Genomic DNA, 120,412 nt, shown 5'->3' on the forward strand with positions numbered 1-120,412 from the left:
CTTTACAGATGCACCTGGCTCTTCCTACCCTTCGTAGGATTTCTCAATATAACTACCATTTCTCTCTCCAGTAGTCACATCACAGAAAAGCTAACTGAAAAGTTTCATTGCCATCCTGCCAACCTCTATACATGATACTGGCAACTTAATTTATTCCTCATTTTTGTCTAACAGAAGGCAATTTTATTAGCTGGGATCTGTCAGCTCTCTTCAGCCTCTTTTCTGCAATCGTATCTGAAAATGAGTTCTGGCAATGCAAATTCCTTTTTGGAATATAGTCTGTGGCTACAGATTTGCTTGGTTCGTTTTATCCATTGAAGGAGCCATTATTTCTACCATTATTCTTGCAGAGAACTGAATTATTTCATCTTACTGCTTGCTGTTCAGTTTTTCTAGATTATGTTGTACATGTACACAAATCAGCAGGCTTGAAAATGATGGGAATAAATTAAGTAATAACTTCATTTCAGAGAAAGCTCTGCCTTAAGATGGAACATAGTATAAATCAGGGGTGGATAACCTCCAGCCCACAATGCCTTTGTAAATGAGACCTATTTCCCCCCATTAAACTGAACTACCATTATTTTAGATAACTGACTTCCCTCAAATATTTAATATATATTTTGCAGCAGAATGTAATGACATTTTCCTGGAATGTCATTGAATGCAAATGTTCTGCATTACTTTATTTTTTTAAAACCGGCCCACTCAAGCTTCCTTTTATATGGTCCAGTCAACTTTTCTGCTGATGATGAGTTCGGTCTCAGACAAATGGAGGCCTTGCACTGATTAAGGCAAGCTGGTCCAACTGAAATTGTGTTTAGGATTATTCTTTCATCTGTTTCTCATGGAAGCCTCTTTTTCTTTCATAGTTTCAGCTAAGTCAAGGCTTTCACCCTTTGGAAAGAAAATGTGAAGCATCTATTCAGCTCCCCCAACCCACAAATGCAAGGGTAGGAGCAAATTTAAAAGGCAAAATGCATTTCTACAAGTGAAATGGAAATCTCATTAATTCAATATAACCATTAATAATGTAAATGAGGACACAAGCAATGGGCATAATTTATGAAAATAATAAATACTGGTACGGAGCTATGGATCTAGAAGCATTTAAGTCATAACCAGCTGTTACAGCATGCTAGAATACTGAAAGACAGGATAAATATTAGTAATAGATATTTAAAATTTACACATATTATTTGCAACATAGCTGAAAGGTTGCTATTACCATAAGTGTCCAAATGGCACTAGAAATCATGTTATGCTGTACCTGCATGACAGAGCTTTAAATCTAGGGCAAAGCAATTTTATCCATTTAGAAACTTACATTTTATCCATGAGTGCAAAGTGATTGCATAGCTTTTCACATATATTTATAAGGCTGATGGGAAACTACTGCTTAAGAGGCATCTATCTTCTATAAGTGAACAGGAAAATATGTAAGTAAAACATAATTTTTGGTCAAATTTCAACTTCTCAAGAAGAATAAACTTATTTTATCTGTTCAGTGCCCAGAAATATAAATGTAACATTTTAATAGACAGGTTTCAAACTGGCTACTGAACAAAGCATAAAATGCATTTTCATGTATAAAAACGAGGGGGGGGATATTAAAACTTTTAAATACTTCCTAATATAAAACACCATTTGGTTATCATTACATAACAAATAAAGTTTTCGCAGATCAGTAGCTAGCTGAATGCCTAAGTGACTTATACATATCAGTAAGTATAAATAATCAAAATACTAGATGGCTTATTTTACAGTCAGCTTGTGAAATGCTATTACATTTGTTCCTAGATCTTAAACATGTAATAATTGCTCAAGGTCTAAATAATGTGGCTTTGCCATAGTGATGGAATAACTAATAAATTTGCTATACATCAGCAAAAACCAGGAAAACTGTTTAATTCATATTTTAAAACTACAAACACTGGATGAGAATACTCATAACCAGCGCTTGCCAACCTAGTGCCCTCCATACACCTGAGACTAGCTGGGGGCTGGTGGAGGCTCAAGTCAAAACCACTGAAGGCCACTAGGCTAGGGAAGAAGACTGCTCTCGTTTGCTACCTAACGGCTCTTGCTTTAAAAATAGGAGGTCTGGGGGTTCCTAATGCTACTTTCAGCAACAAAACTTTACCCTTTTTGATTAAAGTTTATGAGAGCCCATTTGCCTGGAAGGGAAACCACACTTCACTTCTATTCATCACCTCAAGTATCTCCTGGAATTTCCCCCAACATTTTCTCCACAAAATTATTGCAATGTCATTAACATGGTTAGCATACACATCAACATGATGAACATCTTTTGACATAATCCATTTACAGCTGCTGTACAGAAATTAAGCTTTGCTTTTTCATATTGAGGATTGATTGTGTCTACCAAAGCATAAAACCTAAAATGTGATATTAAAACAGATGAATGTGGTTGTTCAGACTAAACAAAAAACAAAACCCAATACCTACCCAAAAGGATAGGTTACTTGTTTAATATAAAAATGTTTTTTTCTATAAAAAAATTAATGAAACCTGATAAACTTTTATTTTAAAGAGTACACTGCATGAACATTTGCCGCCGTTTGTCTTTAAACATGAGCCTAAGAAACATAAGAGAACTATGCTAAATTAAACAAAGCAACAAATCTTAATTGGTTAGAGGTAACATCACACTCTTTGCAACACCACTTGGAAAAAGAAAAGGGCCGCTTTGTCATGGCTTCACAGTTCCAGTTTACTAGTATAAAACATTAGATTTGAAAGGTACCTATCAAACAAGGTGGCTTTCCATTGATTCTACACTTTTTTTTTCATCTAACCCTTTGGATTAAATCTGTTCTCAGTTTCCACAAAGCAATATTCAACTTGTCAAGTACAAAACAAATCTGAGTCCATGATGTGGCATTCCAAAAAAAATGCACATAAGTATTTACAGGATGTTTACAATAACTTTTTGCAAATGTCCCACACACATCGTTTTGTAGAACTGTAAACAACTTGGTATTCTCTCAGTCTTTAAATCACGGCCGTGGTCTTTTAGGAGGTGGTGGAGGCATGAGTTCAGTGTCAGGATCCAGGTGATGCTTGCGGGTCTGTCCTGGAGCTGCTGCTGTACATTTTTCAATGAAGTCGAAAAGGATTTCCTTTGTCACTGGATGTCGTATGCTATTACACACAGCTGTCGGGGGTGCGGGGAGAGAAACACAGTCAAATAACTATGTGATAAAGTCAACTTTCCCTAAGTTGAATATAGCTAGTCAATTTAGGGCATCCCTCCTAAGCAGTAAGCCATTGGCACAGTCCACACATATTAATAAGCCAGGATATCATGTGATTTAAACAAGCCTCAGGGAGTCCAGGAGTAGCACTCCTGTTCCCCTCTCAGCCAAGAGATTGTATAAACCTAAATTTGGTTTCCTGTTGTCTGATTCTGCTCATTATACACAATTCAGGAACTATCGTTTAAAAGAAACAGGCCAGCTTTATATTCCATGTTTTGAAGCTGGCTTGTTTTGCAAATGACCTCTGTAGTAAGTTATAAACATTACATGTACAGTATGGAAGTACCCTAAAAGCAGTGTTGATCCAAATATTTCATGTTGAACAGAAAAATTACAAAGTTGTCATATTATGGAGTGAATCACACTCCCTTAATTACACAGGGTTGTATCCAACGAAGTCATCCCACTTACACAACTCCAGCCCATGAGTCCCCCAATCTGCTCTGGAGGGTTGAAAGACCCCCAGAAGAAATCTGGAGAGTGCACAAAGGAGGGGAGGAAGTGGACGTTCGACTGCATAAAGTGAAGTCCTCGCATGAACAGGACAACTTTGTTGGATACGATCAATAAGACTGATTACTACAGTACATATATCACAGTATCTATAATTCAAATTCCAGGCTGGCAAAAAGAACAGAACTATGAGAAAGGGACAAATAATGCAATGCTGGTCTTCTGAGGAAGACCAAATTCTCCATTCCAGTAGCAGCGGGCAATGCCCTCCCTGAGCGCTCATTTTGTTCCCCCACCATGTTGTTCTGTCAGGTGACACTGGTAGAGAAGAGCCCCACTGGTTCCAGCATGGCAGCCAGTAAACTACCACAGGTGTTTCTGCCACAATCAATGGTCAGTAGAAAACATTTTGGTGTATTGGAAGCTTTTCAATCTGCTGATCCACCTCTGCCTGGAGCAATAACAGCACAAAAGGCACAAAAGCTTGCCCCCCCCCCTGGATGGCAGGGCCTCAGACGTGAGAGAGGATCTTCCACTCTGCTCCACACCTCCCTATCGCCAGGCAGGTATGATCTGCCCATCATTCTAGTTTCCTGGCCCTGCAGTATGATTTGCTATGGTGAACCACAAACCACAAAACGGTGAGATGAGGACTTACGGTTGAACTTTGTATCTGCTTTATGAAAATGTAAACACAAAGGATATCATTCACCTAACAAACAAGGGCTTCTGCTTGTGCAACAGGGCTTTCCCCTTTCCCCCTTGTGCCTCCTGAAATTGCCTTGGGAGTAGGGGTCATAAGAACTCCCAGATCAGTGACCTGAATCAAAATTTTAGGTCAGAATTAATTAATTGGAAGTATCCTTCTCATTAAAGAAATGTCCTCTCTTCAGGTGTGAAATTGGCATAGCAAGAAAAAGAGTGCAACTGCTGTTATGAATGAGTTGTGCCATTCTCCTGACTGTTGGCCCCAGCAATCACAAACTCTCTCACCTGTTTGTATATGGGAGTAAATATCAGTGAGCTCTAGCCTGCAAAGGCTTATGTCACAATGGAATTGTTAGCCTTTTTTGGTCCCAGAAGACACTTGCTGTTTTGGCTACAACAGACTAACATGGCTACCCCACAGGAATTTTTCAGTAGTTTCAACAGTATCTGAAATGTGCAGAGCTGAAATCCATTACTGAGGAGTTAATAAATTTGTGTCTAGTAGTCTGTCTGACACCAAGAATAATAGTTAAAATACCTATATCACACAAACTTGCATTAATTTTTAAAATTCTTATATATGCCTTGTGAATGAAAGCTGCTGCCTTGCACTTTTCATAATGTCCTTTTATTATCTGAAGAAGAATTAGAGTATGTCACAGTCTCATAAAGGACATACTCCCCCCACCCCTGCAGCCTTCATTTGTTTTGTTCCCTATTGTTTGCATACTATTTTGGGATCTGAAAATTACAATTTCTCCTCCTAATTTAGTTTTCTTCCATCTGGTGAACAATGATTGCGCCATTTTGAAGAGAACTGAAATTATCAAGGATTTATGTTCCACAAGTTCAGCTTATATAGTACATTCATGTGCCAAGCTACCTTTTATCAGTGGAACACAACCCAACTTTGTGAATATGCTTTGTTAGTCCACCCTAGACAAAAATGGTTATTTTAAAGCCGTCGCAATTCAAACTCAAGTTGTGAACTCAAATTTTAACCAGTGTCATTAAAACATTGATGCTATTAAAGCAATTTAGCGGAGTATAAAAAGTCCTTGAAAAGCAAGGCAAATATAAAATGCTGAGATATTGGGCCAATTATTGCACTCACCCATTGCAGTGGTGTAAGCATTTGGAAAGCTTTTGTCTATCCGTTGTCTCATGAAGACCCAGCTATTGTTTTCAAACTTGCATTCTATAATCTTATTGTCATATTGTTTCAAGTCTTTTGTTACCTGTTTTATAAAATAAATAAATAAATAAATAAATAAATAAGATTTTTACCTTTGTCAAAGAAGGAGGAAGTCAAACATTTCTTTCTTAAGTGAGGATAATCAAAACTACCAATGCACATTTCATATAGTTATGAAACTTTTTTCCAACATGTACAACATACTATGGATATTGCCCCGTCCCACCACCAGCGAAAGATGAAGGAGTTTTGGGCAAGACCTGGAAGTAGCTATGTTTGGCTCCTGCTAGCAAATAGACATAAGGGTAGAAACAGCAGTACTATCCAGATTACAAGGGAAAGCCTGAACATCAACCCGCACTCCATCTCATAGAATTGCAGGGTTGGAAGGTACCCCATCGATCATCTATTCCACCCCTCTGCAATGCTGTTGAAATCGTTAAGAACTGCACCAGATTATGTGGTAGGGGCATATTAGAGTTCATCTGCTGCAAAGTGAGCTCTGCCCTGAGAAAATGGAAAACTCCTGGATTCCTGAGTGGGCACATGTATCTCTGCATCATCCACAGGCCCCCTAAAAGTCTCAGGAACACCCAGAAACACAGGGAAGAGACTGACCATTACTCCCCACCCAAATCCCCAAACTTCTGTTGTTGCGCCAGAACACGAGACAGCAGGGCATATGAGAGGTCATCTCCTGAGTCAGATTTAATAGAAAAGTAGAGCTCAGCATCATCAGCATACCGATGCCTTGTGCCCTGATGGTTGTTTCCAACAGCTTCATATCTAGATGTTAAATAGCATTGGGGACAGAACTGTGTCCTGTGGTACCCTGCAGCTTACACTGCCAAGGTGTAGACAGGCAGCCTTCCCAATGCTATTCTCTGGTAACAGTCATGCAGGTAGGAGTGGAGCCACCATAAAAGAGTACCTCCAACTTCCACACCCATGAAGACAGTCCAGGAGGATGCCATGGTATCAAAAGCCACTGAGATATCCAACAGAAGCAGCAGCAGGGTTGCACTCCCCCGTCTCCCCCTCAAAGGAGTTCATTTGCCAGGGTGGTCAGGGCTGATTTCATGCCAAACCTGGCCTAATGTGGTAAGTTCACTGGGCATCAATATCACTATGACAGTGAACAATTTTGCCCTCGATGCCTAGTGTTTATCACAGTAGGCTGGTTCCAGTGCCCCACTAACTGAGGCAGGTAGTACCAACTTTTAAACCACTCAAAAGAGCTCTGCTGGGTATCTACTTGAGTCTGTGATAGAGGCAGCAATGTGGACCGTTTTCTGCTTCCATCATCACTATGTGATAGTTGTGGTTTTGCATTCTAATCACTGTTTGATTGGCTCTGAAGTTTTAAAGCTGTAGTTGCAGTGGTCATGAATTGTGCCAACAATAACTCCAAGGGGTTATAATGAAGACACATGGGGGGGGGGGCTACAGGCAGCAGGAGCGGGAGAGGAAGGGGAAGTTCTGCTGCACACATGGAACTCTGTGGTGTGAACTGAACTTCAGTGTTGGATAAACGCTAACTGTTTTAAGCTATAAATACTGCAGACTAGCAATGAGATAAGTGGATCAACCTGGCACTGGACCTTAGCACTGTCAGCATGCCCCTAGTTTCAAAGCCTCAGTGCATTATACTTCCTACCTTGTACCATTCTACCATTTTCACCCCTACTTTCTTTCTACTGTGAAAATTTCCCAGTGTCTTTACATATCAAATGAGTACTCCCCAGGCTTTAAAAAAAATATCATTCATTACTTGCCAACCAGAGACAGATATATATAAAAAAATTTTTTTACTATTAAATGATTCAGATAACCACTTAAGCTCACTAACTTCCTTTTCATTTTGGGCACCATACTCTATGCATGTTATTAGCCACTGCAAAATTTCTGAGTAACTATGGCAACTCCACTTGTTGAGAACATTTCATTTTTCTTAACAAGAACTTTGTTATGATTGGGTCCATCGCCACTTGATGAAATATTTGATGTGCTACAGTTTGAGAAAAGAAGAGCCTAGACTGAACAGTGTATTTCAGAAGTATTTTTCCTCACCAACAAACAATAATATTTCAATTTCACTAGCATTCGTTTTGATCTATATTTGATATCAACACACAAGTAAATAGAGGATTTTGCTGCTGAATAATGTGAGCATTATTTTGTTCTGAAAGTGTGTTACAAACTTCCAAATCATTTTTTGTAGGGTATAGTTTATTATTGACTTCATTTCTGACCAAAATTGTACATGATGCACAATTGAGAGTCTGGTTTAAAATGTTATTTTTCTTCCCTTAGTTCTGCTGGCCAAGCTTCCTCCACCCCAAAGAACCAAAACAGTAATTTACTCAGCAGGTATTAGGATTGCTAAATTGATTTCTGAAAAAGGAAACTGTGGAACTTTATTTTTCTAGGAGAGGTGATACCATGAGAAGCATTTGGCTTTTACACAGCCATGAAGTTACTACAAACCCAGTTTTGTAGAATCATTCTCATCTTGCTTGCTTGATTAACTCCCTGGTGTGTCTATCTTTCCTTCTCAGTAATCCTCCTTTGTACAGAACATTACACATTCCTCTATGTGTGAGGAAAGCATTTTTCAAACAGATGTTTCGCAACCATGGACTCAGCTAGCATAAAAGTCACACTCAGGAAAATACAACATCCTTTTCTAATCCACAGTGAATATGTTTAAACACAGGAAGAAACTTGAGGCTGTGTAATGACTTGGAAATGAATATTAACTGGCAGTGGCTGCCAAATAAATTTGGTATTTATATACATTTTTTCCTGTTGGAGTGGGAAAAGGTTGTTAGTGAACCACCTGCTTGATGGAGAAAGAAGGGGGTGAGGGAAGATACTCTGCTGCAGCCAAAGACTTTCACAAACTAGAACTCTCTGTAAGGCTTCGTCCTTGATCATTCTTGCAGTGTTCACAGGATGAGAATAGCAGAAAATTATGTGGTTGCTCTATTTGACTGTGACAATTAAGCAGTATTAACTATCTTATGTACTATCTTGCTTGGCCATTCATTAGCAATCTGGAAGACAAATCTTTCCAGAAAATGCTAACATCTGCCAGTGCAATGGCCTAAATCCATTTTCCCAACAGAAACTGCTGATCAGTTTAAAACAATAAAAAGTTATCATAATTACTCTGAACATGGAAAGAGGGATGGGAGGAGGCAAGAATAAACACTGGGCTAATTATACCCTGTATCATTTTAAGTGACTGCTATCTACCATATCACTCACTTATTTTGCAAGCAGTAAAAGCAAGCAAGGTGATAATAATAGGTTAACGATATAATTCTATACATGCCAGTCTAAAGAAAGTCTCAGTTGAATTCAAATGGCTTACTAGTACCTAGTAAGCAGGTATAGGATTGAAGCGACTCCTGCATGATAAACCTAGTGGGAAGACAAAGTGATGCATGGTCATTTGCACATGTTCAGAACCAATTCAACCTGTCCTTTTGCACAGGGAGGACAATTAGACCATTCCCACATGTCTAAGTTCTAGTGATTAAAATCTACCTGTATAGCAGGACACATTCAAATTGTGTGCTACTACACTGCTATATTTCCTCCAAAAAAAACATGAAGCAGCTTGGGTCTTCTATTTTGGTGAGTTAAGGGTTATTTCAGCTACAGAAGAAATCTGAGCAATTCTGTGAATTTATTTTTCAAAGAATTGGATTTCCATTTACTTCATCCTGCAGTTATCTGTTCGATGACAGCAGAATGATCACTGTATGAGCTACTGCTGGTCCTGCAGTAGTGATACACATCTAATGAAGCCAGAACTGGTAAGGCTAGCAAACCTGCATTTCTGGGGTAGCATTACCATGCCACAACTGGGAAGATTCGCCTCACAAATCCTCCTTAGTAGCACTGAATTTACATGCTCTCGTCCTCTGAAAAGTACCTCACACAATGTTGAGGAGGACTTGTTGTTGTTTAGTCGTTTAGTCGTGTCCGACTCTTCATGACCCCATGGACCATAGCACGCCAGGCACTCCTGGAGGACTAGGTTCACACAACAATAATCTCAATAATGTCAGAGCTCCTAGAAACTAATGAAACACGTACTTGGCAGGAATAACTAAACAGACATAAAACTCTTTAGCTGCCTAATTAGCTAAGGTAATAGCTAATGGCAATCAATTAGAATGTTGTCCTAAAATTGTTCTTCAAATTGCCCCTGCCCTAAAAATTACCTCAATTGTTTAATATTGACCATAAGACTACATGGCTACAAAAATTAAGATGAGGATTTTCTTTGCAGCAAGGAGTACGCAAAACTACCATCAATTTTAGTAAAAATTACCTCTGGTAGGTTCTGTGAAAAATCAGAGCCAGTGTGGTATAGTGGTTACAGTGTTGGACTATGGCCTGGGAGACCAGGGTTCCTATCTCCACTCAACCATGAGGCTCACCGGGTGACCTTGCTCCAGTTACTGTTTCTCAACTGTTTCTCTACCTCATAATGTTTTCGTGAGGATGATAAGATAGGGAGGGGGAGATGCTATATGCCACGTTCTGCTCCATAGAGGAAATGTAACATATAAATGTAACAATAAATAAGTATGTGTTATTATTAGAATTGCTGCAATTCACCCAATGTTTAGCAGTTTTCTTCATGTACAGAGAACTTCACCTAGTTTGTCCACACTATTTCCTACAGGAGCAATGCATCTCTTACCATACCTTTTATACAAAAAGGGATCTAAACTAGCTTATGCAATATATTTCAGTGAAATAATTCTGCCATGGTTAGGCCATGGTTTAGCTTAGCTTGATTTCCCGACTAGGACTCATGGTTATGCTCTCTTCTTACTAACCATGAGCACTTGTAATTTTAAAAGACATATAATTTAATTAGGAAATTTTGAAATAGGAAATCAAGATTGTGGCCTTAGGACTGCAGCTTTAATGTATCAACCCAGTAGTAAACAGCATGGATTTCTATCCTTTTCAAGAAAAAATCATCCACAAACAGAAGAAATAAGCAGAAGAATTAGTGTGGATTTCCACTACACAACTTTCTATGAAATTATAGTTCAAAGACATATTTTAAAAAGAAATCAAATCTCTCCCACTAACACAGGAACAGGTAAACAACTATATGATATGTCTGCAATCTACCGGGTATAAGGTGGTATATAAATTCAATAAATAATAATAATATTCACTAATGAATCTCTTCACCGGCAAAACATCTGCCCTTCTCTCGTATACAAAATAATTTTAGTCAACTAAATTGCTGCTTCTACTCATTATCATCCCTCTTTGTGATTTACTGAGGTCTTAGCCTAAAGGCTACTTCATTAATTATATTTTAAGGGTACACATAAACACATTACCAATGAACATGTCCAATTCATGAATTATATTCAGAATTTGTCAAGGAAAAGGGAAAGGTTTGAGTTTCCCCATGAATATCCTTGATGGTTGCACTGTAGAGTAGGTGAAATTCCCTTTGTAAAGTCTGTAGAATAACTATATATCTTTAAAAAGTCAGTCATCACACACCAGCAAATGATATGAATCATAGACTGAAGCAGGGAATAATTAACATGAGTATTTTGGCACTTATTCTTAACTTACTAACATACCATAAAACAGTGAAATGCTAGGTATCTGAAAAAGTACTTTTCCACTCTGCCTAGCTTCTAAACAGCTAGCTTTATTCAAGTTTTTAAAAATTTAAATGAGAATTTAACACTGGGAACAATTATGCTAATACTGCCAGAAAATGTGTTTGCTTTGTTAAATTGAGCTTCAAAAGCATTTCAATTGAGCACACATTTGTGATTGCAAGTAAGGCCTATTCTTATATCCATTCAAAATGTTTACTTTATTACAGCTTATTACAAATATGCTGTCTAAAATGCAACAGCATGACTCTTCAATTTCTAGTCCATAATTTTATGATAATTGCGTGTAATAATATGCATGGGTCGACTTCCATGCCTAACAAAGCCCCAGATTTGTGTGATAGGAGCTCTGCTTTCCCCATAGCACAATATTCCCTATATAGGAACATTCTTCAATAAAAAGAGGAAGATTTAATCACATATTTTCAGTTTCCTTTATATTATCTCATCTGGGTTGCGGCACACTAAAAGACCAAATGTGATCTCAAAAGGCAAATTATGGTATATTTCCAATAGCCAGTGTTGGCAACTAAGAAATATGTACTTTATTAAATACCTAGTCACATAAACGTTACTAGGAAACAGATCAGGAACAACTGCAGGCTTATTATTTCAAAATGATACCATCTGAAGGCATATATTTCATTCAGCGAAGATGCAAATTATATTTTATGAGTTGAATTTCCATTTCACTCTTGTATTTTAAAATGTTTTGCCATTTTTGCCTTTGGCTTGCTCATGAAGCCATGGCATTTCCCCCCATCATTCTGAGAAAGTTCTCACTTTTCACTCTTCAAACTAGAATATGAAAAGCAAAGCTGCTCATACATCAGAAGATCCACACAGGCAGGAAGCCTTATGAGTATCTTGAGTGCCTGTAGTCATTCAGGCATAGGGAGGGCCTGATCTTTCCCAAGAGAAAAACCCTACGGGTGCAACGACTGCAGGGCACGGTTCCGCAGCAGTTCAAGCTTCATTCAGCACAAGGAAACTCACCATAAGAAGCCCTTCGAGTTTACTAGCAAGCTAGCCACCAAATACATCAGAAGCTCCACACAGGCAATGGGACAATGGGATAAAACAAGGAAGAGAAGATACAACACTGCCTTGGATGGTGAGGGAAAGCTTCTGCCACATATCACAACTTGTACCAGAGAAGCCACAAAGATGTTGGACACCATGAACTCCGGCTCCCTGATTCCTGCAGAGAAGACTTATTCTCTGTGGCTCCATGGCCAGAAACACAAACGCACTGCTTGCACCTGAGGAGTAGCAGCTTGAAGCAGTGAATGCTTCACAGCAGGGTGGGAAACTTGTAGCCCTCCAGGTGTTGCTGGATCGCAGCTCCCATCATCCACGACCATTGGCCATGCTGGCTGGGGTTGATGGGAGTTGGATTCTGACAGGGTCTGTGGGGCCATCTGTTCTCCATCCCTCCCTGCACACCCATGGACTTTAGCTACACTGTAGTTCTTGGAGTGCATCTTACTGCGCAGATTCAATTCTAATAGATGTCCCAATATTTTCCTCAAGAGGCAAAAAATGGACAAAATTTGTGCAGTTATATTTTGGGGAGATGGGTTTTAGAAAATAGGGATTGCCTCTGAAAGGTGGGGGCAGAAGCCCAAAGTGGGTGGGGCAACATATGTGATTTTTTAAAAAAACACCTTTGTTATTTAAATAATTAAAATAATTAAAACAGCAAAATCATAGATTCTAACAAATAATGTAAATGAAGGCATCCATTTACAAATACTAACGGCATTACAACTGAAAGCGGCATAAGATTGAACATCATTAAACTTGGCTAAATGGCTAATTAAACAATCTATAGTCTTTTAAACTGGGGGTATTTTTTGTTTGTTATTATGTTTTGAGTTTTTGTGTTTTTATAAATCATCCTGTGATCCTCAGATGAAGGGTGGTATAGAAATTTTAATGATGTTGACGATATTATTATTATTATTATTATTATTATTATTATTATTATTATTGGTGTGTGCTTTTAAGTCCTTAATTTACATGCTAATACATGCACCTGGGTGCTTTTAACTATTCAGTGGCCTAATAAACCAAGGTTTAAACCAGGCATCCCCAAACTTGGGCCCTCCAGATATTTTGGACTGCAATTCCCATCTTCTCCGACCACTGGTCCTGTTAGCTAGGGATCATGGGAGTTGTAGGCCAAAACATCTGGAGGGCCGCAGTTTGGGGGTGCCTAGTTTAAAGAATCATCTGCCAGAGATCCCAGCTTAAACTATGTTTAATGTTAACCATGGTTTAAAGTTATGTGCACAAATCAATATATATATGTGGAGTTAGGATTTTTTGTTGCAATATGCTTCACTTTGCACTAACATGGAACTGCATTTGCTATTTTGTTGCCTAGTCACCCAGTTTGGAGAAATCCATTTGGAACACTTCACAGTATCTCCCTGCACACACACATTTTTGCTTTTTTAAAAAAACCAGCCTAAATGATTTGGTGAGTTCTGTAAACTTGGTCACTACAGTGGACCAAATGGATTTTATATAGCATATATAGTACATAATATTATATTTGAAGGTAACTTTTATATAGCATTTTGAGACTGAGGCATAAACGAAAATACCTCCCATCAAAACTTCTATCAGCCCCCAAATGCAAGTTTGCAGCTCTACAAATCAGCAAGAACCGCAACATTCCAAGAAAACAATAAAGCTCATGAATGTTTGAAAACATCCACCCGCTGAAGTACCGAAGAATATATATATCAAATGTTTACAAATGTTACATTGCTAATATATTCCATGGCTGAGAAACTTTGGCAAATATTTTTTTCAACTTTAGTAGAGATACAAGTAAGCAATCACAAGAGGAAGTGAGTACTAAACTCACAGAAACAAAAATTTGTAGTAAATATTATTGCAACTAAGGCAACAACACAGTGTTCACTGCTTCAGAATATGTTAATGAAGGCAAAAAAAATTGCACTGAAAGAGTTTGACCAACACACACAGAGAGACAGTTCAGTTCTCTTACCTTAATTTGTGCAAAAGGAGTATCTAAACTTCCAACATAAAGCAGTCCAACATTATGCGGAAGAAGCCTAGAAAAGAAAATGCATTTTAAGAAATGTCTATTCAGCATTACATGCATTGCTAAGAGCAGTAGAAATGACTACCGGTAAATAGACATAAGAAAAGCTGGTTTCTTAATAATACAATACTCCTGTTGCTGAAAGCAAGTACTGGTAATGCAACGGTAAATCAATAAAATATCCAAGACATTTTTAACAACAAGAATGTCAAAATAATGACGCATGCGCGCGCACACACACAATCAACACACTGGAAAAATGATTACATTTAGTGGAATCCCCCCTTCTCCCTTGCCCAAACTGTTCTGGGGGGTTGAGGAACCCCCTGGAATACAACTGGGGGGCCACAGGGGAAGAGGAGAAATCCTATTGCACAAGGCAGGTGTTGTCCACTGTCATCAGCACATATGCTGATTCAGAATGCACAAGATGTTCTCTCTTATTGTGGTGAATACTCCTGCCTCATGAAGTCTCACAAGTCATCTAAAAATTAATACTATAGACCAGGGCAGCAAATGTCTGAAATTGTATAACTTTATCTTCATCATTAGTAACATTTGAGTTTCTCACCAGTATCTGTAAACATGCAGTACAATTACAATGCTAACATTGACATAGATACAGTATTATAGGTTTATTACAACCCAATCAATATTAGCTACTCAGCCTGAAAGCATTAATTCTTTATCCAGTTTCTAGCTACAAACAGAAATGTCTTTACCAAAGCAAAAAACCATAAAAAGTTCCTATCAACATTAATTTTTATTTATTTTTTGGCTAGTTAGAATAAGCTTGCCTCTATAGATTGCAGAAGTACCATTTTAGCAATAAGTCATCTCTAAAACTTTGGATGCTTTATTTTGCTAAGTCACTCTCATAGTAATACATTCATTAGGACAGTTTAGAATATTTCCCTAAACAGTCTTTCCTCATCCTACCCAGTTGAAGAAGTTGCATTTCTTTTTGACAAAATAAGCACATTGTGTCACATAAGTGCCATTTAAAGATCTATTATTTCAAATTACTTCACAAATTGAATACTGAAAAGTGCAACAAGTCAGCAGTCGATGCTCTAATGATCAACATTTCAAGATAACTTAAGGTTTGATGGACTTCTGCAGAGGGCAGTATTTTCCTGAAAGGGCGCACTCATACATGTTTTGTATGAGTGTTTTATTCAGCAATCCAAAGCATAATATTAAATAGTTTTTTTTATAATAAGGAAACACCACAAGGTTTACTTCTCAGTTACAATGGTTGCCTCTTCAGTTTAAGACAATATTCACAGGAGATCAGCATGAACACTTGAGGTTGATAACAATTCAAGTTTAAGGGAAATTGTAATATCATTGTTTATTATTGATAAACAGAGGACAGGTGTTCGTTGTTATTTATTTAGATGCACCCCTGGAGAGTTGCAGGTTGTTAACAGGAAGCAAATGAGTATGTGTCATAATTAGGGTGGACATTGCCCAGATGTTTTCTGCAGCACTTTTAAAAATGGTTTAGTATTGCCATTTGCAGTCATTTGAACATTTTCTATAAATATAGGCCAGTTGGTTAACCTTTTCGTCAGTTATTGTTTCATTTTTATTACAGTTTGTGAAATATGTGAAAAATGATGCCTAGATAATGCTGTAGCATGTCCTTACCCGCAACTGACAGATTTCCTATAGTGTGTTGAGCATTTTGTTCCGCCTATTTATAAATTATTCAAATAATTGATCTTCTCTTATTCCTTTGGGATGGGATTGTGCAGCCTAATCGCCACTGCTGTTAGATTCCCCCCCCCCCCCCCGTGAACTCTCAATTCTCTCTCTCCATTTCATCTCTTTGTAAAGTTGTTTTTATCCAATTGAGGATTCGGGATATGGAAACTATTCATGGGGTTTCCACAGTATTTAAAAGTGAGTTTGGACTGACACATTTCAATTCCTTTGCCTCCTCTCTAGTTTATGAATGAGGTAATAAAAATGCTTTTGAAAAAACAGCATTTGAAATCTTCCGTATCCTTGTATATTTTAGAAGTATATTCTAATATCGTCCCTTTCTCCTGTCTCCCATGACTCAATACTTTATTCATCCTAATGGCTACGTCCTCATAGTTTATATTATTCTAATCCAGACCTTTTTCCTTCCTCAGTGCAAATGTATCAAGATAAATGTATTTGTGCACATGCAGTCCAAAAAACCTGTAGGTTTTGGCTGCAGTGTTGAAATAAGTTTTGCTATCTGTAGCTCTGCCTTTTGTGTAAGTAAAGTACTGTTGCAACATAATCCTTTGCACAACTTCTTCAAATGCAAGTCTTGTATATATCCACTTGGCAGCACACCCAGTGCATTTAACAATGCCATGTGAATCTTTTGTTTTTAAGGTCTTGTTTTAACTTGCTGTTGCTGTCCCTGTTGGAAGCCTGCTATTTTTGATATCGAAAGCTCTGGTCCGCTTTCTCCACTAGCCTGTGCTGCTCCAAAATTACAGAAAATATTATGATGCAGTATGTGTCATTTAGGAACAGATTCTTAGGTAAGAGCAGGCATAGGCAACCTTGGCTCTCCAGATGTTTTGGAACTACAACTCCCATGATCCCTAGCTAACAGGGCTAGTGGTCAGGGATCATGGGAGTTGTAGTTCCAAAACATCTGGTGAGCCAAGGTTGCCTATGCCTGGGTAAGAGGAGGGTATTCTAGGGCAGGGATTGAGAAAAAGAAACACAAAATTTGATAAGCTAGTGGAGGTGAAAATCCCATTAAAGCAAATAGAATATTTATATTAGAGTTGTCGTGCCATTCACGCAAGACCTTCCACTTGTGCAACCAAACTTCCCCTCCCTTTCTTCTCCCCATGTCCCTCCCCAAAATCTGCTCCCAATGGATGAGTAAAACCCACAGGGCTGTGTGAGGCTGCTGCTTCAGGTGATGGAAGCCCTCACTGATGCCCTGTGTTCTCCACCACCAGCATTGGTGTTGGGCAAAACATTGCTGGGCAAAACCATGCCAAAATCACACAAAAACTTGTGAAATGTTCAAATCCTGCCTGAAATCAGCACTTATTCTGGTGGTGGGATGGGCAGCGCATATGGGAGAACGGTATAGGATTGTATCTGGGTATACCGTGACACCCCCTCCCCATTTCCTGTCTTAATGAGGCTCACTTATGAGTTTTCAAATCTTGGACTAAGCAGCTTTTTATAAACTCATTTTGTTCCACATGCACTGACAAGGACAATCACTTTGAATTTAGGGGTGCTTAAAACACCTAGGAAACCAATTCAGCTGGAAAAATATGGAATAAACTGCTATATTAGCATTACAACAAATATCCTTCTAAGTTTACTGTGCTTTCAATTAGATAAGGAAGAAAAGAGAATAATTAAAACTGAAATGCTACATTCACTAACCAGGAAGTAAGGCCCACTGAACTCAATGGATCTGTTTCCGAGTAGACACGTACAGAACTACACTGTGAGATGCATGCAAAAAAAATTATCCAAACGCATGTAAACAAATAAAATGCACCTATCAGATGGTGCCTGATAACTGATTGTTCAGTTTGGTACCATAATGACCTCATTGTACTTGATTGAGGACTTCTACTTAATTTAAATTATTCATAATCAAACTGTACTACAGAGAAATTGCCACCTCAGACATCACCTCAAAGATCTAACTCACACTGGATGATAATAAACAATTTCAATCTTTATTTTTTGCTTTAAAACTGGTCAATGAGATAATAATTCATATTTCACTTGGCCAATTAAGATTCCCTTCTCAATATTATCAGTGAGTATCATAAGTAATCAGCCTTTAAGGGTATTCACAGTATTGTGCATTCCAATTTGTTTCACACCACTGGAGCAAAACAATTTACATTCCTCATTGCAGAAAGACTCTAAGATGACATTAATTCCCCAGCTAAATGCTGGTCCAACCAGGTCACTTGCTCTGCTCTGGGATGCTATAAAAGCAGTAATTTGTGGCCTGTGTGTTAATAATGTTGGCATGGGGGGGGGGACCCAAAAACTTTGGGAAACGGCAAACTCAGCTCAATTAACGAAATGATGCATTTAGAAAATAAGCATGAAAGTACACAGGCAGTAAAAAGTCATACCCTAATCCATTGCAAAAATGTATATTTTTATTCTAATTGATATATAATCTATCTAGCACTGAATCATTAAATTATAGCATGAGCAATACAGATGGAAACCCATTTAAATCCATAGCACAGCCCACACCCCTACATTAACAAAAAGTAGTTTTCTTTAACAGGACAATGAAAAAGAAAAAAGCATTGAGTGGCTAGTCACTAAAAACATGCACTTTCAGAAATGTACAGGCTATAACTAAATCTGATACTTTGTAGGAACTTATTTAAAACTACAAGATAAGAAAGCAAAATGTATTTTTATAAGCCCAATTTGACACCAGACGTTAAAATCCTAAATTGCTAAGTATAAAATAAACCTTTTCCCCATCTGAGCTGGAAAACATGGACATGCACTTTAAAAAATGTTAAAGATACTGACATTGTTGGCACCCCCATCTAAGGAGGTGAAGCATACCTTCCATACTAGTGGGGGGATCATTCTCCCACAGCTATCCAACATTTGTCCAGTGTGTCTGAAATGTTAAGTTTATTTTTAAAATTCCACATACTCAAGACTGATTTGGTTGCATTCTTCACTGTCTCTTCTGCTTAATTATACACTGCAGTAGTGAACAAAAATGCTAACAGGTTGTTTACTGATGCAAGTTCAGTAGTCATCTATGAGGTAGTACTTGTGCCCTTCTCTTGAGGGGAGAGTTCTCCCTTTATACATGCCTCAAGAGATAGATGACATGAACCTTTCTGCTCAGTTCCTACAGGGTGCACAGAGTGACCACTCAAAGATCATCACTTGCAAGGAAGAAGTTGTTTTTCTTCTTTGAGTGAGAAGTCCATAATTGGAGCCTTAGGTGCCAGATCCCGGGGTTGAGTTCCAAATACTACTATGTGTACGCACAGAACCATATTATTATGCCTTTATCATAGCAAAACTGGTCCCTGAGAATTCTGTAATATTTTGCAAAATAAAAGGTTTACAGTGCTTGAACAGAAGCAGATATTCTGCAGCAATAAATGAGTATTTATCAACAATTACTGTTTGATAAGTTTTGTAAAAGAAAATCATTTCAAATAATTAAAACTAGCTGGTTACGACGTTAAACATTCACATAAAAAATTGAAGTTATTCCAGTTCCTATATTACATACACATATGTAGTTTAGCACTAACAAAAACAAGTATATGATTTTTCACATTCATTAGAACCACTATTCAAGATCATTTGTATCCTTCTATGACAAACCTGCAGTTTATTAGGCTAGCTTATTCCTACCACTGCTATTATTTTAAAGAAACTGACAGTTTCTTTCTTCCTTTCCCTAATTTGAATGAAATATCTTCCACGTAACTCTGCCTTTTCATCATGTCAAGGTACACACTTGATTTTGGCAGACCAGAATATAACTTTTCTAATTTTAAGACAAGTAAAAAAGCTACTTGGGATATTGCAATTTTAGCAAACTTAAGAATCTGTGATCTCTATACATGACCTCCCCCCAAAAGGTTATTAAACAAGAGCATTTCTTGCATAGCTCTAGAACAGAATGAGCAGATTCTTTGCTGCTCTAGCGTATCAAATGCTAAAATGATGAGCCCCTCCACTCACACTTTCAAAGCACCTTCCCATAATTATTACAGAATGCTTCTTTGTGCCCATCCATTAAAGCCGAGTGCATCCAGCCATCCTTTCCCAATCCTTCCTTGTACCTTGAGAAGGCCAACTTAAAGCCATTGGCAGGGCTTGAAAAGAAATCCACAGAGCCTAATGCAATATCAGGACTAAATAAATAAATCACTATTCCATGATTGCCTTTCTACCCTCATCCTGAGTGAAAAGCCTTTTTCAGCATGGGGGTCAGACTCCCTTGTGGCTGACCTTGTGGCATGACAAAAGTGGGCAGGGCAAAGTTTTTGACTTTCCCCTTTTCTCTGCAAGCTTCCGTGTTTGCTGGGTGTGCCTCTAACTCCTCTTTAAGCTGTCTCTATCCTCCAGATAGGCTTGTTCTTTTCTAGTGTAAGAGCTGTGGTTGCTTTTCCTTTGTGAGCCTTGCTGTATTTGCTGGCATTGATGATGTAGCTACTCAAAAGTGGCTTTCTAAATTTATAAATTCTAAATTTCTAAATTAACCTGGTACAAGGGAAAGCTTTGTAAGAGAAAACCTGAGGGGGGACAACTGCGACAGCAACACATAAAATTGCATTGCTGCTTGGAATTAAGCATATGCTTCCTCAAGGCTAGAAATTATTTGGAACCTACAAAAAGTCTGAAGATTTGCTAAAGAGGAATCTTGAAATGACTCTTGTCTCACCCAGCTTCCTCATCTGTAGCCCACTTGCCTGCAACACACCTAATAGTACACAGTCCACTTATATATAAAAATGAGGCTAAAAATAAGATGAATGGGAAGAGTTTACATACCCTTCTCCACCAACTCTTGTTATTTTTAGACGAAAATCCACCGAATTCAGACTGGGTGGCTTCCATTTCAAAATGTCATCACATCGTCCCGGCTTGTATTTCTTAAAAAAAAAAAGAATAAAAAATTAAAGGAATGTTGCTTTGTTTTTAAGCCAGCACTTGATAGCTTGTCAGATATTTCAGTATGGCCATGTCTATACTGTAACATCCCAAAATTCATGCCTGGTGCTTTAACATGAAGCAGGAAGTAAACAGACCTACTAGAAGATGGCAACAAGCTATATGGGATTTTACAAGCCTCTTCTGTAAAATTTATGTTGCCCCTATGATTCTTCTTAATCTGCTATTTGGGGATCAGTGCACACAGTTGTCAGGTGGTCCAAACAGTCAGACGTACTAAATGAATTAATGAAATGACTGAGTTGCCCTCGCCCTGCCAAACCCATTAAGTTACTAAGCAAAACATGATATGGCTAACGATGGATATTCATACCTTTATCCCAAAGCTGGTTTGTTATAAATGTAACACAATATGCGATTCAGAAAGGTAACAGGATAGTAGTAGTAGTAGTAGTAATAATAATAATAATAATCATCATCATAATAATAATTTATTATTTATACCCCACCCATCTGGCTGGGTTTCCCCAGCCACTCTGGGCGGCTTCCAACCGAATATTAAAAACAGTACAGCATCAAACATTAAAAACTTCCCTAAACAGTGCCGCCTTCAGTTGTCTTCTAAAAGTAAAATAGTTACTTATTGCCTTGGCATCTGCTGGGAGGGCGTTCTACAGGGCGGGTGCCACTACCGAGAAGGCCCTCTGTCTGGTTCCCTGTAACCTCACTTCTCGCAATGAGGGAACCGCCAGAAGGCCCTCGGTGCTGGATCTCAGTGTCCGGGCTGAATGGTGGGGGTGGAGACGCTCCTTCAGGTATACAGGACCGAGGCCGTTTAGGGCTTTAAAGGTCAGTACCAACACTTTGAATTGTGCTCAGAAACGTACTGGGAGCCAGTGTAGATCTCTCAGGACCGGTGTTATGTGGTCCCGGCGGCCACTCCCAGTCACTAGTCTAGCTGCCGCATTCTGGATTAATTGCAGTTTCCAGGTCACCTTCAAAGGTAGCCCCACGTAGAGTGCATTGCAGTAGTCCAAGCGGGAGATAACTAGAGCATGCACCACTCTGACGAGACAGTCTGCGGGCAGTTAGGGTCTCAGCCTGCGTACCAGATGGAGCTGGTAGACAGCCACCCTGGACACAGAATTAACCTGTGCCTCCATGGACAGCTGTGAGTCCAAAATGACTCCCTGGCTGCGCACCTGGTCCTTCAGGGGCACAGTTACCCCATTCAAGACCAGGGAGTCCCCCACACCTGCCCGCCTCCTGTCCCCCCAAAATAGTACTTCTGTCTTGTCAGGATTCAACCTCAATCCGTTAGCCGCCATCCACAAATTATATCTTCTAAAGAGAAGAACAGGGGTCCCCAAACTACGGCCCCCGGGCCAGATGCGGCCCAATCGGCCTCCCAATCCGGCCCGCGACGACCCCCGCCGCCCGCTGCCGCCGCCTGCTCTTACGGCGCGTGGCGCGGCGACGATCAGAAAAATGGGCAAAAAATCGCCGAAAATCCATTTTGCGCATGCGTATGGGCCTCTCCCGACCCAGAAGAGGTCATTTCCGATGCACTTCCGGGTCGGGGGAGGCCCATACGCATGCGCACAAGCGATTTTCGGCGATTTTCCCCCCGCCCGTGTGCGTGTGCGCATGCGCACGGGCGCGCACTCCCCCGCCCTCCGGCCCGCTGCGCGCGCACTCCCCTGCCCTCCGGCCCGCCGCGCGGTCGGCGCGGCGGGCACCGGCCCACTGCGCGGTAAGTCTGGGGACCCCTGGAGAAGAATCAGCTTTCATAACATTGTGATTATTGCAAAATCTTGCATAAGTGTGTCAAAATAGGGATGGAAGTTTGAAATTCAACCAAGTCTAGAAAAAAAACATTCATGTCATAAGGCAAGCTGAAATTGGGCAGGGAGAATCATTTTGCAAGCATTTTTGCCGTTTCAGGGAGGAGTCATGAAAGTGACTGGAATTCTAAGCAGTGTATGCATAAAGTTAGAACTCAATAATGATTTCATAGGACACAATGTGAATTATTGTAGGAGGCCACAAGTCAGTGTTTCAACAGCTCTGGCTCTAGCAACAGCTTCCTCAGTAACACCCACAGCAGTTTTAACAACTGCCACCACCTTCCTGTATGGGAACAAGAATATACCTTTTTATATATATAAAAAAAATTTTTTTACTTTACTAGGTTTACATGACAAAAGCTTACATATCAAAATTCATTCCACGTACCTATGACATTAATTCGGGTTGGCTTCTCCCCTTTCTATCCAATTCCTGTAAAATGCCCACTTATTTGTGATTTTTTTTTTGCATTTATTTTCCCATCTATCCTCTACCACTATCTGTGCAAATATTTAATAGAATCATAGTTGGAAGAGACCACAGTCCAATCCCCTGCCAAGCAGGAAACACCATCAAAGCATTCTTGACATATGGCTGTCAAGCCTCTGCTTAAAGACCTCCAAAGAAGGAGACTCCACCACACATACATACAGTAGTACCTCTACTTACAAATTTAATGCGTTCCGAACGCACATTCATAAGTAGAAAAAATTTGTAAGTCGAATCCCATAGGAATGCATTGGGAGAAAAAATTCGTAAGTTGAAGCAACCCTATCTAAAAATTCGTAAGTAGAAAAAATCCTATCTAAACTGCATCCAAGATGGCGGAGGGAGCTCCATTCGTAAGTAGAAACATTAGTACCAGTGTACTGTACGTATTCAAAAACAGAGTCATTCCATTTTTCCATATTCCATTTAGGTTTTTCTTTCCATCCTAGAGCAATATCTGCCATTCCAGCTAAAATCATGATCTTATACAGCTCTTGGTTATTACTTTTTACTTTATTATTTCCCAGTATTCCCAAAAATAACAAGTCCCTATTAATTTCTATGTTTATTTGGAATAGTCCAGAAATTACCTTTATGATCTTTTGCCAATACAGTATTCCTTAACCAAATTGCATTCCCACCACATCTGTGAGTATAGTCCTTTTTCACAACCGCAATGCCAGCATTTGGGGCTAAGCCCTTTCACTATATACGCCATTTGTTCTATACCATTTTAGTAAAAAAAAAACCTGCTTAATTCCTTATACTTTTCTATTTTTCTATTTTTATATTCTTCATCATTTCTTGTACTGTTCCTTCCTGCTCCCATTTGATCTGGATTATCCTTGTCATTCTGTCTTTGTCTCTTATCATCAGTTTATATATCAGCCCTGCTATCCCTTTCTCCGTTATTTGTCTGTTGTTCAACACCATATCTATTTTCATTTCTGTCCTCATTGTCTCCTCTGTTCTTCCTGTTTTTATTAAATCATAAAGTCCTTCCACTTTCAGCCAAAATTGTTTTCCTATTTTTTCTAAAAGAGCTATGTTTGTAATTAAATTCCCTTGTTCATCAAATATATTGGAACAAGAATACACCTATAACCAAACACACCAAAATGTAGGTTAATGGAACAGAATACTCTTGGAGGAGCCACATGTGAACACAAAGAGAGCCCTGCTAAAGCAGACAAAAGGCCTACCTAGCCCAGAATCCTGTTCTCATAGTGGCAATCTATATGCATATGGGAATCCTGACAGCAGGAAATATGCACAACAATACTCTTCCTCATTTGTGCTCCCCAACAACTGATATTCAGTGACATATTCTGGAGTTGTCCACAGCTATCATGACTAGCAGCCCCTGATAGCCATTCTCCATAAATTCAAACCCAATTCAAAGTGTTTAAATAGCTCAGGACTGCAATACCTTGGGAATTCTAGGAAACAAAAAACGTAGTGCAGTTTTGAAATCAGAGGTTAAAGTCAGTGCTGTTGTGAAAGGTTCAGTCATCTTGATTCAAAATGGTGGCAAACATAACCAAACCTGCTCCTTGATCTCAGAACCACCATGTAAATTTGGTTGTGATATCTTACTAGGTGTCCAAATGCATAAATAAGAGACAGAGAGACAACCAACTTTCCAAAATATGTATCAGATGCAGTCAATTTGTTCCCCCAGCAAACTAACAGCCAACACATTGTGATGTTCTTCCCTGGACTCCAACAGACATTTTTGTTCCTGAATTTAACTTGTTTGAGCATAGTCCTTTAATTCCATCTACTAAATATTGCCAGTCACAATATTCAAAGTCATTATTAAGAATGTATCCTAACAGGCACTACCCAATTTTCTGGCAAAAGCCTACCCAAACTCATTTACATGCAGTAGTTAAGTCCGCATTTTTGCCACATGAACTACCATATTCCTCTGAGTCCTATTTAAACAGCTGTTAGGAGATTTTACATGCAACATGACATCAAGTAATTAAAACTGTTGCTTGAACATTATTACTGTAACATTACATTAGTTAACTTGTATGCCTGAGATTTCTAACCTTAAAAATTGAACACAGTTATTCATTTTATATAGTCCATGTAGAATTTCAGATAAAAAAAATGAAGTGTTCAACTTGACTGGGAGAGAGTAAAAGTTCTTATACTGGAGGTATGCTATCTCAGTGGAAGAATTCTGGGGCATTTTATAAGAGTTTATACAGAACTCTGGGTAAGGCTGCCAGGATATACTATCACCATTCCTGAATGAAAATTCACTTATTGCTTCTTTGTGGTTCTGCATTACAAGTGATGGATAAACTGTCTTCCACTTTCTTGAGCTTTCTGCTGAGGAGCTCTTAATACGTTTCCAAGGAACCCCAGGATTCCTCAAAGCAAAGTTTGAAAACCACTAATTTAACAGGCCCATTTGCTTTTAAAACAAACAAAATCACCCAATGCTGATACCTGAGCGATAAAAGACATTGTAGAAAAGATTCATCCTGACATTTTTAGATATAAGGCTCTTTAGTGACACAATTCCTGCCAAGAACTGCAGTCTCTCCATTCCCCCTTCATAATTGCTAATTATTAAATGTTATGTTTTAAATTCTAAAAACTGTATTATTGTAGACATAGCAGTAGCTGAAAACTGTTGTCCAGGCAATGCCAATTCCCCAATCCTCCTATATAGTTTTCCTATGCTAGCAACTGCACTGCCAGACATAACTTCTTATCAGTCTCATAGCTACCTGCAGGTTATTTTTTGGCTTATCCATGTCTTTTGGCTTATCAATGTCCTGCTTTAAAAAAAAAATCACACACTACACATCAATGTGAATGTTACTGATATAAAAGTATCCCTGGTGAAGGTAAAATTGTGTTGGAAGCCCTATAGTATGCTATGGCAGGGGCAGCCAGCATGGTGTCCTCCAGAGGTTCTTGGACTACTGCGCCCATAATCCCTGACCAATAGCCATTCTGACAGGGGGTGATGGGCGCTGTCATCCAACCACACCCGGAGAACACCACATTGACAGCTCCTGAATGACGACAGGCTTTAACAAGAGAGCACAAACAATGTCTGCTGCCAAAAGCCCCAGTGCCAGGGGCCTTCAACCACTATGAGATTGCTGGGGATCCTTCCCTAGAGATCCCCTTCTGCTTTAGCTTTACCTTAATATAAGCTTTTTGCCCCAAAATTTTAGATCCTTTGTGTATCATTCCCTTGCCCCATGGCTTCTAAAGAAAATTACGTATTTACTTTTCCTCATCACCAACTTCCCTAGAATTTATCCAAATAGCCAAAGTTTTATTACATAAACAGAGTTATTATGATGGGAAAACAACATGTTAAAAGGTGTTTTCTTCAACTGAGAACTCTCCATTGCACCAGCAATCAAGGCCAGCCTTGAAACTAGCTTTAGCTTGGGTTCTAGAAGTCTGGGCAAAAGAAACCAGCCAAATATGGGCCCCACACTTTCTTCTTCTTCTTCTTCTTCTTCTTCTTCTTCTTCTTCTTCTTCTTCTTCTTCTTCTTCTTCTTCTTCTTCTTCTTCTTCTTCTTCTTCCTCCAAATAAAGGCCCAAAGGGGTATTGATTTGGTGGCAACCACTTACCTCCAATGATGTTAGAACCCTGCTGACTTCTGCAATGCGTTTCCATATATCTCCATCTAAGATAAAGCATATTGAAGCTTTATACCTCTGGAAATATTTTTTTAGATTGGAAGCAGAATTCCACAACTAGAATAGCACTCCTGGGATTTGGAAATCCAGGAGATTAATCAAATCATTTAGGCTGAAAAATATTTTGGACAAGCATTTTTTTCTGCTTTATTATCTAAACAACAATTTGCCCATATACCTACACTTATGACAGCTAGTCTTAATCAGCAGCAATCTGCCTTGGATTGCCATTGTCCTTACCCTTTACTATCTATGAAAGGAGAGTGGGAAATCACACACAAGATAAATTACTTCCTCTCAAAGGCTGAGCCATTACCATGATTACCTAATTTGCCCAACCTTCCAGAAAGACAAAAGCCAAACCTTCCATTCATTAGTCTCCCTTAGTCAAGACCCTTTGGTCGGCGGTTCGAATCCCCGTAACAGGGTGAGCTCCCATTGCTCGGTCCCAGCTCCTGCCAACCTAGCAGTTCAAAAGCACGCCCAAAAAGTGCAAGTAGATAAATAGGTACCGCTCCAGTGGGAAGATAAACAGTGTTTCCGTGCGCTGCTCTGGTTTCAGTGTTCCATTGTGGAAGCGGCTCAGTCATGCTGGCCACATGACCCGGAAAAACTGTCTGCAGACAAATGCCAGCTTCCTCGGCCTGTAAAGCGAGATGAGTGCCGCAACCCCCAGAGTTGTCTGCGACTGGACTTAACTGTCAGGGTTCATTTACCTTTACCTTTTTGAAACATGCATTTAGAATATAACTGCAAGAACAACATCCAGATGCTTATCTTAAAATGAAACGGTCAATTCAATAATTTCTATTGCCCTCCCATACCTTTCCCTCTGGCTTCAGGTAGGTAGTCGTGTTGGTCTGACACAGTCTGGGGGGGGGGGTTGTCTAGTAGCACCTTATAGAGCAACTAAGTTTGTTCTGGTATAAGCTTCTGTGTGCATGCATGCTTCTCTGGCCTCACACACACACCAGCACATTACAGGTTAGGAAGGTTAATCTTGAGGCCATCTTTGGGATCTCTCCCCAAGCCTGTGAGATGGGATTCTGTAGAAAAAGATAATGCTAAAGCTGTTGAAACAGTCTCTTTGTTAAGCAGTGCTTTTTTCTGGGAGGACGCAGGGGGACGCATACCATACCCCTAAACATTTTGTGAATCTAAGTTCAGACTCATTGAGGGGGCAGTATTTCAATATGAGTAGGAAAATGAGAGCACCCCTAAACATTTTTTAGAAGAAGAAAAAAGCACTGTTGTTAAGTTAATGGCTCTAGCCATGTCTGTTAAGTATATTTTTGCATAACTAAAGAACTGCACTTGTGCGGCCATAGAAACTAAAGAGCTGGAGCTCTTTCCAGAAAGTGGGTTGAGGGAGGGAGGCCTTTTCCTGGCTGGCGGGTATATCATTCAGATTTTCAGAGTCTTGAAGTTGTACAAAGCAGCAGGAATTTTGAACTGTGCAGGGAAGAGACAGTAGAGGCTTGACCCGCTTTCCATGGGCGTAGGCAGGGGCAGGGGGGGCAGCTGCCCCCCTAGAAGCAGGACCGCTGGCCAGCCTGCGCTGCCGCCCGCCGCCATCTGGGCTGGGTGGCACCAGGGCACCTGGCTACCAGGGCCGCTGTGGGGAGGACGCGGGAGGCGATCCTCCTCTGAGGCCGCTGCTGCTGCGCATGTCTTCCTGGAGCCGTGCAATGCAGCACGGCTTCTGATTGGCTGCAGGAAACTCCTGCAGCCAATCAGAAGCTGCAGGCGCCTCTGGGCACTGCCCATTCCTTCCTCCGAGCGGGAGGAAGCGGCCGAGAGCGGGAAGGAAGCGGCAGCGGCATGGAGACTGCCTCCGCCGCCCAGACCAGCAGCATGGGCTCTGCGCCCCGCTGAGACTGAGGACGCCAGCGCTGCCGAAGATGAGGCGGCGGCAGCAGCATGAGTGGGCTTTTGGGAGGGGGGGTGCTTTTGGGAGGGGGTGGGTTCAGCCAGCCCTGCACCAGCTGAAATCAAGAGCAGCTGTGTACTGTTTCCATGGCCCTTAACTTGGTGGTCTGCTGTGACCTGGGGGTGGGGGCTTGGAGAGGAGTTAGACACCCACCCTGCAGCTGTACAGTCCTCCCACGGCAACCACTTGAGGAGGAACACACATGCATGGGCTTGAGCCCGCCCACGTTCCCACTTTGTGGCCTCCCGCACCCTTGCCCCCCCCCCTAGTTTTGATCTTGGGTACGCCCCTGACGCTTTCTGAGCTGAATCCAAAGCTATGGCTTGGGGTGGGGTCCTACAAAATTAATGGGGAGCAAGATTTGCTAGAATGTTCAAGCCAAAGACCTTCCATCCTATGCTAAGCCTTTATATATGTATAAATAAGATCATATAGCATGAAGATACAAGGATCTGAAGTGATCTTCATTGTAAGAAAATGAAAAATTATGTATGTAGTGCCACCCCCTGAAATCTCTTACACTGCTCAGAGATTAGGTTGCACACAATTTTATACATTTCAGAGATACAAGGTCTAAAAAATTCAATTTAGTTTTGTAGTTCTTAATGAAAGGAATCACAAATATATGATTGTGCATTTTGCATCTCTCTTCCTCATATAAAGGAAGGAGGTACGCATTATTTACTGGGATCTTTTAGGAAGTTTACTGTGTGTCACAGGGAGGGAAGTGATGCATTTTAATGCATCTGCTTCTGCTTGTGGCATACTGTATAGGGAAGCTAGTGGGTCTAGAGACTTGCTCATTGTAATCCTCATGGTAGATCGAGTCTGTACTGTTCAGAATGTCAGAAAGAGAAAAATGAACACACCTGATTTTAAAATAATGTCTATTGTGCCAGTAATTGCACAAAGTATGATTGAATTTCATCAGTTAGAAAGGATTATGTACCTTTATCATATACATCAGCGATGTCCAACACGTTGATCGCGATCTACTGTTCGATCCCTGTGAGGCCTTGGTAGATGTCTAGTGTGCTTTTCCCTTCCCCAAAAAAAGCTCAACAACTTTGAGCTGAACCCCCAAAAACAGGGGTAGATCACCGCCAGATTTTAAATTTGAAAGGAGATCGCAGTGTCCCTGGAGTTGGCCACCCGTGATATACATGAATAGTCGGGGGCATGTAAAAAGTTTTGTTGGGTTTGCAGGGACTCCAAACAACAATGGGGAGCTAATAATATTTAGAAAATTACAGTAGCTATTACAGCTTGGGCTTGCACCACTACCTTCAAGATTATGTGTCTAAATATCTTCTGTACTTCTGCAAAGCCTAGAGCAGGAGTAGGCAACCTAAGGCCCGTGAGCCGGATGCAGCCCAATCGCCTTCTAAATCCGGCCCACAGACGGTCCGGGAATCAGCATATTTTTACATGAGTAGAATGTATCCTTTTATTTAAAATGCATCTCTGGGTTATTTGTGGGGCATAGGAATTCGTTCATTTCCCCCAAAAAATATGATCCGGCCCACCACATGGTCTGAGGGACGGTGGACCGGCCCACGGTTGAAAAAGGTTGCTGACCCCTGGCCTAGAGGTTCCCCCTAACCTGCTGATATCAGCCTCCTCTGTGTTGATGGCACTGACAGGCTACATAAAAAGTGACATACAGAGAACTGAGTGCACTATTCGTGTATACACTAGACTTATCAAGACTTTGAGATATTTCCATTGTTCCTTAGTCTTTAGGCAAAAAGCATGTGATCAACACATTTTTATTGTACATTATATTTGTAATTACAGCAGTTAAATGTCTGCTTCTTACGTGGCATAATTTAAACTCAAAGCTCAGGCCTCATTAAACATCTCATTTCAAAAGCCTACTAATAGCTTTTCTTGATATTCCACTGAGCATGACAAAAACATGACAAATTTTTCTCCATAGCTACCTTCATTTAAATATTATAATTAATCCCATTATGTATTTTATATTATAGGATAGGTTTTTTGTTTAATTGTCCCAGTCTAAACTCTGTTGTAGCATTCGAATAACATCTGTAGTAGTTGGTAGTAAGAATCGAGACCACAGATAATTAAATATTTATTTATACTTTTGGCTTTGATAACAAACTGACAAGTTTTGGCAATAAGTTAATAATGAATATGTGAAATATGGAGTGGATGAGAAGTTGTATGTAAAACAAGAAGATATTCTTTATTCTATTATATTAGATAAAAACATTTCTTTATTTTAGTTGATTTGTTTTATATTTTTGTATTAATGGATGATGAAGAATGTTTATTTTGTTTATTTCAATTAAGCAAATAAAATTATATATATATATATATATATATATATATATATATATATATATATATATGAGTTCACAGCTGAAAACCTTCAGATTTAAAACAGCTACAAAAATTATCAGTGTTCATTTTCTTAAGCATCGTGGTTTAGCCAGTGGTCCTCTATCCCATCTCATCATTAAGACAAATGTCCGTAGGAACAGGAAGAAACTGTTCAGTAAGAGAAAGGCTAGAAAACAAGATGAGTGCCACCTTAATTCCAATGCCTAGTCTGATACTCCTGCTGCTTTGAGATAAATGAAATAATCAGCAGGTAGGGTAAATGTGTTAGTATCGTTAAAAACTGAGTAATTAAACTCCATTCTAATTTGATTTGCCAGTTTGCCAAGCACTCTTTCCCTGAATTATGAATAAGGTTAAGATCCAACAATCCTGTGCAATGCTTCCCAGTTTGGTCATTAATTGCATTAGTTAATCCCCAAAGATGAGGAGGGGAGATAAAGTTAAGAAGTTATGTTTGGGTTATAGAGTTGGTTAAAGTACATAACACGCTGACACCCCCCCCCCCAGTAATTAAAACCACTAGTGGAAAATGGCTGCATGATCTACTGCCACCACAGAGTGCAAATTCAGTCATTGACATATTCTTTATCTTTCTGAAATATCAGGCTGCACACATATGCAGGGCTCTGGGAGTAACTGTAGACTATACTGCATGGCTGACCATGTGCTCGGTTGTACAGCTACAGCTATGAATGATGCCACTTTATCTCATTGTAAAAGTGACTAATAAGTATTTTCAAGTTCACCATCTTCAGCATTAAGAAAGCCTTAAGAAAATGGCTCTGTGCATTAGTTTGCCACTTTGCCTTAAAAGTGACTTTTTCAAGCCAGTATCATTTGACTGATATTTTACTTCTTTACTGTATTAAAACCCTAACCATGTATGTGTTTCAATAGCAGCATTTGAGTCGTGAAATACAAATTAGTCATCCCAGCCCTATTAAACACAAAACCGCTCTAGGACCATCTCAAGTGATCTGAAAGCATACAAAATACAAAACAACGACTCAACTGACAATTGCTTTGATGCAGAGATCAGAGCCACAGCCCACCAATTAGAAACCACTGTATTTCCAGCATGTGTCCCTGGTTCAGAAAAGGGCAAGCTATTAAATCTGTATATTTTGTCCTTTTGGTTGCACTATTCTCACCCAAATCACAGGAGGTGTTATTATATCTACCATTCCTTCTGAGCCTCCACTTTGAACAACAATTTATGGAAAAGAAAATAAGTGATGGATTTGTCGCAAGTCCTTCAAAATACTCATTTGAATCATCTGGCTTTCCTCCTCAATGTTGTCATCCTTGTGCCAACCTTCTTTAGTTAGTAGTTTAACACTGTATAATAAATGGCAAGACATCACCTTCAGATAAAGAATAAAACGCTCCCCACCTTAAATTACTTTTACTCAAGTAATAAGGAGATTGTCTTTTAGTCACTGCAGTCCATCCCTAATTTGAGTACAAAAGCATCAGACTGATTACTGGAATACCTTACCTACGTAAACAATGATAATTAAGCACTGTGTGCTGCTCTCTTATGAAGAGCCCAAATTACGGTCAGATTTGCAGAAAACAAGGGGCAAGCTGTGTTAATCACCAAAGGACCTTGTCCCCTTATAGTTTCATATTCTTGAAGCACTGTACAACTTAAATTCAAATAATCTCACAGCGCAAACAAAATCACCCTTTCAAAAAGCATATTCTGGTGTATAATTATGCAATGATGAGTTTTAATTACATTAAATTCATATGCTGAGATCTAGATTAAAATTGCAAAGTGTAAATTTAACCTTGGTTAATTCCACAGGAATAAATTTGTCTTCAACAGGCAAAGAGCTAATTTAGAGGGGAACACACATAACATCCCACTTACACTGCTAAATTATTACATTCAGGAAGATACGTCAACAAGATTTCTCTATAAACTGGGGGGGGGGAATCTATCTATTAGCCAATATAGTTCAGTGATTGGAGCCTAAGACCAAAAAAAGCTCATCTTCGTTTAGTGTCATTCACACACTTTTAGGGTAATACAAGCAACAACAAAAAGATCACTGCTATTTAAGGGTTTGCAGTCTAAATTTTAAAGTGAAGTGAAGACAGAAAAAGGTGTGAGGGGAAGGGTAATAAGGGAAGGATGAGAGGAAATGCAATTCAATGTAATTAAGTTTCATTTCAATGGGGGGATGTGGGACACAAAGTTAGCAAAGGGTTGTTTTTTTTAAAAAAAGGAATGGAGGATGTAATACACGGGAGGAAGCTTTGGGAGCAAGGACCAAAAAAAGAGAACTGGTAGAATTGTTTAAGAAAGAAGATATGGAGCAGCTGAGGGCAGGAGAGCTGACTGAGCAAAGGCCTCAATTATAGCCTTATATTCAGCATACCTGATTGAATTGTCCAGCAGCATCTGACAAAGAGAACTGAAGCTCAAACCAGCTGTTTCATGATTCCATCTCAAGGTCCTGTGACAACAAAAATCTAACAAAGCAGTTCTCAAGCTTCCCTCTTCCCACACACCACAGATCATTTGAGAATGGCTGGGGGGTCTTCGTAGATCACTTAATGATTTTTGTTTTATGAATCAAAGCACATGCCTTACTAATACAGTAGAATCATTTATTATGTGTGGGTTTCAGATACGAAAATCATGTATAAACTAACCCTTGTAGCCACCCCGCGGCTAGAGAGTAAAAGGGAGAGAGAAGTCCCAGTACTCCAAGATGGAGAGGTTAAAACAGATGGAGCAAGATGGAGAGGTTAAAACAGGCATAGGCAAACTCGGCCCTCCAGATGTTTTGGGACTACAATTCCCATCATCCCTGACCAATGGTCCTGTTAGCTAGGGATCATGGGAGATGTAGTCCCAAAACATCTAGAGGGCCAAGTTTAATAATAATAATAATTTATTATTTATACCCCGCCCATCTGGCTGGGTTTCCCCAGCCACTCTGGGCGGCTTCCAGCAGAAAAATAAAACACAGTACTCTATTAAACATTAAAAGCCTCCCTGAACAGGTCTGCCTTCAGATGTCTTCTAAGTTTACCTATGGGTTAAAATTTCTTTCTTGCCTTGGGTAACCCAAGTGGACCTGACGCACATCAGCTCTGGAATCCTAAGGCTGATTTGTATGCCTAGAGCTGGCATACTGAGCAGGCCTTGCCCCTCAAGCAAGGTGAATCCCGATCATACCTGGTGCAAAAAGGGCTTTTGAGCTCTCCTCATTGTTTGGATTTAACTTGTGCAATTTTAACCAGCCTGCTTTCAACCTTGTATGGTTGAAATTGTACAAATTAAATGTAAGATGAAATCATACTATATTTTCATAACCATAGCCTTACCTTTCTAGAGCACCAGATGTGCCTGCTTCTGTGATCAAAGTGTTCTATAACCTTTTCATGGACTCCCTGAATGGAGTTCACAGACCACAGTTTGAGAACCTCTCTAAGACATTCTATGGATGCTTTTCTTCTGTTTCTTTACTTTTGATGTGTGTTCCTCTGAGGGCTGCTTTAAATGTAACTTTTACCAAGTAGAAGAACAATCAGCACCTGCCATGCTAGAAAGATCAATTGCTGTGTGTGAAGTTGAATTAAAACTGCTCTGTAAGGTGGATGGCTGGGTCAAAATGGGCCTATTCTGTGAATTGAAACGTTGGCTATTGTCTGTATTCCAAATTATTCTGCCCTTTCTCTTTGTTGTATACCAAATGATTTTCAAGTTTAATTTCCTTTTGCCTTCCCCCTTGCTCTGAGCAACCCTGTCAGACTCCAGTGAGTGTGCAATATGGGATAATTATGCTAACAAGATCTGTAAAATGTAATTACCTTTTCCCAGGACAACCTCTGTTCTGAAGTTCTAATAATGTACACTTACATAAAACTTAAAATGCAGCTGGAAGCTTTTAAACATAAGGGGCTGAGAAGTAATTCCAAATCAAGAAAAAAGACTTCTCCAGCTTGACTCATGACAGCAAAAGCTTACATTTTTGTTAATGCTCAAATGACCACTTGACACAGTGATGGCGAACCTATGACACGTGTGTCAGATGTGACACGCAGACCCCTCACTGCTGGCACGCGCCCCATCGGCCCATTCGCGCTGTTCTTGTTGTCCCCCCCATTTGTTCCCCCACTCCTCCTACAGCTTGTCTCCGCTAGAGCTTGTCTCTGCTGTTAAAACCCGGATCCTTTTTTGTTATTGTTGTTGCTGGTAGCCAGAGATTGGTTTTTAACCCTTTCTGCGCTGGGTTTTTTGGTGCAGGCTATGTCGGTGCTGTGTGTTAGTTCCAGCAAAGGTATTATTCATCATTTATTTCTGTTCTCTTTCCCCCAAAAAATGTGCAGCAGCTTTGGGGGATCCCCCCCAAAAGCAAAGCAACTTTTGCACCTCCCAAAAAAAACCTCCAAAACTTTGGTCAGCAGCTCCCCCCAAAAAGCTCAACAACTCTGGGCACTTTGTGATAAATAAGGGATTTTTTGTTTGGTTAGGTTAAATAATTAGGTTTTTTAATTAAATACAGTTATATATTACAATTATACATTTTTATTATTTAAACTATGAATATCACAAAATTATGTTTTTTTCTCGAAGTGACACACCACCCGAGTTATGCTCGGTTTTTTGGCGAATTTTGACGCACCAAGCTCAAAAGGTTGCCCATCACTGACTTGACAAAAACCCTGCTAACAATCACTGTGAGCAAACTGTGATCAAACCAGCTATTTGAAAATGATCTAAATGCCTATATAAGATGGGAACCCCCCCCCTTTGTTATCTGCTTTCATACACAGAAGAAATTGGTTTAGCTAAAACGTCTTACTTTTCTGTTGCTACACCTGAATCTAGGTTAATAATAATAATAATAATAATAATAATTTATTATTTGCACCCCAGCGACTCTGGGCGGCTTCCAGCATATATAAAAACATAATGGTTATATTTCCACCAATAAATCTAATTTTTTTTCTGGGTTATTAAAATGTCTGGCCAAACAAAACCCTAATAGGTATTCAAACTGCATTATTTTGATATAATGCAAAGGGGAAGTTATGGAAATCTACCTGAAGAGCTACAATAATTGCTACATGTTCATGTCAAGAAACAGATTGTGGATCTTCATGAACATCAACAGACTTGGAAGGAATGAAGGGATTGGAAAGCAGCAGCTACTAGAGTTGTTTACCAGTCACGCCCCAATAGTTATACAAGTGTAGAGGGTCAGGACAATGTCTGGTTTGTGATGCTGATATTTTGGATGTTCACAAGCGAAATTTGGATGTAAGAGTTTTCATGATCTCTCTAGGACAATACTGTCTTTTAGTGAAAAGCTTACTATCAGGACCTTCAGGAAAGTCATTATGGGACAGACTGTAGGACACACTGAACATTTCAAATAATTGGAACCAAATAACCTAATAAAGGATAATGCACACTGTGGGATGGCTGAAATTAAATTAAATTAATCCTAAGGGTAGTGGTGAAGCAAAAAGGGGTAATATAATTGCATTCACATTAAAAAAAACCAACCCCAGTAATTTAATGTTGCTCATCCCTAATCTGAAATGTTATCATCTTGTCCTTTTCTTCTCTATTCCTTCTACAATACAGAAATGCTGAAAGGAAGCAACATAATTGTAAGTTTGTGACTTTTTTGTTTCTAGAGAGGAAACAAAACTGTTAATAGGAAGGAGGAAAGAAAATCTTTACGTGCCAGCATCAATAACCAATACGAAAGCATTATTTACAATAGAGGATGCACTTGTGACAGCAATTAGAATAATTTCTACATATAAGAAATACAAGAGCTGCTGGCAGATTCCTATCACATTTGTCATAATTACCTTTCTAGGAAAATGGTTACCATATAAAGTGGCACCCATATAAATGTACCTAACTACTTCACCTCAAGGTGTTGTTGTTTTTTAAAAAAAGACAGAGAAAATTAAGATTTTATAGTCTTTTACATCAATGTATTGATTACTTCACAAAACATTGTCTGGCAACTCAGTTTAAAGGTTTTCTTTCCTCTAACTCACAACTTTGCAATAAAGCAAAGATTTCAGCTGCATGTCTATCTACCTGTCGTTGTTTTTCTTAAGTTAATACTGCAGAAGCAAAAAGTACGATTTAATTTTAAAGGAAAAACAAAAGTACAATGCCTGGGTGTCAGAAGTATTCTGTAATATTCCACTATATTAATTTTGCAATGCAAAACACACAAAAGGGTTTGAGAAGAAATATTCCACCACCCACTATGCATGTCAGAGGACAAAACCCTTTGCAGGTTGAAGGCCTATCAACATTTGCAAGCAAATGTCATGGAAACGAAAGCTCTCTCCATGGTAACATCATCCCTGGAACAGCACCTAGCCACAACAACATCGAACATACTGTGACCTTGTCCCGGAGCATAACATGTTTTTTTTGTTCTTCAGACTATTCACAATATTCAGCATGCCTGACAAGTATACAAATTTAATCCATTAAATTTCAAATAAGCAAGTTTCAGTCTGAAGCTGAATATACACAAGAGGAAGCTGATGAGCTGTTATAAAAGACGAGCGTGAAGAAAACAAGGTGTTGACAAAAGTTATTTATCCTTGGTCCTTAAAGTATCAAAGCTTAGGTACATGTTTCAGCTCGACTCATAAAGTATAGGCTACCACTTCTTACACAAGCTAAGTTCAGGGCTCTCTCTGTGGTGTAATATTACAGAGGTGTATGGAATACAGCAATGGGCACAAAATTCACTCCTGGGACTCTCAGCCACAAACCCTCCCCCACCTTTTTAAAGCCAGTTTCTAGCTGCCATAGCTTTTAAATGTATGCTTGAAAGTATATGAACAAAGCTTGTTAAAATGATTCATTAAAATTTTCAGAAGTTGGCTTGAGGTAGTGGGTGAGTGGGTGGGGGGGAGCTCTCCAGCATTCTTGTCCTTGCTACCATGACCAGAAAAGCCAGAGTTCTGCAAAATTATTATTATTTTGCAACCACAACTTCCTTCCAGGTTAAAAAAAAAACCTAATCTTTATTTGCAGCATTCAACCACTCAATTATTTTTAGTTTGCATAATGTCTACATGCGACAGAATTCACATTTTTAGATTTGGGATTGCCGAGGCACATCATTTCATTATCTTTATACACATGGATCTAGCAAAGCGATTGTTCCAAAGTTATAAATATCACGAGGATGATGACTTGCTAGAGACTTGCATGTTGTCATCCACAACTTAATAAACACTTACCTTTCAGGGCTTTTGAAACAACAGAGAACATTTGTTCAATATGTTTATTATCCTTCCTTCAATAATAATAATAATAATAATAATAATAATAATAATAATAATAATAATAATACCTCAAGGCAGCTTGCACAAGAAATCCATATAGATGAACTAGCTCAATATGAAGATTAGAGCTCAGTTAATGATTTACTATAAATAATTTATGAGAAGTTTAGCTCCCTTTCATTTGCAGTATATTCACAACCTGATCAGTCTGCCCAAACATGTTCTAAAATGTCTATGAATATTTTAGTTCTGAAATGATGGCAGGTTTTAAAAAGCCAAGTCTCTTGTGCTTTATATGACAAATCAACCGAACTGCACTGTATCAATTCTGGTCTGTAACTAGGTGCTCATGCGCACACACATAAGCCACTCTTTAGGTGTACTCTAACCATGTTTGGTAAACACATGACGGGGAGCTGTGGGAATAAACAAGCTAGCTCTGCCCCCTGCTTCCATTCTGTGCATAATGCCCACAAGCTGCAGGGCAATCTTCTCAAGTGGGGTTCTTCCTGCACTTGTAGAGGCTCCCTGCACATTTTAGAAACCCACCATCAATCAAAGTCTTAACCAGTCCACACACGAGGATTACTTTCTGCACATTACTGTGCTGCTACAGAATAGACAAGTACAAACCGACTTATATAGGGAACCCATTGACCCATGTTTACCTACTTCTCTTAGCTTCCACCCAGAAAGACAAAACCATGGTCTACAGCCAAGTCCTACAATATAATCACATCTGTTCAGATCCTGCTCTGGATGGTAGGACTCAAACCAATGGCTTGAATTGTACAAGGAAGGAGATTCAAACTAAACATCAGGAGGAACTTTCTAGCAGTAAGAGCTGTTTGACAGTGGAACTTGCTTCCTTGAAAGGTGATGGACTCTCCTTCCTTGGAGGTTTTTAAGCAGAGGATGGATGACCACCTGCCATGCATGCTTTAGTTGAGATTCTTGCATTGCAAGGGGTTGGACTAGATGACCCTTGGCTCCCCTTCCAATTCTACAATTCTATGATTCTCTGATAAACTCCCCAGCACCCCAATTCCACTTGACCTCTTTCCTTTATTGTGGGATGTTCTTATTACTAGAAGCAGAATAGCACAGAAAACTTAAAAAGTATATCAGTAGCAGCAATAAAACATAAAACAGCACATTTCTGGGAAACTAATGCCATCTGTAGACATGCTGTTTCCTGAACAATGTTAAAAATGCTAATGATGTTCAAGTTTACAATACCGCCGAGAACCTTATTATAAAAGCAGAAAATATCTACCAAAGTTGTATGTCTAAAATGTCTCAAGTTATGGTACAAATATGTACCATCAGTGCTAATATTTAGTATATGGTGAGAAATATAAGCTTGAATGTTTTCTCTTTATTTTAAAAATACATTTTTAGAAAAGAGTTATTGGCAGGACTTCAATTTAGGTTTGAAACGAAAACCACTGTGAGACTCTAGATCAGGCATCCCCAAACTGCGGCCCTCCAGATGTTTTGGCCTACAACTCCCATGATCCCTAGCTAACAGGCCCAGTGGTTGGGGAAGATGGAAATTGTAGTCCAAAACATCTGGCGGGCCTAAGTTTGGGGATGCCTGCTCTAGATTCTAGGGGTCCCCGCTCCACAAGAACTGAGTATAAGATTGACTGGTAGCAAATTTGTATGTGTATTGGAAACATTTATAATATCCCAGTGCAATGTATAAGGTGCCCTCACTCCCAACAAATAATAAAAATTGTCCCATTTATATTGTGTTTGTCTGTCTTCATTTTTTCTTTAAACAGCTCTTCATATAAAGGAGTCATACATACCTGCATAGGACATTAATCAATTGACACTGATTGCAGGCAGTGGGTATTGCAGTGATATAAATATTAAATAATAATAATGCAAGACCATCTACTTCTAATAATGGTGAGTAAAGCCAAATCTTAGCTTTGCATCCACAGTTTCTAATTAACATTATTGAAAAATCTCTTGCCAGCTCACATAATGGTTTTCTTAAAAATCATAAAGAACTAAGAAACATAGAGCACTAATTATACCCTAGGAGGTGGTTTAGGGGAAATTGCTTCTGTGGTGTAGCACAAAACATAACCTTTTGGAGCCATATAATAGATTATTAACCGGTACAATCTGAAGTGCACTTTTGCAATGCGGCACACTGATGAATTTGCCCTGCTTCATTTCGTATGATGTAAATAACTAATAGGTCATTATGGATTCCAGCTAGCTGAGATTGTTAAAGAGTATTATAAAATATTTGTGGCTTAAAGCTAACTTTACTCCTTTACTTGTTTAAATGTATTTAAAAGTGCGGTGAAAGATTTTCTACTCAAAAGGACAAAGAATTTGAAGGCATATTGAAATTTACTAGCTTATTTCTGGATAATATAGCTAGTTTAATTTAATGAGATGTTGATTAAAAAGAAAAATTAAGAAAATGAACCATTTTAAAGTTTGGGCTGATTTAATGTACAGTAATACACGTTTTTAAGTTGGAAGGAGGGAGGCAAATGCCTTCTTATGTGAGGCCTTAATGCCATGGGTGGAAGGGAAAGTTCTAGGGTAGGTGCAGATTAATTCTCTCCTGTATGTCTTAATCCCCTTAATCACGTTTTTCGCGCTTTGCGCATGCGCAGATCGCGCGCGCGCCACTTCTGCGCACACGCGCGCGGCGAAAACACTTCCAGGTTTGCGCAGTTCGTAACCCGAAGTGTTCGCAAACCGAGGTGGTCGTAACCCGAGGTACGACTGTATTTAAAAGAAATCCTAGATACGCAAAACATAAAATAACAAAAGCTTTAAAAATGTATTTTGCAACTAGTTCCTGATTAACAAAAAAAAACTTTTCTTACAGAATGCACATTTCTAATTCATCTTTCTCTATATGAAGTCAGAAATCACTTTAGAAAAGCTTTATAATTGAAAATAAGCTGTCTTCCCTTTTCAGAGGAAGTCAATAATGCTTCTATGCAGTAGGTAAATCAATTTTGCAGAGACTGCTTACTTAAATATCAAGTGGCCTCAAAAGCCCAAAAAGACATCCCACAGAAGGCTGTAATTTCCAAAGCAGCTAGCCTAAATAATTTTCCTTAATAGTAAGCATTATGAGTTTCTCTGACCGGTACCATTTAAAAAGAAGCAAAGATTTTTGAAGTATCGGTTTGAACAACAAAAAAAAAACAGTAACACTTGCAATAGGGACATGTGAATGTGAATTTATAAATCTGCAGTATTGTTTAGATTGAAAAATGCTCCAATAGTAAAAACTACAATTTTCCCTATAAGAAAGATTGTAGATTTGTAAATAAGTTTGCATTCTCACTGTAGACATAGGCATTTTGTCTACCCTCTCCAAGCAAGTGGCAGAGCAGAGAAAAGAGATGAGCAGAATAAAAGCAAAGAGTCTGAAAAAGAAAAGAGAAGAAATAGCAAGGAAGTAACATCTCATTTTCTGTCCCCACAGTGCATACCCTGTTTCTCATATTTTAAGGCATCCCCATAAAATAAGCCATAGCAGGATTTTTAAGCATTCAAGGAATATAAGCCATACCCCGAAAATAAGACATAGTGATAGGAGCAGCAGCAATGCCGGCCGCGGCAGGAGGAGGAGGAAAAAAATAAGACATCCCTTGAAAATAAGCCATAGTGTGTTTTTTTGAGGAAAAAATAAATATAAGACGTGCCTTATAATATGAGAAACACGGTATTAATGTCAACTATGTGCACATTGCAGGCAGGATAGCTTTAAGCACTTCCCTCTGCTATAATCAAGGCACTTGGAGTATTTTAAATGCTATCAGAAATATATTTGTACTCTGATAGTGCTATATATAAAATAATAGTACTGGGATGGTCAAACTGTAGTTCAGGGGTCACATGTGGTTCTTTGACCAATCTAACTGTAGCTCTTGAGCCAACAAAGGTGTCTGTGCATTTTGCAGTTCCTGGCATCCTCCCTGGCACACAAGGCATCCTCTGCCCTCTGCAACCACTTGGGCTGCAGGTGCCACTGGGGGTACGGGGGAGAGTCTCAGGAATTCAGCAGACAGAAAAGGTAATTTAAGAGGCGGATTTGGGGGGGGGATAGTATACAGTGGAGAGGGATGAGAATGCTGAAGTAGCATGGGGTGGGGGAGAGAAGCAGCTGTCTAAAGTTGTGGAAAGGAGCAGGATGTCACTGGCTGCTAAAGACTGCTGTGGTAGTATGAACGCCATGGAAAGGGAAGAAACGAAAACAAGCCCAGGGAAGAGGAAAAAAAGAGGAGTCTAGAGCCTGGAAAGGGGTAAGCAGTCAATTAGTGTTGCTCATGGTCACCGTGCAAGAGTGAGACCCAGTTTATGGGGCCTTTCCCAATTCATCCACCATCCATGATCTGCAGGCCACACCTAGAAAGGGGGATTATTACTCTGCTCTCAGCAAGGGCTTTTCAAAGGGGATTAAGACATACAGGAGAGAATTAATCTGCACCTACCCTAGAACTTTCCCTTCCACCCATGGCATTAAGGCCTCACATAAGAAGGCATTTGCCTCCCTCCTTCCAACTTAAAAAAAACCAAAACCTTCATCTTTATTTGTAGCATTCAAAAATGATCTTGTGTAACTATTTCTGCAGGAAATGAGTTGGACCCACCTCACCACCCTGCAGTAACATTTTTAGTTTGATGATGGAGTTTGCAGTGGCATCTAATTTACTCTTCTATTCATGCCATTTATATATGTAAAGTAGCTTTAAGCATAATATTATCAAGATATAAACTAAAAAAGAAAGTATGAGGAAGAAAATCAAAATTTTAGCCAGAATGGAAGATATTGTATTCAATGTTAAAGGAGACATACCCCTGTGAAATGTATCACTCACAATAAAGGAAGCAACTTGAAGTCCCACTATGATCAAATAACAAAATAAAAAGGTTTTATCTGTATACCTCCCTGGATCACAGTTAAGGAGAAATAATCTAATCACTTTAAAATTAAGCAGTCAACAAACCTGACTTTCTGCATTCATTAGTGTAGCTGGCCAAACTGAAATCAGTTGATAATATTGTATATCTAAAAATGAATGAATGTTTAAGTCCTGTGTAAGGGTTGTGCACACCTTGTGGCTCTCAAACTTTTGATGGTTGGCTTCTGTGGCTCAAAAGGTCTGAAACTTTGGCCACAGTGGCAATCTATAGTTCACAAGATCATGTTGGCAATGTGGGCTCTTGTGTTTAGATGGACTTTGTGCATAGGAAAGGATATAGACCAGAGAATAAAACAACAGCACAAAATTACCCAATTTTCTAGGGTGGATTTCCAAAGTTTTAAAGATTTGTACACTTGAAAAACAGCATTTATACCTACAAGAATATCTAGAAACAGGATGAAAAAGATACCCTAAGAGCCTTGTGTCTTCTACAGTTTTAAACTTCACATGATTAGCATTAGCAATCACTAATACATATTGATATAAAAAGATGGACAAGATGTTCCAAACTATCACAGAAAGTCAAAGACAGATGCAGCATCTCAAAAGAACTAATTTTTCATTGGTTCACTGTGTGTTACAACTTACAGAAAATAATATGAGAGATCTGGCTCCTATCTTTGGGCTACAGAGGTCAGACTGATTGCCAACGGTGCTCCAACGGTACAGAAGGCTGTGCCGTTATCATAAATCCTGACTAGGCTAACTCAAGCTGTCATATAGTGAAAATACTCTCAATTATTATTCTAGCTATAGGTAACACATTAAAAAAATGAAGCAGAAGGACAGCTCCATGCTACTGTTTACTGTAGAGTGTCTACTCCCAAATAAAACACTAACAAAGAATTAACATTTTTCTCTTACAAATGTTCTTTGCAGCAAAGTCCATGAGATAAAAGAAAGAAACTACTGTACTTACTATTAACTTGTATGGAAACTGGGGTTTAACACCAAAGCTAATGATGTAAATGTCATTTTTTTTATTCATGTTTGACACAGGTTTATGGGTGATAAACATGTCCTGTATTTAGCCTATTCAAAGTCACCACAATTTGAGGAAAGGAAAGTAGTAATACTACTGCTTCCTTTTCTTATTTGTTCCATATAATTGCCCTTTCTGTTGCTTTTCTGTATATTTAACTTCCAAGTCAATATGTATGCCATTCTTTCTCCCATTAACAAGAATGTCTTTTTGCAGGAGAATTTCCACAATTCAGAAATAAAATAGTAAGCAAGATTTGTACATTTTCATTCAGTGCCAGATTTTATTTTATCCTTTACGATAAATTACTCACGGTTACAGGTAGGTAGCCGTGTTGGTCTGGGTCGAAGTAAAATAAAAAAATTCCTTCAGTAGCACCTTAAAGACCAACTAAGTTTTTATTTTGGTATGAGCTTTCGTGTGCATGCACACTTCTTCAGATAATTTACTCAAACACCTTCCATCAAATCTTGATAAAGATAGAAAGGTACAAGCAGTATGCTCAAATATTCATGGTCTTTGTATTAAGAAGTGCTTGTGGAAAACTAATAATTTGATAAATTTTTGTGAAGGTTTCAAGATAGACACAGGATACTGCATATCAAAGCCAACTGACTCTTCAGAAAGCCAAAAAAATGGATTTTAAGGTTAAACAAATAAATATTTGCTTAAATATTTTTCTGGCAGTGAATGATGAAATTCTCAACAGCACCACTCATATCGAAACCATTATACAGTGATTTAAAAAGTCAAAATCATGGCAACTTACTCCTACAGGCTGAAAAATTAGTCCGTCCACTTCATGACTGACTTCTCTAGCAAAATTTCCCTCAAGAAGCTGTAAAAAACATCAAAGAGTTATTTGGTTTTACAATCATAAGAATAGTAGCCATGCCAAAAAATAAGACATAGACATCTACATCAATGCAATAAAGCATTTACTGGAAAACACTGATTTCCAGCATCTACTACTCACTTCTCATTAAATAAACAAACAGGTAAGTTTAGAACAGGCATTCCCGTGGACGATTGTCAGTGGGCCGGACATGCGCAGAAGCATTTTCCAGCACCTGCGCTGCCCATGTCCAGGGCTCCTGAAATTGCTTCTGTGTGTGTCCAGAAGCCGAAAATCACGGCTGGACATGCGCAGAAGCGATTTCTAGCGCCCGCACTGCCCATCTCCGGGCTCCGGAAATCACTTCTGCGCATGACCGGAAGCCAAAAATCACGTCTGGACATGCGCAGAAGCGATTTTCGGCGCCGTGCTGCCCATGTCCAAAACGTCTGCAGCACCAGAAATCGCTTCTGTGGCTGCGCAGACACAATTTCTGGCGCCGCTCGGCGAGTCCCCGTGCCACGCCGGTTTAGCGCAGTGTGCAGGGGATTTGCCGAGCGGGCGGCTCGGTGACCGGGCGGCTCGTGGTCCGGATAAATGGCCGGAGGTTACCGATGCATGGTTTAGAAGATAAGCAGAACAATGAGAGCCATGAACTAATTCCCTTTTTTCTAAAGTTCACAAGCTGACGATTGCACTGCAAGAAGACATACAGCCAATTCAGACTCAACATTCCTCCACAGATAAAGCACATCTTATTAGACATTGAACAAGCCTTGCAACCAAATGCCCTGACCTCGCCTCCATGAGAGACAGCCGCCAAAAGTCCCGGATGATTCCAAGGAAAATGTATAGGAACCATTTTACATATTACCTGTCCCTATATGGGTTGCATTATTTCCCCCCAAATTCATGTGAATGATTGATGTGTTCAGACATATTGGTAAACAATGATTTACTATTAATAACTTCTCCCAACCATGCCACTCATAGCACACTAATGTGGCCAATGTGTTCTCCTTTTTATAGGTCATCTTGCTTTTGAATATCCTTCCCAACACCACGTTTTATTATTCCTGTTAGCTTGTGGAACTTGGAAGCTTTTATTTGTGAAGATTTTGTTAGGAAACCCTCAAATATTTGGAGATAGAAGTCTGTTGAGGTGAACATTTTGTTATATGATGTCCTCAAAACAAGCCCCTGGAGACAAACAAGCCCCACAGCAATCTGTAGGATGAACAGAACTCTTAAAACCTAGCCCTCATCTGAAATGAAGAAAATTTCCATTTAAAAAAAAAAACCACCATGGAGGTCTGATCTTATTCTGCAAAAGATGGCAATGCTAAAAAATACACTAAAAACTAACTTACTTTCCTCAAAGATTTTGAAAAATAAAATGGCATCACAAAGCATAATTGATTCAGCAGCAAGCTGATTTAAAGCATCCATATACTACAAATACTTGCTGAATGAAATATAATTCACACGAAGGAATATGTCAGCTTCATCCACTGAGCTCAAATGAGCAGGGCTTAAATATACATTCTGTCTCAACCTATCTGAATTCTGAAAGTTTTATAGGGGATAGACACATTTTCTAAAAATTTAAGGATGGTAGATTGAAGAGAGTGAGGATGCTATTCAGTGCACTTGAAGATGGGAGGCAAAACTAATCTGGCATCTGGCAATAGAGTACAAAATAATCCTTGCAAAGATACATAAATGGGATACATTTTTTTTGTTCCAGTGATTATGGTATGGTATTTTAAATTAAATAAATATAAGACAAAGATAAACCAAGCAATGATAATGGCTCATCTGAGGTGAGCCATAGGATTTGGCTAGCTTCCCCACCCCAACAGGCCATTTTGACAGGTGGCTGGGTCCACCCACATGTGCATTTCCTGATATCACCATGATGTCAGGTAGCCCAACTTCAGATATCCCAGCCGGGTTTCCAATTTCGTTACAGGTAACTCTTTGGTATTCAGAGATGGCCTGAGCATTAGACACCATTTTCCTCATGTTGCGTTGTCTCTCTCTCATATTCAGTTCCTTAATTTACCAGTGAGTTCTGAGCAACAGAGAAACAACGGCTGGAATACAGGTAGATGAAGACACCAAGCGCAACCAAATACAAGTAAGAGTTTTTCATACCTTAAGAGCAGGATAAAAATCTAACTTCAAACAAAATAAACAAAGAACAGCAGCAGCAATTAAAAAAAACAAAACCCGTTGTATTTCTCCAGTTAAGACAGACATAGAACAAAGCAACTGCAGCACTCCCAGCCTTTGTAACAAATCAGAGTGAAGAAGAGCTGTGTTTTCCACTTCTTTTTGTCTTTTTTCTTGAGAGAAGGAAAAGTGAGATCGTACTCCTATTTCAACGACAAGAAGACTGAAGCCCCCACCCCAAACTGCCCCCAGAGAGCTCCTTGCTGAGGTAAAATTTCAACTAGTGACTTGCCGGTCCACTACCCCAACTTGCAATGTAATTACTGTATCTGGCCAGTTTTTTCAACATACTAGGTCATGCTGGCTGTTGTAGAGAAGGAAAGTTCACTGTACAAAACTCTAAAGATAGCACAATGTTATTATCACTAACTATAAATTGCAACATAATTGTGTGGGTTTTTTCGTGAAAAGAAGGAAAACAGTATGAAACTGCTGCTCACTAATAGCATCAGCTCACTAATTACTATCCATGATTCATTAGAAGCATTCCAAACCTGATTAATGTCAGGTCAAGTTTAACATATGACGGGGTTTATTAGTAATGCTTTGCTATCCCACAGCTTGTCAGTCTTTCACAGCGAGCACCATCTGTTACATGTAGAAATAAGTCAGAACACCAGTAACTCTGACTTACTGCTAGTCACTAATGTATGGTTTCGAAGTTGTCCAGGACACTTAAACTAATAACATTTGACAGCATTAGAAAGCATGTCTGGCATATATTTGCTTGCTTTACAGGCTATTCCTACTACTGCATCTTCTTTCATATAAATTGCATATGATTTCATATAACAATCATGAGAAATGAAACATGCCTGATCTCAGAAACCTATGTTGTTATTATTATTACTAACTATAGATGAATCACACTCAACGTGGTCCAAGCAATTATAAAACATTGTATCAGAGCAGTGTTCAATATACAGATCTGGTTTTTATAATCAACAAATAATCCTAAACTGTAGACTTGGATTTCCAGAATGATGAAACTGCAAACCTAGGAGCATTCCCCATGGCCTATTTAGTCAGTGCCCTGAGGCAAAATGGTCTATGCCCAAATGCACCCTCCCAGATGGACCCTGCAGACTCTATATTTACATCTCAAAAAATTGTTCTCTCTCGTCCTTGATCTTATAAAGGGGGGAGTTATCAATGGCTCAACTGTTCTTCAGAAACTTTCAAAATAATTATCTAACAGTGCAATCCTAAATTTATCTACTCATAAGGAAGTCCCACCAATTTTACAATAGGGTGTCCTCTCAGTTGGGTATATACAGAATTGTAGCCTAAACAATTGCAGCCTAAAGAGAATGGACACCTTTTTATCACCTATTTTTTTAAATGGCACATCAGTTGAAATCGGGCAACAGAAGTTACATTGAACCTGAGAGCAAAAGGGATTAAGATTATGGGTACCTTGTTATATTTAACACCTCCAATAAATTATCCCCCATGCATGTAGTGAGAATATTTTAAAGTTTAAACGGAGTGCACAATCACATTATTAAACTCAGAGCGATAATTCAGCGCCTTGGTGTGTTACTCTTTTAAAAGGTAAAAATTTTCCATTAATTTCCCCAAGATGGTTTCAAGTGCTACTCAAATAAGAAAACCAAACATGTTTTGAGATGATTTTGCTGTAAGATGTTGGAGAACACTTCAAAAAGAAGTGAGATACTTAGTGCATAAAGCACCATTTCAAAGAAAATATTTTTCGGGATTTCATTACTGTGTATTCCAAAGGTATCAATCAGAATCAGACAATGGCTGCTTTTGCCCATTCATATTAAAAGGCCAAACAACAGTGAACCTCAGGCTCTTGCACTCTTCCCTCCTACTCCAGCACAGCTGCAAGGAAGAGGCTAGAAACTTCATTTCTGCTTCATATTAAATGTAACTTTTCATGACATCCGGACCCAGACAAATTGTGATTAATCTTAATTATGGAACCAGCAAAGATGACCCAATTTATGCTGGGCCTTACAGACCTTACTCTATTGCTAGAGGAATCCTCCTGTGGGTTTACTCATGTTTGATTGTTGCTTGCATCAGTAGCTGGCAGGATAAGTTAGGAGTGAGACATGGGAGACCCCTCTGCTGCAGTAGGGACAAAATGGTTGGCTGCCAAGGACTTGGGGTGTGGTTCGTATAGCCTGGTTTCGTTGTTCCATTATGACTCTACCAGTAATGCCAAAATTCAAAGCAAGTTTTGAAAATAATCCACTAATTTCATATATTGTTTAAAAGCAACAAGAAAAGGTGCATCTTGGCAGTCTGGAGGTGGTGAACATGCTGGTTTGGAGTAAGAATGCAATAGTAATAGTAATAGTAATAGCTCTGTTCATCGCCTATCCTGGACTATTCCTTTTTTAATATATATATATATATATATATATATATATATATATATATATATAGGATTTTCAAACAAAAAACAAAAACACGCCAAAATGGCAAAAGATTAAAAAAAAGAAAAAAAGAAAAAAAAAGAATTACAAAAACAAATACAGACAATAAAAAAGAGAAAAAATAAACAATCATTATATAACCTCATTTCATAGCATAATTTCGGCTTCCCCGTCCCTCCCTTTCCGAGCCTTTATAATATCCCAATTTGTGCAGCTTTCAAATTATAATCGTATTACATAATCATTGTCTAATTACACATAATCATTGTCCCGTTACAATTCATTACAATTCCTTTATATTAATCACTTATTAAAACCCTATTCTTAATATTTCATTATTTCATTTCATAATTTTCCAATTCTCTACTAACTTCCTTTAGCCTATTTTTTTCCTTTAAAATATTCTAATCAATTTCAATCAACAACTTATTTCTAACCTATTACAATTCCCGCTACCCCCCTCTATCCCCTGGTTAGCAATTCTCTGGTTAGCAGTCCTTCGTACAGTCCGAGTTCAAATCCATATAATCCATCCCAATCGGAATGCCACTTCTCTTTCAACCCACACCATCCCTGAACCACTTCAGCCCACCCTCCTCTCCCCATCCCTTCTTCTGTTGATGCAGTTTCTTAGCTCCCTCCCACCTTCATCTTTCCCTTTTCTTGTCCTCCCATGTAGCTGAACTGTTGCCTGGGGTTCGCCTCCCTCCTCTCACTAGGGGGGCTCGATCCCAGGATAAGTCTTTGTCCTTTACCACTGCTTGGTTGGTTTTACCAGGAGCCCGATCCCTCTCTCTCACTGAGGGGTCGGCATCCTGGTTTTTTTCTTCTTTTTGAGCCTCCTGTTTGTAATCCAGACATTGTGCAGCTTCTCTCACAGGCTGCACTAATTTCACTTGCTGTTGCTCTTCTTGTCCATCCTCTATTAAGTCTTTGTTGTCTTTAGATTCCAAAATTTTAGCATGTGGCTCCTGGTTGTCGATGAGAGTCACAGTGTTGCTTCTGTATATTTTCACTTTTTCCAGCACTTCTTGGGTTTGTTCCCAGATACGTTGTAGCCAGTTATTTTCCATCTTGTGACTTACTGTTTTGACTGGCCAGTTCTTTTATCTCCTCATATTTCAATATGGAGTTTGGGCTGCTGTGCAGGACAATGCTTTGTTCTTTTTATCCACCAATCCAATTTTAAAAGTTCCAATTTCAAACTTTGTTTCCAATTTAAAGAAGAATTGCAAAATTATAAAGAACCAAGTTCAAAAGATCATTAGACAAGTTCAATAAATTGTTTGATAAGAAATTTCCTCAGCTTGTGGCATCCCAATGGCAAATGGTCAGTTTCCAGATTCCTGCCCCCCAGGGTCTCAGAGGGGTCGTTAAAAAAAACACTACATACTTTGCGGATACTCAATAAAACATAAATTCTCCTTCCCTTGGCTCCGCTGCCTCAGGGAAGGGGTTCAGCTTAGCTTTTAAAGAAAGACAGAGTCCTTTCCAGCTCTATGGCTGCAGGCTCGGTATCTGCGTCGTAGATTCCTCGGAGTGGGGGGGGGGAACGACCTCCGTTTCCTCTTTTAATTCCCTCCCAGGGCCAAATCTTTATAAAGTCCAAATTCAATAATATGATTACTCACAAGTCCGTTTTTATATCTTGGAGGTATCCACCGCTCATCTGTCGCCGGCACGGAGCTGTGCGCCTCAGGGGTAGCAAGTGGACCCAAGGCTCCGTCCCGCTCTTGCGCTCACGGCGCTCCACAAAAAGCCGCCGGGCCGCGAGCCAGGACTTTGGGGAGCTCGGCTGGGTATCCCACATCCCCGGAAAGCCCAATCCGGGGGTTCTCAGGGTGGCTGCGGCACTCCAGCAGCCTTCCCCCCCCCCTGTGGCGCTGGGGACTTCGGAGCCCGAAAAATCCCCCGCCGATCGGCAAATGGTGGTAAACCGGAAGTCCTATCCTGGACTATTCCTGAGTATGAATCTGGCTTTGCTGATCTGATTTTTCACTTCATTAGTTGAGTATTGCAGTCTGAGGAATACATGGTGTGAATTCTCAAGTTTGAGTTTCTGTTCAATGTCTCTGAGCAAATACAAATGCCGTCATAAGGACTGGATGCAAACAATGACTTTTGTGATATGTGCTGGGTAGAAGCTGGAAGTTGTAGGCATGTGTAGTGGTCAGAAAGGGTTCCATTTTAAGGTGGTGCTTGTCTGTCCATTAGTTGCACAATAATGTCCACAAAATGAAATAGTTCAGAGATTGGAAAACCTTTTTAGTCTGAGCTTCTAGGCAACCTTCCAGGGGTGGCAGGCCAGTAGTGGGCAAGGCCAGAAGCAAAGGTGAGCAAGAAATGCTAATTTACTTGCATAGTCCTCTTCCCCATCCTAGGAAACAAGAAACATTATCAAAGTTCAAGGGCACATTCTAGCCAGGCAAAAGCACTCGAGGAGAGTGCAAAGCAGGGCCAGTGAGGGATGTGGTATGGGAGAAGTCAGACAGAGATGCCTCAAGGGCTGCATTCTGCCCCGAAGTCTGAGACTTCTCATGCCTGGTCTAGCTGGCGGTGGTGGGGTGAAACTTATCAAAATCCTGGTGGAACTTCCCAAATATCTCCTGCCCATATGCACAGATGATAAAGAAGTCATCAATACAGTGGTACCTTGGTTTACAACTATAATCCGTTCTGGAGGTCCAGTTGTAAACCAAAACAGGTTGTAACCCAAGGTGCACTTTTGCCAATGGGGCCTCCCCAAAAAAATGGTTGTAATATTTAAAAAATTGGTTGTAAATAAAAAAGGGAGACGTTCGTCCGGGTTTGGCGTGGTTGTAATCCAAAACGGTTTTAATCCAAAACGGTTGTAATCCAAAGAGGTTGCAAACCAAGGTACCACTGTATATCTTTGGCAGAGGAAACTCTTTTAGAGGCTGGAGGTGAGAAGCATTGATCTAAGTTAGCCCCATGGTGTTGGCATACTGTGGAGCCATACAAGTACCAGGGTCAGTGGATACACTTTCTCTCCAAAGAAAATGTGCAAAATGCAAAGTGGCAGAGTTTGGCAATTAGATGTGCTATTCACCAGCTGGGATGATATTCCTGTTTGCCTGTAGCTGCCATGTTTTGGTCCATTGCTGGATACTATGGAGGAGACAAGGCTGCTGACAAGGTAAGGCTGTTCAGAAATTTCAGGACTGCAGATAGCTCCCAAGTTAGCAAATTGCTCCGACAAAGATTGAGTGCAGACAGGTGCCTTTTAAGTTTCTGTTTCTGGACTACTTCCTTCAGGCTCCATGCCCTTGTGGAGAATTTCAGCATCTTCAAGGAACAATTCTCTAGCAGCCCTCCTCTATTCCACAGCCTCTCTCGTGGTATGCTCCCCTGTGCTGCTGGACTAGTGAACTGCAATGGGAGGCATCTGGTTCCTCATGCACCCATGGGCTCCAGAATCTGGCCTTACAGGCTCTGGTGGTCCATGAGCTTCTTCTGGATATTCCTGTCTAACAGACTCAGGTACTCAGTAACTTATATTAATGCCAAGTAAAAGAAATATGACCAATAGAAGTCTAAAAAGACATCTATTCAGATAAAATACAGATTCCACCCCATTAAAAGAGGCCACAGATACCCAAAACACTTCAAATTAAAGACCAGAAGTCGGGATAAAGAGGGAAGACCAAGTTCCAAGTTTATTACACAAGAGAGAGAGATAAATCCTTACTTGATACCAAGCAGAGAATTAGTTACTTTGCATAATAATAGATAATTTGACTCAATATAGGTAAAGGTAAAGGAACCCCTGACCATTAGGTCCAGTCATGACCGACTCTGGGGTTGCGGCGCTCATATTGCGTTATTGGCCAAGGGAACCGGCACACAGCTTCCAGCTCATGTGGCCAGCATGACAAAGCTGCTTCTGTAGAAGCAGAGCAGCACACAGAAATGCCTTCGCGCTGTAGCGGTACCTACTCAATATATAAAAGCATAAAAAGTATGTTGGCTTGACAATATTGGGTTGGCGAAGACATATACTGGTCTGAGCATGCTTACGTGATCTGGAATACCCAATCATGCTTCTTCCTCCAACAGACAAAGCCTGCTCCCTTTCCTTTTATCAGGTAACTACGATATGTGTCTGTTTTGCTTATATTACTCATTAATGAACCTTAAATAAAAATATAGCATAGGCTAGCATCAAGGGAACTTAGAAAGAGAAAGAACTCTAGGTCACAGCAACCCTATCCACAGTGGCAGAAGACAGAAAGGCCAGAGGACGGTTGGCAGGCTGCTGGGGGAAGCAGCAGTGGATGGAAGATGCAGAGTGTGCACTGTTCAAAGGAAGAATGGACCAGTAGTGTGGACAGCTTTTAGGACAGGAAACAGAAGAGCAAACGGGGGTGAGGGGTGGGAGCAGCCATTAGAAGACAGCTAGGAAGAAACAACAGAAGTGCGGGCAGTTCTCTGTGATACCAGACAAACCATGTGTGGCTCGCCAACTTGAAAACATCCCTGCTCTATCGTACTTTATTTAGGCTTGGAAAGATTGCTGTTGGTGATGTTAATCATGATACAATCAAAGCCATTTTTTCAACAAAAACTTGAAATCAAAACATGGTTTTCGATGAAGCAGGAACTATGCAAAAGGAAAGGGTAGTGAAAGAATGCATTAAAGGGTAGAGAAAAAGACTTAATAGCCATAGCAGAACAGTATTGATTTAAATCCTAGGTGCACATCTTCTAGTTTTCTTGAGAGCAGCTGGACAAAATAAAGGAGTGAGGAAAGCAGAAATATTGAAAATGGGAAGGAAGAGAGAGGAGAGAAAACAGGAGAAGATGACAAATAGGGCAAAAAAACAAGAAGGAACAGATGGAGCTGGAAGAAGGGCAGGGAGAATAATAATGCCAATTCTGGCAAGAAAGAGAGGGCTGAGAGGTGAGGTGATTCAGTCCTTCCTGAAGGCATGGAAAATGAAAACAAAACTGAAAATCAAACAAAGAAGGGGGTCACAGTTTTGGCAAAAAAAAATCACCAGATGGTGTCAATTGTTTCTCCACCTAAATATGGAGCTTGGAAGCATCCAACAAATACACACATTTCTCCACATCTCTTCGCATGTAATTTTACTTCTATTTCCTATCTGCTGCTTTTTTCACTTTACACTGATGGATTGGAGTCCCCCAAAGTAGCCTTCCAACTTATATTAATTACAGTTAATTCAAAATGTATGAGACTGGAATTTCATCATTTAAAACCTCTCCCTACACTGTTAAGAGCTAGAGGACAGAACATTATTAAATATAGTACTATCTAAAGACAACAAAGACTTCAGAAAATGCAACCGTGCAAACATTAAACGAAGCAGGAAAAAAACAGGAGGTGTAGTTTCAGAATGTATACTTGCCTCAGGGTTTGAAGAAAGTACCATGCTGTTTTATGGTTTACTCTTAGAGACAGAGTTTACTCACTTCCATTTGTCTCGTGCTAGGACCAGCTGTCATGTTTTAAACACATAATATTCTTAGAAACAACACATCATTGCTATACTGTATTGTAGAATTTGGAAAAAGTTGCATAGGTTGACTTAAATGTCATTATTTAACTTTCTGCACTACTCTTTTGCTCACTGTGATCTACAATAACCCTCCATGGAATCATACTCTGTAGGGGGCACAGGGAGACAAACCATCATGTGCCTATACTAGAAAGTCTTAATAAGTCTTTACAGTTTTTTTTACATCATCACGACAGAAGGGAAATGTCAATAATACTCCTTCTCAAGGATAATACTGGCTTAATAATGCTATAAAATGTATACAAAAAAGGTGAACCTACTCATGCACGTAAACGATGGCTCACACATGTATGAACATCACATGATTTGACAGCTGAATATGTGAACAGATTCCTACAGAAAACATCAAATTTAAGGCGATATTAAGTTCCATCTGTCGTGCCTTGCTATGTGAAAGCTCACCCACATATGCAAGTTACCAAATCATGGTGCAATCCTCATGTCATAAATGTGCACTTGTGAACCAGTTTTCAGTTATCTAGCTTACAATATATAAGAACAGCAACCTACATCCAGGGTAGGCATGTTTTAAGCTTGCAGGATTTACTTTGTATTATTTTGCTAAACCTGGCAATATCATTATAATTAAAGAATTCTGAGCCCAGTACGGTAAATTGATTTTGAATACCAGAACTGAGCAGAGCCAAATCATCTAATGAAAGCTCCCAAATGCTTCATACAAGTAGCATTGGAGACAAAATGGTGCCCTGCAGCACCCAATAGCAAAAGTGTGGTGCACCTCCCCACCCTATCCTCTGGATTCAACCATCTGGACCCATGGCAAAACAACACTGAAAGATAATGAAAGAGCAAGGCCATACGCCATCTGTGCTTGGAAACTCTTAAGCTATCTGAAAATTTCAAGGTTTCAAGCAAGCCTTTACCTACAAAGACAGAATCTAAAGAACTCCCTCCCAACTGAGATCAGATGCTTGACAAAGACCTTTCTATTACCATAGGCATTGTTTTTGTTTTCCTTATTCATTTTATCCAGGGCATGCGTTTTTCAATCTTATTGTACACTGCTTGGAAACTTTATTGTTAAGTTGTATATAAACTCTTGAAATAATTAAATAAAGATTGAGCTTCATTTCATATAATCGGAGTAGCCAAGCAACAAGTTTTCTCCCCCTTTCAGCGCTGCCAAAATGCTTATACTATGCATACAAGTGTCCAGGAAGCCCAGATTTTCTAGCTAGAGAAGATTACACCCTGGAAAATGTACAAGGAGAAGTGTATGACTAGGGGAGTAAGAATGGGAGGGTACAGGAATGTCATCTGATGAGGGACATGGGGTGCAGAAAAAGGAAGTATTAGAGAAGATGCGATGAGGCAGGGCTTTTGAAAATTTGGCCCTGGCAAGCCTAAAACTTCTGCAATTTAATACAATTTAAGTGATATTTGTGACCCCCAGCTTATCAATAGTGGCTACCGCTGGCATTTCTTAGGATTACTTTATCCATAAATATATCAATTTTCAAATATTAATATTTTAGACTTTTAGAGAAAGCTTCACAAATTATGTAATATTTTGGATAAACTGAATGGCAAATGGCAAATTGCTGTTTCTAAGAGAATCACATAGGTGAGCTTAATGCAAAGTTTTCATTTGAAGAAATTAATTACACTGTAGCTTAAATTATTCCAGTAGTAATATCAGAAGCAATAAATAATTACACATTATTAAATTACTTTATTATTGTTAAGCACATGTTCCCCCTCTGTTTCATAAAATCTCATATCTCAAGTGCCCCCTGAATTGATTTCCTATATTAAGGACAAATATAATCCTCAGAATAAAATGGACTAGATCCAAAATGAGTAGGTGGGGTGCTTTCCACTGCCCTTTTGTTCTTATACAAAAACCAGTTAAGTGACATGCCCAAACTTGTATCATTTATCTGCCACTGTATGAAGAAGCATTTGATTTTGAAAGAAGGAAACTTTTGGGTGGCAGGAGTTTCAAACATTCCTCCCTTCTTCCTTTATCTACATCACTTGGCTGGCCTCTCTGGTCACTGTTATCAGGAAGAACATAAGTAGGAACTCTATCCAACTCTTTTCCTTTCATTCTGGAAGGACAGGTCATTCTCCCCTCTTTGAGTTCTAACATGTCACGAACACCTCCCTCTCTCCTCTTTTAATTTTTAAAAATACAGGCTAGGCAGAACTGAATTTCAGATCAATTTCAGCTCTCCCCATACTGGGTCTATGAGAACCTGTTGACGATGGACACATACCATAATGTAGATTTTCTTTTTTGAAAAAAGAAAAGAAAATATTTTGCTGACTTCTCTGTGACTTAAATGGTTTCTTAATAGCAAATTCACTCATGGGAACCCATTCACTGATGAACACTTTATAAATCCTCTTAAGTACATAGTAAACATATAGTAAAAGGACAGTAATCTGAAGTAGTAATAATAAATAGTAAGCAAGAACATAGGAAGCTGTCTTATACTGAGTCAGACCATTGGTCCAGCTAGCTCAGTACTTACACTGATTGGAAGTGGCTCTCTGGGATTTCAAGCAGGAGTCTCTCCCAACCCTACATAAAGATGCTGTGGATTGAACTGGAGACTTTTTGGTTGCAAGGCTGCCTCTGAGCTATGGCCTTTCCCCAAGAAACTTATACTCGTTAAACAAAAACAAAAACATGATATGAAGCAGCATTCCTTTAAGCCAAGGGGGAAATTCAAGATGTTTACCCCTCATGGCTGGTGATCAAGTATCATTTTGGTGGAAAGGCAAAAGATCCGTTGGTACAATATACCCTGATTAAGCAAGATTAAAATGCCTATTAGAATGACAGTTACTTACTCTGTTGTTCTTATAATCATAATCTATACTTGGGATTCAATTCTCTGACTGCAGTCCCCAAAATGGCTCCATGCCACAAGGGAGAGGTATCCTCGAGGAAACTCTCAAGATTGCAGAGCAGCCCACAGAAATCAATGGAGAAATCCATGAATTCAAAGTAACTGGATGGGGCATCAAGTATGTCCTTCCACATTCTAAAACCCAATGAGAACTGAGCACAAACCCAGCTGACTATTGAGGAAGTTGAATGTAATGACTGGAATGTTGAGAAGAAGCATTCTAGACTGCAACTTTTTGTTGTAGATATTCACTTGTCCCTTGTCCTTTCCAATGCTCAAAGGTGAGTGATGGTCCTTATGTATACCAAATGGCACTGTCTACATCAAGAGGGAGGCATCAGCAAGCTTGGGGATCTCCAAGGTTTGCAGCAGTACAATAAAGCTTTGTAGGCGGGGAACCCAAGAGGGGAACTGAAAGACAACCCAATAAGTTCTGAGTATGCTCAGTGTCTATGGAATACTTACTGTTGGAGCGGGGGCAGGAAATCAGGAGGAGGAGAAATGGGAGTATCCTTTAAAGGGGGGCATGACTGGTTGGAACAATGAACAATAACACGCCATACTTTTAACTTTTTCTGGGGTCTCACTTGAATGTATTTAATGGAAGAAAATCATTTGATACTATAGTCATTGATATGACCGACTACGCAAAGAGCACAGATTGATAATATGATCTATTATAGTCCATTATAAGAACAGGGTTACACTTCAAGTGGATTTGAAAGTCTAATAGCCACTGAGAAGCAATTTCCATATTGACATCTTGAGGTAGATGTAAACAATATTCACCACTGTTACTTAGCAGGAAGGAAAAACAAAAGACTAAAAAAGTAAGAATGGAAGAATATCTGATTATTTCAGTTAAAAGTACATGCAGCATTCAAATGCAGCAAGAGTTCATGCTTCCATAAATGTGAACATTTATTCCTTGTCTGATGACCTTTGTGGCATGCTGCAAAGCTCTTCTGTTCACTCAGGCATTTACCAATTGGCATGGTAGAGCAGAATCGTATGCCAGGGTTGATGAGCTTTCCCGAGTGACATTTTAGTTGAGGACATAATAGTATGTTATGTTTTATACATGAACTTACAAGTGTCGACAGAAAAGACATTAAAATAAAATAAAAAGTATACTATTGCAGTGGAAAACATAAATGAGGACAGAAACAAACCACCAAGTATTCCAAAAGCTTTCTGTTTTGCTTTTTTGGTTAAGAGTGGACACTACAGTACATCCACATAGTCTACATCTCCATCATAGAATCATAGTATCATAGAGTTGGAAGAGACCACAAGGGTCATCCAGTCCAACCCCCTGCCAAGCAACAACATGTAACATCCCCAAAATTCAGTAACTAGAGCCTGAACCCCAGTTTGTTCCACTCGCCAACCCCCACCACTCCCTCAGCTTAATCCCCTAGAACTTCCCCTTCCCCTTCAATGAATCTTATCCATTTTCCACCTTCCCAACTCTATTTCTGAAGCCACTTCTCTATTCCGCAGTCCCACTTTACCTGCACACATACCATTATTATCACCATCCCCTTTCCCTCCTTTTTTCAACTCTCACTTCACATGGACTACCTGCCATTTCCATGTCTCCTCCTCTTTCCTGTTTTACAGCCCACTTCGCACACATGCCCCATGATGATGTATGTTGCTTCATCTTTGAGATGAACAGAATCTTAAGAACAAGCCTGTCAGTCAGATTGTTCAGTTGATGGATGTACATATACGGGTGCTTGCTTGTTAATAAAGATACCTGTTCTAAATTAATACATTGAATCTGGAACTTCATGTTGAAGACAACAGATAGTATCAAGATTGAAATACATGATGTGAAGGATGAATAAGAGAATCATGTATTGCAACACTGAGCTCCAAGAGCCAAGGGCCTTCTGGTGGTTCCCTCACTATGAGAAGTGAGGTTACAGGGAACCAGACAGAGGGCCTTCTCGGTAGTGGAGCCTGCCCTGTGGAATGCCCTCCCATCAGATGTCAAGGAAATAAGCAACTATCTTACTTTAAAAAAAAAATCTGAATGCAGCCCTGTTTAGGGAAGTTTTTAATTGTATTGTTTTTAACATTCGGTTGGGAGCTGCCCAGAGTGGCTGGGGAAACCCAGTCAGCTGGGTGGGGTATTAATAATAATAATATATTACTACTACTACTACTACTACTACTACTACTACTAACTCAGAGTTAAATGTAAAACTAGTAGCCTTCTCTACAACCTGAAAAGCAGCTCCTCATGTTTGGGGGATCTGATTCAGAGGCCTTCTGAATCAGTAAAAATAGCAAAAAGCTCCCAAAAGTTCTGCTGTTGTTGAGGCCCATTGCATTCAACCCAGTGGCACTGCATATCTGTATTACAGTGCCTCCTACATATTTTTTTTACCCAACTATTTCCATATTTTAAAAAGGTCATTAAAAAGACACATCTTGGGAATATGCCAGTCTAATGGATGGCAGGCCACATAAATGGGCACATGTAGCTGACCCTTGATTCAGTTAAATTCAAAACTACAGATAGGCTTTTATTCTGACCTTAAACACTGAAAGCCTGTTGACAGCAGTGAAATGGTTGCTGGATATCTAGACTTTCAATGCATTAGCGTATAACCCCAAAATACTAAACTAATGTCCTTCAGAAACTAAAATTAATGTCACTGCCCTTTGGTTTGTTTTTGTTTTATTATGTATTTTGTGTTCTCTTTTGAATTTTTATGTTGTGAACCACCCTGAAATCTTCAGATGAAGGGCAGTATACAAATTTGATTAATAATAATGTCACTGTCCATTTAAACAGTTGTAAAAATATAAAAGAACAAATTGGATTTTGGAGGGGAAATCGGTGGACTAATTGTATGGACAAGCTAGTTCTATTTTTTGAAAATTATTGTTGGTGTTTGTACATTAGAAATCACATAGCCCTCAGCCAACTTTGGTGTGGTCCACAGGCTCTGACTGCCCAGCTGATTAGTGTTGAGGAGAGGTCAGATTGGAGCATTCTTCAGCTGTTCCATGCACTAATCAGCTTGGCTGAGACAAGGGATACAACTGGATCTCAGCATTTCAGCACAGAGTGATGGGAGACAGGCCACGTAGGAAAGGTGGGTTGGGTATTTGTGTGGTGAAGGGGCAGGTTGTGTCTGTATCTATGAGTAAGGAAGGAAGTCAATACTACCCACCCATAAAGTAAATGCTAGCTGAAATGGTCAACTACAGATCTAATTAAATTATGTTCATTACCGGCTTAACTTGATGTGCTGAAACGTAGGGAAATCAAACACAGATTACTACAATCACTGGCAAACACTTACTGGTTTTACCTACAGTAGACAAGCTATTCATCCCCTTTGAACCCATTAAAGTCAGTAATAGCATCAAACATATTCTTCATACAAGTCTGTCCTCCCCTGTCCCCTAATATGCAACTTAATTTACAAAGCAGAGCCAACATGCTGCTTCACAGCTTTGTTTTTCCTTATGTTTTATGATTTGGTTATTATCTTGGGCATTGCTTTTTCAATGGAAGGAAAAAGTTTAATAAATGAAATTATCCATTAAACTTAACTCATTTTCCAGCCAGAAATAGCCAAAACATACACCTTACTCCCCTCCCCCGGCAAAGCATAGTTTTCTCTATGGTTTCTACTTGGACACAATGTAAGACCAGAAGCAGCCTCACATGTGTCTGTCACTTCTGATTAGTAGGTTCTCAAGCAGGCCTAGGTGGTGAATTCTTATTATCTGCTTCTCACAAGCAGCTCAGGACCCAAGAGGAAATGCTCTCTAATGAAAGCACAATTTAAGCAACCATTACAAATGGCAGGCCACAATCTACCAAGACTTTGGCTTGCCCTTTAATTGATTGATTTGATTTATATTGCACACCTTCAATTTCCAAGAGTTCCCAGGGTGAGAAAATCACTCTTGCGTCTCCTTTAAAAACAAAAACAAAAATCATCCACTTGAACAGTACTTTCTAAATCCAAAAGTCGATTGACATGGCCCCTGACCCTGGAGTCTCACAGTGCTCTGAGGAAGACTTGGATAAGATGATGGTTCAGTCTACTTATACCTGGACAGTCTTTACTATCTCCATCTGTTCCCTCCCATCACAGGATCCCCAAAAGTCCATATCTTAGATCTATTCAAGAGTCAAAGGATACAGAATCAGGCAAGGCCCTTTAAGAAACACAGCCATCTCTTTCAAGAGAGTATGCTGTATTAGGAAGCAGGTTTTCCTTTCCATGGTGGTTTCAGCTCCCTGTTAAGGCAATTATCTTTGCAACAGGGCTCACTGGAGCTGTCCAGGGTTCTGTTTTATCCCTTTATTTTACCTGAATGACTTAACAGGACTGGACCTTCCATGACTTTACCTTACTGCAGGGCCGTGGGCAGGGGAGGAACATTTTTGGCTCCAATGGTCTCTATCGGGTCCTGCCCACAGGCCAACTTCAACAGTTGAGATGGGCAACCCACCAGGATTGACAGGTATGTTCTCCCACCCACCTATCAAAATCCGTTGCATAAGGGTCCCAAGCTTGGGAACCACAGTTCAAACAGGTTTAGCCCATGGCCAAAGGTTCCCCACCCCTGGAGTTCACGCTGACTGACTTCACCTGCCCAGAAGAAACTCAGCTGGACTGTGACTACTTCTCTGCAAGCCTCAAGTCCCTGCAGAACAGGATGCTCACACTGTAAAATAATGTAGTGGACTCTGCTAAAGCACCATATTCTCTACCAGGGAAACATATATAAGGACATTCCCCGCAGGATAAATTTTGCTCATTTTTAGCTTTGGAGAAATGTCCATATGTCTGGACAGTGTCCAGAAGTAACCATTCTCCAAAACATCACTGCATCTCTTTACTTCTAGCTTTAGAACTGGGGGAAATTTTAGTGAGAATGTAACTCTCACATTCATTGAAAGCTAGGGAGGGAGGGAGGGGCCGTCCTCTAAATCACCTTCAAGCATATAGGCAGAGCCCATTTTCTGCAGGAATGTGATATTGCTACCATTCTTTGCTACCTGGGAGCTGCAGACCATCTGGTTAGAAAAGGGGGAAATAATCATGACCATATGAATTGGAGATACAGTGGAGCCTCGCTTAACGAATGCCCTGCTTAACGAAATTTCTGCTTAACGAAAGGATTTTTCGAGCGGAGGTTGCCTCGCTAGACGAATGCGTTTTACGAAAACGCGAATCGCGGTTTCCCATAGGAATGCATTGAAATTCAATTAATGCGTTCCTATGGGCAAAAAAAAATTCAATGCATTCCTATGGGATTCGCTAGACAAATTTTTCGCTATAAGAAAAGACCTGTGGAACGAATTAATTTCGTCTAGCGAGGCACCACTGTAGAAGAAAAAAGGAAGAGAAGAGGAAAGGGTAGAAATCTCACAGCCACTATTTGTTGTTCTGTCAAAAGCCAACATGAGTCTCATCTACCTCTACAATGAAAGACTACTTGGCAAACGATATATGCTACATGCTATTTACATCCTGCCTTCAGTGTACTGATGCTATTTCAAAATATTTTACAAATTCTTGACACACTTGAAGCCTCCTATTTATCAATATCTCAAAAGTACATCCCTGACACAGATCAGCACAAGGGCTAAAACTAGCATCTGCATTCAATAAATACCCTTCTAGTTATTCCTCCCTTTCAATGGATGAGAATTTATGGAGTATAGAATCCACAACAATAGGACTTTATAGGAATAGGAAGAGAGAGTTGTCTCTCTTTTAAATGCAAGGGGAGTGGTCAGATCCACATTCATCTTAAACCTTCCGTTTGAAATCCAAAATTTCACATTCCAAGCATGCAGTTCCTACCGAAGAACTCCCTTTCCCTCTTCCTCTGTTTTTCTAGTAGCATATTCCATAGTATCAAGGAAAAGCTGGTAGGTCAAATGCTTCTCTTCAGTTTGCCAGGAACCGATCAGGTGAAGGACATTCCTGCCTAGCCAGTCACGTTTTGCTTCCCCAAACTCATGCCAAACTGGGGGGGGGGGAGGCAGCAATTTAAGAGTTTTTGAAGTGATTTTTCTTGAAGTGGCAGAGAAAGATTACAGAATTGTTCTGCTAATTTTTTAAATAAATTTTGTTTTATTTAATAAATATTAAAAAATGAGAGGGGAGCAATTGACAATTATGAGAGACTGTTTTTCAAAAAGAGTACGTAATCACAAAATCATATTATTTATTTTTATATCCCTCTAACACTTCAGAGAACTCAAAGTACCATACACTAGATTCCCAAGCAGTTTTTCATTCAGAGACTTAAAAGACTGTGGCATAATTACCTTCAGATCCCATCTCTGTCTCTCAGTTACTTTGGCAGTCAAGCAGAAGGGGAGGGAATGCAGTTAAGAGTGGTCTACTTCTAAGGACTCTCCGGAATCACTGCCATTAAGGATTGTCACTTGTTTTAAGGGAAATCCTGACACCAACATGCCCCCAAAGCAGTACAGAATTCCCATGCAGCTAATCATTTCAAGTAGAATAATATTCTACATAGTTTCAACACCAAGGCTGACACTTCAGTGAGGCGAGGCGAAGCAATTTGCCGTAGGTTGGAGATCTGACCCTGCCACAGCACCCTTGCCCTCACTGCTAATATTGTACACTTGTTGCTGTTGTTGTATCATGGTGGTGGAGGGAGAGATTTGCCAATTGTATTATTGAGCTAAATTTGATCCTATCGTTCGCATTGCCTGCATTGTATAATTCTGATTGTATGCCTTAGCCCCCCCCCCATATTCCGTGGATGCTTTTCTTCTTAAAATGCTTTCCTCTTTGCCTATCTGTGTGTCTAAGTGTAATGTAAGCAAAAGGAACAGTGAGACAGGATGCCCAGCTTGCTATCAAGGACGAATAGCTGGCCTTGTCTGGAGGACAGAACGAGAGGCAGAGAGGGGCTTATTATCAGCGATGATGCACTTCCAGCCTGACACTGGAAGTTGCTAGCTTGATGCATAAACTAGCCTTACTGAAGGCTTACTGAAGGCTTTGTTGAGTCAGCATGTGTTTATGAGAAGGACCGGACACAGGAAGATCCATATATGTATTTGTAACCTATGACCCTCTTGCGTGCGCACTCTTACAGAGTGGATTCCTGAGGAGGGGGGAAGGAGCCCAAGAAGTGTATAAGAATCTTTGCAAATTTGTCTTTCTTTCCTCTTGTCGTGAAATATATGGATCACCAAGAGTCTCTCTAATTAGAGATTAAACTCTTTCTCTGGATTCAACCCTCGGTGTCGTTATTGACTGTCTCTGTCCCTGCCTGGGCGCAACTTAAAGGACCCTTATTAGCCAATAAGGCTACATTTCGAGTGCAGGTGCAGCTGCAGGTGAGAGTGCAGCTACGGTAGCAAGGCAGCAGCAACACGGGCACAACATTGGGGACAGGAAGGAGGCCCAGATTTGGGGGGGGGGTATTTTGTCTACAGCAGAAAAACATAACGGGCTGTCCCATTCAAACACCCAAGGTCAGCAGAAGAAACAAACCACAAAATGTTTTAAGGAAAAAATCACTCCAATAATTATCTAGAATGAAGAAGACAATATATTCTCCTCCTATGAATGATCCTCATTTCAAACACACATATAGATGGCTCTAGACTTTCCATTAAAGCAACGATAGTACCTTCACCACTACATTGTAGGGATAGAGACAACCCTTTTTCTTGTTCACCACCTTTCTCTAAGTAACTTTTTTGAAACCTCCCCTAAAATGCACATTATACTGTATCAATAAAGGTTTTTTTTAATAAAATAAAATAGTGGATATTAAACAAAAAAACTTATGTTTGAAGGTACTGTATATTTTAAAATGCAAGGATATCTTGAAAGATATTAAAAACCATATGCAAAGAGAATGACAACTCAAAGGACACAGAGTTAAATAATCAAAAACATGTTTACCTTTTTTGAAATGTGGATGTCAAAAAATGGTTTGTTACGAACACTAAAAGGTTCTTGTGCTTTGTCGATTTGTCCAGTCTTCATTTTTTCATGTCGTGGGAATATAATCTCTTTTTCAATACATGCCAGACGAATGTTAAAATCACACTCTCCAACTGGTTGTGCCTGCCAAAAGAAAATACACAATTTGTTAATGTTTGCACATTTATAAAAATCTAAGTGGCATACACAACAATGATCTACAACTAAACAGTATTTTAGTAATAAAATGATAAGCAAAGAAATAACAGGGAGGTATGACATGCCACAACCCTTTTACTCAAATCAGCAGAGTGACTTTACAATTTTATCAATTCAAGAGGGCTATATCACACAGTCAGCTGCAGAAAAATATTCCAAAGAAACCACTAAGTTAAACTGTTACCCATTCTTTGCAAATCCTGCTTTTTGTTTCTGTACCATACAGCACCATCTCTTGGTTATTCCCCCCTTTTCTGCTTCCTCATCTACAGGACTCACTAGCCTCCCATCTTTCTCCTATCCTTCCACAGGTATTTATGAGCAATATCCAACTAACTTGTTCCATCAGTGCAAGAATTTCCACTTGCGCAACAGAACTTTCCCCCCTCTCCCCCCATGCCCCCCTGAATCTGTTCTGGGCGTCCTCCCAACCTACCTGAGACTTGGGGAGGGCACAGGGCAAGGGGTTCCATTGCATGAGAGGGAATCCTTGCGCTGACAGATTGAGTCAGTTTGATCCACCCTATGCATTCCATATTGCTCATTTCTCCCTCTCTCCATCCCACAGCACTCTCCTCTTTGTACCACTGCAGATTTTTATGCAATATTACCCACCTTTATATCTTTCCCTCCTACACAGGTTTGCACACACACACCCTACCAGTTACCTCCTTTTCATTCTTTAAGTCTTTTTGTTTTTGGCTGATTCTGATCCCCTATCAATGCTGTGTGTGACAGTAATAGCTGACAAGGCTTTTACTCTCCCAGGAATGTAGAAACTGCAGGAGTATGACACACAGGTGGGTGGGCAGCATGGCTGGGTGGCTACAACAGACTGAAGAAATTAAGCCAACTCCACCACACACTTCTGAATCAGAAAAGGTGCAGATGTACTGATAAAAGCAGTGTTCATCCCTTCCCTCCATTTCTGTGGGCCTTAGATGGTTCTTATGGTTGGTCAGCAGTAGTCTGTCTCGAGAGACAAAGAGGTAGAAAAAGCACAAGGGATACCATGGAGAAAACAGTTTCTACTCACACTGTTGATTCTCTAAATGTGTAAAGGGGATCCAGTTTATTCCCACTCACACACTTCTACCTATACCCACCAGGTATGTTTTTAACCTTTTTGCCCACGGCCACCAATATATCTAAATGATCTGCTAATGATAACACCTTGTTTTTACACACAAACAGCTGTGGGTGTTAGGCGTGACACAAGGCCGGTCAGACTCAATAGCAGTTAACTAATAGTTATACTTCATTATAAAATAACTATAAGAAGAAAAATGTGCGTTTTCAAAAGGTTACTAAAATACGTTAGTGTTTGCATTAACTAGGGATCTGTTCCTCTAAATGACAGTTCCACTGTAACTGTTTCAGCTGAACTGCCAATTATCCTGAGCCACTCCTCCCAGCGGATTTGAGTATTGAGGATTTCCTGGATGTCACTTGCCTCCTGGAAAGTACACAAGGAGTTTCTGTGGAGCTTCTCTTGCAGTCTTCACCCTGGCTGAGCTCCCTGCAGCTTTACCATAGACCCTACTCTTTGCTGACCACTGTCACTGTTTACAGCTCCCTCTGAGGCTTCACTGCAAGAAATGTCGTGATTCTCTCAGCCCCTTCTTGAGGCTAAGACCGTGATATCAGCTCTTTAAGGCAGACGATTGCCAGTCTCTTTAACTGCCTCATGTATGGGAGTGAATCTGCTTAGAACAGGGTACCCCAAAGTGTTTCGTATTATGTTCAAGTACCATCTAAGTATTTCAGATCTAGAATCCCTGTCTCTTTTGTAAGTCCTGTTAATATCCAAGTATGAAAAACAATTTCAACAATTTTTCATGTTGAGACTTTTTTGTGATTCGAGTGAAAGCAATCTAAATTCTACATACTCAGCATTTTCATTGAAAGGGTGTTGACATTTCAAACAGTAATAACATTCGCAACTTCCTGAAAAACATTCATCACCTTTCTAGCACTTTTCATCAAGGTATTGTTGCAGCAATCATAATACTGGGATTGCTACCTTGCCTGGAATAGGTTTGGTTTGACGTTTTCTTAGCTTTTTGAAATAAGATTTAACAGAAATTAGGATACAAGTATATGTGCTATAACTATATAGAAAAAGCAAGTGCTATATTTGGTCCCTAGAACTTTATGTATTTTGAAGGTACTGAATTTTTCAATACATCACACATATTTATGTGTTGCTAGTATGGTGGTTTTCAAAAGATCAAGTTTATTTATTCGAAATTGAATTGACACAAAAACTGAGAATGTCTCATATTCACTTCTAGTCCTTCCTTCCCCAGCAATTTTGTGCTAAAGAAGCACCTTTAGGCATGGTAGAATCAAAAATCACTCTTGACCCCTTGTATATGTGCCAGATTGCAAAAGTCTACTTCACACATCAAATTTTTGCACTGCATAACACAACATTACAGTGTGGAATGGGAAGGAATAGAGTTAACACATTCATCTTTGAGATATAGTATAGCTGCTGGAGAAAGGAGTGTGTATATTCACACATAGGATTAAGTGACAAAACCAACTTGTAAGTAAAGTAATAATACCTTCTTTACAGACTTCCTGGAACAGCACAACTGTTACCTTCTCCACTGTTGCTCCCATACCACACTACTGATACTGTCTACATAATCCACACGGTATCATGCAACAACACCTACTCACATGAGCAGAAAATGTCAAAGCTTTGCTGGTAGCAGTAGGAGAGTAAATGCAGAAAGGTCAGTGGACCTTTTTCAAAAATTCACCCTTAGTATTCCTCTCATCATAGTATTCTTCTCGTTAATAATTTACTAGGCAGAGTATACACCCACACAAGTTAGGCACACAAGGCATGTCCTTGCCTTAATTTACTTAGCCTAAGCAGAGCATATGCCACAACTTTCTTAACAAGTTTTATTATTCTGAAACCAAACTGTAACACAACAGGCTAAAATATCATTTTGGCAGCATTACTAATGACAATTCAAAGCATGCATGGCTAACATCTGCATTTTCAAGTGTCATAATAATAAATCTAAACATCCTTAAAGAAGATGAAATAGAATGTATTGGAATGGAAATAGCATGGTAACGCCTTTGGAATTATCCATCTTTTCTCTTAAATGGTGTCTAACTCTCAGTCCAGCATAACCAATAGATGACCAAGGTTCTACAACGCCAGATAGCTGCTGACTACAGAATGCTGCTGCCAGACTAGCAACAAGGGCAGCTTTCTTTGAGGTTGATGTTAAGATTGAATGCTGCCCTTCAGTTTTACCAGAAGTTGGACTTGAGGCTTTATGATACTTCTGTAAAATCACTATTACGGAATCCCGAAGATGTCCTTAAGCATTCAAAAGACCTTAGGAGGTACAGTAATTCTCTACTGAATTTCAAAAGCATATATTTTTAATATTTCAAGCATCATTTGTAAAAGAAAAATATGCTCAAAACCTCTGAGTAGCTTTTATATTTTTAAAAGCTAGTTTAACAAAAAAAAAGTTGCAATGGAAAATCTATTTAGCATGTAAGGAAAGAACAAATAATTATCATGAATTAGAGTTTTTCCATTTTAAAGGGATATACAGTATTTCAAAAACTAATATAAAAAGGAAAGTCCATGTACACTAAGTCTGCAAGCTGACCGAATTAGAGAACCAGTAAGAGGACAAACCTTATACTGTACTATGAATTGATTTAAAATCAATACATAAAGCCTCTATTATTATTATAGACTACATCTGATTAATTCTTATAAAGACTAATTTGTGAAATTCATAAATATTGTGAAGAAATAAAATGTGCTTATTTAAACACAAATTTAAAAAGATTATAAAAATACAAAACCAAGTACTCAATCCAAATAGCAATTATGCACATGACTACAAAGCTAAAAACCCATTTCCTATTTAAGCTCAATTTAACCTACTTTTAAAATTATTAGAATCCTATTAAGAGCATCTTTAAACCTGACACAAAACCACAGTCACTTCATAAATAATGCATGAGACAGCAAAATAACTATTTGCTCTTAGTCAACTTGCTACATTAATTAGCAACTTTCAGGGAAATGAGAAACAAAATTGCATTATAACCCTATGTCTTTGAAGTGGAAGATTCTATGACTATGTACTGCACAATGGATATCGCAACCTCTTAAAAAAAACTTCAAGAACCTGGATAGCACAGTGTCATCTGCCATGGAGTACAGTACTCCTATGACAAAGTTATAGGGAGGCCACTTTCAAAATGCTTTGGACTTCAGAACAGAATGCCTTATATATTGCTGCTTTCTCTTTATAATACATGCAAGCAACAAATAGGAAAAGCTCGGGTCCTTGCTAACACGTTGGAGTGTGTGTTTGTTAGTCCTAAATTTTATTACTTTTACATTACAAATGCAAATTGCCTCCACAATGTGTAGATTCTTGTGAGGAGTGTATGCATTCTAATAGCAGGTGGGCTTTGGTATATTTACCATATTGATTCCAATCATATTGATTCCAATCAATCTCGGGCAGGAGATATAGAAGCATGATAAGCCGCACCAACAGGTTAAAGAACAGTTTTTACCCATGGGCCGTGAGGCTGCTGAATGAAAGACAGCAACATTGCAGCTGACGTTCGGGGTTGGCGGTCATACGACAGCACCCAGAGTGTAACAAGGACTGAGAGAATGTGGGGGGGAGATCCTTGTTTAATCTCACTGTAAACAAGTGGTACAATAAAGTATTATTCATTCATTCATTCATTATCATTGCAAGCTATGACCATTTACCAACAAAACCTAGCATTATGCACCTGCCATGTCCTAATTCAGATCACCACCACCCCCATTTTATTTCACATTTTAGTTAACCATTCCAGGGCAGAGGATAGATCTTCTAGCTAACACAATTTCAGTAGAAACAAAATAAAAAAAAATCCTTCCAGCAGCACCTTAGAATTTCTTTTATTTATTTTGTTTGTTTGTTTCGACTACATCAGACCAAAGCAGCTACCTACCTATAACAATTTCAGTAGGTGCCTCTGCTAAGAAGATTGTAGGCATAGATGGCAACAGAGGCCACCATGGACTGAAGCAGGAATGTGGTGCCCTTCAGATGTTGCTGGACATCAACCCCACACAGATGGCCCATGGGCAGGGTTGGCCCAACGATAATTAGAGAGAATCATATTGGCAACCCAAGCATCTCCCACAAGGAAATTTGGAAGAGCAAGTAAAAGGCTCTGTTCCTCTCTATAAAAACTCAAGCTACCCTTTTAACTGACATTTTTATATACTGCTTTTCCCTCCTCTGGGAGATAGGGAAAGCAGGTGTCTGATTCAGTTGCTCCCTCTCCTGCCCCATTCCAAAGGAAGGCATAAAACAATAATTTTAATTTGCCTACTCACAAAGTGCTTGGAAAAACTCTTTCAGTCAAAGATCTTTAATTTATTATTCCCACAAGCCAAGTGCAGTTTGAAGACAGACAATAGTAGATGAATGACATATATGTATAATGGGAATCTAGGGACAATTTAACCAACGCCAAGAACATATTTTTTAAAAAAAACATTTTCTGCCAATTAAGCCGCTCAGGACAGCAGAGATTTCCACAGAACAATGGAATAAAAACAGAATGCATCCAAAAAGGCATCAGGGTGTCTTTGCCCAATAACTGTTGGGAGGGAACCGGGGCCCCTTAATGTTGAGGGGGTGTAGGAGGCCAAGCGCAGAGCAGTTTCGGTGGCTGGCTCCCCCTGAGCATGAGAGAGGAGGAACAGCTGGTCATTGAAGCCTCTGTTTGCTTGGGTTTTCTTTATTTAATTGTTTTGAGGTTTATCAGTCTTGTTACATTTTGACTGCCTGTTAAGACAATCAAAACAGTTTTAATAAAAAGTTATCGTTGTTGTTGTTTAAAGAAGAACCTGTTGTCCTTAAGTGCTAGCTTACCACCAGTTTCTGATGTGAAAGTGCATTCAAACACGTTGTCCCTCAGCTGCAAACACCTTCTACCAAATGTGTGGATGGCTGCCTCAAGTTACAGAGGCAATTTACTAAGGAAGCCTGTAATTTTATTTGAAATTACAATGATTCCAGTGATGTTTTGATTATCGAGTGTTTTCTTATCTACTAATTCAACCCAGCAGATAAGTAGCCCCTGCACTTGCTCCCTCAACCCTGCACGCCATGTGCAATACAATAAAAGCTTATATGTCCACAAAAACACCACTGAGGATGAGCAGCACCTGAGCAGGCTATTCACCCGAAGCAAGTTTTCATTCACCATCGGTAAGGCAGCAAGTGAAAAATTGTCACCCTGGACACATCAATGCTAGAACCCTTGTATACGCCCTGGGGGGGGGGGGGAATCCCAAATAGTGGAGGCAAAACTGCTGGGCATTTTAAAAGGAAGGATTCAAAGTAAAAGATAAGTTTTGAATGGGTCAGAATGTCTCTAAGGTACAACAGGACTCTTATTATGGCATAAACTAGTTATCAATTCCATCAAAGTTTAACTCAGTTATGAAGTAAATCCTTAATTCTATTTCACACAATATTCTTTTTTAAACCACATTTCTATCTAGGTGCTTGGATTAGAGATTATGAAGGTGTTTTTGAGACTGAAGCAATATTTTTAAAAGCTTATTGTAGAAATGATTATGGATGGGAACTTGGTAAATTAATTCACCACATATGGACTACACTATCAAGTCAGACTTTGATTTTAAAAGACAGAATACACCAGATTAACTTGTCTGACCTCTTGTAAAGCACATTTCTTCCCATTATTTAATATGTGGCCCATCCAATTTGCATTTGACCAGAAGTTGTCTGAGAAAAATAAATGTGATCAATCTGACCATTGCACTTTACTTTCTCTCTTGATGCATTTACAAACTCACACAAAGTAGTAGCAGTTGCTGTTCTTTTTTCCTCCCCTAAGCTTTTACATGGTCCCTCCTTTCTTTACCTAGAACAAAATAACACACTAATAGGAAAGACTCTCCCACAGAAGGATATATAAAACTTTTAATTGCATTATCCGTGCAGTAGCAAACAGAAGGTCACGTTGGCTTCTGTCAAGAGCCAGGGAACCACTGGGAAGGTGTAGCTCTTACCTACCAAGAACACTATTTGTGGCAAGCGGAACATCAGCTTGACCCCATTGGGGGATATCAAAGTGAGCATCTCTAGTGAGTTTGCTTCCCCCTTCCATCTCAGAGACATTCTAGAATCTAGCCCATCATCAACTACAAGATTAAAGACCTATGGAGCACCTCAAGTACAGCACAGCAGTAACTGACCTGAATTGGAAACTACTGCCTATTATAACACTTGTGAGTTTTCCCTTCCACACACCCCGCGCCTTCAATGTCTCATTGCTTCATTAGTAAACATTGTCCGGTGTCTTATTTTCATTTACGTACAGTTCCCATAAGCAGCAATGGTCCATTTCACACATAACTAGGAACGTAGGAAAGCTGCCTTATCTGAAAACTGATAATTGGTCCATCGAGTTCACTGTTGTCTACACTGATGGTCAGTGGCTCTCTCCAGGGTTTCTCTGATTTCTAAATCAACAATTATGGCTTGTTTGAACAAATTATAGATTACACAAACCAGATTTTTCCCAATTTCAGACATTAAGGAATATAAATTACTGTAGATTAAAAACAGAAGCAGATTCTTCCGACTTCTTTCTCATGCCCACAATTGGATACAAAGCTCATGCACATAAGACTCACCACTGCTTGTGCATATAGTGCTAAATTAAGGTTTAGTTTGTGCACGAAACAGCATATTGTGTGCTTTTTCTATGACCCGGTTTGAAAGACTATCTTTTAAAAATGGCATGAATATATAATGTATAAATAAAACAAAACTTTTAAAGCAACTGTTATAAACTCTACTTTTATAAGGATCTGGAAGCCAATATTTCAGGCCCTTTTGAAGCGGTACATTTCTCTTACTGACCCCACATAATTCAATGCAGCACAAATTAGTGTTAATGTTTATATTCTGATTTTGTATTTGGGTATAAATTGGGAGTGGCTATCTGTTTTTATACCATTTTTGTAATGACCCATTGGGCCCCTTTCAAACATTAGGTGGAGCAGAATTTTAAAAAATAATAAATTAGCAACAACTAGCACTTTTCCCCTGTGACAAGTCATTGCGTCCCATTGATTTTCATTGTTCAGTATCTAATAACTCTGATAAAACTATGCTTCTTCTTGCCAAGTCAAACATTCTAGCTAAACTATTTTTGTAATTAGGCTTCTATAATTAGCATAAAGACAGTTTGTTAGCTTTTTTCATCTTTACAGCTTGGCTACTGTTAATGGCCTTTTGAAGATAAAGCCTTACTTCTGCTCCTGCTGATAACACATTGTCTGGAACTGTCCTTGAACTGGAAGCAAAATGCTGCTTAGTAAATTCCCTTTTCAGATTCCCACTATATTCTAAGCAACCTAAAGTATTTTGACTTTCAAGCATTACTAATCACAACCAGGGTTAATATAGTTCCTGATGGCTGAAATCTACCCTATCAGCATAGGTGTTCCTTTCCTCCTAAAATAAGCACACAAACTTCCAGAATAGTCTACTCTGTTTGAAGTATGTGTGCTGCTAAAGAAACTGCCTTTCAGTAAAGAAATAAACAACTCATTAATTAAAAAATTAATTTGTTGACCCAGAACAGTAAATCAGAGAAACAGAATGCAGGGCAATACATTGGGTCTAGTTCAGGTTCTTTTATGCGCACAAATGCTTGTGCCCACACACTCCATTTTTGAAACATGTCTTCCCTCCTGCCTTCTTGGCAGACCCCAATTAAATGTTTCCCAATTTAATTAACCATCATTTCTCTTTGCATGCAAACTGGAAACCCAGTTACAGCTATGGAGGTAAAAACAGGAACTGAAAACTTGAGTCATTTCCAGTGGATTTTGACTCCCCACATTTATTGTTTTGTTTTGTTTGTTTGTTTGGTTTATGTTTGTTCCAACCCACCCTTCACCCAAAGGTCCCAGGGCAGGTTACAACCATTAAAATTTAACACACAGTATTAAAAACCATTGTAAACATCTTAAAATAACAGAGATAAGCGACTTCTCCTTTCTCTCCTTCCCCCATGCAGCCTCCCACCCAGCTCCAAATCTGATTGATGGTTCCCCAACTGTCTGGAGCATATATTTTTTTTGGGGGGGGGGTACATGGAAGGTTACAAGGAAGAGGAGGGGGAAAGGAAATCCTTTTGCAGAAGCAATATCAAATCCACCGGCAAGCAAACTCAACTGTTTCATATGAAGTTGGTTTCAGATCCTGTTTGTTTCAAACCTAGTAATTCTTGTTTCCAAGAACAAACTATGGTTAATTAACCATGGGGCACATAAGATACCCTACCATGTGGCAGCATGGACTGCAGAGAAAGCTCATTTCGCAGCTTACATTGCATCCTCTAGGATCCAGGCAGTGGAGTTTTTTCTAGATTCCCACTGTGGGGGAAGGACATCTGGAGTATTTGAGGATCTGCTGTGATTAACTGGATTCATGCTTTGAGGATTAAGTTCCTCAACTTCAGAGTAACCCTGACTCTGCAGTTATTGCAGTTCCAGATTTAGTACCCAATACCATAGCCAATGATGTGTTGTGTTTCAACTGATGCAGTCAGCTGCTGAGGACAAGATGTTGCTGCTAAATGCCCAACCTCTTGACTCCTGTCCCTCCTGGCTTATTAAATCTAGCAAAAGGTGTTTGACTGGTTGGATCCATAATGTGCAATGTATGAGGGGGTAGTGCCACTGCAAAATAAACTCTTGGACCCTTGAACTGGAAAAGCTTCCAAACAAATATCTCCTTATTGAGTAAGGTGGTGCAGAGAGTTGTAGTGGGGTAGCTGTCTTGACTGAGTTGACCTTGGTCACCCTGGCAAATGAGATTTACAGAGATCAAAGGGAGTATGACTTTATTCCTATTTATATCTCTCTGTGGTTTTCAACACCATTGATCATGGTATCCTCCTAGACTACTTCTATGAAATAGGAAGCGGGGTGTATTCCAGTGGTTGCCACTGCTGCTGCAAACCTTCCTTGTAGTTCTCCTTTCTGCTCCCTGAGAAGGGGAGATTTTACTAAAAGATCCCACCCCCCGAAAATCCTGTAGGAGAAGCTCGGAAAAACTGAGTGAAGAAGACTCTAGGGAGCACACTCTTACCAAGTCACACATGAAAAATCCACAAATGTATTCAACATAGTCTCCATGCTGAACAATACTGCAGCCCATTACACATTTCAGCTTCACTTGACAGGTGTGATAGTAATTGACTTTAAGTACTGTATTTTTCACTCCATAAGACACACTTTTTCCTCCTAAAAAAGTAAGGGGAGATGTCTGTGCGTCTTATGGAGTGAATGCTGGTCCCTGGAGCCGAATTGCCCAGGGGTGAAATGCAGGTAGTGCTTTTTTTATATTTTTAGAAAGAGAGAAAGAGGAAGCCGCTCAGCAGCTTATTGCAAGAGATCGGGGAGGGAGATCTGGCCCGCTCCCTTGCCCAGGCCTCCATTGTTGAATGTTCTGCAGAGGGAGGCTGTTTGTTTCCCCAGCAACATGTGACTGGCTGATTAGATTATCAGAAGCTGCAGAACTGTGAGTTGAACAGGATTTTTTCCCATGGCAGAGTAAACTCAACAACTTTGAGCTAATCCTTTAAAAAAAATGGGGCTTTTCCTCTTTGCAAAAGTAGCTGCACAACTGTGAGCTGATCCCAAAAAACCAGGGCTTTCCCCCTTTCCTCCTCTGAAAACCAAGTGCGTCTTATGATTAGGTGCGTCTTATGGAGCGGAAAAATACGGTATTCATTGCTCTCTAACAATACTACTATTCTTCACCATATAGAGGTTTTTATTTGGTTTAAAGAAGTAGTTTATACATTTATACAAATGGTTATTAGAACTGGCTCTTCTTTACCCTAACTAAATGTTTCAAAGCATGATATACTTACACTGAATTTAATTATGTCATATATCAAGTACCGAGGAACAACCTGGCCGTTTACCTTGTCAATAATCATTTCCTGAAAAAAGAAGCAAAATAACATCTTAATATTTTTGCAAAACTTGCAAGCAGTACTTTAACTAGCTTTGCTTTACCATTAGGATCCCTCCCTCAGTTTTCCGCCATGGATTCATTTTTCATGAAATTTTATTGCTGGGAGGGGGGTTGACACTGCATAAAAGCCAAAAGCCATGTGGCAGCTGATGGGTGGTGATGGGTGGAGCTGAGCAGGACAGACAGGTAAATTAAATGCATGCTGTATGCATGGCAGTACATCAGCAAAACCTGGATAATGCATGATAACACCAGGCTCTTACAATAATATGAACACCAGGATTGCTGGTTCTATATGGTTCACTTTTGTTTGCAGTGCCAACGTAATGATAAAGCTCTTACTACTATGAAATCCAGAATATTCCTATTAGCATATAGATAATAAACTCATGCAAACAAAGCAGATGTTTAGGGTTTGGGACTGATTGTTCAAAGAGGAGATGTGTGCATCCAATCAAAGTCTGAATGCACTTCAGGGCTGCTCCATATTGTTCCAGAAATTAGTAGATGACATGTTCCAAGTGGCAGAAATATTTTCTGTGAATGAGGAAATGGAACTTCTGCTTTTTTAAAAAAATCTGACGGTAGACACTGTTTGGTCATCAATGAAACCACCCTAAAAAATGGTAAATCTCTTGTAGGGCATGTACCTGGGTGTAGCAGTGCATAAACTCTCTTTTTTCAGCATTGAGTTCCAGTGCTAGGGTCTTCACTATACAATTTAAGGGATATTGGCAACATCACTTCTGGTCTTTGTTCTGAAATTCCGATATCCTTTCCTTGAAATATTGGTGTGGGCTAGCCCTTCAAGGAGAGCTTGTGGCAGAAAGAGAGATAGCTCTGGCTGAGAGCTTGCAAAGATTGTAACAGGACATTGCCATCTTGAAGGAAAGCTGTTGCTGGAAATTCATCTTCTTCTCCCTCAGCATTCAAGTCTGAGTAGTACTTTTCTCTTTGCAGCTTTCACACTAACATGAAATCAATAAGCGAACACAACACCAGGAGCATTATTGAGCTCTGGGGCAACATTTGAGACCAGAAATGCATCTTTGGGGGTTTCTGTTGTACAGTTGTGTTGCCATGGAAACTAAAAATGAGTATATTCACACTGGATGCTAGAGTTGCTGGAAGGAGTTTGATTATTTGGTGTAATGTTCACAACAAGTAATAGCTTTTGTTGTAAAGTGAAGACAGCATCTCTAATAAAGTGTGTGTTTTGTACCAAATTTACTTTGAAGACATTTGTTTTACATTTAATACGGTCAAAAACCATTGCTCACGCCAATATTAAAAGAGTAAAAACAACCACGAGAAGAAAGGACACCAAGTCCAAAGGTGCTGTTGAGTCTTTCACATCACAATATCAATTATAGATTTCAATTGCTTTTCACATGGCTATGAATTTTATGTTTTTATTTTACGTCACATTCTAAATCCTTTGCTCCCTAGCCTCGCAAGATGGAAAGAAAACACTTGACTTTTGAAAGAAATCCACCTCGCATTGTATTTAAATGGTTCCTGGAAAGACTGAGCAGTTCACCTGAAAGAAGATATATCCAGGATCTCCTGGAATGACAACTATAGCACAAAGGGCACAAACTGGGTTAAAAATCCAAAAAGGCATTCCTCATCATTTTTCCATCACCCTAAATATGTAACTGCTCTAAGTAATGGAGATTATTATGGATATAAAACTGTATATACGGTAGATACTCATTTAACTAAACTGAACAGCAGCCTCAGATTTAAATCAACAGAACCAAAGGGCCCGGGCCAATTATAATATTTCCAAAGGGAAAGTACATGCTAGAAGCACAGCTACACTGGAAATCACTTACCGCAAATTTTAAGCTTTCACCAAAATTATTTTCGTGACATTAAAAGAACCAGGGCCACTAAGTAGGTTTTATCCTGTTAAGTTCGGGGAAATTCCAGTTTCAAATAAAGTTTCCCAGTACAGAAGTCATGTTCTACATTCAGTGAAGAGTTTGAAGAATAGTGATGGAAAGTGCATACAAGGCTCACGTCTCACTCCTGTGGCTGAGTTTGCCTTGTTTTTTGCAGGCATTGTCTGTATGAACAAGTTCCCGACAGGGAACTTTCTCTCACAGCCGATCCAGCAGTCTTTGGATCTCCCACCCATCAGGTGCTTTTCTTGGCCACTGCATAATCAGGAGCTCACTCTACGGCTCCCACTCTACCTGTGAGGCAGGCAGGCATGGTTTATGGGGGGTGGGGAGTGGACCAAATTTGAACCCATGGTGGGCCAAGTTTGGCCTGCAGGCCAAAGGTTCCCCAGCCTTGAGCTAAGAAGAACCTGTCTTCCTTTAGTTCCTCACAGCTAATTTTATTTACACTGTGACCATTTTGGAGACAGTGATAAATCTCTCTTTTGGGGTGAAACTGTTGTATGCAGCAGGATCACCAATGGCAGCACAGAAAGCTATTGTGTGTGGTTGTCACTGACCCCTCCCCTCCTACATGTCGTCTACACATGTAGTGAGAAAGAAAAAGTGGTGAGGAAGACTGCAGTGCTGCTTCCCTCAAAGTCTTGTTTCGGAAATAAAAGAAAAGATCCTCCCCTCCTTATTCTTCTCCAAATGCCAAAGGACTCAGTGGAAGAGTGGAGTATCATTTTACTTTGTGCAGAGCTGCTCAGAGAGCTCCTGCCCTCTGCAAAGACAGCCCAAAGTGACTTGAACAATGGACTGTCATCACGGGCAATCTGGTGGGTACCTTCACAGAGCCCCAGCTGTAAATTTTTTTCTGAAACCATAGAATGGGCAAATTCTAGAAATAATTGGACACTAGGCCTCCCTCACTGTTGCCACACTATCTTAAATTCTAAAACTACTGAAATGAAAACAGCATGCATATGGTACAGAAAGACAGAGCCTCTTACCCCATCCATCAGAGTATTTTCTAAGTGTACACGTGGATCTTTACGAAATGGAAACTCCAGATTTGATACCTGAAACACTGAGTTATCTCTGTCAATCATATACACTTCATTTTTGCCATCAATCAACATCATATACCTGCGAAGAAAAATTAAAGACAATCAAAGCACTACTTACCCCATAGCTAGCAACAGTTTTTATTAACTTTACATCCTTTAAATCTAAAGCAGTACACTACAGTACAGACAAGCTGCACCTTGTGACATGTTTGTTTGAAGTCATATAAGCAGCATTATTTCAGGAAAAAGAGGCCAGGATCCAAATAATAACTCATGCTGGTTAAACGCCAAAAGGCTTTAAATTAGTTGTTCTAGGTCGGCAAGGAACAAAGTCCTCGTCCTGCATTTGACGCAATGGTATGGAACACACACCACTGTAGCAAAACAGGCCTCAAAGGGTATGATGCCACTATCTCTTTATGAAAGCCAATATGCAATGAGAACTACAGCATAAATTTTATGCTACTAACTGAACTGCCTATGAGGTGCTGCAAAATTCCATCTGTCCATATTAGATGAATAAGGAATTCTATACAGCTGTTTTCCATACTTCATACACAACATTCTTGGAAGAAAGAAAATGTTTGTGTAACACAGCAAACAAAAAAAAAACTTCTATATATTTCAAAGCAGATATGTCCAATTACTCATGTACATTTCAGTTACTTTGAGTCCAATGAATAGTATAATTCTCATGCAATTAGTAACTATTGTAAAATGCCATCTCAAAAAGCAAATAAGTATAGGGAAAAATACAAATCAGCAGAAACAAGGCATTTAACTTTTACGGAATGAAGGAAAAAATACAGGGATGATACCAACACGTGTGGTAAAATTCTGAAGTTAACAAGCCACATCCACATGTGCCTTCAGCTTTTATATATATATATTTTTCCCTGACAGAACAAGTCTTTCATAAAGTGATGTCCTTTGTTATAATGTTCTTTTGAGGATAAACTTTTATTTTGGTTCAAAGAGCTAGGACATCTGGAAACAAAGATAAAAGATGAATATGGCTATTTTAGTGACCAGGCTCCAAAAATCTGGGTGATGTACAATGGATCCCTCTATGTCAGTGAATCCATATCTAGCTTGTTGCTTTCTAAAAAGAAAATATTTTAAAATCAAACCATTTAATTTCCACTGTCTCTTCCTTTTATTGGCAAAATAGAATAGCATAAGCTGAAATGCAGGAAAGGTAAAATATTCAGGCATCTTGATGCATTTGTTTAGCAGACAGAGCTTGTTTAGAGTTGCAAGATACAAGACAAATCAAAAGATTTTCACATCCTCATATTGAACAAATCTTATTGATGCATACAAATTCTGCCCTGCTGTTTGGAAGGCACTCCTATGTGTCCAATATGTAAATAGAAGTTGCAAAGTTTATCATCCCATTCAGCTATGTTGGTCGGGAAATGTAGTGGAGCGGGGTGGAGAGGGGACAGGGTCAGAAGGGGTCAGAAGGGGTTTATGCATGCTCCCCCGATGCACACAGGGGTCAGGAACGTAACCTCCAGACTAAATGGTCGCTGCTTGTACTAGGGGTCGTACTTAATATGTACAACAGACGTGCCCAATTCTGTCCCCAGGAAGTAGGGTTGGCCTTAGGAGAAAAACCTCAGATTTGCTCCAAATACAGTGGTACCTCCTGTTGCGAACGGGATCCATTCCAGAGGTCTGGCCACATCCCAAGGAATTCACAACTGGAGGTGCTGCTTCTGCGCATGTGCACGGCACTGTTTAGTGCTTCTGCACATGCAGCGAAACCTGGAAAAATACTTCCGGGTTTGCCACGTTCGCATCCTGAAAGTTACGCAACTAGAGGTGTGCGTATCTAGAGTTACCACTGTACTGTACTGTTCTAATTTGGAGCCTTCACAGCTCTCTGGTGAAACTACAAATTAAGCAGCAGCAGCAACAACAACAACAACGTCATTTTTGCCATCACATATTTGGTTACGTCCTATTTCGGCCTTCACTAATGTGGTGAAGTTGCAGTCCAAACATCTAGAGAGTATCAGATTGGCAAATGCTGCCGTATTTGCTTTCCTAGATGTCGTATTTAGTTCTTAGCTAATTGCTCATTTTACCTGGTATGCTTCCTAAATACAGCTTAAGCCAAAAGCATTGACGTCTCCCAGTTTTATTCATCTCCTACCATTATGGCATTCACTAAGTTAATACAAATATTTAAGAGCTTCATTTAATGATGAATGTACTTTGTTTTCTTATTAGACACACCTTTGCCACATAAACAGAAAGTAAAAATATAGAAACAATAAAGACCAGCTCACCAATGCACCCTTTGTCCAAAACCACACTGGGTATGCCAAACCTTTCCTCTATTCCTCACACTGCTTGAAATCAACCTTTGCAAAGTTCAAAATCTTAAGAAAAATATTTAATTCCTGGTCAGTCCAACAAAACATGGCACCCACCCTATATGGGATCAAAACTGCTCATACCTTGAGTCCATACACTTATGCTCAATAAACTACAAGTATTTGATGCTTCTTAAACTTAAATTTTCAAAGGTAATGTGTCTCCTCCCCCTGTCTCTCCCCAGGGAGAGTAAGGATAGACATAGTACAGTATCTAAATCAGGCATAACAAAATAAAAAAATTCCTTCCAGCAGCACCTTAGAGATCAACTAAGTTTGTCATTGGTATGAGTTTTCGTGTGCATGCACACTTCTTCAGATCAGGCATAGGCAACCTTGGCTCCCCAGATGTTTTGGAACTACAACTCCCATGATCCCTGACCACTGGCCCTGTTAGCTAGGGATCATGGGAGCAGTATATTCCAAAACATCTGGAGAGCCAAGGTTGCCTATGCCTGATCTAAATCTTACATTCCTAACACGTCAAGGAATAAACTTACTGGCTGTTCAGCACTTTTGATTAGGATTCTACCAAGGGTAATGAAGTACTAGCCAGAAGCTTATTTGACTCTAGGAAAAAAACTGAGCATATATTCATATTCCCAAATCCCTTTGTGCAACCAAGTCAAATAAGCTACTATTGTTATTGAGGGTAAAATATATCAAACCACTTTATGCATGAAATGAACACTCGCCTATTTCATTTTATGCTATGCTCCCGTGTACGCCATTATTCTTCAGTGTAACACTCAGATGCAGGCAAAATTTTACATATGCTGTTCAGTGTATGTCATATTTTGTTTGGATTATTAGCAAAGCAGATCTGCATAACATCCAAATGAAACCAAAAATTGTCCAGACAGGTGCAATCTGAGAGCTCTGCATCTGCTGCAGAATTTAAGAAGGAAACACACAAAAACATGTCCCGAAATAAGTCCCAACAATCTGCTCCCAATATTTTGGGAACTAAGGAGCATAAGCAGAATTCAAGAATGGGGAAAAACATGGTAACTACAGTAAATATACAATATCCCATGTAGTTCTTCACAGGTTTATACAGTACGGAAACATTTGTCTATGTCACTTGAAAGAAAACTCCAGTGACAGAAAATACTTAAGTCAGGACACATAATTTCTTTCCATTTTTTGGCTTCTTCAGAGAAACCTATCATTGCAAACTACATCTTCAAATACTACAGTAATGCTCTGTTAAAGAGAAAACATTAGTTATATCTGATGCCAGTCAAAGTATTATCAGCTTTTCTAACTGCTCTAAGAGGAAAGCAGTTTCTTACTCATTTGGGAAAAGCCCAACATACTGAGAGGCCCCAAGCTATACTATGAAAAATATGTTATAAACTATTGTAATTACAGTTTTAAATGTGTTGTCTGCATTGTGCTCTGCCCTAAAAAATATTAAATTATAAGGCATTGGTAGGGTATAATCCCATTGCTGCCTTGACTGACTGCTAAGGACATTCCCATTCAGTGCAGGCGTCCCCCCACTAACACACTGGTTATGTTCCAGGGCCTTGTACGCATAAGTGAAATTGCAGAAGCCCCGATAAAAGGAAGTCCAATCTGTTTATTTATTTCATGGCAACCCATGTAAACGTGATCACACGTGAGTAAGATGTTTATGGGGGGGTGCCCGTAATGTCATCGTAAAGGGTCCAGCGATTTTAAATGTGTTGTCTGCAGAGGAACCCCTTGCCAACCTTTTCCTGTACGTGGTTCTCTCTTTTACACACCATTTCCATTTATGGAAGAGACCATGCCTCAGTACTGGCACAATAGCACATTTTTTTTAATATGCAGAAGGTCCTAAATTCAATCCCAATATCTGCTGTCAGAAAGATTAAGTAGGAGGTGATGGGAAAGACCTCTGCTTGACATCCTGGAGAGCTGCTTCCAGTCATGTTAGACCATACTAGGCTAGATGGACAAATAGCAGAGCTAATTATTAGTTCACATGTAAGTGCAACTAATGGAATGTGTGGGGAAATGGTTGTAAAATTGCTGCACTGGTGGGTGCACTGTCACTTGTTTACCGCCTTCTGATAGATGTGAATGTAGAAAGTCAGTGATACCTCTGCTAAATACCCACAGCTAGATCAGTATTCCATCATTCTGCACTAGTCTTTCAAACACAAGGCAATTATGTGATGATCCATCCTGCTTATTCCCAGGCACATGCCTGAGATTGAATGTTCTTCCGTATGAGTACAGAGACACTTTGAAAGGTCAGGTAGCAAGCTTCTTTAGGAGCTAAATTTTCATCTTCCACTTGTCTCCAAATATATCCGATATTAACAATGAGACTTTTACTTACAGATTTCATCTTAAGATGTAAGTAATTGCACTACCAACTGTTGAAATGGGTGGTGGTGGTTATACACCTATTAGTTCATAAGCCTGCGGGAAGGGACTGTGCTGTTTCGCCTCTGTACAGCACTTAGAAAACTTTGTATACTTTAAAATATGGAGGAGATGGACGAGACAGCGGGAACTTGGAAGGGAAAGCAAAATTAGGACATGCCAACAAAGTTAAATGTAGGTCATTGTTATGGCCACACATCCACACATGCCTCCCACAACTTGGTAGGTAAAGCAACATAGCCTTGGCTCTATGACAATGGCTGTTCAGAAGACCCTTAAGCAGCTGAAATACTCAGAACGCCATTCACCTCTGAAATACTTTCCCCAGGATACTTTATTTTTAAAAATATCATGTTGCTGGTTTATTGATCCTGTGTCTCTCCTGCAGTTTAAGCCAAATGAACAATGCAACTATGATTTAGTCTATGAGATCACATAGCTTAAGTCGCAAATGCAATTAGATTTCAGCTGTGATCTGAAACAACTTTTGGGAAGGAATTCAATTACACAGTTAGAGACTCAAGTATTTCAGTGCGTCCCAGGTTTAAACAACTTTAATACACTTTAACAATACTGCCATATTAATATTTGAAATTGCAGGTCCCCTAGCCTTGCAGAGCAGATTCCCAGCACATCGAGGGAACTGCAGGGAAGAAGAGGAAAAGGAGGACTGCACGAGTAGAAGGTCATTCCACTTGTGCACCACTGGATGTCTCCCTACTCCAATCCCCAAATCTAATCTGTTTGGCATCTCCAATGGCACCAATAGTACAAAATTACAAAAGGCACATGACTCTAGAAACTATTTTTTAAATGCATCTAGCTTCCAGTGAAGTTTTACTTCTTAAAAGATGTCACCAGCATCCGCCCCTGTGCATTACAGGTATCCTACGTGTTTGGTCTATTTATTGCATATCTACTTTCTGGTTACTGTAAACATGAGGATTTAGGAAATGGTAACTTCAATTTGCCCTAGGTCAGGCACAGGATGACCTCCAAACCATAATAAATATCTTCGCAGAAGCTTATGAAAAGCTTGGTCTATCGCTCAACATCCAAAAAACCAAAGTGCTGCACCAACAAATACAAAATAACCCCTCTGCAGTGCCACGAATCCAACTCAATAGTGTAACATTGGGAAATGTCAATCACTTCTCCTACATGGGCAGTTATCTTTCCACAAGGGCCGACATGGAGGGCGAAATCCAGCATTGCCTGAGCTCCGCGAGTGCGGCTTTCTCCCAATTGAAGTGCAGAGTGTGCAGGGAAACCAAAATGCTTGTTTACAAAGCTATTGTGCTACCAACCTTACTGTATGCTTGTGAAACATGGACCACTTATAAACGCTATCTCCAACTCCTCACAAGATTCCATCAACAGTGTCTCCGAAAATTTTTACACATCACTTGGGAAGACAGGCAAACTAATACCAGCGTACTGGAAGAAGCAAAGATCACCAGTGTTGAAGCAATGATTCTTCAACACTTTGTTGGACTGGTCATTTTGTGCAGATGCCTGATTATCGTCTTCCAAAGCAACTACTGTACTCTATTCCGAACTTAAAAATGGAAAGTGTAATGCTGGTAGTCAACAAAAGAGGTTTAAAGACTGTCTCAAGGGAAAGCTAAAAAAATGTAGTATAAACATCAACAATTGGGAAACACTCGCCTGCGAGTGCTCCAATTGGAGAACAGCCTTTACCAAAGGTGTCATGGGCTTTGAAGACACGCGAACTCAGAACGCAATGGAAAAACATGCTAAGAGGAAGGCACGCTTGGCAAATCCACACTGTGATCAACTCCCACCCGGAAACCAAAGTTCCCACTGTGGAAGGACGTGTGGATCCAGAATTGGCCTCCACAGTCAGTTACGGAGTCATTGTTAAAACAGTGTTATGGAAGACAATCTTACTCGGCTAAAAGTGATTGCCAAAGAAGATGACTTTTTGGTTACTGTAAACATGAGGATTTAGGAAATGGTAACTTCACTTTCCCCTAGGTCAGGCACTGAACACACCTTCCTCAACCCACCCTCCAAGTCAGGTGAATGTAAACAGAAAACAAGTGTATTGTTATTTTTAAATCCCCAGAAGGAGCAAGCCCAATCTTTTTCATCTTTGGGGAAAGAAATTATTTAATAAAGGACAGAATCCAAAAAAGTGTGTTACTTGTTTTGCATATCACAAAGAACGTTGGGCTCATGTTCCTCAAACAGCAAACCCTCCATGCCTGCAATGAAGACTTTTAAAAGCAGTTTGTGAAGTGGCACAGAGGCCTGCTGTTCAACAAAAGAAAAGTCAAATATTCCCCTGGGTATATAAAAGCCCTTTGGCAAGCCTAAAATAGTTCTTTGGTTTCCAACTAATACATGAAATAAATAGTCAAGTTAGCTGAATTTGTCATTAGGTGGTAGGATCCCTGGAAATAAATCCGTCATCTTGGAAGGATAAAAATCAGTCATGATTTACTGCCATCTACTGATGCTATTAAAATAAAGCTCAACATTCAGGTGATGTATACCTACTGCCAAAACAGTTTTTTAAAAAAAGATAATGAAATACTGTATAGCAAATTACTACTTCCAACTATAGGTTCTATCTGTCAACAGAATATCCTTTTTTGGATTGGGGAGGATTCTATTCCCTCTGTTCTCCCTAAAACTGGGCAGTCAGTGCAGCATCAGGGCTGACTTGAGGGTCAAGGAGGAGGAATTATGTAATCTACAGAGATCCTATCTATTCTCTCTAGTCTCTCTGTCCAGTTGGGTGGGGAGGGAATCTAGAGTGTGTGATCCTGGCACTGGGCAATCAGGGCAGATTCTACTGGTTTACCTGCCTTACTGCCCTGCCTGAGCTGACAGAGCTGTCTTGGAGGTGGTGTTGAGGACTCTCAGATGGCTGAGGCAACTGGCTCTGGGGTGGCTCAGGACTTCATGAAGACCATGGGGCTGTCCCAACATGTCACTGGCCCAAAACATGTGACACGCCACACTTTGGACATTGTTTTCTCAATTGTGCAGGAAGAGAGTGATTTGAAAGTGGGGGGTACCGACATCAGTCCATGGTCATGGTCAAATCACTTCCTGTCGAGATTTAGGTTTTTAGCACCTTTTCCCCTCTGCAGTGGTAGAGGCTGATGGATTCAACGGGCTTTCAAATGGGCTTTCCGGCTAATATGACTGTCGAAGACCTAGCTGAGCTCTGGAACGTCCAAATGGCATGGGCCATTGAAACAATCATCCCAGAGCACCCTTCTCCCATTTTGTGGAGCCTGCTTGGCTCCCTAGTATACTTCGGATCTTATGGCAAAGAAACAAGCTGGGAGACAGCTCAAATGTGAGTGGAGGAAAACTCTGGTCAAATGCTATCGAACACTTGTGAAGGCTCATAATCAAGCCCACCTAGTGGCAGTGAAGGCAGCAGAGAAGGCATACTTTGCTGCCTCTATTGCATCCTCATTGTGCTGTCTGGCAGAGCTTTTCTGGGTAGTGTGGGGCCTCTTAACATCATGGCCTGAAGGAGGTGGCAGAACTGACAGTAACTCACTGTGACTTATTTGCAAAGCATTTGGAAGATAAAATCGCTTGCTTCCACTGGGATCTTGACTCCACTGTTACAGTAGATGTATCTCAAGAGGTGTCCAGAGCACTGTTGAGTCCTGCTGTGTTGGATGAGTTTCAGTTAATAAGGATTCCACCAGCATCAGATGGTGGCCGAGCTGCACCCCTATCAGTACAGGGTTAGCCTAACTTCTGTCATCACAGGGATAGCCTAACGTCTGTCATCTATGCTCTGGTAACCTCTAGGTTAAATTAATGCAACACATAATACTTTAGGCACCCTCTGAAGATTGTTTGGTGCAGAATTTGGCAAACAGGTTGCTCACCAGGGCAAGACAATTTGAGCATATTACACTGATTCTGGTCCAACTGCACTGACAATTAGTTTCCAGGCCCAAATCAAAGCACTGTGTCCTTTTAAACAGGTTGGTGGGAGCAGGGTTATTGGGTTTTTAAAAATGTATTTTGTGTTCTAATTTTGCATTTTTTTGTTGTGAACTACCCTGTGATTTTCAAATGAAGGGCAATATATAAATTTGACAATGATGTACCTGATGGCCCCCAGGTAGTAAAGGGAGCTAATTCCCCAAAAATCACAAGCTATGGTACATAGAAGAAGAAGAGTTTGGATTTGATATCACGCTTTATCACTACCCTATAGTATCAAAGCGGCTAACAATCTCCTTTCCCTTCCTCCCCCACAACAAACACTCTGTGAGGTGAGTGGGGCTGAGAGACTTCAGAAAAGTGTGACTAGCGCAAGGTCACCCAGCAGCTGCATGTGGAGGAGCGGAGTCGCAAACCCGGTTCACCAGATTATGAGTCTACCGCTCTTAATCACTACACCACACTGGCTCTCCATAAACATAAATATTGTGGTACTTTTATGTTTCTTAGTCAAGGACATTGTTTCCCAAACTTGGGTTGCCAGCTGTTTTTGGAATACAGTGGTACCTCGGTTTATGAACACAATTGGTTCCGGAAGTCTGTTCATAAACTGAAGCGAACTTTCCCATTGAAATAAAAAAATTCCTTCAGTAGCACCTTAAAGACCAACTAAGTTTTTATTTTGGTATGAGCTTTCGTGTGCATGCACACTTCTTCAGATACCAGCTTCTTCAGATTACTTTCCCATTGAAAGTAATGGAAAGTGAATTAATCCATTCCAGATGGGTCCACGGTGTTCATAAACCAAAAATTCGTAAACTGAGGTGTTCATAAACCGAGGTTCCACTGTACAATTCCCATCATCCCTGACCACTTGGTCTTGGTAGCTTAGGAATGATGGGAGTTGTAGTCCAAAAACAGCTGGAGATGCAAGTTTATGAAGCACTGGTCTAGGAGGATGGCTTTCACTTGGCTTCTCTTTCACTTAAGGGTTGGATGATTCTTGAATACTAAGCTTAGTATCCCTTTCTCAATGTTCTACAATATGAAATTAAATAGTCGTCTACACTTAGGCAACTTTGAACATTGCGTACAAACAAGAATCCCATTTATCTTGATCTAATTAGAGTACTCTAAGACAATAGGAGTACAAGATTATTATTCACAACACAAACAAGATAATTAGCATTTTGATGTACTGTATCTTTGTAAATAATCGAATGAGCATGCACAGCACATTACTGTATTGGTTATTCCATTTTCAAACTGGCTGATTAAGCCTCAAGGAACTCTTACAACAATCCATAAAAAGGTAATAATTCAATTCCATCCAATTCCAAAAAGTATGTACCACTTCATGTGGGACAAAATCAAGAATGATTATTTTTTAGTAAATGTTTGTTCTTTATAACTAAGCGTTTACTCCACAGCAGGATACTCAAATGAACTTGGAATCAGCACTAACCATCTGGACAGCTTACATGAAATGCAGTACATAAAATAAAGGCTACGCATAAATGCAATCCAAACTTCAAACTTCCTTTCTCCTTCAGTTATGGGAATAAAGACCCCCAAGGAAAAGGAAAGTATTGGTTTGTTTTAAGTACTAAATGTAAAAAAGCACTACATAATTATGAACAGACTTTAACAAAACTAACTTTTGCAACTGAAACATCTATTCAAGTGATCTAAAAGCTTGGTTCCTTCCCCCCACCCCCAAGCTGCTAGATCTCCAAAACCCATCAGATATGTACATTTAAGCCAAAGGCAAAGAATCTGGATCCAACCTATGAAACTTTTTGGACTGTCCCATCAGTCCTCAAGTTCTGGCCCTCCTCAGGGACCTCCACTGCCTTCTTTTGATGGTGTTCAAACAGGCCCAGGAATGTTTGTTCAAACAGCACTAAACATACATCAGAGATGCTTCTTGTTTTCCTCCAATGCTTTTCCAACATTTGTTCGCCTGAAAGTGTGAATTTAAGCCAGGATCTGTCCACGTCTTGGGTCCCTTTTCTGCCCCGACTGGGCTAGCAGGACGACTGGAACACCTTCAGCTTAATTCAGAAATCATGGACCCACAATTAGCCATTGTGGACACCAACTCCAACTTCAATAAACGATGGATGCGGCAGTAGAGGTTTTATCCTCATTTTATTTATTTATTTATTTATTTATTCAAGCTACAGCATATTTACAGATATTTACAGGCTGTGTGAATGTTACAATTCCTCACTCAGCCACTCAGTCATCTTGTCTTTCAGCACAGAGGAAAAACCAACACCCCGACTGCAGACAGAGAACTCAGAGACAGACTCCCTTTAAAGAAAGAGCTACCGCCCCCTTTCTCAATTATCATCAGATTACCCAATTCTCAAAGTGGGAGGGGTGAAAATGCTAACAGAAAGTAGGCAATTCATAAATAGAATAATAAATAAACAAACTGGAAGAGATCAGGAAGAACTGGATATAACAAGAAACATCAGAGGAGATCCACAAGCTTTGGAAGTGTCCAATGTTTCCTGAGCACAGGTCAAGCACTCCAAGGCCTGATGATGGTGAGAGCTTTCAGTAGTGACAGAAGCAAAGAGAAACACAAAACAACCACTCATCAGTGTTCTGTGCCACTTGGGTTTCCTGCCTTTTCTGGTCAACAACCTCCATTGCTCTTGGAAACCTTCACTGGAGATGAGAGTTGTTTTATAGAGTGTTTGGACACCATCAAAATCGGTGCTCTACTCACCTCTTGCTTCCAAAGTTCCTAGTCAGAACCTGAAAGCAACTTAATCAATTGGACATAAATTTAAGCAACTTAACCAATGTCACTTAAAAAATAATACAGTAATCATTAGATCTTGGTGAGCTGCGTAGGATTTCTTATGATTGTCAGTACCATCTAAAAGTGTGAGGGGGTTTGATTTATGATGATTTGTATGTTTAAAAAATATCATTTAATCATGGTGAGCTGCATAGTCTTACTAATGCCACAACTCAAGCAATTTAAAGACAACTTCCGAACGTATAAAACTAGTCACATCTAAATACTGGCAGTGGGAGGGGGGAGATTGCCTTCCATAACACAAGTTTAGTATACCCATTATTAATTGCCATTTCATTTTGATGAAAATCAAAATCTTGACCCTGTCCACTTTTGGCATGGGTCCCTGGAAAGTATGCCTGAGTAAACAGCACATTTAAACTAAATAGGGGCAGTAGAATACACACACCCCAAAAAAATCTGAATAAGAAACTATTTCAAAGCCAAGAAAAGTCAGGATCATTTTAGTTCCAAAATGAACCTGCTTACTCTAATGTGAAAGCAAGGGAAATTAGAAGGCTCCCCAGTTGTCCTTGGATGGTCTTAAGCCAACACACCCACTGGTTAACTGTCTAGAGCCAGTTATGTCAAAGAGTCCTGTAAGTGTACGTAAAAGCAGGGAGGCTCACTGGTTCAGATCAGATGATACCACTCAGGTTGCATAATCTCAAGAAGTCTTGCTTAAATCTGCTTACTTTCCTCTTCCCTCCCCATGCCTTTCCAAGTTTTGTATTGTGTCCGTAAGACTGTGACTTTGCCTTATCTTTCCTTCTCTGTAAGGGACTTAAGATTTCTAAGGGGATTTTTAGGGGATTTATTACTAAACACACACATACACACACACAGTCAGTATTGTCACACATGCACAGACAGTATTGTCAGGGATGTCAGAAGCAGGAACTGCCTGGTATTTCTACAGTTCTGCCTGATCTGCCATACCCTATTACCAATCCGCTCGGTGTTACCTTGCAATCACCACCTTCATTAAAATATTATAACCAGTTACCTTTAGAGCAACACAGAACCACTGCACCCTCAGGAATGCAGTTACACTATGAATCTACAGAAACCATATTTCACCAACAGCATGGATAAGAAAAGACTTCTCCTACCTAACGTGTTCCAGTATTCATTTTATTCCAAGAAACAAATACTACTTTATTCACTGAGTTTACTCATCTATGAAAATTCTATGTGTTTGGCAAAACTGTGCAAGCAATGTGATTTCCTATTTAAGCATTTATATACAAAATGAATACACAAAAGTTGCAAAGATTTGATTTCAAACTTAAGAGACCAACTAATTGGTTTCAAACTTAGAGACCAACTAAATTTGTTATAGGTATGAGCTTTCGTGTGCATGCGCACTTCTTCAGATGTGTATCTGAAGGTATCTGAAGAAGTGTGCACGCACACGAAAGCTCATACCTATGACAAACTTAGTTGGTCTCTAAGGTGCTACTGGAAGGATTTTTTTATTTTGTTTTGACTGCATCAGACCAACACGGCTACCTACCTGTAACTGGTTTCAAACTGTTGCTGTAAGGAAAGACAGACTGAGGTTGCCTAGTCAGATTCAGAACAATTTTTGAATAATTCAGTTTTTTACATGGCAGCTAGCATGCACTGGTTATTAAAATATAATAGCTATTTCCCATAACAGTTGATGTTGAATGTTTTATTGAAAACAATTCCCTCAGCCTAAAGAATACTCATCTGTCTATCTCTCAGAATCATTTCAAAAAATTACATGTGTTATCTCAAAAACAAAATTATCGTATTTGCCTTAAAAAAAAATCATCATCAGTTAACAGTTTTTGTTGGCTAACAAATTTTCTAATCATAAAATTTAGAACTGCATTTTTCACTACTGCTATCTATTTCATAAACAACCCAAACCCTTTTGTAATATTTTTAGTAGTTGTTTTGAGTCTCCCAAAGATGGGTGTCTCATTACCTCCCCACACTATTCCAGTCTGAGCATTCACCTCCACTCATTAGAATAGAACAAACATCTGCTACAAACATTATTAATGAGATACGTATCTAGGGATTGAAGCGAACCATTAACCACCTGGCCTAATTATACTTTTCATTACAAAAGCCAATCGCAGCAGCAAGTATAGAACCCGCCTCACCATATTGTGATAATTATCTTATTCATACAATTTCAATTTCAATAACCTCATCCTTCCAAATTGGGTACATTTGTAAAACCATACTTCCCTTAGCTACTCCTAACCTATAATATTATACCCCATATCAGGACCACAAGAATAATTTGTGTAATAGAAAAAAATTAGTTTGCCTTTTAGATCTCTTTCTCATGAATATATTAGCATAAAAACATTTCAGAGACAGCAGAAGCTTAATAAAAAATCTATTTCAGTAAATTCATTATACAATTCATTTCAAGGAACGTTTAGAGGCAAAGTTTTAAAAGCTAAATTGTTCAGACATTGAAATTGTATCAGAGGAAGTTCTTTTCCCCTGAGCTCCATGCCAGAAAACAAGAGGATATATGCAGATGAATTAAACACAAATATGTAAGCACAGTATGATTAAAGCATGTTTGTATATTTTAGTTAAGTGCAGCATGTATTCTGCAAGAATAAATATATTCATAGTTATAAAGGAATTGCCTTCTACAACTCAAAGATTTCCAGTGTGTATGAAAGCACAAGTCCCACATCCCTGAGATTTATTTATATAAAACATTTGTGTACCACCCTTAATCTTATTTGGATTTCAGGACAATGTTTTTAGATTAACGCCTGTGACTGCTACTGCAAATCTTCAACCCAGTGGGGAAGGAAACAGATCTGTAAGTCAATGTACTATTCTGTGTGTTTTTGGTGTACTGGGCTTTTTGTTGTTGTTGTTGTTGTTGCTGCTGCTGCTGCTGCTGCTGCTGGGCTTGTTGTTGTTGTTGTTGTTGTTGTTGTTGTTGTTGTTAAATGTGTAAATGAAGCAGCTACACAGCCTATAGAATTACTAAGAAGGGATTCCACTGTGTACCATTTTTGCTCAAGGTGAAAGGTTGTGCATGGTGTTTTGAGACAGGTATAGCAGAAATGAAAGCTGATCATCAAAGCCAGGTAAGTTTTTCCCAGTAACAGGGAAGACAATACCTAGTAACTCCAGGAGCTGGCCATGAGTAGATACTACATGCCCAAAAATAATGCAGTATGTCAGTGTGTGCTACTGCATATCACTTTCCAGTTCTCCATATTACCAGGAGGAATAATGGAGAGATGGATGATGTGCACTGTTTCCTAGCGTAGTTGAGAATACAAAAGTATAGAATCTTTAAGTCCCAGTGTGCTTGGTTCTTCTCTGACTATGCTAGTAAGTGGCATTAACATGAACTGGCTAGAAAAACTGGTCCTTTGTTTTCTCTGCACAATGATGTGGTCTTTAAGACTACCAAAAATATTGTGTGCCAATAACCATATTCAGTGGTAAACAGAAAATCTGCATGGCAGCAATCAATTCACCCTGTCAGAAAATGCAGTCTCAGTTTTCCCCCATCACCCAGCATAAATGTCTTGGATGAAAGTCTTGGTAGGAGAACACAGTAACCAAAGGTGACTTAACTATCACCCAATAACCAACAACTCCAGCCAACAAGATCCTAGCTCAGGCATCCCCAAACTGCGGCCCTCCAGATGTTTTGGCCTACAACTCCCATGATCCCTAGCTAACAGGACCAGTGGTCGGGGAAGATGGGAATTGTAGTCCAAAACATCTGGAGGGCCGAAGTTTGGGGGTGCCTGTCTAGCCCCTAGTTAAAAATCATTATTTACTAAGAACAAACTCAGAGAAAGATCACATGACTACCAGGTGGTCCAGCAAGTCTATTCGTGGCTTAAGAGTGGCAAAAAGAGAGAGCACACTTGTTTTGATGTTGCATGTCTATGTATTTTTATACTCTAGAAACTCTCAAATAAACTAGCGTATGCACACACGGTACATTTCTTAACCTTTCTAATAGAAAAATTGTACATTAGATTATACCCAAAGTCAAAGGAAACCCAGCCTAGGAGGCAATGCTGACTGTCTGAAAGAGCAAACTTTGGGGTTTACAGAGCAGGCAATAACAAATGACAGCGACATATGGCAAATGCAGCAGGTAAAAAAGGCAGCAGAGTTTTGAAGTAGACCACGTCTTCCTCAGGATAACATGGCAGGAAAGCAGAAGAAACACATAATTCATTACAGTATTGTAAAGATTTAAGTAGTTAACACCCAAGGTTAGCACAAGAATAGAACTGAGAGCTGGGGGGTAGGGAGGTATGCACAAATCTTTTTAATGTACAGGGTGAGTCCTTTAAAAGAGGCGCTGTGGATACAGAGTACACATGTTCCACAGGGCCTCTTTTAAAAGGCTCGCCCTGTATAAGCAGGTCTAAGCAAACAGTATACTGTACTGTCTTCTTGCATAAACTACAAGTATCATTAAAGAACACCAACAAAAGCCAAAGCATATAAACTAAAATAGCTTTTTTAATTGCAGGTTTGCTAATATTTCTTTCTGTTTCTCATTTGGTAGGCGTTTGTTCAATCAGTTATAAACTCTTTTGTATTATGAGTGGTATTACATAATATGTATGATGAATATATACTGCAAAGCAGTGCAAAAGCAGTTAAAACAATAAATTAAAACTATGGGAAGATCAGTTGGGTTGGGTCTCCTGCAGAATGAGCAAGCTGAAAGCCATCCTAATGAAGTTTTAGCAGCAGTATTATTAACAATGCTTGCTAATTCACTAAGATGTAAGGCTTTGCAGGGGGGGGAAATCAAACCCATTTTTTTAAAAAAAAAAACACACACACACACAAGGACATGCATCACGCATATCAAAAAGGTGGCATATCAGAACAATTCATAATTTGTGTTTGGAACTCTAATTTATAAAGAAATTTCAACTTACCGAGTTCCATCTGCTTTCCAGCTTACTTTGTATGGCTTCTGCTCTAAGAGTTTAATATTTTGCTCATCCATAGAAACAGGTTGTGCCCCGGGGAATCCAGTTCTAAGTTTGGGGGGGAAATCCTTATTAATATCTTGCAGCATCACTCTACAATCAGCCTTTCTTGGCAATCAGCTTTCCTGCAATAGTGGCTTTCAAACAGGAATCACTTTTTTGGGAAGATGGTAGTGCTTGCAAAAAATTTCCGTCTTGTGGCCAAAATGGCTGCTTTAGGATTTTAGTATACTAGCTGTAGCTAATATCCACCCATTAAATCTTTCAGAGCAATTGGATACTGGGCTCCCCCATCTGGAACAACAGCTTTTGAAAGGGTCTTGTGAGTTTCCGAAGCAAGTTCAAAAATATTGATGCAGATACTAAAATTGGTATACACTCAAAAGGTGATATCTAACTAAGTCAAACTCAGTGTACACCCACCAGTCCATTGGTTTCAATGGTTCTACTCTGAGTATGACTAACATCACCCTAAAACAGTGGTTCCCAATTGGTATCTGTGGTGGTTTTTTCCATGCAACTTCTGATACCATTTCAATTCAGTGAAAGTTTAGATAAAGATTTCTATTTCCATATCTTGCTATCAGCATCTTTTAATTAAGCACTTCAAAAAGGAGGAAACATTTATCTAAAGATGCCATGTACTGAAATATTTCACTTTTATCTTTTTGAGAAACCTAGTATTGTTAGAGGTATAGCAGACATACCTATTTCTAGTTTATACAAACTTTTTTTTGAAAAAAAAGTGTTTCCATACCCTTTCCAGCCACAAAACTGCTGGCATTTGCGTTGTATCTCTCCTAACTTTGGTTGAGTTGTTACTTGGGTTACATGCTTGACTGATATTCCTTCCAAGAACACAGCACCCTAAAAATAAACACACAGAATAGAACAGTTAGAATACATTACAACAAACAACAGCCTGGAAAACTGATGATATGGTTATCCAGATTTCAGCATTGTGGGATCAAATTCACATTTGAAGTAAGATATAAGAAATTAGATTACATTGCCATTTTTTGTCCAGCTCCACATTTCTGCTGGTGCAATTTTAATTTTACATGGATGATGTACTCCAAAGTTAGTCATGTCCATTGATTTCAATGTGTCTAAGTCTGTCTTAGATTCAATCTCTGATCTCTATCAAACGTTCCCAAGTACCGTAGTTTTCCATGTATAAGACAATGTTTTTTTACATTAAAATAATGTTCTAAAATTGGGGTCGTCTTATACACGGATAGTGCTGAGCTGGGACTAGGGATTGGTTGCTGCCGTGAGCAGGAAACTTTCAGCAATGGTAGTGCAAGTGAATCATTGCTACGGCAAGGGTTTTTGTCAACTGGCTTCTGCTGCGGCGATATGGCGGGTGATTTGCGGCTGCTGTCTGGGACCGGTGAGACGATTGGTAGCTTCTTTGTCGTGTTGGTCAGACGGGTGAGTTAATTTAGTCCCCCAAAATAGGGGGTGTCTTATACCCAGGGGCGTGTTATACACAGAAAAATACAGTAACTTCTGGATGTAGATACTGCATAATTGATTTAAATATGCCAACTGATTAGTAGCAAAATCAATATATCTTCATATTATGCTCTGTTTAACAAGGATAACAAACCAACTAGGTTCTCCTGAAGCAGTGCCCTGTGTGTGTGTGTGTTTGTATCATTTTTCCCGTGCCCTTCCTTAAGGAAGCTCAAGGTGTACCATAGGGTGCACCTTGGTTTTCCCCACACAAAACACCACTGCTGTAGCCCAACAGCAATTTACTCAAGGTCACCCACTGAGCTCCATGGCTGTGCAGATCATATGAATCCTGGTGTCCCTAATCCAAGCAGGCCATCACCAAGTGTACCATTGTGAATGGGCTGAAGCACCTCACAAGCACCTACCTGCAAGGCTTTCACCCGCCCTACATCTCCTTTAAAAAAAATCACAATAAATCCATACCAGGAAAGGAAGCACAGGACCCAGGCGATATCTAAAATTGATTTTCTTTCTGACGCTGCTCAGAAACCACATCATGCTTCATGTGACCTTTCTGAACAAATGTATACTATTTATTCTGCCATGCCTATCTTATAAAGCTGTTTGTACAAAGGAAGTTCAGAACAGGAAAAGACCTTTTCAACCAAAGATACCCATATTTTGCACACTCCAAAAGCCACTCTGTCTTCTCTTATCTACACATCTGCAAGCTCAGCTACGCTATGCACAGTTAAGCTTCAAAACACACAAGATTTCACATTAGACAAACATGCTTCTCAGGTTTTGCTTTCATAAGGATTGAACTGCAAAGAAAATGGTCTAAGCCTAATTTGTCTGTTATGAACTAGCACACAGAAGTGTGTTTTACAATCAGAATTCAACTATTTTGCCCTTACAGAAGTCAAACATCAGCCAGTGAAGCTGCTACGGTTTCACACGTATTAACAACTCTTGAGAACTGACCAACCCAACAGTGCTGAAAGTCTAGGGAAGCAATAGAAAAGCTTTCCTGTAGCTGGCTGCTAGATACAGGAAATGTATTACATCCTGGAATGTTTCCAATAAATATTTTCTCCATAAATCTTGTGAAGTTCAAAATTTATCAGACTATTAATTTGTTCGGACAGCCCTTAATCTTTAGGCTATGTGTGGGGAACTGTTGAACTTCCTCCTTACTTTGGGTCAAACCTGACCCATTGCCAGTCTTAGAAACTCAGATATACAGTGAGGGGGGAAAGTATTTGATCCCGTGCTAAATTTGCCAATTTGCCCTCTGACAAAGAAATGACCAGTCCATAATTTTAATGGTAGGTTTATTGTAGCTGTGACAGACAGACTAACAGCAGGAAAACCCTAAGATGACTTAGTACTTGGTGGCAAAACCCTTGTTGGCAGGTACATCTTTTGCAAAGGGATCAAATATTTATTTCACTCATTATAATGCACATCAATCTCTGACTTTTGTCTTCTGGGTTTCTGGGGTTTTTCCTGTTGTTATTCTGTCTCTCACAGCTACAATAAACCTACCATTAAAATTATGGACTGGTCATTTCTTCGTCAGAGGGCAAACGGGCAAATTTAGCAGGGGATCAAATACTTTTCCCCCTCACTGTATAAGCTAGGCGCCAAATGGCGCCTTACCACAGGGTTACAGTCACCAAAACAGTTGCCATTTGGGGGCCAGACAGCTTGAAAGTAATGTTTTTCAATATGACTTTTTGGTTCCTGAAATTCAATCTGAATGTGCAGATAAAATATAACTGACAGATTTCTACTGAATATGTTGCTAGTGTGTGAAACAGACAAAGTCCAATGATCCCAAGGCATGCACCTCCAGACAGCGAAGGTATCAGGTGCTATCCTGGCACCCAGGTATCTTCACTTGGTCCTAAGTGGCCAATACCCAGGTGCGCCTGGCAAATTTTAAATGCTGCCCATAGCACATTTCCAGCTGGCCAGCCGCCTTCTTGTCGGCTGTTTTCCACTTTCCGAGAGATGGCTCTATTGCTCCCCCATCACCTGCCTGCTTTCAATTAAGCTGGGGGTGGGTGGGTGAACAGATGTTTGGATTGGATAAGTGTCTGTGAATAGACATAAGGATAAACTGTGTGTGTGTATCAAATGAGAGGTATATGTGTGTGAACAAACAGATGGGGTGAGGCATGTATGTGCAAGAGGTATGAATGATGAACAGTGATTAATGGCTCTGACATTGCCCACTGCCAACCATGGCTCTGCCCACAACTGGCATGCAGTGCCAAAAACATTACACCTGAGGGAAGGCAGCCCCTTAGCAAGAAAAAGCTTCCCCACTCTTACGTTCAGCTAACAGTAGCTTTTATTTTTCAGTGACCTCAACAACCAAAATGCTAAAGGATACCTGACAAGCTCTTCTCATCATAGTTCTACATTCCTATAGTTCAGTCAGATACAGTGCTGCCCCCTCGTCTATTCAGCTACTGGTAAAGCTACAGCTTTCAATAGAATTCTTCTTCCCTACACTCCTTGACAAAGCTGTAAAACTGAATTATATGAATATGCATATTAACCAAAGTAGTCTACTCCCTCGAATCTCTTCATCTTTGAATTCTGCTTCAATTATTAATATGCTTATTCGCACAATTTAGCTTTATGTTTTTTTTCAAATGACTAGGTGATAAAACGAGGGACAGTCAAGGAGCTGCATCTCTTTCTCTACTGTGGTTTTGAATTAACAGATGAGAATTTAGTTTGAATAAAAGAGGATGCAGCCTAATGTGTTGGTGGCAGATCACACTTTCCTGAAGAAGGGATAATGGAGGGAAACTACCATTGACACAACCATTCTAGTTATGCTTATGGAGGTTCGCCCCATGCCAGAGGAACTTTTAATTTAAAAAAAGTAATGCACACATCTGTAGTATAGCATCACTTTCAAAATTCTGGACATGGAAAAACTCCTTCCACTGAGTATGAACCACTGCTAAGCCATTAGTAGCCATTCAGAACCGACGGCCCTGCAGTTAGGAAAAGGAAAGCAGCAAGGGAGGCAAGAGGCACACAGTCCTCAGCATCATCTGCACCTGCTGCTTCACCAGCTGGCCCAAAGCCAGGTGTTTAAGATTATAAACCTATTATTTTCCAATATGCCAAGAATGGCAAAACAAGCAGATAAAATATATAGAATGTGAAACCCTATCTAATCAAATACCAAAACACAGTCCATTTGCTGCAATCACATCATGCAAAGAAAGTCTGTGTTTAGCTAAACCATTAGTCACAGAAATCTATTTTTGAAAGTTCACATAACTGCTTGCCATGTCAACTAAAATAGATAAGGTTACGTACAATCTGTTTACTAATTTAAGCATTCAGAATTCCAATTTCGCGGCTAGCTGAAAAGCATCACAGTTGTGAATTTCCATCCATTAATTAAAAATGAGTTTTTAAGTCCCAAGGCTCTACTCTTTGAAAGAAAAAAACTATTTACAGAAAAGCCATCAAGTTACCAGTTACGAATTTACATGACTAACTCCCTAGAGAAACACAATTCTAAACTTTTTAACCCCAAATTTAGAAAACAAAAAGGGTTTCCGTCATCTTCTGTACCCAGGTTCCTTGTACTGGAACTATTTTTTCCCTTAAACCCCAGAGTTATCCAACAAAAAAATAGAGTGCTAATTCTGTAGCAAAATTATTAGATTGCAGAGCATTTCAAAATTTAGCAACTACTCCTACCCTAAGGAAACTACATAGGATACTAGATGCAAATAGCTATCAATGTTTGTATTGGTTTATTATAGAAATCAGGGCCTTTTGAATGAAGTTCTGGTGGTTGGTGAAAAGGAAGTGAAAAGAAAGCATTAAACAGTAGGATGGAAACACAGGACTACCAACCAAAGCAGAAAATGATCAATTTCAAAGCCCTTTTGCCTGCTTTCCAGAATTTTATCACACTTGCTGCCTCCACTCCTCCCGACCACTGACACCCTGTGACCTGGAAGTCTTGCATGCGCCCAGAGGTACTTGACTTTCCTTCTGTCAACATTAAAACTCATCCCGGACACTGAGGTCCAGCGCTGAGGGCCTTCTGGCGGTTCCCTCGCTACGAGAAGCCAGGTTACAGGGAACCAGGCAGAGGGCCTTCTTGGTAGTGGCACCCACCCTGTGGAATGCCCTCCCACTAGAGGTCAAAGAGAACAACAACTACCAGACCTTTAGAAGGCATCTCAAGGCAGCCCTGTTCAGGGAAGCTTTTAATGTCTGATGGATTTCAGTATTTTAATATTTTGTTGGAAGCCGCCCAGAGTGGCTGGGGGAACCCGGCCAGATGGGCGGGGTATAAATAAATTATTATTATTATTATTATTATTATTATTATTATTATTATTATTATTATTATTATCCCACCCCCCATGCATTTTAGAAGTTGCCTAAAAGAAGAATGTGTGACTAAATCCAAAACATTGGTGTCTGCAACCCAGACATCTTGTTTGTCCATTTTCCCAGCCCATTCTGTTTGCATTCTATGCAGAGTCTTCTACTTTTTACATTTCAGGAACAACTCTGTTGTCCTAGTATAGCAAATAACATGAAAACAGGTTCCTAAATCCCTGCAATTCCAAAGGACTGTATCAGACTCTGATCAGCACAAGAGAGTACAGTGGTGCCTCGCAAGACAGCTAACTTCAACTACAGCTATGCTCTCTAGGGACAACATTACCAGCTTTAAGTGTTCTTTTCTTCTTTTGCCTGAAAATGAAGTTGATGACCCAGCTTCTGATTCGGGGGTTCTTGGTTTGCAGTTATCATCCTCATCCTCTTCTTCATCTTCATCAAAGCACCACTCTGGCAAAGGGGGAGGGGTCGGTGCCTCCACTCCATCGCCATATCGACGGAAGAGTTCTTTCAAATAATCACCTTTATAAATACCAGGTGGTCTGGCTTGGGCAAAAATAGCCACAGCTGCTTCAATGCTGCAACAAAGCAGAAATTGTCAGGGAATTATTTCAGCATGTTAAATGCTTCACTTTTGCAACCCCAATCATTATGATCCCCAACAAGGTATCACCATAGTTCACCATGAAATGTAATCAATATTCTGCTCAAGTTAAGTAAGCATATAATTAAGTATTCAGAAAGAGCCTCAAACACAAGAGCGCATTCCTTACGATGACAGAATGACAGCCCTGCTGCAAAATGAAGAAAGAATGCAAGGAATCTTCACAACTGAGCCTGACTGAAATGCCACAGCAAGGCTCAGTACTGCCCACCCACTTCTGCAGGGTAGATTCAGAAAGTCTCCAAACCTATGAGTAGTCTCAGCCTTCAGGACTGTAACTCAGAACACTGTATGGTCTTTAGGGTAAACTTCAGAGCAAGCCATTTGGCAACAATGTCAATAACGAAAAAGAACAGTGGGCAAAAAGCAGTGGGTCACAACCATCTTCAGCATTCATGAAGTAACAGAGAGCATAAGAGAAGCCTGCTGGATCAGGCCAATGGCCCATCTAATCCAGCATCCTGTTCTCATAATGGCCGATCAGATGCCTATGGGAAACCAGCAAGCAGGATTTGTGCCCGCTCCTATGTTTCCAACAACTGGTATTCAGAAGCATTGCTGCCTCCAACAGTGGAGGCAGACCACAGCCATCATGGCTAAGTAGCCTTTAATAGCCCTCTCCTCCATGTACCATATTTGTCTAATCCTTTTTTAAAGCCATCCCAGTTGGGGGCTATCACTGCCTCCTGCGGGAGAGAGTTCCACAGTTTTAACTATGCAATGAGTAAAGGAGTATCTTTTCTTTTATCTGCCCTGAATTTTCCAACAAGCAGCTCCAAGGTTAGCTACAAAAATGCAAAGTCTGTAACATACACTACTGCTAATCATTCAATAAGTGACAAATTGTGGTATGTAGACTTGCCAAATCGATTTAGGAATAACAATTGCACAGTCAGGTGGCATATGAAGTTTGTTGTCACTAGATTTGTTGGCAAAGTTTGTAAACACCAACATTCTCTGTCAAGCTTATGCCCTATTCAGAGACTTTGTAAACTGTAAAGTATCCTGTAAAAGCATGGAAAGGCTTTTACATACATGCTTTTTAAGCAATTAAAAGTATGACAACATTTATGTGATTTTGGAAGAGTGAAATTATTCCTGCTCTTAATATTCTAGTGAAAGACCTCTCTTTTCAGCAAGACCTTAGGATAAAAGCTCCTGTGTTAAAATAAAGGTATTTGTATGCATGTTTTTAGGGGGGGAAGGATTGGATGTTGTTGCCAAGTGCAAAAGACCTGGTATTGTTTAGCTTTTTTATGTTTCTGGTTTAAAGGCACTATTAGTAATGTGACGCCTTAAAAACCTGTCAGTGCAGAAATAATACCAGGACAACTTATGAGGACAGCCACAGAAAAACAATTTTCTGATAAATAGAATAATCTTTTCACAGCTGCAAAACAAACATGCCCAATGGCTAACTAAAAGATAAAGCTAGAAAATTAAAACTAGAAACATGGTATACATAAAATCCACTGAAACTGTTCATCAAAGCAAAGCAACAACAGGCTAGGTAAATTTAAGCCCATAGAATCAGAACAGAGTATCTCAAGAGAAGATACAATCCAGTTCAACAAGATGTATATATGAAAGATCACAATTCAAAGAGGAGCTAAAGGACGCAATGGAGTTCACAGGATCAAAATGTTTAAAAACTAAGGGTTGTATCCAATACCATGTGAGCAGCATTCTGCACACACACAGTGGTACTTCTCCTTCCTATCTTCTCCCCATGTGCCCCCAAAATTTGCTCCAAAGGGTCCCCAACCTGTTGCATGAGCAAAACAGAGGTGTTGGATGCAATACTGAAACTGCCATGCAGCCTGCCTCAAGGGGCAATTGTGTCAGTTTTCCACCTTCAGGCAAGAGGAAGAGACAGAGAATTAATTGCTTATTTCCAATTTAATTAATAAGGCTGGCAGTTTGTCAGTAGCCACCAGACAATTATTCTTTCTACTAGAACTACACCATTGTAGTTCTCACCACTTGGCGAGAATGCCAAGTAAAAAGCATATGGCAAAATACAGCCTAAACCCAGCACCACCACCAATGACCTAGGTAAAAACTTGTTTGTATGTGTTTTGATCCAACTGGAAAGAGGGCCAAGCAGGGAACACAAAAGGAGCAGCAACCAGAGGTGCATAAAACCCAGCTGCCTGCATTATTGGAGGGGAGCACAGTAGAGCAGCTCTGAAAACTATCCACCTTGATTTGAGCATTTCATTACAGAAAGGGGGGGGGTGTATCAATATAATTCTTAAACAATTACGGTAAATAAAAAAAGAAACCATGTTTCTTGTTATGATGCAAAAAGGCCTCAGAAATCATAATACTAGATTGAAATGCACATAATTTGTAGGTAATATTGCCATGTACGCAAACCAGGCCAAACTGGTTGTTAAAGTTGCACATACCCAACTCACAAGGATTCTTCCAGGAGTCTTGCTAGGTGCCTACTGAATGCCAGTAGCAACACTCTCGCATCTGCTGGTATTGCTTTATGACATAAAAGGACCAAAATCTCACACTTACTTAGAAAACCTGTAACATCCAACTTATTATCAGCAGGGACTTTGTAATCATATCAGATCCTAATTTCAAGACACATTTTCCTGGGGGTGGAGGGAGGGTGGATAGGGTGGTAGTAGTAGCGGTAGTAGTAGATGTCAAAGAGAAAAACAACTACCAGACTTTTAGAAGACATCTGAAGGCAGCCCTGTTTAGGGAAGCTTTTAATGTTTAATAGATTATTGCATTTTAATGTTCTGTCGGAAGCCGCCCAGAGTGGCTGGGAAAACTCAGCCAGATGGGTGGGGTATAAATAATAAATTGTTGTTGTTGTTGTTGTTGTTTTGTTGTATTAATAATAATAATAATTTTATTATTTATACCATGCCCATCTGGCTGGGTTTCCCCAGACACTCTGGGCGGCTCCCAACAGAACACTAAAACAGAAAAAACTTCAAACATTAAAAACTTCCTTCTTCTTAAGTTGCAGTCAACTAACTCCTCCCTGGCAATACTACGATCTATCAACTACTATATCACATATGCCACATTAATGAAAGAGATATTGGAAAACAGCATCTAATATTATGATCAGCATTCCTGAAACTTGTATACTAAAAGAGAAGGGTGCTATAACAGATTAAGCTACAAATTACAGCAACTAGCCCACCCATAAAACAATGCAATGTTTACAGACAATCCATTTTTAAATTTAAAAAAAGTATAAAGTTACCTCCAGTCCAACTTCTCAACCAGAAAGGCACAGATAAGGAAACCAGTACGATTGAAACCATGTGTACAATGAACACCTAAAAAATAAAAAATATAGTTGCAGTTACAGAGACTATTTTAAAGCACCAATATTTCTTTTCTGACACAGTCAGCCCCCAAATAGGTTCTCCCTTCAGGGTGGGGTCAGTTGACTGCTACATTTATCTCCCCCTGCCACATATTTGGAACAGCCAGTCTGTGCTGGAAGAAATCAGAGCAGAAGCTGGATTAGGTAGGCTATAAATGCTTCCATGAGTAAACAAGCATTTCATTTCTTTACGTTCTACTTTCAGCCAGAGGCTGAAGGCAGAAGTGCAACCTATTACTCCTGAATACAGTTTTTCCAAGAAGGATGGCTAAGAGCTTCCTTGATGTAAGCACCAGGCCCTACATTATTCTGAAGATGCATTTCTTTCCTTCCCACCAAAGATGACGATCTTTCATTTTTCAGGAAAAGTGAGAGAGAGAACTTTGAACTCTGCTCTCATTTGGTACAAGACACTTGCCAAGGTCACAGTGCCCAATCCCAAACCATTAGGTCTTCCAAACTGTTTTACTCAAACTTCCTCAAATTACCCTGGCCACAGCAGCTAGATCCAGCTACATAGAATCACAGAGTGAAGAGACCACAAGGGCCATCCAGTCCAACCCCCTGCCAAGCAGGAAACACCATCAAAGCATTCTTGACATTCTCCTCCAAAGAAGGTCAGTTTGTCCTTTGCCATTCTCCTCCCTGTTCCACTATAATGTGCAAAGAGCACAAGCAGCCACAGCAGTGCTATGATCTGTAACTGGACACATTTTAAGCAATATTTCTAACCACAGTTTTTCCAGAATCCAACATTATCCTTCTGTTTCAAAATATTATGCAAATAAATGTGCCTGAGCTAAAAGGAAGACTGCTTTTGCACATTACAGAATGTCAGTTTTTCTGTCTTCCTTTGAATTACCTCCATCAAAAGATACCTATTCTTATAACATGAATTCTGATAAAATCTCATTACTAATACTCATCCATATCAGTAGCCTGCACGGAAGCAGCTTAACATCAATTACTGTACTGATTAACAGCTGCAAGTATTCCATTTCTCCGACACAAATATTTGTAGGAACCCAAGAAAGGACAATAAAGAATTTAGCAATCCAAAACCTGGCAGTGTGGGGAGGGGAAGGGAGATTGCATCTCTTTACTTGCTATCAAACAAATAAACAAAGATTCTTCACTTAGTGCTAATGACTAGAGTATCAGGACAGGCAAAGAAGTAACATATTCAATCAACACATGATTATCTTATGGGATTCACGAGATGTAATGTCAGTCACCGGCTTAGATGGCTTTAAGTGGGCATCAGGAAAATTCATAGAGTACAGATGGGGTCAAAAGATACTAGCTATGAGAAGTTAAACAGAACCTCGTGGTTCAGAGACAATAGACCTCTGAATACCAGTGACTGGGAGAAAGGCTTCATGTCCCATTTGAAGGCTTCTCATAGGCACATCTCATACATAGGTATGAGATGCTGAACTAGGGGAGTCCTTGGTCTGATCCAACAGGGCTCTCCCTATGTTTTAGGGAACCTTCAACAATAGCTTGCATTTTGAGACCACATTGCACTTTGTTATTAAAACAAAGGTCAAAGATCAGCAATCAGCTACAAGAAAATTCCTGAAGTATTAGATTTGTTACGTACAGTAAGTTATTATATCTGCAGTATGGTTTTTTAAAAAATGAAACAGCTTAAGAATATTATTCCTGTGGCAATATCTCCATCTAGTGGCCAATTTAAAAATATATTAAAAGTACAAAGTTCTTGGTTATAACCAGTTCATTTTTTTAAATCTTGAGTCTAAATTAAAATACAGCTGTCACATTTTGATGCTTTTGTTTGTATTGGTTTTGTTATTCAAGACAATAACTAATTAAAGCAAATAGTTCTGTTCTTTACAGTTCCTACTTAATTCTCAGTATTTCAGAAGTAAAAGATTTGCTGGCCTATTTCCGTTTTTTTGCTTCATTTTACTCAGGACCCGTATGGTCTGACATTTACTTATCCAACTGCATTTCCTTTAATCTAAATACATTAATCCAGCTCTTCAGTTTCCCCCACTTCTACCAAGTCTCCCTATAAAGGCAAACAAAAGCTCAACTAGTTTAGTTAATTCACCTCAGAAGGAAAGAACTAGAGTCTATGGTTTCTATTTAAATTAGACAGGCACCTACAACGATGTTTGGTCATCTGCTGAAAACATTTTTTCACTGTTGGTTCTTTGGTCCATCAGGGGAAAAGGCGGGGTATGATAAAATAAGGTCGAATGCATAGAACAAATGGAATAGTGTCATGATGATATTTACAATTCTCCAGCACTTCTCAATTATACTTGACTCTGCCTGCAGAAGTATCACCTATTTTCCCTTAGCAATGTTTGCAGAAAACCTACCAGATGTGAAGTTTTTAATATGCTAATATTCAAGGAAAAGAGGTAAAAATATTAAGGCAAGATGAAACTTAATGTCAGCCTTGTGAACCATCTCAAATATATGTCTTGATTTATGCAGCATAAAATAAACAGTGTGAAGCACTATAAGTTCCCTGTATCCTATCATCAAAAGTTTACAGCTCATCTCTGAAAATGACATTCAAAACAAGTATCTGTTATGAACTGTTTTAGAACCAGGTAACAATACCCAGCTTCAATGCAAATTGCTTATCCAGTAGCAAGGCCTTTCTGCACTATAACTGAATGTGCAGTTTTAGCCACTGTGTGCTGCAGAAATAACAGTGCAATATCCCAACCATACACATGAACGCATAATAGATATAGAGCCCAATAGAGCCCAATAAAGTACTTTGCTCTATGAGTAATTTTTAAAAAACATGCTTGTTGTATATTTCTGAATGTGTTTTGTTTTGTTACCGTACTACCGGGTACCAGAAACCTTTTTTAAAATGCTAAAGGTATTCACGCCAGAAAGGTTGTGTACCATTCATCACAACATGACTCTATACCACAATTTACAATTGCTGTGAACATGTTATCCTAGGTCAAAAGATACAGGCTCAAAGGACTCTCCTTCCTCTGGAAGTGATGTAGCATATTTTGCTGATCTCCCCTTGCCTCCTTCATCCCATTGAAAATCTGATCCAAAGGGTGGAGGAACCCTCCAAAGAGGCATGAGAGGTAGTAGGAAGGGGAAAGGAAGATGGGTGGGGAAAAAATGCCCCTCCATTTCTGTACTCCAGATATGCCTCTGCTCAATCCCAGTTCTCTCTCTCTGTAAAGAGCCCTATAAATAGCGCTATAATTGCTCATAAAAATCAAATACTGTATCCCTTTTTAAAAAACCTACTGCGTACAGTTGTAATCACCTCACCTACAAAAAGCATATTGTGGAGCTGGAAAAGCAGTCAAAATGATCAAGGGAGTGAGGAAAGATTACATCAGGTGGGGCTTTTTAGTTTAAGGAAAGACAAGTAAGGGGAGACATGGCAGGTGTAGAAAAGCATGCATGGGGTGGGGGAAAGTAGACAGAGAAAATTGTTCTCCCTCTCACATAAGATTAAGAACACAGGAACATTCAATGAAGCCAAATGCTTAATGTTTCAGGACAGACAAAAGAAAGTACTTCTTCAAACAAAGCATAGTTAAATTATGGAATTTACTCCCTCAAGGAACAGTGATAGCCACCAATTTGGATGCCTTTAAAAGGTGATTAAGGATAAGGCTACTAGCCACTGTCTGAGACTGCCTTTTCAATAGGTCTACTCTGAGTAAAACTTAGCCGAATACCACCCACAGAAGCCACAACAGACAGCAGATAAGGACATTCTCTTTCCACTTCTGATCAATTCAGGGCTGCTGTCACAAGTGGAATGGGCACTTGTAAGCTGTCTAATCCAACCTCCTGCTCAGTACAGAAAAGCCAGAACTAGAGCATCTACAACAGATGGCTCTTCAGCCTCACCTTAAAGCTGCTACCTCTAGGAAACTGGTTCCACTGCTGGACTTATTTTGTTGTCAATATGTTTCTCCTACTGTTGAAATGTGCCCTCCTACAATTTACACCCCTGCCCACTGAGACTGTATACACTTATATTTTCCTGTGGAGAACTTGGAATACTATGCAACAAATAATGTATTTCATTAATTTTACTCACTCCTCTGAAACTGGCAATTTGGGGGGTTAAAAATGATCCTATGCTTTATGCCAGTGGTTCCCAATTAGCGAAGTACTGCGGATCCCCCACCTTGCTGTTGAACCAAAGGTGGAGTGTTCTGGAAGCCCTGCTTATGCCATATTGATAGTCAAGGTGACCCCATCCTTGATTTTTAGTAGCTGTAGCACTGAGCTCATACACAGCTCACCTTGATATCCACTAATTGGCCTGCCTGGATATAGTACTCTTATTTGTGGACTTGGGAGGTTGGGCACAGAGCCCAGAAAGGGGAAGCATCTGTAATGTTTGGGGTATCAGCCAAACTGTGGTGTATGCTGCTCCGTTGTATAAAGAATGTATGCACGTTTGCTTGGGTGTGGACAGTCCAACATTAGACAGGCCATCTCCTTGCTGCCGCATTCCACAGAGGACTTTGAGATGGGGCAAGGGGAAGTGGCAGGTTGCTGTTGCTAAGTCTATTCCTTTCTCTTTATTAAAACACTAGAACTGATCACTGCCGTTTTAGGCTTCTTCCTTGGTTCTTCTGCAAAATCTGAATGCCTGTGAGCCCTCCGGCTCTGCAGGTCGCAACACCAAGCCATATATCCCCTACTTTTGAAAATGTTGATATCACTATGGTAGTTATTGATTATTTGAGTGGTGCCACAAACCCTCTGGGTGGGGTTCACAAACAAACACCAGTTTGGAACCACTGCTTTATACAATGCCTATGCTTTATAGAGACTACCAAGTAATGTAGCCAAGAGGGCTAATACTGCACTGTAGAAATTAATTAGGTAAACTTCAAGATTAGATATACCCAACTAGACATTCAGCCCTGTACATACATTAGAATCATAGAGTTGGAAGAGACCACAAGAGCCATCCAGTTCAACCCCCTGCCAAGCAGGAAACACCATCAAAGCATTCCTGTCAAGCCTCTGCTTAAAGACCTCCAAAGAAGGAGACTCCACCACACGCCTTGGCAACAAATTCCACTGCTGAACAGCTCTTACTGTCAGGAAGTTCTTCCTAATGTTTGGGTGGAATCTTCTTTCTTGTAGCTTGAATCCATTGCTCCGTGTCCTCTTCTCTGGAGCAGCAGAAAACAACCTTTCACCCTCTTCTATATGACATCCTTTTATATATTTGAACATGGCTATCATATCATCCCTTAATGTAGCCCCTTAATTACACCTGTATTTAGCCCAGCCAAAGGTGGCACCCTACCTAAAGCACAGGAACGAAGCAGCAAAAGGTACTTTATGACCTCCAAGCTAGGACGGAGCAAGCCAGGGAGCGCGTCCCTCCACCCCCAGCGCCCCCCAGCTTGTTTGGGCCTCCGTGATCCGTCCGTGTTACACCGAATGGCACTTCTCTTCTCCCCTTTTTCCAGGCTTCTTCTCTGCCCCTTTTGCCCAAACTCCTCGGGCAATGCCTGCAATTTCTCCCCTTTGCTGCTGCGTCTCCTTTGCCCTCTGCCATGACTCTCCGCTCCCTGACTTGGGGGTTCCCCCCCCCCAATGCATGATCTCAACAGGGACCCCCATGCACCCTGGGACCCCCTTCTCCCCATGGCACCTTCAGGGGGAAGAGAGAGGGGGGAGACTCACCGGATTCCAGTAAGAACAACTACAGTGGTGCCTCGCTAGACGAAATTAAATCGTTCCACGGGTCTTTTCTTATAGCGAAAAATTCGTCTAGCGAATCCCATAGGAATGCATTGAATTTTATTTATTTATTTATTTTTGCCCATAGGAACGCATTAATTGAATTTCAATGCATTCCTATGGGAAACCGCGATTCGCTAGACGAATTTTTCGTAAAATGCATTCGTCTAGCGAGGCAACCTCCGCTCGAAAAATCCTTTCATTAAGCAGAAATTTCGTTAAGCAGGGCATTCGTTAAGCGAGGCACCACTGTATATTTTTTCTCAAATTCACCCACCAAGTTTTACTCAGAGCAGACCCAGTGAAATTAATGAGCATGATTGTTAGGCCCATTAATTTCAATAGCTTTACTCCAAGTAAAACTTAGTTTTAACACCTACTTTATTCTGTCCCAGTTGTGTGATGCTGGCCAAATTAATTTACTCCCTTTAAAGGAAGATGGTTCTTTTACTTGGAACATAACATAGGTGTGCTAAATAACTTTCCCGCCCTATAAGTACTACTGACCACACTACTACCACGGGAAATGCTCACTCCCAAATAAAACTGGTATATGGTGGAGAAAGGATTGGAAGGGTGTTGTGTGAAAAGAGAGATAAACAAGGCAGAAGAATGGCAAAAACAGAAATATTAAACACGTACCTATAAGTTCTGTTGGGTTCTTATTATTAAAATGTTCACATATACGAATGAATGTTTCTGTGTTATCAGCTGTGGGGCACTCACCATGCCTGGCAAAACAAAACAGTCCAAGTTATAGAAGCACTCCTATTGTGTAAAAGCAAATACTTGTGAATTCAATCAACTTACCCTTTACACTGAAGTTTTATATATGTGATCCCATCCTTCTCTATATCACTCCTTTCATAGAACCTAGTAGTATTTGTCAAGTCTATCAGCAGACCCATCTTAACCTGGAAATAATAAAACCAGTGTTTAAGGCATACACAGTTCTTCCCAGGGCTATCTGCCCCCTCCCCCAAGAATTTATCAACCACTCCACACTGTCTCAATCCTCCTCCAAATCCTTAATGCTGCTATTGAGAAAAGTGATTTTAGCAGTCTCCACCACCACAGCATAGAGCTCATCCCAAAAGCACAGTCTCCTAAGTTTATGCGCATATTGTTATTTTTTTTACTTTTGCCTCAAAAGTTAGTTTTACCTTCTGTTTGTTATCTTCAGGATGCATATCCTCTGCACATCTAACATACCTCGCCTCACTCCTCTCAAACTAGCAATTGTTTTGGATAAAAATGTAGATATCAACTTTGAGTGTAGATATTAGTAAAGTGGATTTATAGCCCCAGGCTGCCAGGCAACAACAGTAATAAAAAGGATAGTACCAAGAAACAATTGCATAGCCAAATTAAAATGTGAATTTGAGGCTACATATATGCTATGGAAGCACGCTGGGCACCTTTCCTCTGATGTGGTGCTGCACATATGCTTACAGGTATCTGAAGGAGTGTGCATGCACACGAAAGCTCATACCAATCAGGGCCGGCTCTAGGTAGACCCCCGGTGGCGCGGTGCACCAGGGCGCCGGGCTGGTAGGCAGGGCGCCGCGCGGAAACCATACTGCACCCTGCGAGGGCGGGGGCGCCGGAGCGATCTCCGCCCCTCAGCGCCAGGGCGTGCGACCTGCTCGAGACTGCCCTGATACCAATGACAAACTTAGTTGGTCTCTAAGGTGCTACCGGAATGAATATTTTTATTTTGTTTCGACTACGGCAGACCAACACAGCTACCTACCTGTAACTACAGTTTATACAGTTAATGTGTTATGTTTCACCAGTGCAAAAGTTACAGGTAGGTAGCCGTGTTGGTCTGAGTCGAAACAAAATAAAAAAAATCCTTCAGTAGCACCTTAAAGACCAACTAAGTTTTTATTTTGGTATGAGCTTTCGTGTGCATGCACACTTCATCAGATACACTGAAACAGAAGTAGCCAGACCCTTATGTAAAAGGACTGTGATTCTTTAGAGAAAGTGGGTTATTTCTATCTGCACATCTTTCCTCCGCAATTGTGTTTCCCCAATACCACTGTCCCCAAACAGCCATTATGTACAATCTTCTATTATTATACTTATCAAAGGAGGGGAATCAAATGTTTACCCTGTGAAGGAAACGCTTATTTGGTTTTATTCTTTACCTTAAGACTTTTCAAGTAGTTTGATAACATACTGGGGTGGAAACGACACTCTTCAGCAACTTGATCATCATATTTTGGTCCCAACATTGTCTTCAAAGGCAAAAACTTTCCTGTGTGGCAACAAAATCAAAAAAACTTACGTCTTACAGCAGGAATATGGAATCATATAAACATGTGCGACCATCGGCCTGAATCTTTGTTAAAATGCTTTCACAAGAACCGTAGCGGAGTTTGCGAGATTTTGTTTTGGTTTAAAACTAACCAAAGCAAACCAAATTGAAACAACATCATACCCTGGCAGCACTGTCATATCGAGAATGATGAGTAACTGCTTTCATACACCTGTGAATATGCCTGAGGGACTCCCAAGTCCTACATAAACGGGGCAGCCGCATGAACCTGATCTATATCCGGACGGGGAGCCTGTTGGGATTCCTATGCACTGGCAAGCTACGCAGCTTGAGCCAGGCTAGTGAAGTTATTGGGTCTGTTCCCACAAGAAAGGAAGTCCTTATCTCCCTATGCTCACGTGATGTTTTTCACTGTACTCTGTACACTTTCTCTTTCGGCTAAGCAAGATGCCAGAAGCAATGCTGTATCTCTCTTGCTATATTAAAGTAGTTAGAAACTACTTATTGATTCCTGTGTGTTGTTCTTCAAGCTGAAGGCAATCGCAATTTGTTCTAGCTTCTGTTAGCTGCGTGGGGCAGACTCACACCTTGCCCCCGGCTACGGAGTGCTAACAGAGCCCATGTAACCTGCGCACCGTCTGTCCAGGAGAGACTGTGACAATTATCTCTTTGGACTGGGGGAGCGTGAATAAACCCGAGGACCTGCCTCCGCGAAGGCCGAGTCTTTCATGGCAAGGATAACAACGCACCAAGCACAAGTCCTCCTCTACCCGCCTGCAACCCACCGATCGCACCGGCGCGCCAGGAGCCACAGGCGCAAGTGTTCAGGGGCCGGGAGAGGCACAGTTGCTGCGCGCGAAAGCGACGCCTGTCCCGCCCTGCGCCTGTCCCGCCCTGCGCCGTCACCACACCGGCCACCCGATCACCGCTCACCTGCCACAGGTTGCCCGCGCCTCGGGCAGCTCAGCCACCGCGGCGGGATTTTGTTGAAAGACATGGCGGCCCCGAGGCCGGAAGACTCACGCAGCCGCCTCGCTTCTCGGGGAGGCAGGACTCCCTGACAGCTCCCCCTCCCGCGCCAGTAGCAGTAGCAGCGGTAGCGGCAGCGGTCCCAGCAACTTCGCACGGAAGCCGCCAGACCACAATGCACCGCGGCCGAGAGCGGCCGGTTCCGCTTCCGGAATCCAGCGAGCTTGCCGCTTGCTCTGGCCACTCTAGGAAGGAAGGGGGGTGTCCCGTCCTCTCTGTGGCAGCGCGGTTGTCAAAGCGGAGACGCCGCGCATCTACCCATAGAAGTATGAAACAAACAGAGGAATACCTCAGGCTTGGGGGAGCGGGGAGTCATTATTAACTCTATTAATGCGGTGGATTTTCAAGTAAAATATGGTTTCTGCAAGCAAAGGGTTTTAATTTAATAAAGTTTATACTGTACTGTAAAATACATATAGAGTGGGATTTAACGTAGCTCACCCAAACCCCGCAGAGCAGATTTGGGGGCGGGGGCGGAAAAAGGGAGGTCCCGTTGCGCCATATGCTACTTTTTTAATAGACTAAATTAAATTCGCACGCGATAACTGGATCCCGCCCAGGTTTGCTGGAAGGCGATGCGTCTTAGCATCGTCTCGCACCAAAAATGGGCGCCCTATCCTAGACTGCTTCTTGTGACAATGCAAATGTGTTAACAGGACACGTTTAAGATGTAAGTTGTGTTTTTAATAATAATAAATAAAGCCCACAAATAAGACCTGAGTTTGAAAGTAAATCGTGGACTTCTCCATTGTCTCCATTGTCTTCACTTTTGCTGTCTTAGCAAGCCTGAAGGCTTTTGCAAGAGACTCAAATGACTTTTGAGCTATCAGAAGCATTTGGGAAACCCCTTCTGAAGGCCAAGAAACGGCCAGGCTAAAAAAATAAAAATAGGGTTACCATTTTTCCCCTTTTTCTAAGACACGTCCTCGTTTTCAGACAGTTTGAGACAAATTTCATTTATGTGCTTAGCGAAGTGCTCTCGGTGGGATCTTCTCAGGAGCAAGTGCTGGGGCAGTGCCTCAAAGCCATCTTCCAAGCACTGGCATTTACTGCCACTTGCCTGGGTGGTGCAGTGGCAAGACAAGGTGGTGGTGAGGTCAGGGGTGCACCCGCAGAGCCCATCCAGCACTCTCACCCATGCGCTTATGCATCCTTATGCACCATTCAGGTAAACAGTGACAACACCATGGTCAGGATGGTGGCATTGTGATGCTACTCCTATGTGGGTTAGTCCTAAGTGTGTGGGGGGGGGGTGGCTTCCACCAGCTGAATGGCAGTCACCCAAACTCAGTGTTATATTGGGGGAGAGAACAGGCATTGTAAGGCACATGGGCTGAAACTAATACCACTTTGAAGAAACTACCAATTATCCATTATGAATGCATTAAAAAACACAACCCCACGGAAATTCAGACACAACATCCCTATTCCACACTGATACTTCAACTTCAAATTAGTCATCATCTTCCAATCATTAGGAAGCTTTATAAAATCATGGAGCCACAAAAAATTAAGCATAACCTCAGGGGGGGGGGGCAAAGCAGGTGTCTCCTGTGTCTTCATAACTGTTTAGTTTTAACTTTTTATGTTTGCTACCCTGGGCTCCTTTGGGAGGAAGGGCAGGATAGGAATTTAAAACAGTAAGTGCGTCTTTAATTTTAACTACTGCCAATATAGTTCATTAGCTGGATCAGGGTTTACATTGTTTTGGAGTCAAGTCTACGTGCACACAAAACAAAACAAAATACCCTGATCCTTCATGTTTGATTTAAATTCAGCCTTTAGTCAGTAGGTGGCGCAAAGATTTCACATACTGTACTAGCACAACATTAATTGCAAAGCTTCATTTCATTAGTGTATGAATAAAGCACAATCCATAAACACATAATACAGTATAACAAAAACAGGAAGGAAAGAAACAATTGTCAAATGATTCATCAGCAGATTTCAAAATGCCGTATCAGGTTTCAGTCTCCAACACCAAATGCCTGTGTAAAGAAATGTCTTTAGATAGCCACAAAAAGTCAATAATGAGGGGGACAACTGTATCTCCATATTGTAAGAAGAAACGTGCTTTGAGCTGAAGCCTTAAGGGAAAATTCCCTGAACATCAAACTTATAAAGCAACAGGAAAAGTTAAAATAATTATTAGCATTCTGTGGGGGTTTAATAATATTTTTAAAGGATTTTAACTATTAATATTAAGCTATACAAATAAAACTCTATAGAGGAGTACATTGTGCTTGTACTATTTATGTTGTTGACTCTAAAACTCAGCCTTCAGGAAGGTAAACAATGGAACTATTGCTTTCAGAAATGTGACCTACTTTCCAGGACTTGTTGTCACTAGAAGATTGCTGCCTGACCTTGAAACAGTTGGCATTGGCAACGAGCCCAACCATTGCTTCCCTAAACACAGTTCAGCTGTCCAAGGAGCTAAGCATAAAGCATGCTCATGTCTATTCTGGAAATTATGGCTGAGGCCTATGATCCCAGTGGTTCTGTTCTGAATATAATGTACTCAGCTGCACTAGCTGCCAGTCCAAAGCAAATGTGACTGCTATGTGGGAATAAAGAAGGCCTCACGTATGAATACTAGAACTGTAATTGGCAGGGGCACCACTGAGGGAGAGCAGCGCAATGTGACACATAAACACACACAGCCCTATATTTCAATCCACCTGTCTCCATTCCTTAGGAATAAATTCAGGACTGGCCCAAGCTATTCTGCTGCCAGAGGCTGGTGTTTCACCCTGGCTAGCAACAGCTATTTACCTCAGGTTCCTCAAAGAAGCCCCCCCCCCCCAAGTCTTCCAAAGCTTTGCGCAGCCTGTGGCAAAGACTTGGCCAGGTGATAAAATTGGGAGAGGCCTTTATAATCTATGGTTGGCTGCTGCCTCATATGGTGACCCAGTTGCTGGCCAATCTCTCTGGATTCTTGACAGCTACGGAGGGCCTGCCAGGCATCTCACACTGCTTGCTTTCTCTTTTATTTGAAATACATGTTTCACAGCCCAGCAGAGTGAGCCTGAGGGCTTCTACAACTGTCATGCTACAGTCATTCTAGCAGGACAGGAGGGGCTCATGCTCATTGCACTGTGCCTCCCAACCCCACTCCCTGAGACAATACTTTGTGCCCAATGGTCCCCAGGGTATCTAGCTCCTATTGGTAGGCAGAGATCTGGTTTTAGAGCAAAGGAGTGTGTTATTACCAGATTTGCTAGTGCGCCACTGCACACATGTATGCACATCCTACAAGTGTTTGGTCCAAAAGTCTAATTTTGAGGAATTAGCACTACTGCTCTTGGGATCTTTACTGGAAACGGTTGTAGACCAACAGAATTTCAATGGCTTTGATAACTTTGCTTAATTTTGGGGTTTGACGCAGACCAATCTTAGCTTCCTTGCTTCAGAGATCCAGTAATAAGGTAAAGGTAAAGGACCCCTGGACGGTTAAGTCCAGCCAAAGGCGACTATGGGGTTGCGGCACTCATCTCACTTCAGGCCGAGGGAGCCGGTGTTTGTCCACAGACAGCCTTCCGGGTCATGTGTCCAGCATGACTAAACCGCTTCTGGTGCAATGGAACACCGTGATAGAAGCCAGAGCGCACGGAAACACTGTATACCTTCCCGCCGCAGCAGTACCTATTTATCTACTTACACTGGCATGCTTTCAAACTGCTAGGTTGGCAGGAGCTGGGACAGAGCAACAGGAGCTCACCCTGTCATGGGGATTCAAACCGCCAACCTTCTGATCAGCAAGCCCAAGAGGCTCAGTTGTTTAGACCACAGCGCCACCTGCGTCCCAGTGCCAGTAATGAACACACCTTAGCTGCAGTTATAATAATTATTCATAAATAAATGATTAAAGGTGACAGTATGCAAATCTAAAATGATTCAATAGCAGCTGCAGAAAAGCACATAAAAGGATGGGTTTAATATTCCAAACACAGGCAAGCTCACCCCATGCCTTGCCTGGACCATTTACTTAATTGTTATTGCGGAGATAGAGAAGCGAGACTAAAAGTAGCAAATTGCCTAATAAGGAACCATGAGACAAGTCTTTAAAGACCCAGCTTTGCTGTGCAGAAAGTAAAAGAAACAGGAAGGCGAAAAGGTTATATGCAAAGTAGTAGTTCTCCTGTCTCTGGAGAGCCTGATTAGTGTGGAACTGGGGAAAATACAGAAGA

The 120,412-nt window shown here is 40.1% G+C and overlaps 1 protein-coding gene across 2 annotated transcripts; it reads right to left on the reverse strand.

Moving 5' to 3' along the window:
• Window positions 1–2,522: 2,522 nt before the first annotated feature.
• On the reverse strand, window positions 2,523–116,403 carry RNGTT (RNA guanylyltransferase and 5'-phosphatase). Of its 2 annotated transcripts, XM_035109413.3 has the most exons (16): window positions 116,127–116,403; window positions 115,063–115,172; window positions 113,720–113,823; window positions 113,552–113,640; window positions 107,045–107,120; window positions 103,468–103,720; window positions 98,041–98,150; window positions 97,230–97,331; window positions 80,716–80,851; window positions 77,707–77,778; window positions 66,472–66,636; window positions 45,383–45,451; window positions 20,923–21,023; window positions 14,335–14,401; window positions 5,557–5,680; window positions 2,523–3,178 (listed from the first exon to the last, which is right to left on the reverse strand). In XM_035109413.3, exons 1-16 carry the CDS (start codon window positions 116,188–116,190, stop codon window positions 3,021–3,023), a joined length of 1,800 nt encoding a protein of 599 aa, XP_034965304.1. In that variant the 5' UTR covers window positions 116,191–116,403; the 3' UTR covers window positions 2,523–3,020. The 2 variants fall into 2 exon arrangements, with proteins under 2 accessions (XP_034965304.1, XP_034965306.1); XM_035109415.3 differs by lacking the exon at window positions 45,383–45,451 and having other exon boundaries at window positions 116,127–116,394.
• Between the last annotated feature and the right edge of the window lie 4,009 nt (window positions 116,404–120,412).

The sequence above is a fragment of the Zootoca vivipara genome, chromosome 3 (genome assembly GCF_965207765.1).
Source record: "Zootoca vivipara chromosome 3, rZooViv2.hap1.1, whole genome shotgun sequence".
Classification (NCBI taxonomy): domain Eukaryota; kingdom Metazoa; phylum Chordata; class Lepidosauria; order Squamata; family Lacertidae; genus Zootoca; species Zootoca vivipara.

Excerpts from the sequence above, each read along its gene's own strand:
- RNGTT (XM_035109413.3), bottom strand. The coding sequence starts at position 116,190 with ATGTCTTTCAACAAAATCCCGCCGCGGTGGCTGAGCTGCCCGAGGCGC. Across the intron at positions 97,332-98,040 it reads CAGTTTTGTGGCTGGAAAGG|AACTGGATTCCCCGGGGCAC; the intron begins GTATGGAAACAC and ends CCCCAAACTTAG. Across the intron at positions 77,779-80,715 it reads AAAATACTCTGATGGATGGG|GAAATGATTATTGACAAGGT; the intron begins GTAAGAGGCTCT and ends TTCTTTTTTCAG.